Source organism: Cryptomeria japonica, chromosome 7 (genome assembly GCF_030272615.1).
Source record: "Cryptomeria japonica chromosome 7, Sugi_1.0, whole genome shotgun sequence".
Classification (NCBI taxonomy): domain Eukaryota; kingdom Viridiplantae; phylum Streptophyta; class Pinopsida; order Cupressales; family Cupressaceae; genus Cryptomeria; species Cryptomeria japonica.
Window position 1 is genome coordinate 649,016,854 of NC_081411.1, and position 144,179 is coordinate 649,161,032.

The 144,179-nt window shown below is 37.0% G+C and overlaps 1 protein-coding gene across 3 annotated transcripts; it reads right to left on the bottom strand.

Annotated features, from left to right (window-relative positions):
- Nucleotides 1–4,373: 4,373 nt before the first annotated feature.
- LOC131856210 (protein DJ-1 homolog C-like) lies at nucleotides 4,374–63,843 on the bottom strand. Of its 3 annotated transcripts, none has more exons than XM_059207647.1 (3): nucleotides 63,530–63,839; nucleotides 61,987–62,187; nucleotides 4,374–4,433 (listed from the first exon to the last, which is right to left on the bottom strand). In XM_059207647.1, exons 1-3 carry the CDS (start codon nucleotides 63,548–63,550, stop codon nucleotides 4,389–4,391), a joined length of 267 nt encoding a protein of 88 aa, XP_059063630.1. In that variant the 5' UTR covers nucleotides 63,551–63,839; the 3' UTR covers nucleotides 4,374–4,388. The 3 variants fall into 3 exon arrangements, with proteins under 3 accessions (XP_059063630.1, XP_059063631.1, XP_059063629.1); XM_059207648.1 differs by lacking the exon at nucleotides 4,374–4,433 and adding an exon at nucleotides 43,586–43,621 and having other exon boundaries at nucleotides 63,530–63,836; XM_059207646.1 differs by lacking the exon at nucleotides 4,374–4,433 and adding an exon at nucleotides 57,405–57,515 and having other exon boundaries at nucleotides 63,530–63,843.
- Nucleotides 63,844–144,179: the final 80,336 nt, after the last annotated feature.

Here is a 144,179-nt window from a genome sequence, read left to right on the forward strand (position 1 = left end):
TGATGAGGAGGGAGAGTTAGTTTTGATTTCTGAAGCTATCCTTGATTTCAAGGAGCGTTCTTTGAGAAGGGTGATCAAGGAATACTTGATCAAGTGGAAAATTTGCCAGCAAGGATGCTACATGGGAAAATGAGGATATTTTACTACATACAGCCTTACAATTGCTTGAGGACAAGCGATTTTGGGAAGGGCGGACTGCAATGTCCCCTTCTTAGTGATGTTCATTCAGTGACCCAGTGGCCTATTCCGGAGACCCGTAGGCTATGTGGAAAGGAGAATTAGGGTTTCCAACTTTTGTGGAGTTCTGCATGAGCTTTCTAGGGTTTGTCCAGAGAGAATTCTTCAATTTTGTTTATGGTTTCCTCCTAGGTTTTCATGAGCTTTGGGGTGGCATAACATGTGTTTGATTCTACGGTGAAGTGTGAACTTACTATTTTTAGTAAGTTAGGGTTTGGCTGATTGGATGGTACAATTTCACTGAGCTTTCCAAGCTCTTTCTTTGGGTGCGAAGATCATGTTTTTCGGAGCAGTATTTCATGACTTACTATTTTTAGTATCAGTTCAAGTACTATTTTTAGCAGAGCAGTTCAGAGCTTCAGTTCAGTCCAGCCGATGGTTCAATACTTCAGCCCTCAATTCATTTGGTATTGAGCAGTATTTGGCTTGCAAAATGATTTATTAAATATTAACACTGCATTCTAAGGTTAATATTTAATTATTATTATTTGAATTTTGGACAACTTTGGGAAATAGAAGCTTGTTTTATTTAAATGATTTTTATTAATTTTCCCTAAGTCAGTGGCATAAGAGAAATAAAGCTTATTTCATGAGCTTATTATATTTATATTTGCAAGTTATCTCCAAGGCAAAGTTCAAACTTGCCTAGATGGAAGGGGACGCCATTTTGAGGGGACAAATGAAATGAAATTCAAATGAGTTTGGGCGCCTTTGGGGTGAAATGAAATGACATGTGATTTAGGTGTATTTGGTGTGCATTTGCATTTGAATTTGGTTGGACAAAAGTTATAAATAAGAGCCTTGTGATCTCATTTTGGTATCTTGGAAAACTTATACTGTTATGCTATCGGAATGACTCCAGACTTCTTCAAGGGTAAAAACCTCCTAGAGTATCTTTTGCAGTTTTGAGTGTGAGACATCACTCCTAGTTGTGGTTCGATTTTGTTGGATTGCTTGGTTGTTTCCTATGGATTGCGTTTTGGGTGGATTTCAGCATTGCTGGTTTTTGGTGTGGCTGAAGCAAAGATTCAATCCTATCTTCTTGCCTATGCGACCTATCATTCTGGGTATTGGCTCGAATTATTTTTGTGCTTTGGGCGATATGATCTGTAAGGTTTTAGCCCCTAGTTTGGGGTCTTTAATTTTATAATACAAATCGTACTTTTTCCATCTTAGGCATGGTTTTTGTGGGTGTATTGGGATGCATGCTATGCATTTGGGGCATATAGAAGCTCTTTTCCGGTTTGTTCTTAGTCTCTTATGCCTAATGTCAGTTTGGGTGTATTGTGGGGTGTTTTGAGTGAGTTTGGAGCGAGTTGGGAGCATTTTGGTGCGGTTTGATGCTGTTGGTTATACATTTCCAGCCTGGTATTATCTATATCAGATTTTAGAAAGTTGGTGTTTGAGTTGGTTTGGTGGTAGTTATCTTCTGTGATCAGCATTGTTCTTCTCTTCTATCTTTCCTCTCTTTTTGTAAGGTTGAATAGTAGTACTATCAACCACTTCTGGATTGTAAAGCATACCTCGTTGAAAAGTGGAAGAGGCTGGCTTGCCGCCTACATTCGATATTTGTAATTCAGTCCTCCCGCTGCATAAGCGATCGAGTGATATCTGTTTGTAATGGTCCTCCCGCTAGATAAGTAGCTGAGTGATATTTGTTTGAAATGATCCTCCCGCTGCACAAGCAGTTGAGTTGAGCTTTCTTATGTGTGTTCAGTCCTCCCGCTGAAATATTGCGGTAGAGTGATTCGTGCTTTGGAGTGCTTGTTCTCTTCGCTGGTTTACCGCCAAGTTTCTTTGTTTTCCCGTTGGATAAGTGGAAGGAGTTGGCTTGCTGCCCATTATTGTATTCAGTACTTTAGCAGTTTGCAACTAATGATCCCCTACTACCCTATGCTCTCACCCTCCCAATTTGGGCTCTCGGTGATCAAAAGGTGTAGGGTTCCTTCTTGCTGGTTTTGGATTTCTTATTCTAACCTAACGGGTGTGGTTGTGAGTGTTTATCTTGTTAAAAAATCAAAAAATGAATTAAGGGGAATATTACATGCAGCGGGAGGACTAGAAATGGAAATTACTATCAACTCCACCACTTATTCAGCGGGAGGACAACATTACAATCAACTCAACTGCTTATGCAATGGGAGGACAATATTACAAATTGCAGATATAGGCGACAAGTCAGCATCTTCCACTTATGTAGTGGAAACAATGAGAAATCTAAGAGGATAGTTGTTAGTACTACTAACCAGCTTTACAATTCATTACAAAGATTTCAAAATTTATGAAATATTGCTAATCTAAGATAGGCGGCCAAGCCAGCCTCTTCAACTCAGATAGTGGGACAGCAGAAAGCCAAAATGTTGTTGTTAGTACTACTAACCAGCATTACAATGAATATAGAATTGGACAACCATGTGTTGATTAAGAACTAACAACTACAACAAGAACTCCAAACATCCTCTAACAACCCAAACAATTCAAACTCTCAAGAACTCACTCAAGATCCAACTTTCGAAAAATCTGATATAACGACAGCAAGCTGGAAATGCATAACCAACAACACCAATCCACACCAAAATGCTTCTAACTCACTCAAAACTCACTCAAATCTCCCCTCAACACACCCAAATTGACAATATGCATTAAGCGACCAAGTACAAACTGGAATACAGCAGCAACATGACCTCAGGCAAATAGCACGCATCCCAATGCACCCCCTAAAAAGTACGGCTAGGTTGAAAAGGTACGATTTGCATTTTAAAATTGAAGACTCAAAACTAAGGGCTAAAAACTTACAAATTCCATTGCCCAATACATAAAAATAATCAGAGCCAATACCCAAAATCAAGAGGAGCCCGCACGGAAACTTAGGAGTGAAAATATGCTTCAGCCATGATGCCATCCAACAACCAGAAAACACACAAACTCACACAGAAATCAGAAAACTAACTGATGCAATCCATTCTCAATATGATCTATCTATTCCTCTGAATGAGAAATAGTCTCTCCACAACTAGGTGCTATATCTCAAACATGAAACTGACACAGGCTAGGAAGCTCACAACTTCGAAGCACAAGCCTAGCACAATTCCGGCAACACTTCGTTATACAAATTTCATGGATCCCCAAAATGAGAGCCCAAGGCTCCAATTTATAACTTTTGCCAAGCCAAATTCAAATTCAAATCCCTTAGCATGACGCCCAAATACAATTCATTTCATTTCACCTCCTAGGCCAAGTTTGCCCAATGCAAATTTCACCACAAAATCGCCACTTTGGATAAATAATAGGTTATAACATAAAGTGTAAAGTGGACGCTCAAAAATGAATTTAGAGGAATAATATAACTTAGGCACAAAATCGCCCCATTCACTTTAAGTTATGTTTTTTTATTAAAATACCATGTCGAACCCCTTAAGTCGAAACACCAATTACACCTAGGCCAAAGATAATTAAAGTATTTTATTTAAAAAAATACTTTTTCCCTTCCGAATACTGATTACTCCCAAAAAAGTGCTGAGACTAAGTCAATTGACTTGAACAACTAAACCTACCAAAAATAGAACTGTCAGATGTAGTACTTACTAAAAATAGTATGTCCAAGAAACTTCACTAAAAGGACTATTCTTTGAACCCTGTGGCTTAGCTCGAGAAACCCAGAAAAACCAATAATCATGACAACTGACATCAACTTACTAAAAATAGTAAGTTTTGCAAACTCCCCTAAACTGATTGCATGTCATACCTCTACAAAGCTTACAAAAAGCCCAGGAGGAAATCTCGATTCATTCTGCCAAACTCCAGCTTGAACATCCTAAAAACTTTGAGTCCTCCTCCTAGAAAATAGGAAACCTTTTCCAATTCCAGTTAGCCTACAGGTCTTCGAGATAGGCTAATGGCCACTAAATTTCTTACTGCTGAGAAGGGGACATTACAATTAGCCTATTATCAATAGTCTTCATAGGCTAATGTGGTGATCAGGGCTTTTCAGTTGACCCTTGGGTTGTTTATTCCAGTACTCTTCATCTCCAAGATTCATTTTTTTGGTGGTTCGCCTTCTAGAGGTCATTCAAGCTCCATTTGAACATACTATTTTAGTAAGTCTCGTGAACATTTGGTCCCATACTTACTATTTATAGTCTCCGGCATCTTCAATAGTTCTTTCCTTTCCTTATATCCAGACTTCGACATCGCACCTGTACGAAGCTTGAAGTTAGACTTAGGAAAATAAATAATGCTCTTAATAAAATTCCTGACTTTCTAAAGATTTTAGCTAATTAGAGCATAAAGTTAGGAGAATAATCCATACACTTGGTAAATTTTAACAATTAGATTCAAAGTGTGACAACGCTAGGGTATGGAAACCCTCTATAAAATTCACTAATACCTCCTTATGCTTAGAAAATATGCAAGCTAAAATGCAAAGGAGTATACCGGATCAACGATGACTAAGGAAAGGTGTGAAAGGTTGTGTTTTCATACAAAGGTATGTCTGAAGACACCTTCCGTAGTCAACAATGTAGGTCAACAAATTTGAAGACAACCTGAAAATCAGACTTTTAAAACATTTTATAATCCTTTCAAAAATGTGCATAAACTCAATAAAAATCAGTTTTGATGATGAAAACAATCATATCCAGGAATGTAAGTGTGGCTGGTAAAAAATAATTTTCTGAAGACAAGTCTGAAAATTAATTACTTCAGACCAAAGTTCCCAGACTCGGACTCGGCTCGGACTCGGCAAGGCCGACTCGACTCGTGACTCGGCTATGACTCGGCAACGACTCGGCAATGACTCGGCAAAATTAAAAAAACCTTGAAATTAAGAGATTTTTAACAATTTAAAACTTGTTTCATGCACCCATTATTGAATAAAGCCCAATTATAATGTGTGCTAGCTTGTTATGCCATGAAAGGCATGCTGGTAGAGTATCTACTTGTTTGGGGCTTCTGTTTAGTATTTTCTTTGGCCAAATTGAAATTTTGGGAGCACCAACATGAGACATCATGAACATCTTCACTTGGAAACTGTAAGGAATGCTTGTGTATGGTAGCATTAAATAGTGTGCTTTTTGAACTTAGGTTTTACCTTGGGACTATAGTTGACCTTGGTCTTTCTTGGACCTCTTAGTTTTTAGGCTATATATATGTTGGATGGAAGGGGGAATTGTGAGGCCAGAAGGGTTTGAAATATGCTCCTCAGAGATATGTCCCTTGCCAAAAATAACCTTGTGCCCCATGGGGGGATTTTTTGGTATGTGGGGATAGGTAGGAAATATCCCCAACTCACCCCCTTTTTTCAAAATTTTAAGAAACATCCCTGTTGTGAGGTACTCACACATCGCCCCATTGCAAATGAAGACCCCCACTTTTTGCTTTCTAGGGTTAGCTCTTTTAGTTTTGTTGTTGGTCGTTTTAGTGTCTTAGCCTTTGCATTGAAGGGATTGAGTTTCTCAAAGGTCATCCAATCAGGTGGATCTCCTCAAGGTGGAGTGAAGGAGGTTAGGTCAGTTGAGTGATTAGGGGTTATTTAGATCATTCCTAGGGTTTTTGTGTACTATCTGGTCACGCTTCAAGTTGCTAAATCAAACCTTGGTTGAATGCATAGTGTCCTCCTAGGTCCCATCCCTTACATCATGGTCAGAGTGAACTCGCCTTAAAAGTCTGGAATGTCATCCTGATCCTGAAATGGCCTGAAATTTGACTAAGTCTGGAAATTTGAAGGATCCTCCAAAAACTAGATTTTGCATTATAACTCATGGAGGTCCGAAACCACTCTCAAACATCCTGACAATATATATGGAATATAACTTAAAGTATAAGAAAGAGAAAAGACATAAGGAAATGTCACTTATACTTAAATGTTATATTCCATATATGAATCCTGACGAAGATACTAACTTGTCAAACAAGTCAAAACATTGACCTGTGGTGGCCGAGTTTTGGAGCTTGGACTCGGCGAGTTTTGCCATAACTTGCCTAACTCGCGAGTTAGGCGAGTTATGGTCAAAACTCGCCGAGTCCGAGTCCCGAGTCAGCAAAACTCGCCGAGCTTGGCTCGACTCGCCAACTCGGCGAACTCGCCTGACTCGCGGCGAGTTTGGGAACTATGCTTCAGACTTACCAACACCTTGCAAAGTAGTTAAAAATCCCTGGAAATGGTGGAAAAATAGCTAAGGAATCAGCTCCAAGCAAAATTGCCAAAGTGATTAGGTGGCTGGAAATGAAAATTTCTGAGAACAAATGCCTATAATGGAGTTTTCAGACCTGCAACAGCGATAAAATGGTCTGAAAATGCACTAAAAACTCCACAAAACACCTTCAAATGCAAATCGCCTAAGGTGGAATTGGTTGGGCAATGAAAATTGAAGTCCAAAAATTAATGTGCAGCCAACAATGGAGGTCAAATCAGTAGCAAGCCTCAGATCAGAAACAAATCGGCGAGCTAGGAATGATGGCAGCCACCAAGCATGAAGAAAATAACCCCAAACAATGGCACAAAGCACTCCCAAATAAAAATCAAAATTTTCCCAGCTATAGCGCCATTCCAAAATTCTGAAAATGTCTTCAATGGTAGCTCGGATCTACAACAATGGAGGTTGGAACAGCAAGCAACAATGAAGGAAAATATCGCCAAACTTTCCAAACACAAAAATCGCCACCTTCACCAAAAATCACCAAGTTTGGAAAAAATGCCGAACTTGGAAAAATCGCTAAAATCTGAAAATGGTCTTCAATGGCAGCAAGGGAATGAATCATAGAAACGGGACTTGCCCAAACTTGCCCGGACTTGGCAAGTCCGAGTACGAGTCATGCTCGACGAGTCCTAGGGGCTCGGACTCGGACTCGTCCGAGTCTGGAGAGTAAAATCGCCAGACTCGCCGAGTTGGCGAGTTTGGCTCAAACTCGCTAAACTCGGCGAGTCTTGAGCCCCAAACTCGGCTACTGCCTAGCTTAAGTAAAATGACAAAAAAAAAACATTTTAAAAAGTTTTTTTAAAATGAATGGTCTCGTCTTTGTTCACTACAACCTCCGCCTGAGAATGAGAAAAATTAGGGTTACAACATGTCAACCAATAGAAAAATAACACCCGACGCCTTTATTAAATAATTTTTTTTTTTTTGGCCTCGGGGGGGCGCTGCCCCTTGACCCCACCCTGTATCACGACAAGGAGCGTGCAAGGGGCGCTGCCCCCAAACCCTCGTCGAAAATTATGGGGGGAAACTGCGTCGATAGAAGTAGGGAAAATTTAACCTCCGAGTCTGACACTGATTGGATCGACTAGGTAGATATAGAGGCTGAGACTGTAGCCATTGCAGAGGAGGAGTGGAGAGCACGAGCACAAACTGGAGATTCAGAGGCAGATAGTGACACGGATGTTCCTGATGTTGGTGAGCATGGCATGGTGTCATAGGGAGCAACCATGGCTGTCCAATCATCCAGGACCTACCTTAGATGCCTTCGCAAGGGGTCGGGGCCGGAGGGTGCTGCCATGCAGGCTCCTTTGAGCCATAGGCTTGTATTTGTATTTACCTTTGGTATTTTGTATGAAACATTTGATGATGATCATATAATGACATGTATTTTTTATTCCATGAGTTTTGTAATATTGTATACATTTGACAATATTTATATATCTATGTTTGTTATTTTCTTCAGCTACAATTTGCGTTTATGCTTATGTGATTGATGTATACTTGTGTATGTAATCAAATGAGCCAATTTTGATGATGTTATTGTGTCTTTAAGGTGTATTCAATAAAGGGTGTCTGAAACAAGTTTTAAATCTTTAAAAATCTCTAAATTTCTTGAGTTTTTCACTTTCCGGAGTCTAGCCGAGTTGGAGCCGAGTCTGACGCCGAATCCCGAGGCCGAGTTCGAGTCGGCCTCTCGTTTCTTTGGAATGAATAGCCAAGCTGGAAAAAATGGAGGAGGAAAGAATCCTCAACCCAACACTTCACTTTAGCACTTTGCCAAAATTCGCCAATGAGGGAGAAAAATCGCCTTTCATGGAGACACCTGGAAAAGTTAATAATAAAATATTGCTAGAAAACTCGTCTCTTATACTTTCTTTTACCTCTCACTTTCACCACACAAGCAATGTGGGATAAAACACTTGCTTATATACTTGTTTGGTAAAAAACTAACTTGCTTCTAGAAGGTTAAAATATTAAATGTTTATTGCAAGTTATTTAATTTTGCTTTTAAAATTTTAAATAATCATTAATCATCATTTAAAAACAATTAAAAATGGGGCTCACTTATTAAATATTTCGATTTAAGTCCAAATTGAGCCTCCATGGGAAAATCGACCTTAGTTGGGATTAAAAAATCCCTTTAAAAATCATTAAAAATGTCAAAAATTTCCCCATAAGGGAAAATCGATCCTAGCTTGGACAAAAATCCATACAAAACTTCATCAAAATGCACATAAAACACTCCAGGGGAAAATTGATGGCAGTCTGGACACAAAATCCACACTCCAAATTCACTTTTCTTGCAAAAAATACTCCCTGGTGGAAAATCGACCTCAGTCTGGATGAAAATCTGGACTTAAAACTCATCAAAATGCTCTCATTGGAAAATCGACTTGGGTATGGATTGAGAGTCTGCACAAAAATCCGCACTAACTTGCCATAAAACATCCTGGTGGAAAATCGACCTAGGCATGGAATCATCCTTAACGTTGTCCACACTATAGTCTGCACTCCAGTCCGCACTCCTGGTGGAAAATCGATGGCAGTCTGGAAAAATCCTGACACTTAGCGACATTTTAGCACTTCCAGGGGAAAATCAATCTAGACATGGATAAACAGTGGTGGAAAATCATAGCCAGTATGGATTTCAGGGGAAACCCATGTGTAGTGTGGATTTTGAGTGCGGGAAAAGGGTGGGTAGCCTGGAATGAGGGGAAAAGCACCTTGTTGTGACCATTTCACACATCGCCCCATTAGAATGGGGACCCCCTCTTTTTGCTTTGGGTTTTGCTTTCTCTTTGCTTGTTTTTCTCTCTGCTTTTAGGGTTTTGAGTGAGTGAGTGGTTTGCCTGGGTTGGCTAGATTGGGGCTAATCTTGGAAGCTCATTTTAGGGTTTCTTTCAAGCTGAGTCTAGCCTAATTTTGGGGAGTTGTTAGTCGTCTGCCTGAAACCTCAAGTTTTCCATAATGAAGCATGCCTTTCAGAAGAGTCAAGTGGGTTAGATCAAGGAACAAGGAGAATAGGTCTCAGGTCAGGTCTAAATTGAAAGAGGGTTTTCTTGTCAGGGTCCTGTTTGTTTCTTTGTCTAAGTTAGTTGAGCACAGCCAGTGAAGAAAAGGAGTTGGTTTGATCAAGTTTGATGGAGGATGAAGTGAATTAAGGTAACATCTAGTTTGAAAGGAAATTTTCGCTCCTGACCCTTCCAGAGGGTCCAGGGCGAAAATCATTGTAAACCTCTTTTTCTCCTCATTTTTGACTAAGTGATACTTTCTAGGGCACGTTTGGAGGTGAATTGATATGTTCTTGCCTGGAGAGGGATTTGATTGATTTTTGAAGAGCAAGATGATGCCTGAAAGAGGATTTTCGCTCCTAACCCTTCCAAAGGGTCCAGAGCGAATTTCATCCTAAACCCTATTTCTTGCCTTGGACAGACTTGCAAGCTTGTTCTTAGCTTGGAAAAGGACCTAACTTTGCCTTGTGAGGTGGTTTGAGACTTGAAAACTGAGCAATTTGGCCTGGGATGGAGATATCGCTCCTGACCCTTCCAGAGGGTCCAGAGCGAAAATCTTATTAGAGCTTATTTTTCACTAACTTTGGCTAAGTTTTGATGTGCAGGGTATCTTGGAGGGAGGATTGAACGTTCCTGTCACATTTGAAGATTTGGAAAGCATGAGTAAATGAAGAATTTTGGACAGAAAGGAGAATTTCGCTCCTAACCCTTCCAAAGGGTCCAGAGCGAAATTCCCAAATGCTCTTATTTTGCAATGACAAAGGTCAAGATTTTGGCATGAATGAAACGAGAATAACTTTCTTTTACCTATTGAGGTTGTTTTGACTTGGAAAGATGAAGGATTTTGCCTAAAAACTAATTTTCGCTCCTGACCCTTCCAAAGGGTCCAGGGCGAAAATTTCTCTAACCACCTATTTGTCTTGCAAAATCAAGTCAAGTTTTGGTTTTTATGGCTTGGATGAGAGAAGAGTAGTGTCTTTTTCCTTGAGAGGTGAAATCAACTTGAAATGATGATGAATTGAGCCTGAATTAAGAAATTCGCTCCTGACCCTTCCAAAGGGCCCAGAACGAAAATTTCTATAGGAGGCATTTCTTGTCTTGTTTGGTCTAATTGAAGTGTTAAAGGCATGATGAAAAGAAGAATGAGCATGTTGAAACCTTTGGGCATGTTTAGAAGTGATCAAAATGAAGGATTCTGGCCAGGAAAGGCAATTTCGCTCCTGACCCTTCCAAAGGGTCTAGAGCGAAATTCCTTATAAACCTATTGTTTTAGCCTTTCTTGGACATGAAACCCTATTCCTAGCATGATGAAACATGAAATCCTACTTGGAAAAGAAGTTTCAAGGTAAAAAAATGAAGATTTTTGGTCAAGATTGTAATTTTTGCTCCTAACCCTTCCAAAGGGTCTAGAGCGAATTTTCTCAAAATCACCTTTTGCTATCAAATTTTGCTAAGTCAAGTATGGGATAAGGTGAAACATAGAAGGAATTGCCCCTGGGAGTGACTTGAGGTTGCAAGAAATCATCAAAAAGTGAAGGAATTGAGCCAAATGGTGAATTTCGCTCCTAACCCTTCCAAAGGGTCCAGAGCGAAATTCCTTAAAACACCTATTTTCTTTGCAAGGTCAAGACAACTTTTTGGTTTTTATGGCTTGAATGGGTGTGAGGAAGTGTGTTTTTGCCTTTTGAGGATGATTGAGGTTGAAAAGATGAAGGAATTGACCCTAGAACATGATTTTCGCTCCTAACCCTTCCAAAGGGTCTAGAGCGAAAATCCTCGAAAGTCATCTTTTTTTCAAAATTTGGGCAAAGCTAAACTTAGACAAGGGTGTGAGAGGACTTTTGAAATGCCTTAGAGTTGAATTGGATTGCCAAGAAATGCAAGTTTTGATGCCAAGAGAGAAATTCGCTCCTGACCCTTCCAAAGGGTCCAGGGCGAAATTTCCAAATCCTCCTATTTTCCTTGCAGTTCAAGATAAGATTTTGGTTTTCAAGACTCAAAGAGGAGTAAGGCATGATGTTCTATGCCTTGGAAATAATTTGAAGTTGAAAGGATGAAGGAATTGCCCTAAAACCTAAAAATCGCTCTTGACCCTTCCAAAGGGTCTAGAGCGAAAATTCTAGAACAATGAGTTCCTTTCAAGTTTGTGCTAAGGCAAGACTAGACCAAGCTGAAAATTGCCCTTGAGATCACCTTTGAGTGGATGTTTATTCCAAAAAATGATGATTCTAGGTCAGAAGAAGATTTTTGCTCTTAACCCTTCCAAAGGGTCCATGGCGAAAATCTCAAAATTCCCTATTTTGCCTTGCAAGAACAAACCAAGCTTGGGTGGAGTGAATGAAGAAGACCATTTCCTAAGCTTGAGTGGAGGATTCAAGACAAAATGATGAAGGAGTAAGCCTAAGCAAGGAAAATCGCTCTTGACCCTTCCAAAGGGTCTAGGGCGAAAAACACTGAAGTCACCTTTTCCTCCAAAATTCAAGTAAAACTAAGCCTGGACTTCAGTGAAAGAACCCATTTGGAATGCCTTGGAGAGGTTTTGGACCTTCAAAAATAAGAATTTTGAGCTCAGGAGAGAATTTCACTCCTGACCCTTCCAAAGGGTCCATAGTGAAATTCCAAAAAATGCAATATTTCCTTCAAAGTTTTGATGAGCTAACCCAGTGATGGAGATAAAAGAAGCCTGGAGATTGCCTTGGAGGAGTTTAATGATCAAACTCAGGTGAATTTTGGCCTAAAATGTAAAAATCGCTCCTGACCCTTCCAGAGGGTCCAGGGCGAAATTCACATTTTCACCTAATTTCCTCATGTGAAAGACTAAAAATTGAAATGCAAAACTTTGATTAGGTCAAAACAAACATGAACTCGCCTTCCGGGAGATTTTGGAGTGAAGGGAATGAGGTATTCAAGACCTAATTGGAAAAATCGCTCCTGACCCTTCAAAGGGTCCAGGGCGAAATCATCCAAAAACCTATCATTCAACCTCGTTTGATTAAGTCTAAGGCAAATGGCAAGATTGTGAAGATAGAGTCATGGAAAGTTGCAAAAATAAGTTGTGAAGTTTTTAACTCATGAAGTGAGTAAGTCTAGATAAGGGGTTCAAACAAGTCTTGAAGTGAATCTAGACCTTCATCACTTTGAATATTTCAAAGCCTAAGGAGAAAGGAAGCTTCATTAAGCCTCAATCAAACCTCAATATTCCTCAATTTTCACTAAATTTGCCAAAATTAAGACATTTGGGGAGGTTAAATTAAGTTTGCATAATTTGAGGCCTTTATAATTGAATTAATTAATTTTTAAAGCCTTAAAGCAAATATAAAATCCACCTTGGAGGCCTTGAAGTTCATTTTAATTTAAAAAAAAATTAAGGAGAGCGCTTAAAATACATTTATTTGCTTTTACAAGCAAGTCAGCCTCCTTTTAAGTGGGATTTTATCTTATTTTATTGCTAAATACCTAAGTCGGCCTCATGAGGATTAGGGTAAGCGCCCTATTTAAGGGAGATGCTTTGTGGTGAATTCAAATCATTCATTCATTCCTTCTTATGTGAATTTGAGGAGCAGATTAGAGGAGCAAATTCTAGCAGATTGGAGGCGAATTTCTTGCTAAGTGTTGAAGGCTAATTGAGGTGTAGTTCATCCAAAGGAAGACCACAATTCAATCTTTATCTAGCGAAATCTGATCTTCTTTCTTCCATTTTCCAAGGTTCATAGTTAAGCTTTCAAAGGAGTAGGCATGAAGAATCAACTTGTTTGAAGTTCTTATTCAAGACTTATTTTGATTTCATAGCAATCTTTTAAAGTCTAAGTCTTGAAAAATCTAATTTTCATTCATAATTAATTTGAAAAGTTTATAATTCTTGGATTTATCATGTCATTTTCAAATTAATGTCCAAATTATCCCCTTGAAAGGTCTTAAATCCTATGCTTTAAGATATTATGCTCAAGGACTAATTTTAAGTTTTTGTGTAGGCATCAAATGACGACCCCCAAAGCGAGAGGATCAACTACTCAGCAAGTCCTCATCAAAGAAGATCAAGCCAGGACAAGGACGACCTCCTCCAGTCCAGCATCATCAAGGACGACCTCCTCCAGTCCAACAGCATTAAGGACGACCTTCTCCATCTATCTTCCAATCCAGCATTTGAAGGAAAGCATCACCAAATTAAACATCAACCAAGTGTTAGACAAGGTGGCATCCTAGTCATCACTCTTCCAATCGGGTTGGTCCACCTCAGCATGTCCAGATTCAATGTACCAGACTCATTAAAAGCTGGCACAAACTTCGATGTACCTACCTCAGCTATCCATTGGTCAAAAATTCCAGAGAAGACACGTGTCCAAATGATGCAATTATCTCATTCGTCAGAATTAAGTTTGTTATAACAAACCCTAATTAGGGTTTCATTGTAAAATCTTGGCCATTGATCTCGAATTGATCCAAGCCGTTCATTGTATTTGAGGATGCTATATAAGCCCTCACTCATTTCATTTTAAGGAGTTAGAGAAGGTTAGAGAGAGTTTAGAGAAAAGAAAGTTAGAAAGTTGGAGAGAAATTAGTCATTGTTTGTAGCAAGATTGAGTAGTGAAGAAAGAATTTTGAGCAATTGTTGTCTATTTGGCTATGAGATCACTAAAATATCGAAGTTATGGTGTTTTATTGCAATACTTGTGGCTATCTTCATGATTGTTTATCTTCTTGAATCACTCTCAGTTGAAATAGCATTTAAATTTTAAGTTTGAAGAACGAAGTGTTGTGCCTGATCTTTGATAAGATTCACATTCCAAACCACTAGCTTCTTACTGATTGTGAGGACGCCTTGTGTGGTCAACTGGAAACATTAAGATTGATTAAGAATTCAATCATTATTGGAAGTATTGATATGTATCTCTATGATAGTATCTATATCCTTGATGATTTGAAAACTATTGAATCCCCTTAGAAGATAGCATCAATTCCAGTAGAGTTGTAATTTCTTGGCGATACTGAAATTGGTAGAATCTTATCAAGTCTAGCCTTCATTGAGTCATTCTTAGAAATAGTTTAAGTATCTCTTCCTTGAAACCCTTACCTTTTGACATTTTTTGAAAATCTGTTAGTGTTAGGAAAATCCTGTTCCTTCATTTGGAAAGAAAGTAATACGGACAAGCTTTCTCTGAAAGTGCATAAGGCCCCTTGAAGAAACAACAAACACAACGACCACTGATGCTTATCCATACGTAGAGATCCTACAAAAAAGAACCTTGAAGTCATCCAGATTGATCCTTTTCGCGACATCTTTAGCATTCGGAGACTTTAATCAAGAGAGGATAAGATACCTCTGGGTATTTCATTCTGTGTTTGGTCGTGTACAAAATACACATCAACACACCTCTAGCATGGAATTTGACCTCCTAACCCTTGGAATATTTCCTCCAAATCCCCAAATCCCCAAATTCATATTTCTTCTAATTTCATTAATTCTCCAAATTCTTCAAGTTCATAATTCTTCTAAATTCTTCTAATTTCAAATACATGTGCATGATTTCAAAAATCAAATTGAAAATCAAAGTCAAGTTCTAAATATATTCAAATATCAAATTGAATTTAAAATAAATTCAATATTTGAATTAAATCTCATGCAAAGATTAAATTGAAAATCCAAGTTAAAGTTCAAGCACATGCTAAATTAATTAATTCAATCAATTAATCAATTAATTCAATTATCTCTTCAATTCCTATTTCTATCTTTTAGTTAGCTTTTTCTAAATAAAGCTCTCAATCAACTTTCAATCAGTTAACTATTTCATCCTCTTTATTTCCTCCAATCATTCTTTTTCATCTTCCTTAGTCAGCGTTTTCTCAATCAATTGACTCATTTAATCTATTCAATCTATTCTATTTCACCTCCAAATCAGCAATTCAACTATCAATTAGCATGTGAGTTCCACCTCTTGATCAATCAGTTCCACCTTTCAATCAATTCTCTCCAATTATCTATAAATTGAGCATTCAATCCTCACAATTTCTCTGAATCACGATCACAATAAATCATGAACTTTGAATCTTTGTATCATTTGTAGGTTGCCAGCACAATATCTGAGAGCCACCATATCACAAAGAGAAGAAGAGCAATGGAAGTTATACACAATCATGGAATAGGGAGTTTGAATTGATTTATTTTACATTCATGTTTCTTGCTTCTGTGTTATTTCATTGTTTGTTTGTTTGAATTCTAATTAGGATAGGGATTTGTGATTTCCCTTTCATTCCTAGTCTGCTTTACATTAGATGAATTTTAGCATACAACACCCATGATGAAGTCCATAGAGACACTCTCCCACTTTTACTCTGAACTAGCAAGGTTGTAATAAACCTATTAGAAATGACTACTCTATTTTGTTTTGCTAGGAAATGACACACTTGGTAAAGTGTCAAAGGACATCAACTTCGATTCTTTTCCAAGTAAATCTCTCTCTAACTTGCTTGTAGGGTTTGAAGTATACCCAATGGACTAACAAAGGCCAATCAGGAGCAGCCCTCAAAAAGTGTTCTTTTATCTTGGATCCTAGTACTAAATTAATCATATCATTTTAAAGAATGAGTTCATCAAATACAAAGTACTTGTCATCCAGCAAATTTCCTTCCAAAACATCAGCAACAAAGGTATTATTAGCATATTTCTATTATTATATTAGCCCTCCAATCCACAAAGATGTCAGACATTGAACTCAAAGTTGACGTCTTAGATAAAGCATCGGCAACAATAATCCTTTATCCCTTAATGTACTCAATATCAAAACCAGATGCTTGAAGTTTACACACCCATTATGGCTGCCACTCATTCAAATTATTTCAGCTAAGGATATATTTCAAGCTATTGTGATCCATTTTGACCACAAATTAGCCACCAAGTGTTGCCTAAATTTTATCAACACTTGCATGATATCCAACATCTCTTTATCATAAATTATAGAACTCCTTTCCACCTCCCTAAGTTTCCAACTCTCAAAGGCAATGGGCGTGCTTGTTTTGCATGAACATAGCTCCAATTTTCTCTTCAAAAGCATCGCAGTCCACAGCAAAGGGAAGAGAAAAATCAGAGATAACTAACATTGGACATAAACTCATTACGTCTTTTAACTTGTCAAAAGTTTGTTGTGCTACTTCTGCCCACACAAAGGCTCCTACTTTTGTTAGACCTACTAAGGGGGCAGCATGTTGGCAGAGCCATTTGACAAACCTTCTATAGTAACTATAAAAGCTAAGGAATCCTCGCAATTGAGTAAGAAACTTGAGGGAAGGCCAAACCACAACCTCTTTGATCTTTTCTAGGTCTACTTGCACTTCCTTTGTGCTCATGACATGCATTAGATATAAAAAACAAACTATCATAACAACTTCACATTTAGACTCTAGCAAAAAGAGTCTAGGTCTCCAAAATCCCCCACACCTCATCTATGTGACTTAAGTGCTCTCTGTATCCTCTCTTGATCTCAAAATCTTCCTGGATGCTAAATTGAATTATCAACCAAGATGACTCCAAGGTTTCTATAGTCAAGTCTTGACGTGTAGATAGCTCAATTGGTTGATGTGATTGTTAGTAATCCAAGGGGACTTACGTTGAATACTTGAATGCTAAACGTTTGGATATTGCTGGAACTTAAATTCTAACTATTTGCTTGGACAATAAAATGGCAAAAGACATAGGGTTCGAGGAGTCTATTTTAATCCTAAGAATATAGGAATGACGGACAATCTTTGGTGAAACTCGACTAAGTCTTGCTTTGACATGCAAAGCAACAACTCCACAAAGCTTAGTGCCATCTTCTAAGGTACGTACACGATGTTCAAATCACTATCAACAACAAGGATACCATCAAGGGAATGCATATCAAATTATGAATAGCAATCGAAGTTAAGCTCATTTAAGGATTCCAGTTGACCACACAAGGCAAACTTACAATCAGCAAGTTGCTAGTGGTATGGATATATGACTTTCACCATTGATCATGCACAAGGTTCTTTTGTTCTCTCCTAGTGCTATCTATGAACTATTGTCTATTACTCTACCCTTTTTGTCTTCTATTATTAACTTGCTATTGACTACTAACCATTAAGAATGAGGAGAGTGAGCCTTACATAATGCTCTCTTTACATTGAGTGGCCAGGATTCTGGTGCTTCTGATAACGTCATGCCCGCAAAAGTTGCTCAAGCTTTGGCGCTGACCTTAACCAAAACTTTTGGTCATTGTTATTCCATGGAGAGCAAACAAGTGTCTTTTATTGGTCAAATCGAAGATGCTCAATTTGCATTTGCAGCTTTTCTAGATAATAAAATAAAGATGAGAGTCTTGGTAGCTGACGTTCCTGCATCATATGGAATGTTACTTGGCCGTAATTTTGGCAAGGATGTTGGGAGCGAACTCAACATGGATATGACGGAAGCAAGAATACCTGTCAGAGGTGTTGTGCAGAAGTTAATTCCTGAAAGAGAAACCAAGTACACGGTTGTCAAGTCTAATGATCCCCATGCTCAGATTCTTTTTGAATCTTCAAGTTTCGGGAATTATTATCTCCATATAGATGAAATTTCAGAATTTGCTGAAGATTATCCTTCTAGCAGCTCCGACATTTCACTACTTTCAGCAAATGAAAAATTTGTTGATACTGATCAGGATCAAGCATAAGAAGATGGGTCTTCCAATTCATATGTTATGGTAGAAGAAGTTTCATCTCCTGTTGCTGATAAAAATATTCCATAACCTTCTCAACAACAAGAGTTTCAATCTTCACCTACACAAGAGGAGAGTTCATCTTCTCCTATGGAAGAAGATAACTTTTCTTTTCATAATGCATCCGCTTCGGATGAAGGCAGCTCTAATCATTCCAATGAAAATAGCAGTTCAAATGATGTGTGGACTCTTGAATTTGATGGCAGTTGCGCTACAAATGGATCCGAAGCTGGTGTAGTTCTTATATCTCCTAAGGGAGAGATCTTCCCTTACTCTTTCAAGTTGCAATTTGCTAATACTAACAATACGGCTGAATATGAGTCGCTTTTGTTAGGGATGAGCGTTGCATTGAAAAGAGGAATCAGAAACCTTCATGCCCAGGGTGATGCAGAATTAATTGTTTGTCAAGTGAGAAACATATATCAAACTAAGAATGATAGACTCAACCATTACCGCAATTTGGTATGGGAAAATATTGAAGATTTTGATTCTTTTAATATCTCAGTTGTTCCTCGTGAATACAATGATAGCGCTGATTCTCTTGCTATTTCAGCTAATTCGTTAATTCCCCATCTTGACTTTGGTCAAGATAAATATATTATTGAGATAATCTGCAAACCTAGTGTACCTGACAATTGGGATTATTGGCAGATTTTTAATGATGACAAGCAGAAGATGGTTTTAACAACCTATATTTTGAAGGAAGTAATTCTCCTACTTCTTTGTCATCAGATTCAATGTCTAAAACATCATCCGAATCGGATGAAAATATTCTTCAGCTGAAAGGAAATAAGATTCCCAAGGGGTTGGTTTCTCTTGAAAAACTTTTCGATCAACATGATCGTTATATCAAGAGACGACAACAAGAAAGTGTTGATTCTCTTATGGGATATGAGAAATATAATATTGGTTCAGATGAAGATCCAAAGCTTGTCAATATTGGCAATAACTGCACTTTAGATGAAAGAGATCAGTTTATTCAGCTTTTGCACCAATACCGTGATGTCTTGGCATATTCATACGATGATCTAAAATCCTTTCAACCCAAGGAAATGCAACATGACATTCCTCTTAAGCTTGGTGCAGAACCTTTCAGACAGAAGCAATGCCAGTATAATCCGAAGATTTCAGGTACCATTCTTTTTGAAGTTCAAAAGATGCTTGATGCTCGGATTATCTTTCCCATCCATTATTCAACATGGTTGGCAAATATAGTGCCGGTGCATAAGAAGAATGGAGAAATACGTATCTGTGTTGATTTCAGAAATCTTAATCAGCTGTCACTCAAGGATAATTATCCATTGCCAATCATGGATCAAGTTTTACAAACGGTGACAGGTTCCGAAATGCTATCTATGCTAGATGGATTTTTGGGATACAATCGGACTGAGGTTAGTGAACCTGATCAACATAAGACTGCATTTACTACTCCATGGGGTACATTTGCCTACCGCAGAATGCCTTTCGGGTTGATCAATGCAGGGGCTACTTTCCAACGAGCTATGGACTTGGCTTTCCGTGGTACTGTGGGAAGGTATATTGTAGTGTATCTTGATGATCTTACTGTTTTTTCTAAAGATCATGAGAATCATCTTTTTCATGTACAAGATGTTCTTGAAAGATGTTGCAAGCACAGCATCTCCCTTAATCCCAAGAAGTCAGTTTTTGGGGTGACTGAGGGAAAACTTCTTGGTCATATTGTTTCCAAGGAGGGGATAAAAGTTGATCCTAAGAGGGTTAAATCTATTCAGAATCTTGCTTTGCCATCCAACAAGACCGCAGTTCATTCCTTCTTTGGTAAGGTAAATTTTCTGCGAGGATTCATTCCTGACTTTGCAGAAAAGACTCGTCATATTGTGGATATGATGAAAGGAAAGTCTGCTTTCCATTGGAATTCTGAAGGAAAAGCTGCATTCAATGAAATCAAAGATGGAATTGCTCATGCACCAGTGTTGGTTTGTCCCAACTACACCAAGGAGTTCATCATGTATAGCTATGCTTCCGAGCATACTCTGTCGGCTATTCTGATGCAGAAAAATTTAGAAGGGATTGAATCTCCTATTGCTTTCATGAGTTGTCCTTTAAAATCTCATGAACTCAAGTATTCCTCTATTGAGAAGAATGCCTATGCAGTTGTTAAAGCAGTCAAGAACTTCCGTTTTTACATCTTGAATTCTCATACCGTTGTGTTAGTTCCTAATACATCAGTCAAATCTTAACACAACAGGAGTTTGGCACAAAAAGAGGGAATTGGATTGCTAAAATCCAAGAGTATGACTTGGAGATTAAGCCTACAAAGCTTGTTTGAGGAAGAGGACTCTGTTAGCTGATGGCGGAAGGTATTCCAGAGGAGCAAGAATTGGATGATTCAGAAGATCTTCCCAAGGTATTGTTTGTAAGCACTACTGATGAGTGGTACTCTAATATAGCATTTTTCTTGACTTATGGTGAATGTCCACAACATTTGTCATTCAAGGAAAAAAGAAGTATCAAGTTGAAAGCTGCGAACTTTGTATTATGGGATACTGGTTTGTACAAAAGAGCAATCGATGGTACTTTCCTTCGTTGCATTGACAAAGCACAACAAACTAAATTGCTGGAATCTTTCCATGACAAGGCTTGTGGAAGACATTTTTCTGCACCAGTGACTGCTCACAAAATTTTGAGAGCTAAACATTATTGGCCTACGCACTTTCAAGATGCTTTCCGGTGGGTGCGTAAATGTGTACATTGCCAGCAGTTTGTAGGTAAACCAAAGCTTGCAACATTACCATTGAAGCCGGTTATTGTTGAAGAGCCTTTCCGGCAATGGGGCATTGATTTCATTGGTGTGATCAATCCTTCTTCAAGTGCAGGTCATTCGTATGTCCTTACAGCTACTGATTATTTCACCAAGTGGGTGGAAGCAATGCCGGTAAAGAACGCTACTTCTGAGATAGTGTGCAGATTCCTCAAGGAGAATATTATTTCTAGGTTTGGTGTTCCATTCAAAATAGTGACTGACAATGAAGCCACCTTTTCTTCCTCTGAAATTTCACAATTTTGCTTTGAATATAGTATCTTGTTAACTCATTCATCCGATTATTACCCCCAAGGTAATGGTCAGGCGGAATCAAGTAACAAAAATTTGATTACTATTATTCGCAAGCTTGTGGAGGAAAATCAAAGGTCCTGGCATAAGGCTCTTTTTGATGCTTTATGGGTGGACAGAATTACACCCAAAAGGGCTATTGGTATGTCACCATTTCAGCTTCTTTATGGGAATAATGAAGAAATACCCATCACTTTGGAACTTCCTGCTCTCAAATTGGCTAAAGCAATTGAAGATCAAACTTATGAGAATGCTTTAGACAAAAGGGTCATGTATCTTTCTCAGCTGGAAGAACAAAGAACACAAGTGGTAGACTGAATTGCTCAGCATCAGCAACAAGTCAAAGTTCTTTTTGATAAGAAAGCAAAGCAAAGAGGATTCCAAGTTGGTGATCGTGTTTTGCTTTGGGATAAGCGAAGGGAACCGAAAGGTTTACATAGCAAATTTGATTCTCTTTGGTGAGGACCCTTCACTATTCACCGTGTTGCTGGAGAAGATAGTTTTATCTTAGCCTATCATGATGGTACACCATTTGCGCTGCCTTATAATGGTCATCATTTGAAGCATTACTTTGAATGAAAATTTGAGGTAACTTCTTGTACATAATGTCTTTTTCTTGTTTGTTTTTCGTCTTTTGTTTGTTTGTTTTTGCTTTGTTTGACTCTGTGACCCAATGGATAAGAGGAAGGCACTTAGAGTTCTGGATTCTTTTCTTTCACAATCTTGAATGATAAATAAAAGAATTCCCTAGTTAGAGCCAGTTGTCGTCCTCATTTTTGTTTCCAAAAATGAAGGACCACTACATAAAATTTTGATGAAAAAATGAAAAATTTTACTCTATGGCACGCTTCTCGAGGCAAAATTTTGACTAATTCTTGGATTGGCTTAATCCTCAGTCCATCCTCGAACTACGTTTCGAATTTCGTCAAAATCTGGGTTCGTTTGCTATGTCTTTCCTTCAATTTTGGGTTTTAAAATCCCGACTGCAGGTGGAGAATTTTCTTCAAACTACAAGTTTTAATGATATTCATTGTTTTGGTCTTTGTTGGGGAATTTTCAACTTATTAGATGTGCACTTTTATTAAAAAATGTTACTTGTAATTTGTTTTAAATTTCCCTTTTATTGTTTTTATCTTTTTTTTTTTTTTTTGGTCTTGTTTAGTTAAAATAGGGATTCTTTGGCTAAGTTACAAGTAAACTTGTAGTTCTCTCCAAAAACCCCTACTTTAATGGTTTTTACATGTAATAGGGATTTTAAATCCCCATTACATATGTGCAAGCAATTATAACTTGTTGTAGGGATTTTATAGCCCTTTTACAAGTAAGTAAAACTTGCATTTCTCTCCAAAAAACCCGATTTTACACAAAGTGTACTTTTGACAATTTTAAACTTGCAATTTGTTCCAAAAAACCCGAATTTGATTTGTAAGTGAAAAAGTCAAAAATAAAACTTGCTATTTGGCTCAAAAAACCCGAATTTGGCTTTGTAAGTGAAAAAGTGAAAATTAGAACTTGTCATATGTTCTAAAAAAGCCGACTTTCACATACTTATGCAAATTCGAACTTGTTCTTCTCTCCCAAAAACCCGAATTGCAAGGAAAAACAGTTTTTGAAGATTTCAAAGCAGATTTTTGTGGAGATCTTCTAGGAAGGAGAGGCGTTTTGGTTTCTATCCTATTCTTATGCATTTAAACCACTTGTCACGCCATTTTGGGTTTGCATTTACTGGTTTTTTGCCCCAAATCAGCAGCCACGTGATTCCAAAATGCCACATTTTGGTGGACCAAATCTCAACGAAATTGCAGTCTCCTAGTTCGTTTTTTCCTTTCATGCTAAGGTGTTGAGGGTTAAGGAAATTCCAAGCATTTTCCAAGCCTTTCTATTCTCATTTGCTGCCACGTTTTTTTTCATATAAAACATTTTTTCCAAAACGTGGCAAGCGTTTGGCATCTCAGTTTGTCTCTATTTATTAGATATTCTTCTCCATTCCAAGTTTGTTGCATTTTTGGAGAAGCATTTTCAGTTTGAAGAAAGGTATGTTCTCTTTCCTTTCTTTCCTTCAGTCTATTATTTTCTTGTTTTCTTAGTTTTCTTTCTTAGTTGCATTTTTGTAAATGTGTTGTTCTTCCCCCAAAAATCGGTTTTTGTGAGAGAGATCTTCCCCTTGGTATGCAATTTTTGAATTGCATTGTTCTTCCCAAAATTCCCCCTTTACTTGTATTCCGGATTTTTAATCCCGATTACAAGTTCACTGGAAATTCTTGTTCTTCCCATACAGTTAAGGAATTTAACCATTTTTTGTTAAAATTCCAAGTTGAAAAGTGTGAACTACCCCTCCCTTTCAAATTTGGGTTTTAAAAACTGGATTACATGTTGAAGAGTTCTTCCCATTTTCATGAAAATGACATTCCCGGATTTTCCCATTTCTATCCATTCATGTTTCCCATATCCGTACTTTTCATTTCCGTCATTTTCCGCAAGTCAAATTCTCATTTTCCATCCATTTCTCCATTTGCAAATTTACAAGTGTACTTGCATTCGAGTTTTAAAACTCCGATTGCATGTATGTTCTTTCCAACTTGTATACTTGCAAAAATTTCCCCAAGATCCGAAATTGGTCAAAGTCAAGATTTTCCCATTTCCATATATTTCCTCTCTTCCTCTCACAAAATCGTGAAGTTCAAGAATCGAAGTTTTTCCCATTTGGAGAAGGAAGAATGATATTTGCAGCTGACTATGATGTTGCCTTAACTCTTTTAAGTCTTCATCACAGTATTCCAGGTTCACAATCAATGTCAAATTTGCCGGCATCTCCAGCGCCAAAGAAGATGAAATACAAATATGACAAATATCAAAACGAGGTTGCACCTTTCCAGGTTTCTTCTCCTTTGGATCACATCAGAGACACGGAAATATGGCACATGGATATGTCAGAATTCGTCAAGAGGGTAGAAGATCCACAGGATAATAACTTGCAAAGGTTGTTGGACAGCCATATCCACCATGCATCTTCTTTCCCGGTGGCTGCCCTAGAACCTGAGTTTGTTCTCGCTTGCGCCTATTATTTTGACAAAGAGACGAGAGTCATCAAAAATGATGATGGTGAAGCTATAATTCGTCTTGATGTAGATAAAATCGAAAAGCTCTTCAGAATACCTCATGCACCTATTTATATGGAAATCTCCAAAGAAAGTGTAGCGGAGTATTACGTGAAGAGAGAAAAAAATTGCAAGCGACACATCAATAGGTGGATCCAAGAGCCACGAGCCTCCTTCTCAAGGTGGGCGAAGTTGTACCGCTGCGATTTCAAATGGGAGATTGGAGACACCATAACCCTTCTCAGCAGGATGATGGGCCTTGAGCATTCCAATGTCTTTGAGCCATGGATGTACCAGTTCATCATGTTCATAAGGCAGTCTCATCACATTTCATGGGGAGAAGTCATCAGTGATGCATTGTGTGAACAACTTGCAGCGGTTCCTACCACCATGACCTTCTTCATGAATTCATATTTGGTATATTTGCAGCATCACTTAGACACTTTCCAGGTCTTTCTACCAAGGGTGATCGTTCACTTATACCAATTTGGGAGTATTATGACCAGTTGCCATTGAGACCCAGCAGACTGCATTTCAAAAGAGTCCAAGATGCATTTTTCGGATATTTCATGTGTCAGTTTGACAGAAATCTCAGGAACAAGAGAGTTTCAGATGAGGCATGGGCAAGGGTGTGCGAGTATGGATGTTTGTTTCTACAGTTTCCCACCTTCACCTATATGAGGATCAAATGCTATGGTGGTCAGCCATATATGCTCCCCAGATACCCAACTGATAAGATCATTCTTATGGAGTTGAGAAGACAGATCATGAGTGTCCACACTTTTCAGTCTGCTAGGCACAAGGTTGGAATGGAGATCTTTACCACAAACCCATTGAAAATTGGCTGGTATTCCCTTGTCACATCTGTGAAAGCTAAGGCCATGGAGACTGAACTACAGGAAATCAAGCTCAAAACGTTTAAACCTAGAGCTGATTTTGATTATAGGGGTATGAAGGAGAAGATCAAGAAATCCTTTGTGCATGTGCATTGCATTGAGGATGTCTGGGTAGATCTCCGCACAGAAGCCAAAGTTCTGGAGATGGATTACTACAGGCTCACTGTTGAGCAGATTGTTGATTTGAACTTGGTGGATATCCCACAAGCGATGATTGATGATGGGCACATACTTGATCCTGAATACATTTCTCGGAGGGTTGAAGAAGCTTCACTTCCTTTGATCCAATGGTCGCACAAGGAGTGCATATCCATCCTTGAGAGATTTCAGCCTATCTTGGCTAACACTAACGCATGGTTGAAAAATAATGTTGTTAGACTTATAAAAATCAAGGTTGGAAAAGAAGATGATTCTACAGGGCCTCTTGGACGTAAGTCTGAGATTCAAGTTGACAACAAGGAGGGTGCATCATCTTTGGACACAAGAATCAAGTTGCGAGTTAGTCGTGCAGTAGTGCTTCCTCCTGAGGAGACTACAATTTGTGAGAAGGAAAACTCACGATTCCATGTTCAGTTGATCGATCTGGATAATCCAGAAGAGAGGCAGCAATCTGATGATGCTCCCAAGTCTCCAGTTTCAGACTTGGCTCATGAGATCATTCCTCCAGTTTCCATTGAGACACCTCTTTCTCCTCCTGATTTGCTTGTGGATGAGTCTCCTCAAAATGTTATTCCCATTTCAGCATGCGAACTATCTCCTGATCATCAACAAGAGACTGTGTTGGAAATTCCTGAGGATATTCCTACTTGCATCCAACTGTCAGAAATTGATACTTCCACTTCTGGTTTTCAAGAATTCATGAGGCAATCTTCATGCCCATTGGTAACTAAGCAAACCGTGGTTGCTGTCCAAACAGATATTCCTCCTAGGATGACCATGATGATTCAAACAGAAACTGCTTCTCCTTTGCCTACGGCTGCTACTGGAGGGGAGTTGATGACTTTGCCTCCATGGCTCAGTTCTTTTACTCCGAAAAGGAAGAAGCAAGAAATCTCACCTGATGCCTTCGACTATCAACAACTGAAACAGTCCAGATCCAAAGTTGCTAAGAAGGCCAAGACTATCTCCAGAGTAACTGTTGACAGCAACAAGATGAAGGTAGCTGAAATTGTGGAACCTATTACAGATAAGCCACTTGAAGAAATGTTAGCTGCTGATTATAAAGTTACAAGGATAGAGTTGAGCAAACAAACGCATGAGGTCATTAAACATGATGCTCAGTTTTCTGTTACTTTGTTGGTGCAAAGGTGTGATGAGCTTCTAGCAAAAAAAGACAAGCTAGAAGAGGAAATGGTAGTCGTTCATAAAATTACAAAACCTGCTGTTGAAGGGAGTAACTCCATAGGTTCTTTTGGTTCCCAAGAATCAATTCGTGGAGTGGAAAGGGCTGCTCAGAAGGTGCAAGCACTGGATTCCTGGGTTGATTAGCTTCACGATCTATGTGCACAGGTAATGAAAGACATTTTTCAAATAATGTCTAAGCTAGAGGCCATTGAGGAGAAACTGGATCAAACTTCTAATACTTTCAAAAAGAATTTGGAAAGTGTTGAAGAAAGTTTGATAATCTGGCGTACCATGTCCCAACAACAGCTGAGTGTTTTGCAAGAGCATGCCATCATCTCTTCCAAGGTCATGTACTTGGAATTTGAAGAGCTCTTGGAAAACAAGGCCCTTGTTCTTAAATCCCTCATTGAGGAGATCAGTGATGCAAAGAGATTCTGGGGTGAAGTTTTTCGAGATATTGTCTCACATTGTGAAAGGGCCTCTTGTAACATAGTGTTGTGACCATTTCACACATCGCCCCATTTAAATGGGGACCCCCTTCTTTTTGCTCGTTTTTCGCTCGCCTTTCGCTTTGCTTTTTAGGGTTTTGGTAGTTTGTCACTTGTCTGGATTAGGGTCAAGCCTTAGGGTTTTTGTTACTGTCTTTTCAGGCCAGAGTCCAGTTAGTCTTGAGAGTTTTTTTTTAGCTTCCTTTCGTAGGATGTAATTTTGAATAAAGTGAATTCGCCAGAGGCTAAGTGAGTTGGTCTATTTTCAATTGGAATTTTGAATGCAGAGTCTAAATTTGTCTAAGTGTTGATGATGAAATTGTGAATTTTGTCCAAATCAGTAATTTTGACCAAATTTTGAGTTTTTTGATATTTGATCCCAGGCATTGGAAATGATTTGTTTTTGCCTTGTGAAGTGATTAAACTTGTGAAATCATGATATTTTGGCCTGTAGGAGCAAAATCGCTCCTGTCCCTCAGTGAAGGACTGGAGCTTGTTTTCAAAAATCTTACTGTCTCTGCAGGATCAAGATGATTTTTCGGTTGGAAATGGTAAAGGAAGGCATGATCTTTCCGTTGAATATAATTTGAAGAATTTCATGAACACGGAAATGCTCCAGGAGTAAAAATCGCTCCTATCCCTCAGTGAAGGACCGGAGCTTAAAATCAAACATCACCTTGTCCTTGCAGGATTTCAACGATTTGACAACTTGAGGAGAACCAAGGAAGTGCATTTTACCAGTTGAATATAATTTGAAGGCACAAACATGAGGAAAACATGACCAAAAATGCAAGTTCGCTCCTGTCCCTCAGTTAGGGACTAGGGCGAAATTCAGTGTAGCTCCCGTCCCTCAATCAAGGAGCAGAGCGAAATTCCTCATGAGGCATGTTTTGGGCAAAAAGCAAACAAGTTTTAAGTTTGAGGCAAGAAAAGAGGGTGAAACGAATCCGTTGAAGATAAATTTTGAAGTTAACAAAGTGTGATGGAGCCTACAAGTCCAAATTCGCTCCTGTCCCTCAGCCAGGGACCAAGGCGATATGTTAGTTATGTTGCCTTTCCTCCAATTTCAAACCACTCCAAGTCAAGGTGAAAGGTGGCAAGGACGTTTTGAAGCGTCTCAATGAAGAACGAAGTATCAAAGGTCGCCAATATTGAAAGAATTACACCAAATGTCCCAGTTCGCTCCTGTCCCTCAGGCAGGGACCAGAGCGAAAGTGTTCAAATGAGGCCAAATTTGGATTGCTATCCACATTTTGAATATTCGAAGGGGAGTGAGGAACATCGTTTTGCACTTTGAAGACAATTACAAGTTAAGATGATGGAAAATTTTCATTATATACCCAAATTCGCTCCTGTCCCTCAGTTAGGGACCAGAGCGAAATTTTCATGAAGGCCTAAATTTTGAAGGTTTATCAAGTATCAACTGTCCAAGAGGGATCAAAGGGCCTCATTCTTCATGGTGAAAGCGATTGCAAGTTGATACAAACAAGGATGAGCCCAGGACATCAAAGTTCGCTCCTGTCCCTCAGTCAGGGACCAGGGCGATATTTACCATATCACTCAAATCCTTCAAAATTCATGCCAAGTCAAGGTTTTGCGAGGTTGCAAAGTATCTAAGGTGTCTTAAGGAGATGATATGCAAAGAAATCAAACGTCAAAAAGGTGATCAATTGAGCCAAGGAGACAACATCGCTCCTGTCCCTCATCAAGGGACCAGGGCGATAATCTATTTAAGCATCAAAGTGCCTTGTAAAAGCCAAGTGAAGTAAAGGTGGAATGAAGAAACAACGTTCTTGTTTGCTTTATGATAAAGATTGGTGATCGAACAAGCAAGATCAAGGAGAAAACACCTAGATCGCTCCTGTCCCTCTCCAAGGGTCCAGGGCGATATCACCTCAGGAGGCATTCATTTACAAAGTCAAGTCACTCAAGTTCGAAATCCCTTGCAAATACACCAGTTTCAACGTGGAGATGGAGGTTTTAACGTAAAAGGCACAAGAATCAAGATCAAAATGGTAATTCGCTCCTGTCCCTCAGTCAGGGACTAGGGCGATAATGGTTTGTGTCCTTACCTTTTCTAAATTTGGCGCTAACAAACATTTTTTGAATTTATTTTAAATGCTAAAAATCGACAAATTTAAAAAATTCAATTAAAAAAGCATTTAAAAAATTGCGCTTGGACATAAATTAATTAATTTTTTTTTGCCATGTTAAAAAAATCGAATTTATTAATTAAAAAACGATGGCATTTAATTAATTAATTATTATTTTAAATAATAAAATGGGGCGCTTGAAATTTAAATTCTTTTATTTACAAAAAGTCGGCCTTGTTTTTTATTTAAAATTGGTTTTTAATTGCTATATTTTGTAAAAGTCGGCCTAGAGGTAAATGAGAGGTGAGCGCTTATAAAGGGAGGGTGAAAACTTTCATTTTCACATTATCATTTTGTCATCTTTCATATGCGATTTGGAGTATACAAAGGAGGTGCGAAATTGTCATTCAAGAAGAGGTGCGAGTTGTGTTCAAGGTGCGAGTTTTATCAAAGGGAAGGCGCAAACATCATCAAAGGAATGCGAATTTAGTTTCAAGTTGGGCGAACTTGCTAAAGACCACGTCAAAGACTCCAAAGGTGGCGAAGTTGCTAGCTAGAGAGAGATCATGTTGAAGCCATCTAACGTTAATTTTGTCTAGGCAAATTCCTTGTTTTGCATTCTAGAGTTAGCTCTCAAGAAAGGTATGGCGATTGGGTTTTATTGTTTTAATTTTGGATTTTTGATCGTCATAGCTTCAAATTTTGAAATTTTGAATTCCACTAGCTCAATCGTTATTTAGGAAATGATAATTCAAGGACTTATCATCAAGTTTCCTAAAATTAGTCTAATCTATGTTATGCATTGCAAAATCTAGTTCTTATTATGAAATGTTGTGTAGGTATGGCAACCCCGAAGGCGGGAGCATCCACCAGCCGTCCAACTCTCATAAAGGAAGATCAAAAGACCGAAGAAGTGGAGACCAAGATCGTGTCTAAATGGAGCAACATTGGAGATACCAACTTGGGCAACTTTAGCACGAAGAAGTTTCGAGAGGTCCCTTACATTGGCAAGCCATCACCTGTCGCCCGGAGAATAATCGAGAGTGGCATCATTAAGGCGGCCGGCTTCCCTCCAGCAGTTCAATGTCATGAGTTGATGATCGAGTGTGCTCGTCATTATGATCCTCAGTCCAGAACGATCGTGTCCAACGAGGGAAACACTTTAGCTTATCTTTCAGAAGAAGCTATAAGTGAGGCTTTTCATCTTCCAGAGCACAGAGACATGATATACAAGAGCATAGAAGGAGCCAGGTCAATGTACGAAGATGATCCAGATGCTTGCCTAAGCATCATTAACAAGAACTGGTTACTCAAGAGTCGTCCTCGCCTGAGCAAGATCCCGAACACACCGCATAGGATTGATTTCCAGGAGGAGTACAGAGATTTGATCACAATGCTCAACCGAGTCACAGGAGCCCCTCAGGCCTTCTACTTTGAGAAGTGGATGTTCTACTTCATCCAGGTGATCGTTCAAGAAAAAGGAACAATTCATTGGGCTAGGATGATTAGCCATTGCTTGGACGTACAGTTGAGGAGACTCAAGGCTACCAAATCCTTCTACATGAGTTCATACGTCATATATGCCTTGATCAGGAGCTTTGAGTACGCAGGACTACCTCATAGAGGAGTGATTGGAAGAGGACCCGGCGAGGTCAGAGTTTGTGATTCCTATGTCCACTTGCATCATCCGCCAGGAAGCAATTACAAGCTAGTTAATGATACCTTCACGATGAACATCACAAGGACGTTGCAAGGTGGGATTCACAACAGATTATCTCAGGATGCACAGGAACTAGTGAAGAGGTACGGTGCTTGGTTTATCCAGTTTCCGAAATTTACTTATATTAGAGTGCATGGATGTCCTTCACCTCCCTACATGTTGCCGAGATATCCGACAGACAGAATTGTGTTACTTGAAGTAACAAGACAGTTGGCAGCATATGCGAAGGCATTCAGACACAGACATGGGAATGGAGTTCCGGTACCTATCATTTTAGGCAATTCAGTTGAGGTATGTCCTAATGCTTTAGCTATGGATGACGCAGAGAAGGAGTTAGCTTTGTATTCTTTTTCATCCTTTGCCTTGAGAGAAAGCTTTGATCCACATGGATATTTAGAGGAGACAGTCGGTAGGAAGTTTAAGCATGAGTATCAAATAGAAGATTCTATGATGAATCTCTTAGATGATCTTGAAGTGAAAAGAAAAATGCATTCTAGATTGCCTTTGGATTTCATCAGGAAATGCAGAATTTACAGAGTGGCCGACCAAGCACAGGACAGTGGCAGACATCTCCAGTCATCCTATGATCAAGAGAGCAAATCGATAAGGTTAGATTGGAATGAGCCCGAGGTTGTGGATCTAGATGCTTTGATGGCTCCAGTTTTACCTTGTACTCGCAGATGGGTTGATGTGCAGCATCAGAAGTTGAGAGAGCAAGGCATAGCTATGACTTTCACTTTGGAAGAGAAACCAGCCGAAGGTGGAGCTAGTGTGAGCGAAGGCAATCCTAATCCTAGAAATATAAGTGAAGGTAACCTTCGATGTGCAAGTGAAGGCAATCTCCATCCAAGGGGTTCTAAGAGGAAAGAAAGACCTGAAAAGAGGGAATCTTCCAAGAAGAAGCAAGGGGCCAATCGAGATCATTCATCCGGTACATCTTCTAGACCAGAGAAGAGGACACTTGAAGTGGAAGAATCTATGGAGTCTATGGTACAGAATGATAGGTAGGAAGAAGGACAAGCACCGCAAGGGTCACCAGATGGATCTCTCCAAGATTATGAGCTAAATGAAGATAGAGAAGATAACAAAATAACATCTCCTCCCAAAGAAGAAGAAGTATTGCATAAGGAAATTCAGGTTAAAGAGACAAGATCGGCCATCCTAGATTGGTTGAAGGAAAGATTAACTAAGGTGATCGTAATAGAGGACGAGGACAATGTAATTGATTTAGAGAGCCTTGTTGGACATTCTCAGGAAGTAACAGAGAAGAGGAAGGCTACCAAGATGTCCAAGATGATTAGAGATGAGACTGGATCCAGAAAACTACAGATAGCTACACCGGCAGTGGACAAATATGAAGGTGAGATCCTAGCAGAGGAATATGATATAGAGACATTTGAGCTAGGTCCATCCACAGCCGAGCAGACACTAGATGATGCCACCAATTCATTTGAGGCATTGAAAGACAAGCTTAGGAAAGAAATGGAGAAGAATAGAAAGCTTGAGAGAGAGGTCGGTGCATGGAGAACATATTTCAATCACCTCAATGAGCCTTTGGGACGTCAGGATCCAGCAAGATCACCAGTGTAGGCACTTCCCCTTCAATCAATTAATGAGGCAGAGAGATTCAGGAGTATGGTCCAGCGTATGAGTACTTGGATGGACAAATCTCATACAGTTGCCGTAGAATTTGTAGCAAGGATGATGAAGATTATTCATAGGGCTATCCAGGTTCTTGAGATAATCCACAACTTGATGATAACAGTAGCTGCTTTTGCTCATACTAGAGATGTTATCATTCCTGTCTTGAAAGTAATCAGACAAACATCGAGGAAGGTCTTAGCACAGGAAAAGATCATGGATGGAGGACCTCACAGTTTACTTCAATGGTCAACCTTACTCCAGATGAAGAGTGTTCTCTTTGAGGACATCAGTACTAGATGTAGCCATGTTGAGGAGGTGATCAATCCGATCCAGGACAGAGTATTTGAGGTACTACGTACCATTCTTGGCCGGAGGATCGAGGTCGAGACAGATGTGGATTTGCAGGAATTGGAGGATAGAATTAAGGTCATCTTTTGCAAGGATGCTAATATCACAGACGAGCAACATGATCAGATGTTTGCTACCATGCTCCTGATTGAAAGGACTAAGGAACTTGAGTTTACATGGGACGCAGCTCTTCTAGATGCATTTGATCAGGTCATCCACTTGGAAGAAAGAATGAAGAATCTTCCCGAGATTCCAATTGCTGAGATCGAAGGAATCGTATCAAGATTCATTGCATATGCTAAAAAGGAACATTGGAAAGGGAATAAGATTCTAGATGAAAGGTTGTTATAGATGATATGGCACCTTAATTGTCATTGGTTTATGTCTCCTAGGTTTTTGTGCCAAATTTAATATTTGGCTATGCATTTAATATTGTTCAGTAAAAAGGAGGCCATTTGTAACAAACCCTAATTAGGGTTTAGGTGTCATGATCTTGACCGTTGATCTGCTTTTTGATCTGGACCATTCATTGTAATTGAGGATGCTATTTATACCCTCATTTCATTTCATTTTCATAGATAGATATCAGAGAGTTTGATGTATTAGAGAGATTAGAGTTTAGAAGCAATTTACTTTTGTAGCAAGATTGAGTTTTGAGGAAAGGAATTCAAACAATTGTTGTACATGATGACTTTGAAATCAATGAAATATTGAAGTTATGGTGTTTTGTTGCAACTTTCTTGGTTATCTTCATGGTTGTTCAATTTACTTGAATCATTCTCAATCAAAGTAGTGTGTTAATTTGAAGGACAAAGTGTGAGACTTGATCTTTGGTAGAATTCGCTTTCCAAACCACTAGCTTCTTGCTGATTGTAGGAACGCCTTGCGTGGTCAACTGGAGATACTTGAATCACTTAACCTTCAGTCATTATTGTATCTTGGATATGTACCTTCGTGGTAGTGTCTTTGATCTTTGATGCATTGAAAATCATTTGTTACCTTAGAAGATCGCATCAATTTCAATTGAGTTGTTATTTTATGGCAAAATTGAAGTTGGTAGAATCTTGCCAAGTCTTGTCCACATGAAGTCATTCTTAGGGTTAGACTAGATTAGACCTCTTGCAAACCCTACTCTTTTGTCATTTTTCTTTAAAAAGTTTGTTTAAGTTCATCAAAATCTTCGGTAACGTAAGGCCCCTTGAGGACACAGCAAATCACAACGACCACTGGTGCTTATCCACACGTAGAGACCCTACTAACCAGAACATTGGAGTCATCCTAACTGATCCTTCTTGCGAATCTTCAGCAGTTAGCGACTTTATTCAAGAGAGGATAAGATGCCTTTGGGTATTTTATTCTGTATATGATTGTGTACAAAATACACGTCAACACATAGTAAGTCAGGATGGAGAGTTGATTCCAGAAGAAGAAGTTCTTGATGATTTACAAATGAGGATTCATAATGAATGGAGGAGCGAACAATTCTTGGTCGTTTCAATTCAGACATTGATGAAACACCAAGCCTTTTTGCATGAAATCTAGTCTATCTTGGATAAAAACAATTATGCGCTCCTCCGGTGTCATGACACTATTGTGAAGACCATGGTTATCGCCAAGAACACCCATGAACCGAATCTCGAAGAACTACAAACGAGCATCTGGAAATTTCAAGGATTTGTGTCTTCACAAAATGCAACTTAAGTGTTTTTCAACACTTAGTTGTATTTTTCCACTTTTGTAATCTTTAGTTGTAATTTTGTTTTGACAAGTTACATGTAAAAGTATTTTTTTGTAAAAAGCAAGTTACACATTACTTGCACTTTTTTAATTACATGTAAGGCAACTACAAGTTGTGTCCAATTAGGACTGTAGTTGGAATAAGTCTTAGTTAGTTATTGAATAAGTCTTGGTGGTTGAGAGAATCTCTCAAGTTAGTTAGGATCCTCCCACCTTTTTCTCAAAGCTTCTCTTCTATAAATGCTTGAGGGGTCTATTGTAATTTTTATCTTTTGGAAAGCAAGCAAAAACTCTGCCAAATTTACAGCAAGAAGTCTTTGAGCTTATGTATGTGAATTGAAAGTTTTGAAAAATAATAAAGAAGGATTACTCAAGTTTTGAGTCTTTGAGCTACATGTTTGAGTTTGAATCTTTTTATTTCTTTTATGCAAAGTGTTTCTAAAGGAGCTTAGTCTAATCTGATTTGAAGTCTTTGAGTTGCAAGTAGAGAAAATTAATTAAAATAGGAAAATCTCTAGAAAGAGCAGCAAGTCTTTGAGCTTGCGTCTATTCTTGAGGAAAAACTATTGTTTGATAAGAAATAGCAGCAAGTCTTTGAGCTTGCATGAGTTCTTGTCTTTGTGTTGAAAGAATAGATTATTCCAGTCTTTGAGTTGTTGTCTTTTATTCGTCGTAAAATTTAGTATAGTAAAGGGTAGATAGGACTTCACATAATCAAGTCTTTGAGCTTGATATTGCTGTCCCATCCCGAAGGAAGTGACGGAAGTCTTTGCGCTTTCCGGAAACTTCATTTCCTTTCTCTCATTTCACTTGAAAGTGGTTACTATTGTTCATATTCAATCGCTATCATTTTTTGTGAAGAGAAAAGGATATTGTCTTTCTTGGAAAAAGAAGAAATATTGTTGTCTCATTCTATTTTATTTTCAAAGTTGTAGTTAGATAGGGGGAGCCTTCCCTTAATTAGGAGAGTTTTTACTCATGTGCTGTGGTTGAAACCACAATTTTGTATATTTCTCCAAGTGTACAAAATTTTCAACCAACACACATCAATGGCCAGGATCACAAAATGAAAACCCTAATTAAGGCTTGTTACAACAACTCTCTTTTTGGCCAATGAGAAAATCACATTTAATTTGACACGTGTTACACTTTGAATGTGAACCAATAGAAAATGAGGTTAGGCATTTCAATGCCTCCATGGGTAAGTAAGGTGCATTGCATCCGGACACATTGATGTGGAGCCTCTTGATTGGTGGAATGATGAATAGGATGCCACCTCAACTTGCTTGATCTTGTAATTCATCACAAGGAGAGTTTGTGATGGAGGCATGTACTCAACATTATCCAAGTTTGATCAAATTGCATTGATGATGACTTTGCTTAAGTTGATCCTTCAACTTTAATTAGCTCTTTTGGCTATACTAGCAATGGCTCTTGGATTGCCTTGCTCTTGTGAATCTTGTGAAATCTTCCCTGTAGTTATGATGTCTTTCTCTTGCATTGTCCAATCTTCCTTGTCTTTGGTTTGATCATACTGTGTAAGAACCCTTACTAACTTTGCCCTTAAATCATTGATTTCTACCCTTGGGAATTTTGTCAAACACTTGTCTTGCAAAGTCTGTACTTGCTGTTATGAGTTTTCTGTTTGTATTGTTTGGGTCTTGTACACTGCAATTAATGTTTTGAATGCCTCTAACCATGAAAGATTGACTAACAAAGTCATAGAAATGATATGCCAATTGATTTTGATTTTTAACATGCATATAAGTAACTAAAAATAACAACTACAACTACTTGACAAATCATCAAACACTTGGCATGCAAACTAGAAATTATGTTGCAGCAGCATAATGAAGTTTTTATTAGTTATTCTCACACCAAATAGTTACAAAGGTATAACATGTAATTTCCAAAATTTATGACAGCAAAATTAGAGAACCTGATATGTAAAATGCTTGCTGCAAATGATGGTCTCCCCTCTTCAATGGACTGCCAATTAAACGCGTTCCTGTTGTAGCTACGAATAATTTGCCAATTAAATACCTGATTTCTTAGTACTGTAGCACGTCACTATTCATGCCACTGTAGCGTTTCACTATTCACGGATTACTGTAGCGCGAGTACTGTAGCATCTACTGTAGCGTAGTTACTGTAGTGTCTACTGTAGCGCGGGTACTGTAGCAGCAATTGTATCTTGAAATGATTGCTTCAATTCTAATTTTTAATGGCTGCCAAATGAAACTGTAGGTCTGCAATTGATATATATTTGAAAATCTGCATACCCTAGATGTCTTCCCTTCTTTTTAAAGCCCAAATAGAACTCCAGAATGAAGCTCTCCTGAAATGCCAAATTCAGGGGATATTTCACCACCTCAAATGGTTGCAACACTGAAGAATTGTCGCTCTCCAATGGCTGACTGAATCAGAAACCCTTGGCTGCTTCTCCCAAGTTCATAACAAACAAATATCAATTCTCTGGATGGATAATATTAAATGAGCTCTTAAGTCCCTTTTTATTCTTTCTTATGAGAGCTCGAACACTTTCTTGGCCAATGTGGGATTAAAGACATATTCACACATTATAATATTAAAGTGACTTTATTATTATAAAGTTACTTTATAACTTTATAATAACATTAAAATATTTAAATAAATCACTTAAGTCACTTTTAATTAAATTAATTAAATATAAAATCACCTTTTTTTATTTTATTTTATTTAATGACTTAATAAGAAATTAATTTAATCAATTTCTCCTTATTTCTCCACTTAGCCTTCGAAGAATGTAAAGGCTAAGAACTCCACTGAGATGCTAAAAAGGTGGGGACATTACAGTCTGCCCTTCCTGAAATTGCTTGTCCTCAAGCAACTTCAACTCCGGATGCTGCAAAATCTCCTCATTCTCCCATGTCGCATCCTCTACTGGCAAGTCCTTCCATTTCACCAAGTACTCTCTGATGGTACGTCTCCTCAAGTTCCTTTCTCTGAAATCAATGATAGCCTCCGGTATCAAAACAAGTTTTCCCTCATCATCCAGGGGTGGTAGTACTGTAGAAGGCACAATATGATGTCCTAGTGCCTTCTTGAGGCGTGACACATGAAAAACGTTGTGTACCTTGCTCTCTGCCGATAAATCTAACTCATAAGCCACCTCTCCCACTTTCCTGATAATCCTAAATGGACCATAGTATCGTGGCTTAAGTTTCTCGGCACCACTCTTCTTGAGAGTGGATTGACGGTAAGGCTGCAACATAAGATACACCATATCTCCAACCTCAAAAGTCCGCTCAATCCTCTTCTGATCTGCATACTGCTTCTGCTGATTCTGTGCCTTAGTTATATTATCCTTGAGAGTCTTAACAATGTCTTGACTCTCCTGTAACAAATTACCTGCACTGGGCACTCTACTGTCACTCAAAAGCAGATCCATAAAATTGGGTGCCTCATACCCATACAGGGCCATAAAGGGTGACATCTGAATAGACATGTGATAAGTGGTATTGTAGCAATACTCACAGAGATAAATCCACTTTACCCATGCCTTTTGTTGCCCTGCTATATAATTTATGAGATATCCCTCCACCCATTTGTTCACTATCTCTGTCTGACCATCTGTCTGAGGGTGGTAGCTAGTACTCGGAGTGAGCTCTGTCGCACACAACCTGAATAGCTCCTGCCAAAAGTGACTCATAACCTGCTGTCCCTGTCACTCACAATGCTCCGAGGTAAGCCATGTAATCTGAATATCTCCTTGAAGAACAACTCTGCCACCTGTGTAGCAGTGTATGTAGCAGTGATTGGAAAAAAGTGTGCAAACTTCGTAAGGCGATCCACAACCACATATATGCAGTTCCTGCCTTGGGCTCTAGGCAGTCCTGTGATGAAGTCCATAGACAAACACTCCCACTTCCTATCAGGAATCGGAAGTGGCTGAAGTAAACCGGCTGGATAGGAGTGTTCTTGCTTATTCTGTTGGCAGGTGGGACACTCCCTAACATACTGAAGTACCTCTGCTTTGAGCCCTTTCCATGTGAAGCGCTCTCTAATCTGCCGGTATGTCTTGTAGAAACCAGGATGTCCTGTCATAGGTGAATCATGAAAAGATTTCAGAACCATCCTCCTCATTGCTGATCCTAGAACCAAAAATATTCGCCCTTTGTAAATGATGAGCTCATTCACAAGGGTGTATCTGCTGTCCTGAATAGTCCCATCTATGAATCCAACTGCCCAAGTATCCTTTGCATACTCTGCAAGGATCAAGTGTCTCCAATCCTCCGATATGTCTGTCAATAAGCTCAAATGGGGCCGACGTGATAAGGCATTAGCAACTACATTTTGTGTCCCCTTAAAATATGTAATGTCAAAGTCATAGGAATGTAACTTGCTCACCCACTTCTGCTGCCTATCATTGAGATCTCGCTGCCCCAAAAAGTATTTTAGGCTATTATGGTCGGTTTTGATACAAAATTTGCTACCTACCAAATATTGCCTGAATTTAGCCAAAGCATGCATAATAGCTAACATCTCCTTATCATATATGCTGAAGCTCCGCTCTGGCCCTCTCAATTTCCTGCTCTCATAAGCAATAGGGTGCTTCTCCTGCATAAGCACCGCTCCAATGCCCTCCCCGGAAGCATCACAGTGTAGCTCAAAAGGTTTGCTGAAATCTGGTAATGCTAACACTGGACAAGAAGTCATCAACTCCTTAAATTTCTCAAAACACTCCTATGCCTCAGGAGTCCACAAGAAAGCTCCCTTTCTCATCAAATCTATCAAGGGTGCTGCATGCCTAGAATATCCATCCACAAACCTCCTGTAGAAACCACATAATCCCAAAAAGCCCCTCAACTATGTAAGGTTCATCGGTGAAGGCCACTCCACAATGGCACGAATCTTTTCAGGATCCATGCATACGCCCTCTGCACTGATGATGTGACCCAAGTACAACAACTCTGTCATGCCCAAATCACACTTTGACTCCTTTGCATACAAGGACTCTTTGCCCAATATATCCAACACCATGTCAAGGTGAACCAAGTGCTCCTCCCAAGATCTACTGTACACCAAAATATCATCGAAGAAGACAAGTACAAATTTTCTCAACTGAGGATGGAAAACCCGATTCATTGTTGCCTGAAAAGTAGCAGGCGCGTTAGTTAGCCCAAATGGCATAACTACAAACTCAAAATGGCCACAATGACATCTAAAGGCTGTCTTCTCAATGTCCTGCTCTCTAACTCTGATCTGGTGATAACCTGATCTCAAATCTATCTTTGAGAAGAAGCAAGCTCCATGACGCTCATCTATCAACTCATCGATCCTAGGAATGGGGTACCTGTTTTTAATTGTCTTCCTATTAAGCACCCTGTAATCAATGCACATCCTCAATGTCCCATCCTTCTTCTTCACTAAGACCACTGAAGAAGCGAAAGGAGACTTACTTGGTCTAATGTGGCCCATAGCAAGTAACTCCTTTACGGTTCTCTCAATTTCATCCTTCAACCTCTTCGGATGCCTGTAAGGTGTAATCATGATGGGTTTAGCCCCCTCCTCTAACTCAATGATGTGCTCAATACCCCTATCTGGTGGTCTACCTGGTGGAATGTCACTGAACACCTTAGAGTGTTTAACTCTAAGCTCCTGAATATCAGGAGGATATTCAATATTTTGTTTTCCCTCCTGTGATGGCATCAACATGCACTCTGCTGCCCACTCTACCTGATCATGTCAAATCAATCTAGCCATCCTCCGGAAAGAAACCATCCTGAGATCACTATCCCTGATTGCCTTAAGAATATGTGTCTTCCCATTCACTTTAAACCTCATCTCCATCTCCTTGAGGTTAAGAGTGAACTCCCCAATATCATGCAACCAACTCATCCCAAGGACTATATCTGTATCTCCCATAGGCACAACATAGAAATCTGCCTTAAAGTCATAGTTATTAACTTTCAATGGGAGTCCAGTGATCTTACGATCACATTTGAGGACATAGCCATCAGCTACCCTCACTCTAATTCCCCCAAACTCCTCTGTTTGTATGCCACGCTTCTCCACCATCCTAGCATCAATGAAATTATGAGTGGCACCTGTATCAACCAAAGTTATAACTCGCTGTCCAGCAAGCACTCCTCTCATCCGGAATGACCCTTCCTGCCTAATACTTGTGAGACGAGCTTCCCTAAGTTGCCCATCTCCTTCCCCATCTTTGGACTCCATTTTAGACAAGTTTTCAGCCTTGTCTTCCTCTTTTTCACCATCTATTTCCTCTATATCAGACTGCTGGTCTGAATTATCTGATTCTGATTCCTCATAGTATGCCCACATAACTCTGTTAGCTTTGCCCTTTGGTCTAAGAGGACAATCATGGTTTGCATCATAGGGTCCTTTACAGTAGAAACATAATTTTTTCTTCCTCAAATCATTTAATGTTTCCCTGTCAAAAGGCGCTGGAGTTTTATCTTTAGAATCATTTTTAAAATCAGTCCTCTCTGGTTTTTTATAAAATGGTTTGTTATCCTTACTAGAAGATGCTCCTTTGGACTGAAATTTGTTTGTTGGGACTACATGTTCCATACTTCTTGCCTTTTTCATAGCTTCCTGTAAAAAAATAGGATCAAATGCCTTTATCCAACCTCTCAGTGGTTCGGATAGGCCCTCAATGAAAAGAACTATCAATCTACGCTCTGAAATGTTTGGCACCATGACTGCCAACCGTTGAAATTCACCAATGAAATACTCCAAGTTGCCTGTTTGTTTTAGTTGTGCTAAGTCCCGGAAGTAAACCTCTGGATCTTTCTTGTCAAATCTTTCAACCAACCTATCCACGAAGTCCTGGTACTCTGTCCCCTGATTATGCTGAAGTGTTACCATACCATGGTACCACCAATCATGTGCTACTCCCTCCAAATGCAAAGTGGCGTATTTGATAGCTTCAATCTCTGTCATTGGCCTCAATGCCAAAAATGTGTCAAGCTTATGAATCCAAGCTTGAGCTGTCATCTTACCACTCCCATCAAATGTAGGCATAGTAAGCTTGCCTGTAACCCTATTTAGCTCACTATTTTGACCTCTAGGCCTCCTATCCTGTCTGAGTGACTTGTAATACTCTCTCCTCTGATTAACAAACCTCTCGAATGTCATCCTCTCTCGCACCTGTGGAGTTAATAAATCCCATTTGTCATTCGCAGCCATGAGGATATCTGCGAACATCTCCTCTCCTGGTTCTCCTATAGGTGCTACCTCTGGCTCATCTCTAATGAAGGTAGGACGTGTAGGCCTGTCTGTTGTCCTGGAATGAGTCCTATGAGCTCTAGGTGACCCCACTACACTCCTGTTATCCCCTTGCTCCTGATTCTGTCTGTCTTGTGGGTTCATGCGCTCAATCATGGTGGTGAGTGCCTGCAAGGCCTGAGCCATCTACTACTGTCCTGTAGCCATTACTCTGAAAAATTCCCTTGTTTCTTGCTCCTCATTCCTATCGCCTCTGGGTGGGCTACCCCCTTGCCTGTCACCCATGGTGCCCGGCTGCCTGTCAAATTCTTGTTCCCTGTCAAAGCAAGCTCGCCTGCGAGTGTAATATCTGTGAGAGCCAACCTCAAGCGGCTGCATGTGATTGCTAAACCCTCAGGATGGCAGGATTTAGCTCTGATACCAATGTAAGAACCCTTACTAACTTTGCCCTTAAATCATTGATTTCTACCCTTGGGAATTTTGTCAAACACTTGTCTTGCAAAGTCTGTACTTGCTGTTATGAGTTTTCTGTTTGTATTGTTTGGGTCTTGTACACTGCAATTAATGTTTTGAATGCCTCTAACCATGAAAGATTGACTAACAAAGTCATAGAAATGATATGCCAATTGATTTTGATTTTTAACATGCATATAAGTAACTAAAAATAACAACTACAGTTGCTTGACAAATCATCATACACTTGGCATGCAAACTAGAAATTATGTGGCAGCAGCATAATGAAGTTTTTATTAGTTATTCTCACACCAAATAGTTACAAAGGTATAACATGTAATTTCCAAAACTTATGACAGCAAAATTAGAGAACCTGATATGTAAAATGCTTGCTGCAAATGATGGTCTCCCCTCTTCAATGGACTGCCAATTAAACGCGTTCCTGCTGTAGCTACGAATAATTTGCCAATTAAATGCCTGATTTCTTAGTACTGTAGCACGTCACTATTCATGCCACTGTAGCGTTTCACTATTCACGGATTACTGTAGCGCGAGTACTGTAGCGTCTACTGTAGCAGCAATTGTATCTTGAAATGATTGCTTCAATTCTGATTTTTAATGGCTGCCAAATGAAACTGTAGGTCTACAATTGATATATATTCGAAAATCTGCATACCCTAGATGTCTTCCCTTCTTTTTAAAGCCCAAATAGAACTCCAGAATGAAGCTCTCCTGAAATGCCAAATTCAGTGGATATTTCACCACCTCAAATGGTTGCAACACTGAAGAATTGTCGCTCTCCAATGGCTGACTGAATCAGAAACCCTTGGCTTCTTCTCCCAAGTTCATAACAAACAAATATCAATTCTCTGGATGGATAATATAAAATGAGCTCTTAAGTCCCTTTTTATTCTTTCTTATGAGAGCTTGAACACTTTCTTGGCCAATGTGGGATTAAAGACATATTCACACATTATAATATTAAAGTGACACTATTATTATAAAGTTACTTTATAACTTTATAATAACATTAAAATATTTAAATAAATCACTTAAGTCACTTTTAATTAAATTAATTAAATATAAAGTCACCTTTTTTTATTTTATTTTATTTAATGACTTAATAAGAAATTAATTTAATCAATTTCTCCTTATTTCTCCACTTAGCCTTCGGAGAATGTAAAGGCTAAGAACTCCACTGAGATGCTAAAAAGGTGGGGACATTACATACTGATGTTGATGTCTAACTTCTCATCTCCTTCAAGTAATGGGGGTCCTTCTTCTTTGCCTCGAACTTTACTTTGGGTCTTCTCTCATCTACAAAACGAACAAAACAATGTCAAACATACATGAAAATGAACAAAAACCCATCAATCCACTTTCATAACTCTCACAATTCAAACCCTTGCTACCCTAGAAATGAAAGTTCAGGCGTGGAAACATGATGTGAAAGAGGCCTTTATTACTGAATATCCTCTGAAACCTTAACCTTTAGCTGTATCAAGACAAAATTCAGGTCTGATTCCTAACAAAAATGATCACAGAACAATCATTTCAAACCTGTAAGTGAATATTTATCTCACTGGTAGTCTAAGATCTGCCATTAATTTGGCAGAATTATCCTTATTTTCCTTGAATTAAAAATGGTCTACTGTTCTGATGTGTGAATTCGCTGAATCTTTGTTTGTCTTGTTTGATCAAATCGTTGTGTTTTATTAGTCCAAATTGCTGCCTCTGCTGATGGAAATCGCTGTATGCAAAGGATGAAATCACTTTTGTGTTTTGATCAAATGAAATGATCAAAACGATCTCTATATAAGCACTCAAAGGGAAGGTGTGTCCTTTCATCTTCTCAGGCCGACTTGGTTAAATTTATTAAATGGTTTGCAATTATTCTTTTTACTTTCCTTGAAAGAAGGCCGATTTGATTGCCTTGAAAATTCAAACTTAAATGCCACCTTCATCTTAAGTCGGCCTCTTCCTTGAGGTTTACGTCAAAACTTCCCCTATCCTTATCGTGGATTTGCATGGTCAAAGGAAATCGCTTCTAGGGACAGATCGGGCTTTTTAGAAGGCAAAGGAAGTGAGGCAAAGGCAGGCCGGAGATTAGGGAGGGAAAAGGAAATAGGTCCTAGGCTAGGCGGGGGATTAGGTAGGGCAAAGGAAATAGCTCAAGGACTGGCCAGGCTTTCAAGACCCCAAAGGAAATCGAATACTAACTGGCTGGGGTTGGAGATGACAAAGGAAATGAGTCCCGGCCAGTTCGTGGTTCAAATGAATCAAAGGAAATGTTGATTTGGCTTCCACCGTGGAATTGCTAATGCCATTTAAAAAATAAAAATAAAACTTTTGATCTCCATCCTTAAGTTCGGGGGGCTCAAAGATATGGTGATAGTAGAAGAGAGTTATGAATAATGAGCTGGAAGGAATGTGAGGTATCGTGGGTTGGAAGTGAAGAAAGATGAGGTGTGAGGGAGGTGGTAAGGAAAGGTGCCACGTGAGGAAAGGGGAGTAAAGGATAGGGAGTTGTGAGGGATACGGTGGGGAGTCATAAGGGATAAAGGATGTGGGAGGTATAAGGGGGTAGTGAAATGAGTTGGGATACATTGGGGAGTACAGTGGAGCGGGAGGTATAAGGGGATAGTGAAAGGCAGGAAGGGAAGGGGATGGAAATGGAAGGGGTAAGGTAGGGAAAGGGAAAGGGTAGGCTAAGGGGAGTAAGGGTAGGAAGATAGAAAGGTAGAGGGTGGAAGGGTATGTTGAGGGAAGTAAAGGGGTAAGGGGCGTGAGATGTGGGTTAGAGGATGTAGGTGTAGGTAATGGTAGGTGAAGGTAGAGGTGTAGTTGGAGGTGAAGAAATGGAAGGGGTAAGGTAGGGAAAGGGAAAGGGAAAGGGTAGGCTAAGGGGAGTAAGGGTAGTGTTGTGACCACTTCACACATCACCCCATTAGAATGAGGACCCCCTCTTTTTTGCTCGGTTTTGCCTGTTCTTCTCTCTGCTTTTAGAGTTTTTGGGTAAGTGAGTGAGTCGTCTGGACTAGGGTTAAGCCTTAGGGCTTCTTTTTTGATGTTTTCAAGCCGAAGTCCAGTCAAATTTTTTAGGGATTATTTAGCTTCCTCCCGAAGGTTGCAGTTTTGAAATAGAATGAGTTTGTCAAGATGTCAGGTATGTCTGTCTAGGTCCAGTCGGAATTTTGAAAGCAAGTCCAAATTTTACCTAAGTGTTAATGATGGAATTATGAAGTTTTGTCCGATTTTTTGACCAAATTTTGGAAGTTTTGAAAATTGACCCCTGGCCTTGGAGATGACCTAATTATGCCTTGTGAAGTGACTGAAAACCTAAATTCTTGATATTTTGGCCTATAGGAGCAAAATCGCTCCTGTCCCTCACTCAGGGACCAGGGCGAAATTGGTATTTTATGCATCTTGGTTATTGATTTGTTTCATTTGTCTTGTGCAGGGTCGCCAGGAGATACAATCGAACATGAATTGAAGGTTTTGAAGATTTTGAGACTCAGAAATGGCAAGTTTTTTAAGATTTAAGGTCAAATCGCTCCTGTCCCTCACTAAGGGACCAGGGCGAAATGGCTTACTTAGGGCATTTTTGGCCTTAGTTGATCAAATTAAAGCATCAAGGACACAATGAAAGGTGAAATCAACACAATGGAGTACCAAGACTTAGTCATTTGCAATGAAAAGTTGAACTTTTGACCTTAAGGACAAAAATCGCTCCTGTCCCTCACTAAAGGACCGGAGGTTGTTTCTCAAAGTTGCACTGTCCTTGCAGGACCAAGACAATTTTTGGATTGGAAGAGATCAAGGAGGGCATGTTTTGTCCATTGAATATAATTTGAAGTAATTTGCAAACAAGGAAATATGCTAAGATGACAAAATCGCTCCTGTCCATCACTGAAGGACCAGAGCTTGAACTCCAAGTTTGCCTCATTCTTGCAAGATTTTAAATGATTTCTCGATTTGAGGAGATCGAGGAAGGTATGTTTTACTCGTTGAATATAATTTGAATGGACCACGAAGGAGAAAATCTACCCAAGAAGTCAAGTTCGCTCCTGTCCCTCTGTCAGGGACTAAGGCGAAGTTCAAAGATAGCTTCTGTCCCTCTCCCAGGGACTAGAGCGATTTTCTCAAAGGACAAGATTTGGACCAAGGAAAAGCGAATTTCAAGCTTGAGATGAAGGAAAGACAACCCAACCAATCCATCAAAGTTGATTTTGAAAGTTGGGGAAACACAAGTGAGCTTATAAATGCAAAATCGCTCTTGTCCTTCAGTCAAGGACCAGGGCGAAATTTAGGTTATCCAGCCTCTCTCTCCGAATTTGAATGGGTCCAAGTCAAGACACGAAGTCAAAATGATGTTTGGAATGCTTTAAGGGAGAACAAAGTTGCAAAGACCCCGAGAACTTGATGGAATTGCCCGGTTCACTCCTGTCCCTCTCCCAGGGACCAGAGCGAAATCTTCAAGTGTGCTTAATTTTAGAGTGCCAATTTCGTTTGCAAGACTCAAGAAGGAATAAGGAGCAATGTTTTACGCCTTGAAGACAATTTGATGTTGATATGATTAAGGGTTTGTGCCATAAGTGCAAAATCGCTCCTGTCCTTCAGTCAAGGACAAGGGCGATTTCTATAAAATCAAACATCTCCCTCCAGAATCACACCAAGGCAAGAATTGTGCAAAGTGAGGAATGCCTTTCGATGATGATAAACAAGGAATTGACCCCAAGGCTTGACAAATTTTGGCTAAAATGCAAAAATCGCTCCTGTCCTTCAGTCAAGGACCAGGGCGAATATCCTTAGAAGAACTCATTTGGTCTTGGGGAGACAAGTTTGGCATGCGTAGAGCAAATAAGGGTCATCAATTGCCCTCACAACTCGATTTGGCAATTTGGAAAGTGAAGACCAAAGGCAAGAAGTAAAGTTCGCTCCTGTCCCTCACCAAGGGACCAGGGCGAAAATCTCCAGAATATCAAGTTTGCTTTACAAAGGACAAGTTAAACATGTGCAGAACAAACAAGGATGATCATTCCTTACCTCGCAAGTTGAATTGGCGATTGAAAGGGCAAGGATCAAAGATAAATGACAAGTTTGCTCTTGTCCCTCTCCCAGGGACCAGGGCGAAAATGGTTCTGAGAGACATTCATTCAAAAAATTGAATAGATCAAACTCCAAGTTACGAATGAAGATCCCAGTTTGGACGTAAAGAAGTGACTTTGAACGTGAAAATCAATCCAAAATGCTAAGGCGCTCCTATCCCTCTCCCAGGGACCAGAGCGATATTGGTTAATGTCCCAAATTCCTCCCACGCTTAAGCGCCAACATTTTTTGAATTACATTAAGTGCTAATTTCGATAAACTTTGAAATATTTAATTAAATTGGTATTTAAAAATAGCGCATAAGGCATTTAATAATTAATTTAGCCTTTTAAAAAATCGAAATTATTAATTATAAAGGCGTTTAAATTAATTAATTATTAAAATTAAATAAAAAGAAGTGCGCTTGGGGTTTTATTTTCATACTTTTACAAAGTCGGCCTCCTTTTTATTTAAAATTTTGTTTATTATTGGCCTTATTTCCAAAAGTCGGCCTATAGGGATTCCAATGCATGAGCGCCTATGTAAGAAGAGTATTTTGAAGCATTTTAAATCATCATTCAATCATTGTTACATGCGATTTTGGAGAAGCAATAGAGGGAGCGAATTTTGATCCAAGGAGAGGAGCGAAATTTCCATCCAAGGAAGAGTGCGAATTTCGTTAGAGTTGAAGCGAATTTTTCCTCAAGGCGTTGAAGACCCCAAAGGTGGTGAAGTTAATAAAGAAGGCGCAATTTTAAGAGGACTTCGATCCACATTTTGGCATAGCGAACTTTGCTTAATTTTGCATCTTTTCTTAGAGTTAGCTCTCAAAGTGAGGTATGGCAAAGATCTCCCTTGTCCAAATTTTGAATCGTCCTAGCCTCAATTTTGAATTTTGAAATTTTGAATTTCCAGTAGCTCAATCGTATTTAGGAAATGATAACTCAAAGACTTATCACGAGGTTTCCTAAATTTAAACTTTAATCTAATCTATGCAAAATCTATTACTCATTATGAAATGTTGTGTAGGTGTTACGATGGCGACTCCGAAGGCAGGAGCATCCACCAGTCGTCCAACCCTCATGAAGGAAGATCAAAAGAATGAAGAATTGGAGACCAAGATTGTGTCGAAATGGAGTAACATTGGAGATACCAACTTGGGAAACTTCAGTGTGAAGAAGTTTCGAGAGGCCCCTTACATTGGCAAGCCATCACCTGTCGCAAGGAGAATAATTGAAAGTGGCATCATTAAGGCAGCCAGCTTCCCTCCAGCAATCCAGTGCCATGAGTTGATGATCGAGTGTGCCCGCCATTACGACCCACAGTCAAGATCAATCGTGTCCATGGAAGGAAACACTTTGGCTTACCTTTCAGAGGAGGCTATAAGTGAGGCTTTCCATCTGCCGGAGCACAGAGATATGATCCATAAAAGCTTGGAAGGAGCTAGATCCATGTACGAAGATGATCCAGACACTTGCCTAAGCATTATCAATAAGAACTGGTTACTCAAGAGTCGTCCTCGCCTGAGCAAGATTCCAAACACACCACATAGGATCGACTTCCAAGAGGAGTACAGAGATTTGATAACACTACTCAACCGAGTCACAGGGGCTCCTCAAGCCTTCTATTTTGAGAAGTGGATGTTCTACTCCATCCAAGTGATGATTCAGGGAAAAGGAACAATTCATTGGGCTAGAATGATTAGCCATTGCTTGGATGTACAGTTAAGGAAACTGAAGGCTACCAAGTCTTTCCACATGAGTTCATACATCATATATGCCTTGATCAGGAGCTTTGAATATGTAGGATTACCTCATAGAGGAGTGATTGGAAGAGGACCCGAGGAAGTCAGAGTTTGTGATTCCTATGTTCACTTACATCATCCGCCAGGAAGTGACTACAAGTTAGTCAATGATACCTTCACGATGAACATCACCAGGACATTGCAAGGTGGGATTCACAATCGATTATCTCAGGATGCACAAGAGCTTGTAAAGAGGTATGGTGCTTGGTTCATCCAATTTCAGAAATTTACATATATTAGAGTTCATGGTTGTCCTTCACCTCCATACATGTTGCCAAGATATCCAACAGACAGAATAGTGTTACTTGAAGTAACTAGACAGTTGGCAGCTTATGCGAAGGCATTCAGACACAGGCATGGAAATGGAGTTCCTGTACCTATCATACTAGGAAATTCAGTTGAAGTATGTCCTAATGTTCCAGCCATGGATGATGCAGAGAAGGAGTTAGCTTTATATTCATTTTCGTTCTTTGCCTTGAGAGAGAGTTTTGATCCTTATGGATATATAGAGGAGACAGTCGGAAGAAAATACAAGCATGAGTTTCAGATAGAGGACTTTGTGATGAATCTCTCAGATGATCTTGAAGTAAAAAGAAAGATGCATTCCAGATTGCCTTTAGACTTCATCAGGAAATGCAAAATTTACAGAGTGGCCGACCAAGCTCAGGACAGTGGCAGACATCTCCAATCATCTTATGACCGAGAAAGCAAAGCAGTGAGGCTAGATTGGAACGAACCCGAGATTTTGGATCTAGATGCTTTGATGGCTCCAGTTTTGTCTTGTACTCGCAGATGGGTTGATGTGCAACATCAAAAGTTGAGAGAGCAAGGCATATCTATGACTTTTACTTTGGAGGAAAGACCAGCAGAAGGAGGAGCAAGTGTAAGTGAAGGTAATCCTAATCCCAAAAGAACAAGCGAAGGCAACCTTCGAAGCATAAGTGAGGGCAATCCTCATCCTAGAGGCTCGAAGAGGAAAGAGAGACCTGAAAAAAGAGAATCCTCCAAGAAGAAGCAAGAGGCCAACCGAGATCATTCATCCGGCACATCTTCCCGACAAGAGAAAAGGACACTTGAAATGGAAGAGTCTATGGAATCAATGGTACAGAACGATAAGCATGAAGAAGGACAGGCACCTCAGCGTTCATCAAGTCGATCTCTCCAAGTCAATGAGCTACATGAAGACAAGAACAATGACGAAGTGACATCTCCTCTCAGAGAAGAAGAAACATTTCCTAAGGAGATACAGGTTAGAGAAACAAGATCTGCCATTCCAGATTGGTTGAAGGAGAGACTAACAAGGGTGATTGTGATCGAGGACGAAGATAATGTAATTGATTTAGAAAGCCTTGTTGGAAATTCTCAGGAAGTGACAGAAAAGAGGAAGGCTACTAAGATGTCCAAAATGATCAGAGATGAGACAGGATCTAGGAAATTGCAGATAGCTACACCGACAGTGGACAAGTATGAAGGTGAGATCCTTGCAGAAGAATATGATGTAGAGACATTTGAGCTTGGTCCACTCACAGTCGAACAAACACTGGATGAGGCAACCGATTCATTTGAAGCGCTGAAAGACAAGCTTAGGGAAGAAATGGAGAAAAATAGAAAGCTTGAGAGAGAGAGAGGTGCATGGAGAGGCTACTTTAGCCATCTCAATCAGCCTTTGGGACGTCAGGATCCAGCAGTATCTCCTATGCAGGCACTTCCCCTTGAATCAGTTGGTGAGGCAGAGAGAGTCAGGAGTTTGGTCCAGCTTATGAGCTCTTGGATTGACAAATCCCATACAGTTGCTATTGAATTTGCAACAAAAATGATGCAAACCATTCACAGAGCTATCCAGGTTCTTGAGATCATCCACAACCTAATGATAACGGTAACCGCCTTTGCTCATACTAAAGAAGTTATCATTCCTGTCCTGCAAGTAATCAGACAAACTTCAAGGAAGGTCCTAGCACAAGAAAAGATAATGGATGGAGGACCTCATAGTTTACTTCAGTGGTCAACCTTGCTCCAAATGAAAGAAGTTCTCTTCGAGGACATCAGTACCAAATGCAATCATGTTGAGGAGGTCATCCACCCAATCCAGGACAGAGTGTTTGAGGTATTATGTACTATTCTTGGCAGGAGGATCGCAGTTGAGACAGATGTGGATTTACAAGAATTGGAAGAACGAGTCAAGGTCATCTTTTGCAAAGATGCGAATATTATCACAGATGAGCAACGGGACCAAATGTTTGCTACCATGCTCCTGATTGAGAAGATCAAAGAACTTGAACCTGAATGGGACACTGCTCTTCTCAAGGCTTTCGATCAGGTCATCCACTTGGAGGAACGAATGAGGAATCTTCCCGAGATTCCAATTGCTGAGATCGAAGGAATCGTGTCCAGATTCATTGCATATGCTAAAAAGGAGCATTGGAAAGGGAATAAGATTCTAGAAGAAAGGTTGTTATAGATGACATGGCACCTTAATTGTCATTGGTCTATGTCTCCTAGATTTTTGCGCCAAATTTAATATTTGGCTATGCATTTAATATTGTTCAATAAAAAGGGGAATATTTGTAATAAACCCTAATTAGGGTTTAGGTGTCATAATCTTGGCCATTGATCTTCTTTTGATCTGGACCATTCATTGTAATTGAGGATGCTATATATACCCTCACTCTTTTTCATTTTGATAATTAGTCATTAGCGATTAGCAATTAGATATTAGAAATTAAAAAAAAAAGAGCAAGTTACTTTGTAGCAAGATTGAGCTTTGAAGAAGGAATTTCAAACAATTGTTGTTTATGATGGCTTTGAGATCAATAAAATATTGAAGTTATGGTGTTTTATTGCAATTCTTGTGGTTATCTTCATGGTTGTTTGCTTTCTTGAATCATTCTCAGTCAAAGTAGTATATAAGTTTGAAGGACTAAGTGTTGGGCTTGATCTTTGGTGATATTCACTTTCCAAACCACTAGCTTCTTGTTGATTGTAGGAACGCCTTGCGTGGTCAACTGGAGAAACTTGAATCACCTACACCTTCAATCGTCATTGAACTTTGGATATGTGCCTTTGTGGTAGTGTCTATAATCCTTGATGAATTGAAAGATCATTTGTTACCTTAGAAGATCGCATCAATTTCAGTTGAGTTGTTATTTTATGGCAATATTGAAGTTGGTAGAATCTTACCAAGTCCCGTCCACATTGAGTCATTCTTAGGATTAGATTAGAATTTATCTCTTGCAAACCTTTCCCCTTTTGATTTTTTTTAGAAGTTCATTGGTATTTAGGAAATCTTGTTCCTGCAATTCAGATACGTAAGGCCCCCTTGATGAAACAGCAATCACAACGACCACTGGTGCTTATCCACACGTAGAGACCTTACATAAAAGAACATTGGAGTCACCCTGATTGATCCTTTTTTTGCGACATCTTCAGCAATCAGAGACTTTATTCAAGAGAGGAAAAGGTACCCTTGGGTATTTTATTCTGTGTATGATTGTGTACAAAATACATGTCAACAGGTAGGAAGATAGAAAGGTAGAGAGTGGAAGGGTATGTTGAGGGAAGTAAAGGGGTAAGGGGTGTGAGATGTGGGTTAGAGGATGTAGGTGTAGGTAAAGGTAGGTGAAGGTAGAGGTAGGTATAAATATAGGTGGAGGTGGAGGTGAAGGTGGAGGTGGAGGTGGAGGTGAAGTAGATGGGTAGAAGGGTAGTGTTGATGTGTTTTTTTATGAAAGCATCGAACACAGATTAAAGTTGCCTAACGGTCACTTCACTTTCTCTTGATAAAAGTATGATTGTGTGCTAAGATTGCAATAAGTTCAAACAATCGACTCCAAGGTTCCTATATGCAACGGACGTGACTCAGTTGACCTAATGTGATATGCTAGTAATCCAAGGGGCCTTTTATTTGGATTGTTCTTTCACTTCTTTGATGTGGCATGGAACTTCATCATTGGATATGGCAATTCTGTGATGCTTCTGCTTTATCATCAAAATGAGGTTCGTTGTGAATCCTACACCACCAAAGTAGCAATATCCTTTCCAAGCACAATTCTTTGTCGAGATGTAATGTCCCCACTTCCTGAGTGATCTACCCGGATGGAGATTCACCTATCATTCATCTCCACAGGTGAATTTAGTGGTTGGAGATGAGTTGCTTACCAAAGGATGTTCTATACTTATGTCATTTTTATGACTTTGGTAAGTTAATAAAATAACTTTATAATTTAAAGTTATAAGAGTTACTTTTTCTAAAATTAGAAAAAGTAAATAAGATATAAGAAGTTATTAAACAACTTTATGTTTTCACCAAGGCACATTTTCCAAAGTTGTTTATCAACCAAAAGTGGCCCCACTTTAATGACTTAACAACCCTCATGGCTGATCGAACTTATTAGAGGAATGGAGATTCTAAAGGAATCTTTGAAAGATGCCAAAGAGGTCGAATCAGGGTTGAGGATGAATAAGGTTGTTGGGAGATGTTTGGAGGCTCATTATGTTTTTATTAATTTGTGAATTTATCCATCTTTCAGCAAGTCTAGCTGGGCGGCAATCTCCAATTTGCAAGTGTTTAGACAGAAACCCATACACCTCTAGCTAGGAGGCATCAATTGGAGCTTATTAATTGGCCATTCGGGGACTTAATTCAAGGGTTCATGCTTGTGATAGGGGTATATTGGCAATTATCACAGATCTGATCCACTTCAAGGATTATTACAGCAGAATAATGGCATTTATGGTAGCCGTACCTCTCCAGGTAGCTGGACGTACCACCTAAAGGAGCCTCTAGCTTCCATTAAATAAACTGAGGGGTTTTGACTCCTCCATTTGTGTGTGAATTCATTGTTGGGGAATAAATAAGTGATCATAGTTGGTTTGGTGTGAAGAAAATATCAAATTTGGGCAGCAGCAGCAATTCATTGAGGAAAAGAGACATAATTTGGGGATCTTGCCCGGCAAGAATTTGGAATTCCAACTGGGTCCAAATAATTCTTCAATATTAGTTTTTGATAATTATCCTAGAGTTGAATAAAGTCATTTGCAACCATTAGTAGCAGATGGAGGTGCTTCGATCAGCCATTGCTTCATTCCAGGCTCAAATTCCACCCTCAAACCCCAGTGTTGGACTCTTGGTAGACATTGAACGGCTTATTTCTATCAAGAATCCTCTTTATTATTTATTTGTACTTGCTGCAATTAATAGTCAGAAGTCTAGAAACTATTAACAGTTCTATATTTATTGTATTCCATTTATTATTTTCCATGTATTGTCAAAACTCAAAAAAACAACAAAATAATTGAAAATACAATAAACTTCCAAAAAAACTTATCACTGGTCAAAGAATGTCAATTTGAAAACAATCAGCAATTGGATCAGATTTATTACCCCGGGGATCTTTCAGACAACTGATTTTCAATCATCCCCTTAAATCTTGTGAAGTTGTGATGCACTGAAATTGCTAAACTCTATGAACTCTTTCGGCTTAGCTATGTCCCAAAAGAAAAATTTCCCTTGTAATGCTAGCTCGATTCTTGACAAGAATGTCAAGCAATACAACTCATCATGCTCATTTGTCTCATGGATTCTACATTGTTTGGGTGCTACAAATTCGGACAAGTCGCGTGGATAAAGTTGTGTGTTTAGTCTTCTCCAAAGTTGGGAAATATCAACATGTTGATCATCTGGCCATGTTGCTGCCCTTCCATTCAAAAATCCCTTTTTTTTTTTTAATTTTTAGATTTTCAAATTTTTGTACTTTTTTAGATTTTTCAACTTTTTCACTTTTTTGGATTTTTTGAAATAAGAGAGATCTATCAAATCTCAAATCTGACTTGAAATCTCAATTAGTTCCAGCTACGTAAATTGCTTCCTTTCTTTGCAATTCCAATTGACGACCCATCATTATTTTGTGATATCTCTGTTGAGCGTTGAGGATGACTCTCCACTAAATTCACCTATTCAAGAGTTCACATTTATGCCCTTCTTCTAGTGCCAATTCTGTTGATGTGTTAGTTATGCACTATGCAACACAAAATAAAATACTAAGTATTCTATCCTCTCTTGAACAAAATCCTCCCAAGTGCTAAACTGTGTGACCAAGTGGGTTGACTCCAAGGCTCTAAATGTCAGGTCTTGACGTGCTCTTGGATAGACTTAGTGTTTATGATGTCATATTGTTGAAATCACAAGGGGACTTATGTTGATACTTGAATGCTCAAATACTATTGGAATGTCGAAACTAACTTGACTTGAAAAAAAAGCAAAAAGATAAAGGGTTGAGAAAGTTAATTTAAGCCTAGGAATGTAAGAGACTATGAATGACTTAGTGAAATTCAACTAGAATTTGCTTTGCCATGCAAAGCAGCAACTCCACAAAGTTTAGTGCAATCTCCTAAGGTAAGCATAAGATGTTCAAATCACTACCAAGGACATAGACACCATCAAGACGATGCATATCAATGAGCAAGCAGCAATTGAAGCTAAGCTTATAAAGGGTTCAACCCACTATGCAAGATATTTCACAATCAATGAAATACTAGTAGTATGAACATAAGAATTCCACCATTAACCATTTACAATAGCTTCCATCCATCTAACCAACATGAAAATAAATGAAAAGTAGAGACCATGCAAAATGTTGAATCAACACATGAAGTTCACCATATTTTCAATGAAATTAGCATGCTTCTTGCAACAATGTCTTGACAACAATCTCCCTTTTCTTCTACTCTACCTGCTACTTTCTACTAACTATCAACTATTAACCTTTACAAATGAAGAAGTGGAGCCTTTTATAGTTGCTCTCAATACAATTGAATGGCCAGGATCAAATCCACATCAATGGCCAAGATTACAAGATAGAAACCCCTAATAGGATTTGTGTTAAAGTAAATTAAATTTATTTCAGACTGATGCAATTCTTACAATATGCAGATTATAATGTACTGATTTCTTCTTTTGATTTCACAGTATGTATTTAGAATTTAATCCTTAACAAATATGAATGTTAATAATGATAATGTATTGATGAGACGCTGATGTACTTCTTTTCTTCAAGTCTGAGATTGCCAATCAAAGGGAGAGAGAGCATTTTTTATATATATGTCTTCTCTTAATGATATCGGCATGTATAAATATATATGTGGAGAGACATGTCTCCACAATGTGGAGTCATGTCTGCTCATGACATGGCCCTCTCTCAAACAATACAACACTTGCCAAAGGGTGGTTTCAAGAGGCCCGATCCTCAATCGGTTTAGTTAACACAAAAACCAAAAACAATATTATGAAAGCCGCCGATCTGTTGTGCATTACATTTGATCATTACTCGATCCAGGTATGTTTGATATAATAAATACGATCATTTCTTGATCTGTTATATATAAAACAATGTTGCCGTCAATGATCATTGCTCAAAACATGGCAAGAGAAGATGAAATAGAATCTGATTACACAGATTAATATACTTGTACCTGTATAGTATTTCGATCAAATACAAGGATGATGGTTTTACAAAGCATTTGAAATAATTATTCTTATAGGCACAAGAATGTGTATGTGTGTATGTATGTCAGTTCACATAGTGAACTGACATACATACATACATACTTATATATATATAATCAATATAAATGAGACATACATACATACTTATATATATATAATCAATATAAACGATCATCCTTATATCTGACAGAAGCTACTATGCATCAACAGTTTGTTACACCAATTACATAGGATTTAAAGATTGACCAATGATAAAATTACATTTAATATGACAAATGTCCTTCCTTGAATATTTGACCAATAGATGATGAGGGTAGGTGCAACGAACTTTGTGTCCACATGTGGCATTTATCTATCTCGTTGGATGAGTCAGGTGTGTTGAACCCGGATGCCTTTACTTGGAATGATGTGTGAAGGTGAGTTGGCGATCACTGGGCGCCACCTCAGCCACTTGCTTGCGTAACTCATCACAAGAGTTTGATTAAGGTGTATCTCTTCTTGATACTCAACATTTCCAAATGCTTGCATTTGATATAGACCTCGTGATGTTTATGCTTGTTCTTTCCTTCTTTGTGGTATGTTCCTTTGATGCTTCCATGTGCTTGTTTCTTGCATCAGACCTTGGTGTGCTTGAGCAGTCCTTCATGATATTAATATAATGATGAAGTGAATCTGACCTCCTCCAATGGTTTCCTGATAGAGCCTTATGTTGAAATCTTTCCTTAATTTGAAGTTGCTTTCCTTGCTGATTTGTAGACTTTGTCCTTCCTATTGGTGAGTCCTTCTCCATCTTCACACATCTTCTTACTGATCCTAACCTGAGAAACAAAGGAATCCCTGAATCAAACATAAGAAATGAACGATGGAAACACCAATGCCTAACACTTCACTTCTCACTAACTAATCCCAATCTGAAATTTGCATTCTCAATTCTGGAAATGGCAATTCACTGGCATAGAACTTGTTTGTAATCAGTTCTAAGGTCTACAAATGGAGTTTTGTAATCCTGATTCCACCCTTTCTGTGTCTGTTTTGTTATGTTTCAGGTCTGAGACACTTCAAGTCTGATTACTGTCACTCAGATTAGGTCTGATCCTCATTTTGCAAATCTGATTTTTCATTGTTCTGCTCTTAGACGTGGATTTAAGGGGTCATCGGAAATGATCGGACTTTTCATGTGCTACTGACACAAGCTAAGGGGAGGTCAGAGATTGGAGATTGAACTGGAAGTCAGAAAGGACTTCGTGGATTAGATGTTGGACTGGAAGTCAACAAGGACTTTTCTTCTTATTCACCTCCATCTTCATTTGTCCTTTGGCCTTAGTTCTTTGTTTGATCAGATATTCGAATCACGTTATCTATCTTCATGAAAGCAACCCATCTTTATTGGCATTGTCACAGCAGAAATAATCATCATTGTTTCCTTAGGCCGGGCTTTTCATGGCCAAGTGGAAGTAGTCTAAGGCAGGTCGGATTTTTTACCATACACTGGCAGTGATCAGGGTTTTGAGGGCTGATTGGAAGTCACTAAGGTAGTTTGTAGATTTCAAGCTCAACTAGCAGTGGTAGGTCAGAGATTTCAAGCTCAACTGGCAGTGGTCAAAAGCAGTTTGGACTTTTAAGGTGGCAGTGACAGTGACCACAAATTGGTCGGGGTTTTCACCCCTCACTGGAAGTGGATGTGAAAGCAGGTTGGGGTTTTGAGGGGGCACTGGAAGTAAGCTTCCAGCAGGTCAGACTCTTCACTAGCAACTAGTAATGCCATCAAGTACGTCAGAGATTTAGGTGCTAAGTGGAAGTGCTGATCCGTAATGATCTTAATCACTTTTTGATCTCTTCATCACATCAGTCCTTTGCTTGATCAGACTTTCGAATCATCCATACCATTTTCATCAAGGCAATCTTATCTCCTTTGAGGCATTGAGAGAACAGCACCTTCGCCCATCATTGATCTTCACTCCTTAGGCTGTACTTTTGCACACCAATTGGAAGTGACCTAGAGCTGGTCGAGCTTTTTGAGGTCCACTGACTGTGGTCGTGGATTTTGCCTCCAAGTGGAAATCCTTCAATGCAGTCGTGATTTTAACCTTCAAGTGGAAGTGGACATGGATTTGACCTTGAACTGAAAGTGGGAGCAACAAGATCGTGGTTTTGGCATTGAGCTAGAAGTGGGAGCAAGAAGGTCGTGCTTTTGAAGTCCATTGGAAGTTCATTCCAAAGCATCAATGTTACTTGCTCAATAAGCATTTCAAGGCATTTCCACTCGCTCTTAGCTGATTTTACCAATCTCAAACACCATTATCACTCACAACCTTAAGGTATTCACCTCAACCATTATTGATTTCATCAAGAATAAGACATGTTCACCATGGATGGGCTTTTGATGGGTCACTAACATAGTGATGAGGCAAGGCGGGGATCTAAGGGTCACTAATAGTGACCTCACTTGTTCAATTTTATTGAGTGGCACTTCATCAATTCTAAGGGTCCTTCATCATCAACAAAACCTCATCATGGTTGCCTATGCCCTCATCTTGATTGGTATTCATAAAATATCTCACTTCTTATGACTGACTCCCACACTTACCCCTATCATTTCTATCTCTAATGATGATGATCAAATGAAATGATCATCATATATCGTCTATTACTAAGACATTGAAAAGCTACACATCTTAATTCCACTTAAGAGAGAGAGATGTGACTTGATCACTACCTAACAACCTAAGGCACTACACTTCCTTAAGTAAAAGGTTAATAGCTAAAGACTACTAGACGACTAAACTAAGACAACTAACCTAGAAAACGAAAAAAAATGGGGGTCCCCATCTGCAATGGGGTGATGTGTGAAAATGTCACAACAATGTGCTCACTCCCAAGAAACAGTGTTTCTTTGTGATTTCCACAAAAAGGGAATTAAAGTGTTGTAAAAGCTCTACTTCCGACGTATCGCCTTAGTTTAGCTTTTCCTTTCTTTTCCTTCTTCCCTTTTCCATTCCCTCTCAAAATGAAGAGTCAGCTGCTAAAACCCCAGAGGTTGTTTCATAGACCACAAAATTAAATCAAAGGTCCCAAGTCTATGAAACTTCCGGACTGCCCTTCAAAGGTGCGAAACTTTTGGGGATCAACAATGGAAAAAGGAAACTCTAAGCTAGAACATTGTCATAATTCATCACGAAGAAGTTCCCTTGAAGATCAACAAATGGATATGGAGACATTCAATGACATATGTCATTTACAATACAAAAACCTCCTTGTGATTTGCAAAATATGCTACCCTATAGGTGATTAGACTTGTAGGAATTGAAACCATAGATAATCCTTAGCACTTGTTGTCATATGGAAAGAAGTAACAACAATCCTTTGTTCTAAAAAAATCTCATATATAGACTTTTGCTTTGTCACCTAATCGCTTGAAAAAATTCGATGGAGAACTAGAAGTCATAGATGTGGCATGAAAAGGACTGAAAATTTCATGACATCTAAGGGTAGACGGTTTTGATCATGTACACAGGTTATCAGCATCTACATCTCAAACAACACATCATGGCAAACTACAGTTCTTCATCATCAACCATTAAACTTGAAATTGAATTTGTGGCCTTGGGATAAATGATAGTTCTTCCTCAACAAAGGCAAATTTAGCAGTCTAATCAAGAATTAGTGTCACTTCTAGGAGGATCTGAAGATTGGTAAAGGCAAACAAGAAGAAATGTGAGGATCTGATGCAAGACAAGAGGTCAAAATGGGAGATATGGGGTCTTATGTCTGAAGTGGACACTAGAACTAGGCAATGGAATGAAAGTTTAGAAGTCCATGAAAACTCTACAAAATGGGTTAAGGAATGAATGATATGATAGAAAGAAACTTAGGGAAAGATGTGAAATTGGAGATCAAGATGGGACATTATAAAGGAAGTTTGAAACTACGCGTAATAGATGACGTGCATGAGTTGAGGATGGGGGAAAATCTTATAGGGAAAGGATGTAGAGCTGGAGATAGGAACATCCCAAAGTCCTTAGTGACTCCACAAGATAAGAGGACATAAGTGGCAAAAGCATTGAGAAACTTTGTGAAAGTGGAACCAACAAATGGAAATGGAGGAAATTGGATGTCCAATAGTGCGAAGGAAGTCCACAAAGAGGAACCGGAAGAAAGGTGGGAAATAATAAGGAACTAGAAGTATGGATCTCTAGAGGTGGAAGAGAAATGGAAGAAGTCCATTAGAACTCCACAAGTTTGCAAAGTAGAAGTTATTGAAGATTGTGGGGCTGCAGAGAAGGATGGGAGGTCACAAGATAGACAAGGATGGGAAGAAGTTTGGATGACCTCCGAAAGTCCGCAAAAGTGAAAATGGAAGAGGAGCAAAGGCTTGTGAAAATTGGGAGCAAAGAAAGACCAAAGGTTGGGATGAGGAAGAAAAGGATGAACCCCTGAAGTCTGGAACTATGTAAAATGGATGAAACAGTAACAGAAGCAAGGAAAGTTAAAGAATGCAAGAAAAGTTCGGGGTACAAGATAATGCAGGGATGCAGAAGAGAATGGAATATTGGGACAAAGATACAAAAGTCCAGCTATTCATTGAAAACCCACAAAAGGGGGAAATAAAAGCAAATGAATAGAAGAAAGACCCGATAGACTTAGCAGAGCTTCCTTGTGGGACTGACAGTTGGAACTGGATATTAGACACCTAGAATAAGTCCAGTAGTTCACAAAAACTCTGCAACTCCACAAAAAGTGATAAAAATGACCAAAACCTTCCTAGACATAGAAATTTTTTGGGCTTTTGCAACTTTCAACATATGATAATAGCAGGTGGAATGAAGAGGAACGACACTTAGACAAATTTGGCCAAGGGAGATCCATTTAAAGATTTCAAAAATCTGTTATATATGATGGGCAAAATAAGGCTATATGCACAAGGGGGCTAGGATTCAACCAAAATTTTCAGCTGTTAGATTGAATCCCAACACACTCTACAACTAGTGCCAAATTGAACTATGGAAGATTCAAATGCTTAGCACCTTATTTGATTTCAAAAGATTTTTCTGTGGATTTGACAAAACTTGGAAGTTGAAATCTATTTTGTAACACCACTCAGATAAATATGTGGACACAACTGTTGTTTATGTCCCGATTCTGGTATGGTAAATAGTATTTACTTATTTTTTTAATTTTTATACAATACTTTTAACCTTTATCTAATACAATCAATAATTGGAAGACTTTTCAATAACTAGGAACTGCAGCATTAGGAAAGTAAAGAAAAATAGATAAATGAGAACATACCGGTAGGATAACAAGGTCAAATTTATGGGACACACACTCTGAAATGAACTTGTCTGCAACCAACTTTACATGATTCAAACACACAACCTGCAAGTCCCCTTCAACTGAGGCCACCGTAACATGGGCACCAGCATAGCTGAAAACATCGATCAGAGTTACAATCTCAGATCCTTCACTGCCGTATGCAATCGGTACAAGCACCTATAGTGTCATTATCATTATAGAATTTATTAGAATTTTTCAAGCTTCCTCTATTCAGCATAATTTTATGCTATTCACCTGGAAACTCTTGTAGCTATTGGAACTTCTTCTAGACTATAATAAGGAAAATCGTGCAGAAGACTGAGAATATCATAAAAACAAGATGTCATAAACAGCTTTGAGACGATTGCCAGATGGAAAATAAAAATCAGCTATGTACAAAATTTCATTGTAGTAGTTAATGGCTAGTAGAGCAGTTCATAGAAGTTCTCAAGACTTGGGTCCAAAGCCTATTACTAAAATTGGGGTTACAACCCAATCGTCTACAAATTTGGGTTCCGATCCAGGACAACTTAAAAGAATTAGCTAATAACTTCCTACTGACATTCTTGCTAAAGTCCAGCCTAATGTATCCGCGTTCCAGCTACAAGCAAATAAAAGATATAATTAGCAACCTGCTACTGAAATTCTGGCTATGGCCCAGCCTACTAGGCATTTGGGTTCCAGATCTAATTAAATAACTAAATTAATTAGCAACTTGCTACGGAAATTCCAGCATGATCCGCCCTACTAGGTGTTTGGGTTCCAACCCCTAGTAAATAAAATGAAACTAATTAGCAACTTGCTTCTGAAATTCTGGCTACAGCCCAACCCACTAGGTATTTGGGTTCCAGCTCCAAGTAAATAAAATGAAACTAAGGCTGAGGTCTTATGGGAGAATTAGGTTTAATTTTTCAGAGGCAGGAGGTATTATGAAGAAAAAAAAAAATGTTAAAAATTATCTATATAATTAATTGAAATCTTTTCTATAAATTAACAGTTCTTATTTTTTAGGACTAAGTGGGTGGAAAAAGTGAAAATTAAAAATTGCCACCCAGCTTAAGCTTTTTTCTTCTACTTGTCTATCATCTCAAGTTTTTTAATTTTGAACTAAAAAACCTCCTCCATAGAACCCAGCCTAATTGGCAACCTGAAATGCTGGCTACAGCCCAGCCTACGAGGCAGCCCAAGTAAATAGAAGGAAACTAATTGGCAACTAGCTGCTTTCATTCTGATTACAGCCCAGCCTACTAAGTATTCGAATTCCAGCCCTAAGTAAATATAAAGGAAGTAGTTAGCGACTAGTTACATACATTCTGGCTGCAGCCTAGCTTTCTATATATTTGGATTCTTACTTACAATGGAGCTACAGCCTAACCTGCTATGTACTTGGGTTCCAACCACAGGGAAAAACAGAAAACTGATCGCTAATTTTTTTTTTATTATTTCAAAAACATTTCATGTAGTAACAATGCTAACTTATCAAGATTTCACAGTACCATGAAATTGAATATTCACTTACATTTTTCTGAGATGGCTCCATTCTTAGGAAGTAATGAATTCACACCACTGATAAATTGTGTTTGATTACAGGATAAATAATTGCCTGAATATTTTCTGCTCTCGGTATACTATACTTGGATAGAGTTTCTTCCTCTAAATTTTTTTTGTTTGCACTATTTGATTGAGCTACTTGCTTATCTGGATTTTGTTTTTATTATTTTGACCAAGCATAATTGCATGAAAGCTTTCGGACTAGACGCCATGTCACATCATTAGAATCCACGTCAATCATGACCAAAGGATGGTCCTAAAACTTGCATGCTTGCATACCAAGTTTTCCGACTACCATATAGTAGGTAGCCACCTCGCTTTTCTTGTTTAGATATGAGTTGCGTTGTATCTTTGCAGTCAATCGTATTGACCAAGGAAGGTCGGTTTTTTTTTGGGTACAAAAGATAAAATAAAAAATCTATTAAGACATCAAAATATAATCTAGAGAAGCAATTATGACACTACAAAATACAAGTTATATACAAGTTATAGAAAACTTTACTAAAAATCAATTTAAAGTCATAATGATTTAAAAGAAAATTCCAAAGATTTTTGCTTAACTACAATACAAGGTTACTTCTTTCCTAATTTTTTTTAGAAACAAGGAAAATTCATTAGACCATGTCAAACCCTTCATCCAACCTCAAAATTTTAAAAGAGATATTCGTCAATGTACAATGTACAATGTAAGAGGATTTCTTAAGGGGTTTTCCCTTTATTTTCTTCTTTTTACACCTTCTTGAAGGTAGTCTTCTCAATAGTAGTAGGCATTTGTTTCTTTTTTCTTTTTTCTACAAAGGAAATGGTATTTTTTTTGTTGCCCATACAAGTAGTGTTAGCATGACCTACTTTACCACATGAATGACAAATAATAGGAGGACCTTCAAATTCAATATGTTGCCACATATTGCCACATTTTGAAGATAAGGTAATCCAAGTAGTGAGCACCTTGTTCTTCTCCACAAACAAACAAAATCTAGCCAACATCAAACACTTCTTGAATTTTGCAATCAAATCAATAGCACAATATTACCCAAAAGAATTGATAGTATTCATCAAAATCTTTTCATTCCAATACTCTAATGATAGTTGTGGCAATCAAACCCAAACAAGAAGCTTGAAGGTGGCATCATTCATTAAACCCAAAGACTAAATAAATTGGTATTCTTGTGTTTATAGTAAAAGAAAAAAATAATTAATTAATTTTTAATATTTCTAAAAGGAAGATGGGTAAAAAAAGTGGCAGCTCTATTCAACACTTTAGAATTTGGCATTCACCTATACTTGGCATATGAAAAATTTATGATGGTTTGGTCATTTCAATGCCTTTCATTTGATGTCTTAAGAAAAATATTAATTGCCAAAAAAATATTATATTCATGAATAATTTTATATGAAATCTTCTTTATTTAAATATTTTTTATCAATTTTATCAATCATACAAATTAAATTTGAGAAAAAAAAAATTCTAATAAAGAAATGCAAATAATCTTTGTAGTCACATAAATCTGTCCACTTAATTAAGTAAATATTTACTATTTATTTGATTATTTAACCATCAATAATCAGTTAATTAAATTAATATTTAATTAATTTAATCCTTAACCTCTTCTCCTATTAATTAAATAAATTATTCAATTTATTTAAATTAATTCATTAAGCCACACTCTAAATAAATTAAATGAACCACTTGCATTTTCCTACAAATGCAAGTTGCACCTATTTAGTTGAAATAAATGAATTTTATTTTAATTAAAATCCTATTTTCTCTCACCCACCAAACCCACTAGTCTCTTCTAACCCATTCAAGACTCTTCTAACCCATTCTAGATTCTTCTAAACCATTCTTAATTAGCCTAAACCCGTCCCCTAATTATTGTCACATTCCTAAGCAACTTGAAGTCACTTCTCGAAACCTCCAAAGTCTTTGAAAAGCATTAAATGTTTTATGTCTTCAACAAGTTAACCCCTAAAGTCTTCCAAACCATTAATAGTACTTACGTGACCATTTATGGCTCTTACATAACCATTAATGGTTAATTCCACTTTCCCACATGGTTAGAGACTTTCCCTCTAACTCAACCTCCATTTAACTTATGGGTCTCTTCAAGCATTCATTGCTTTGACCATGGTTATCCCCACTAACTCTTGCACAAGAGTTTGTCCATTGGATAAAAGCATTATGCATTGGATAAAGGCTTTATTCATTCAATTCAAACCTAACCTTACCTCCCAATCTAATCTTCATGTCATCTCAAGCATTTAATGTTTATTCCCTCTCCTCTCAAGCCATCTCATGTTGACATTTGTCATCCTGGGATTGGATTGAAAGCCCTCACATGGATCACAAACCTTTCAATCCTAACCCTTGTTGAGATTACTCAATCTCAACCATCCATTGCCTTGTTTTTCCTATAAATAGAGCCCATTCCTTCTTCAAAAGGAGCTTGAAATCCAGAAATCTTGTATGCATCAAACTTATACCAAATTTGAGAGAGTATCTAGGAGCACTTTTCTTTGTTATTTTGGATAAAATTAACATAGATTTAATTAGGATTTCTCATATTTAACTTGCATTTGCATAATTAATCATTTTCATAATCTTGAATCTCCATAAGACATCCATAGTAGTGCAAAAAATTGAGGGTTCCACTCATGTGGAACTTGGAAAGGAGGGGAACAAGGGAGGAGCAACTATGAGCATGTTGGGGAGCATTTGGGAGGGTTTAGTGTTTTTCCTTCATTTTTGTATGCTTTTTATAAAATTTTTAATGTCTCTCTTGATATTCATGCTTAGGATTGCAGTTTCTTTCATCTTTCGTTTCTGATTGATACTAACAACATTAATGTTTGACTTGAATCTTATGTGTTCCTAACATCCTTTTTGCAATGCATCAATCTTGTTATTATTTTAAAATATGTTATTATGCATAATTTAAATTAACTAATTATTTTTTATAATTTTTATTTAAAAAGTTATTATATTATTATATTTCTATTAACCTATTGACCAAAACAAAAAAAATCATTAAGACTACACTATTATTATCATCATCATTATTATATTTGTTTATGCTAGATTTGGAAGCTAAAATTATTGTAAAACCTAAGAGAGTCAACAACTAGAGACCTTAGTCCTACGATAGAAACCTTAGTCCTACTATACCATTCACTTGCTCGAAGGGCTTGTCTTCATTGTCCTCCTATCTCCATTGATCTTGCTTGATGTTGTTGCTCTCAAGTTTTATGTGTGCACAAGAGCTCAATGGTGAATGGATGGTGGCTGAGTATACAATTTGATAGAATTGGGGTAATTCATCACTTTCTTCATATGGAAAGAGAGAGAGAGAGAGTAAGAGGTCTCTTTTATAGAGAGCACCCTAAAAATGGAGGGTTAGGATTAAGAGGTGGAAGGATAAATGGTCAGCTCATATTAGAGGGTAGGTATAGGAAATGGTAAAATATTGGGAAGGTGGTTAGAGGAGGATTAATAGATGAATGGCACTTGTCATGGGAGGAAAAATCTAATGAACTAATTAAATAAATAAATATTTATTTAATTGATAGAAGAGGTGGGATCAATTAAATAAATAAATAAATTATTTAATTTAGGGTAATGATAATTTAGATAAATAAAAATATTTCTTAAATAGGGAAATACTAGAAGACGATTGTGAATTTATTAAATAGATTATGAATTAATTAAATAAATAAATAATCTATTAATTAATAGAAGGTTTAGGATAAAATAGACAAATCAATAAAATATTTATTTAATTAGGCTAGGATAATTTTAGGTGTCTACATTTTTCTCATCTTTGAGACAATACAACTTGTCACATTATTTCAAAAGAAAAAAATTAATTCACTAGTACGGAAGGTTACCCTTGCTAAGGATGATGGCATGCCCCCTAAAGAGGTTGTGTGTAAAATTTACAAAAAATTAGACAATCTCTCAACAAAAGGAGAGAAAACATGAGTGTAATGTTTAAAACTGCATGTGTGGTAGCACTGCTAGATTTTTAGAGCTAAAGTTACAAATGTGATAGGCAAATGTTGCTGATAAGATTGAAGTAACAAATGTGATACAAAAATGTTGTTGATGAAACTAACTATTAGGTTGATAAAATCGAGCAATCTCCCCAATAGGATAAGTTGAGTGTCAACTAATGAAGCTAGAGTGGCAAATGTGGTAGAAAAATGTTGTTGATGAAGCTGACAAATCTAATAAAGTTGATAGAGTAAAATGTTGATAAAGATTGATGTGAGTTGATAAAGCTAATATATTTGATGTTGATGCAATTGTTTTTTTCTTGTAGGTTGATCACCATGAGGGTTCCACCATCTGACACTAGGTAGGTTGGATCTTCATTAGGAGCTCAGAGGCCTTTGAGACCAACTAGTTTCGAGGGTGAGAGCTCATCATAGCTCCAATCCATTTTGTATCAGTATATTTTGTATGGTGATGTAGATACCCAAGGTTGGTTTTGTAGTGTTTATGATATATTGGCATCATTGAATTATGACACATTATTATTTTGATATATATAAGATGAGACCTATTCCTTGTAGTGGTTATATGCATGATTCTATATAATTTTATATGATGGTTATATGTGATGATTTTATGCATGTGATGTGATGTTTTTATTATGTTTATGATGATATGATGATATGTGATGATGGTACAGTTATTTTATGATGTTTATGCATAGTATTCCTATTTGCCTTATGATGAGATACACTTCTATTGTCAATGTAATGTAAGTCTGTTATATGACTTTATATGATGTCTTATGCATGGTGGATTATGATTTATTTGATGTGGTGATGTATGTCCTATTTTGTGTTTATGATACATATCATATGTTATGATGCAATTATCATGGTATGTTATGGATGGATGCACCTATTATGGCTATAGGTATGTAGTAACTATTGGAATCAATGAACATTGAGAGGGGGGTGACTTAGTGTTTTGTAATTTAAAACTTTCTTGAACTGATTATTAAACCACTTGATGCAAATGAATAAAAGTAAAGTGCAGAAACTCAATACACACAAGCACAAAACCACAACACTGGAATTTTTATGTGGAAACCCGAAAAGGGAAAAAAACATGGTGGGATTGAGACCCACAATATTAAAATACTATGTTCGGGCGTATAATAATATTACAAGGGGAATGCACATGCATTCAGACACGCTGCCTAGAGCTCATTGCTCAATTACAAGAGAGGGCTACAACCCCCGAAGGACTCATTGTCCTAAAAATGATTACAAGTAACAACTTGGATGTCTAAAATAATGAATAGCATCTACAAATGCCAAAATGCAGTTTCGGTTAAGCACAAAGTGTCTCACTTCCACTATTCTGGCACATTAATCTATTTTGTTGTTTTGTCATACACCAGAGCATAAATCCAAAGATAGCACATGTAAAATTGCGCACATAAGCTCATACAATCTTTGCACACCAACATCGATCACCAAAATGATCAAATAGATTGATCTTATATATCCACATCACTTGATTTAGGTCACCAACATGTTGGATCCAAAAACATTTACAAAACATGAAACATGTAACAAGAAGTCATCTTGATCTAATTACTAATACACATGTGGACCAAAACAAATTGATTGTATGCTTCACATAAGTTGGCTTCACAACGTCAAACTCAAAACTAGTCAACAAAATCATACTAAAGATTCTGCATAACACACTACACCACTAATTGCCCAAATAACCTTGTTCTTCTTGAAATGTTGGATGCCAGATCTCCAATCTTGCATGAGAATCAACATTGAAGGATACAATTGCAGACTAATCTATTCCAGTCATCCAATCGACTATCTCTTCCACCACAAATAAAAATGTGCACCCAAAAATGAGTTCTACTCAATGAACTTGAACATTGAGTTTCACCTTCTAGACTTAAGCAAAATAGACTTTGAACTTCCAATATAATGATTTTGCGCACTCTGAATGATGCTTTTGATTTGAGTTGCCATCAATGACAACCCCTTAATAATACTCAAGTACTTATCTCTTCCAGTACACTGTCTCTTGCCATCAATCTCCCCCTTTGGCATTGATGACAACATTGGGTGAAAAATGACACTGCAAAATTTCAAAACTTTGAAGATGCAAAATTCCAATAGGCTCCCCCTGAGAATATACAACATTTTTCACTCCTCTCTCCCCCTTTAACATCAATGGAAAAGGTAGGTATCTACTCAAAATTGTATGTACAAGGGTATACACAACAACTTACAAATTTTTTGAAGATGTCTGCAAAAATAGTCTTCAAGGATTGCAAGTGATCATCCCAATCTTTCTTTAGGTTCTCCAAAATATTGATAAGAGCACTAAAAAGATATGCATGCATTTCTGCTCCTCTAAGATCTAAAGGTACACTCTTATTCAATACATTCATGGCATCCTACTAACTGCTAAGTAGAGTATCCAACTGGGGAGTGATTAGGTTCCTCAACTCTCCCACTCTACCAACTATTCTATCATTCTCTTGATTTGGGCTCTTGATTTTATGTAGCAGAGACATCACCCAAGCTTCATAATGAATAGAAAAGATGGGTTGGGGGGCATAGACTAGTTGTCCTTCACACTCTTTGATCCTTATCAAGCTCTATAGTGAACTGTGGCAATACAAGACACGATTTGTAGATATTTACTCCTTTGTTCAATGCCTCCTAAATGACTTGAACACACCAGTAATCAGACTGATCCTATCACCTTCAACCATCCTCAAAACTATCCTTAACCTCATAGCATTGAAATGGTTCAGTACATCAACAACTTTCTTTAAGGATTCAAAATGGGAGTCCACTGACTTATGCATACTTCTCAGCTTACTAGAGGGTGAGTCAAGAGTGTCTTTCTTGAAAGAAGGAATTTTTTTCTCAAGAACACTTGTAGCTAAGGATATAAGCTCTTTGTCCTCAATGTAGGACTTCAATAAGTCTTCACTAGCTTTCGCTTGGGCTATTGCCCCAAATTTGAGTTCTTGGACAGGAGATAAGGAATTAAGATTAATAGGTCCTTGGATGAGATCTATGTCATTTATGATTTGCTTGCCCTTTTTCAAATTCCACAGTGTCTCTTGTCATTGGAACCTATTCAACCTTTCCTTCATCCTTCTTCTCTTCCTTCTCTATGTCCTCTTCCTTCTCATTACCAACCTCCTCAGCTTTCTTCTCTGAATCAACAGTTATCACCGAAGGATTCTGAGTTGCTTCACCAAAGTCAACAATATTCTAACTATCATCAATATCATCTGAAGCAACAACATGTTCAGTTGTCTTTTCATCCGGTTTTACAATTTTTGGCTCATCTCCTATGGATGGCATCCCAAGAACTTCTGAAACAAACTTTTGAATACTTTCTTGAGATTTCTCAGGAACTACATCATACCCATACTTTTTAAGTATTTATCTCAAAATTTCCAATGTCCCCTTGTGTACATCCTCATTCCTTCCAATCATTATTTTATTTACCTTGGTTTTGTTTCTAAATATTTCTCTATTTTCTCTAAGAATTCTGTCAACTTCAGTCTTGGCAATTACCAGATAGAGTTGTACTAGCACATAATCCCTTATTCTCTCTTCTTCTATCCTAGCAGTTTATTTTCTCAAATCCAAAATATCATACTAGCTTTTAGGAACTTCAAATGCAATTTCTATAAGTGCCCTCCTATACTTATTCAAATATACAATAGTAGCCTCTTCTAAAGATATCTTTCCTTTCTCATCTAGTCTATCATAACATTAAAAAAGTAATTTGAGATCACCTTGTTCTGTTATTGCCTCCTTCACTTGCTTAAGAGTTATGTCGGATTGTTCAGCTTCAACTCTTGTCTTCTTGCTAGGCTAACTTTCTTTGGAAGGTTTCATCTTGACAACACTAGCAACAGTAGCACTCTTCTTGACCTCTCCCATTGCTTCATCTGATTCAGTCTCCTCTTTTGTAGTGGCTACCACATAAACTCTTCCTGGTTTCCCTTTCTTCCTCTTCTTAGCTCCATTGAATGGTTTGGATTGAGGCTTTGGTGGAGAGACAATCTTTTGAGCACCAAAAGAAGGTGCTTATTTCCTTGTTTTCCTTAGCTTTAATGAAGGAGTTTCCACTTTGGTCTTCTTTGGCTTGACCATATCTTCATCTTTCTGGATGTTCCTTGTAGGACTCTTTGAACCACCTCCTTTGTAATTCCCATATCCTTTTCTAGTTTCTCCACTTCCTTCCTCACTCTTCTCTACATTCCAGGTTTGGTGAATTGAGAGTGCAGGCTCAAGATTTTTTTCTTATATGTCCCAAATATTTCCTTTGATGTGTCTATCAATTTGATGAAGAGGTTTTGAGCATATACATTAAGAGTATCACCATCAACCTCATACCCTGTGGGAATGATCCATGTTGTCCTGGGTTCAAAAGCCTCCATTAAGAATTGATTAGTGTCTACCATGAAGCATATGGAGTCTTCATACTTTTCCCTGATTTCCTTAGGGATTCTTTCTCTGTGTTGCATCATGCTTTGGAATGTTTTGAAGTATCCCCATAGAATATCTTTCTGAGTTTGTGCATCTCCTAAACCTTCTAGAGTTTCCTTTATTTGCACCACCACCACCCTGTCATAGGCCCATTGAACTTTTCCTACACCAGGGACCTCATTCATTAAATAGAAGTATAAGTAGATAATCAGAGTACTAAATTTAAATAAATGTTTTTTGTCCTATTTTATCTTCTTCAAATTGTTCAAGAATTCACTCTGGAGCACCCCACATATATCATATAGCTTATCTTCTTTGAGAATATGATACGCAACACAAATGGTTGTACCGGATACTGAGTTATCTCTACTAGATTGATAGACCTTGTAGCCCATCACCATGGATGAAAACCTGACATCATATTCAATAATGTCATTGATCGTCAATGATCTCCCATCATGTTTGGAACAAGTTGGCTTCATCACAGTCTGGCTCTTTACATTCCTTAGGCCAAGAAGTTCACTGGTTGCATTCAAGCATGTTACGAATTTGATTGATAGCTTTTTGATCTTGTGTGGCTTGTCAAGCCATATGAATTCATCATAAACTCGCTCAGAATGTATCTAGACCATTCAGGTTTGTCAAAAACTAGAAAATTTATGAATTGAATAAAACCCTTGTCCTAGAGAGATATCAATTTGGGTTTTAGGTTTTCCATGCCATCTATCATGTGCTTTGAATAAAGTTTCATTATTTCAACATTCTTGAGCTCTTCAAATTTGCAATGGATGTAAGCCCTAACATCTTCAACATGCAAAACACCATACGAAATAGATGAAAATGCTCCTTTCAGATCATCTTCCATCAATTTATATGGGTGTTTTTTTAACTTCGATCTTTCCCTATCAGTTATGTCAATAACCAATGGAGTCATCACACCACAGGATGCCATTTTTGAATTTTAGGCTATAAATGGGGAAAGTTATTGAATTCTAAAAATACCTTTTAGTCTCCAACTAGATGCAAGAAATCTCTGTCGAATCTCTTCAAATCTCTAGGTCCATGACACAGTCTTCTTCGCCAAGCTCTCTCACTCTTTTGCTTTGAACGCAATATGAGAAATAAGTGTTAAATCTCTCTTTTATCCACCGCATACCTAACTTTTAGGTATAATAAATTCTTAACCCTAACTCTTTTGGATTCTATGTATCTCATGAATATTATGTTGGAGTCTTAGATTGGCATGAAGTCTTATGGAGATCCTTCATAATTGACTGTACAATCATTCACAATCATTTGCAACCTTCTATAGCCAGTTACAAATCTTAGATAGGGGGTTCTTAGGATCTGCATGAAAATCTTCCCCCTAAGGCCAAGTGCCTTAGTTACTAGATGAGGTCCCAACACCGGAATTAGGTACAAACTCATTCACTGCATCTGAATCACCCTTTTTGACCCATTTCTTCTTGTACTACTCTCTTGTCTCTTCAACCTTCACTTTTCCCTTATCATCTTATTTGTTCTTGTCTGCCAGCGCATTCTTGTTCATAAACTTGTTTTTGCAGAATGTTTCAATGTGACCAGATTTGTTGCAAGCATAGCAAACAATGTTGTTTCTTTGATTAGGCCTAGAATTACCTTGATTTCATTTTGACCTGCATTAATTAGCAATATATCCAAATATTCCACAAGCATAGCATCTCATATTTCTCCTATTTACCATACTTCTACATTTATTTGACTTATGACCTTATCTATTGCAATTGAAACATTATTCGGAGAATGATGAACAATTCTGATTTGCTCTATTTCTGCATTGACTTGCCATATGACCAAATTTATTGCAAACAAAGAATTTACCATTGAATTTATAAGCATTAGGTTGTCTTACCAGAGATCTCTTATTCTTTTGATGATGAGGTTTAGCATTGCTTTGACCAGATAAAAAGCTTTCTCCTTTCTCATATCCAAGTCCTCCCATATCACCTTTACTCTTCTGACTTTGTAGCATCTCATATAGCTTAGATGAGATAACATTGAATTTTAGTTTGTACTCATTAGCAATGGTAAGTTCATCACTCAGAATTATGATCTACCTTTCAAACTCTTGCTCGTTATTCTTAGAGTGCATCAATTCAAGCTTTAGTTGGTCATTTTCATAATTTAGCCTATAACATTCATCAAATCTATCCTTTAGTGACCAAGTCAAACTTTCCTCATTCTTCTTCATGTCTTCAATCTCCTTGGTCAAGTTCATCACAATGGATTGCATTTCATTCTTCAAGACTACATTATCTCTAGCAAGTTTTTCACATTCATTTGTCTTGTCTTTTAAGGATTGGTCATCAATGCTTTGGTCTTTTTTCTCCTTGAGTTTTTCCATGAGCTCCTTTCTATTTTCTTTGGATGTGTTCACTTTTTCCTTCAATGACTCAATGAAGTCCCCAACATCACTTAGATTTCTTCTCAGGCTATTTGCTTCTTTTCTTGTTGTATCTAGATCTTCAAGTTCCATAGTGAGTTTATTTTGTAAACCATAGTCCATTGATTCACTATCCTAGATCTTCCTCAACGAGTTGGGCTTCCTTGGAGGAACTAGGCTTTGATACCAATTGTTAGAATCAATGAACACTGATAGGGGTGGATGAATCAGTGTTCTACAATTTAAAAAATTATTGAACTGATTCTTAAACCACTTGATGTAAATGAATAAAAGTAAAGTGCAGAAACTCAATACACACAAGCACAAAACCATAACACTGATATTTTTAGGTGGAAACTAGGAAAGGGAATACACATTGTGGGATTGAGACTCATAATATTAAAATATTATATTACAAGAGGAATAAAAATGCATATTTCAAGCACACTGCCTAGAGTTCACTGCTTAATTACAAGAGAGGGCTACAACCCTTGGAGGACTCACTATCCTACAAATGATTGAAAGTATCAACTTGAATGTATGAACTAATGAATAGAATCTACAAATGCCAAAATGCAATTTTGGTTAAGCACAAAGTGTCTCACTTCCATTGTTCTGGCACACTAATCTATTCTTCTATTTTGTCATACACTGGAGCATAAATCCAAAGATAGCATATGTGAAACAATGCATAGACACTCATACAATCTTTGCACACCAACATCAATCACCAAAATGATAAAATAGATCAGTATTATATATCTGCATCAATTGACTTAGGTCACCAACATGTAAGCTCCAAAAATATTTACAAAACATGAAACATGTAACAAGAAGTTGTCTCGATCTAATTACTAATGCACATGTGGACCAAAATAAATTGATTATATGCTTCACATAAGTCGACTCCACAACCTCGAACTCAGAACAAAACAACAAAATCATCTTGAAGATTTTGCATAACACGCTACACCACTAATCACCCAAATAACCTTGTTCTTCCTGAAATGCTAGATACTGGATCTCCAATCTTACATGAGAATCAACATTGAAGGCTAGGATTTTAGACTAAGATATTCCATTCATCCAATCGACTACCTCTTCCACCACAAAGAGTAATGTGCACCCAAAATTGAGTTCTACTCAAGGAAATCGAACACTGAGTTCCACCTTCCAGACTTAAGAAAAATAGACTTCAAACTCTAGGTAAAATGATTCTGCACATTCCAGATGATGCTTCTAATCTGAGTTGCCATCAATGACAACACCTTAACAATCCTCAAGAACTTATCTCTTCTGGTATAGTGTCTCTTGCCAACACTAACCTATGTGGATTTAGGATGTGTGCCTATGTTATATGTGTATGAGATGATTTATGACATGCATGACTAACCATGTGATGATGTAGGATGAACATTAAATGCAATGCACAACTCTATTGTTTTTCATGTATCATTATACTCAGTTAGATGATGTGTGACTATATGGGATTGAGGATATGAAAGGATCGAGGGGCATAAGGTATAAGATATGAGATGCTTGTGCATTCTCATTATTGAGCATATTATAGAAAATATTTGCAACCATATAGATATAGGTTAGAACCAGATAGTCAGTGTATCATTTGCATGGATTCAACCAATCGTAAACAAGGAATCCCCTATTCACACTAGACCTGTAATATCCTCATATCCTCGGACAAGCCATATTGTTACTAAGAAATAATCCACAAACAACAATCAAGTGACCAAGCCCCATGTCGGTCACTCTAGTCCATAGACATCCTTGAGAAGCATAGGAAACATGACATCACAAAAAATTAAATAAAATTAAATTAAATACTTGTCGCTAAAAAATACTGAAATCCTCATATTATAGTTGTTTCTTGTCACAAATATTAATGTGTTTGATCTAGTCACAATGTTGTATCCTGATAAAGGACATATAGCTAAAGATCTCACAATCTTATTAGAGCCATATTCTATCCAAAGAATGATTTTTTGAAAGCCTAGTATTGCTTGTGTCTCATCTGAAACTAACTTACTCCATGAAACCAATACTTTATTGCAAAGAAGAACCAAAAATTTTTATTGTGGATTGGCCATACAAATGATGTTTTTATTATAGGTTGTGCATGAAAAGAGGGAAGGTATGAAAAAGAGATACTCCTCACAACATGCAATGCCAAGGATCCACTTCCATCACTAGGTCAAGGACACCCCAGTTACAAATAACACCAAATTATTATGGGTGAAGAAAAGGCAAAAATTTAATTTTATTATCTATAGGGAATGACTCTAGGTAGATCAATGACAAGCCATGATGGGGATGGACAAATTTATTATGAGGTGATGGGATGTGAGTGTGTGCAAAGTGAAACAATGATGTAGAATCCTAAAGGAGGAAGGAGCAAAAGTCCCTACATATGGCGTTGATAACCCAATTTTCACCATGGTACTTGCCTAGGGAACCATTGATGTGGTTTTCTCTATTGGAAAAATTCATTTCTTTCATTTTATTATTTATTATTTTTTAATTATTATTATTATTTATTTATTATTTTTAATATTTTTCATTTTTTTTATAGTTTTAAGGGATTCACTGAAAAGTTATATATAGAACTTGCAAAGATGTGTGATATTAATATGATCATTAAGTGGTTCTCCTTAAAGTGTCAATAACTGGTATGCACCCAAGCCATAAACTGTTGTAACAATGTAGGGGCCAAGCCAATTTAGTTCAAACTTACCCCGTTTCTCATGTTCCTACTAATTTTTAGGGTTTTCTCTAAGGACCAAGTCACCTACCTCAAATTTATAAGGTTTCACCTTATGATTGTAACTATAACTTATATGTTGTTGATATGCCTTGAGGTGATTTAATGCATTCTATATGCACTCATTTAGCAATTCCAAGTCTTGTAAGTGGGAGACTTTGTAGTTTTCATCACTGACAAGGTCACACAGGGAGACCCATAAAGATGGTAACTCGACCTCAATGGGAAAGATGAATTCAACATCATAAATAAGTGAGTAGGGTGTAGCTTTAGTAGGGACGTAGATACTTGTGTAATAGGCCCACAAGGTTGGTTTGAGTTGTATATGCCAATTACGACAAGCATCACTAATTATCTTTTAAAGGATTTAAGAATAGTTTTATTAGATGCCTCAACTTGACCATTACCTCGAGGATAATATGGAGTAGAAAAGAAATATTGGATATGGAATTTATCACAAAGTTCATGAACATCCTAATTCTTGAAAGGATTCCCATTATCTATGATGATGGAAAGGGGAACATTGTATCAGCACATAATGTAATTGAGGATAAATGTCACAATCTTCTTACTAGTGATTTCATGAGGGATGACTTCAATCTATTTTGTGAAATACTTAGTGGTTGTGATGATGAACTTTTAGACGTTCAATGATGGGGATTAATCTTTCCCACAAGATTGAGTCCCCACTGACAAAAGGGTCATGGTGTGGCGATCAGTTAAATTTCTTGTGTTGGCGCATGTATCAAGTCTCCATGAATATGTCATTGCTTGCATTTCCTAACAAACTGATAAGTATCTTTTTTCATTGTAGGCCAGTAGGAACTAGTCATCATAAGTTTCTTGGCTACGGTTGGACCACTAGAGAACCCCACATATACCTTTGTGAGCCTCTCATAGCGTGATCTCAACTTCCTCACTTTTTAGATATCTAAAGAGAGTATCATTGAGACCCTGACAATAAAGTATGTCAATAATAATGACATAGCGAGAGGTTTGTCAAATAAAGTTACAATGTTGGTTGTTGGTTAGGTGGAAAGGTGTTGTCACAAAGGTAGGAGAATATGTCACTGTACCAAGGAGAATTGGGACCAATAGTGCATATAAGTTCAAATGGAGGGATCTCATATGTGGGGACCAAAATATTATCCACCAAGAACTCACAGTGGGTCATATTTTGTGGCATGCCAATCAAGGAGGCTATTGCAGCCATGTCATCTGAAGCTTGATTATTCTCTCTAGGTGCATGCGGCAAAAAATGATGATGATAAACTATTGAAAAAACACAAAGATCCAACCATAACAAACCCTAGTTCTACAATAAAGAATTCACTATACACCAATGAACAAACCTAAGAACATGCAAATTAATAAATAAAACAATAATACCATTCAGATGTCAAGTAGGGTTTGATCTCCATTGTCTCCTATCTCCATTGAGCTTGCTCAATATATTTACTCTCAAATTTTGTATGTGCACAAGATGTCAACGAACGGATTGTGGTTGTGAAGTCACTTGATTGCTTAAAGGCTTGATACACACATTAGTTAGGGTTGTGAAAGGATGAGAGTATCTTCTTATATAGAAGACACCTTATAAAATGGAGGGATAAGATTAAGAGGTGAAAGGATAAATGGTCGGCTAGGATTACAGGGTAGGTAGAAAAAATAATAAAATGTGAAGAGTGTAGGTAAGATAAATTAAAAGATAAAGGACAAGTGTAATGGAGGGAAAAAGATAATGAATTAATTCAATAAATAAAGATTTAGTTAATTAATAGAGTAAGTGGGACCAATTAAATATATAAAATATTTATTTAATTTGGAGAAAAGATAATTTAAATAAATAAATAATTTATTAAAATAAGGAATGGCTAGAAGAGGATAAATGAATTAATTAAATGAATAAAGATCTATTTAATTAATAGAAGACTTAGGATAAACATAATTAAATAAATAAACATATTTATTTAATTAGGATAGGAGAATTTTAAGTGTCTACACTAGGTATTTTCTCAAAGACTATCTCTGTAATGTACTTCTTAAAGTCGTCCACCATTTTTTTGTAAGGCATTAATTAATGCTAGTAGATTTCCACAATCCATTTGATAGTCTGATAGTCATAAGGCATTAATTTCTCATATTTAGTCTAACAATCATAATTTGTTTGAATTACCAATTGGGAGTTACAAAAGACATGGAGTTCTTAGATCTTACATTGTATTGCAACCTGTAGACTTGTAGTTAGTGCCTCATATTCTGCAATATTGTTGCTACAATGAAAAGACAACCGATATGACTAGGATACAATATCCTTGATGGGTGATGAAAAGTATGCCCACACCTGCTCTATGCTATGTGAAGGATCCATAAAAATATAGTTTCCATAACTTGGATTGTGTCATTGTTGGGATGGATTCATTTGAAAACTTTGAAAGGAGAGGATAATCATCAATCATTGGTGCATCTACGAGCTGATCTGCAATGACTTGTCCCTTTATGATTTTTATGTCGACATACTTAATGTCAAACTCACTTAAGATCATCACCCACTTAACTAATCTTCTTGTAAGAGTTGCTTTGTTGAGTAGGTACTTGAGTGGGTCAATTATTGCTACAAGCTTGGTCTTATGAGATAACATATAATGTTGAAGTTTCTACAAAGAAAAAACCAAGACAATGCATGCATGCTCAATACAAGTATAGTTAAGCTCATAACCCACTAAGGTTTGACTGATGTAGTAGATACCTCGTTCCTTCTCATCATAATCTTGTTGTGCCAAAAGTGCCCCTAGTGTCATTATTGTTTCTAATGTGTAAAGAAATAAGGGCTTTCCTTGCATTAGTGGCATAAGCACTGGTGGATTCATGATATAGTCTTTGATTAGTTGAAATGCTTGCTGACAATTGTCATCCCATTTATACTTGATATTCTTTTGAAGCAAATGTGTGAATGAATGACATTTAAATCTTTAAGTTCAACAATGAATCTACAAATTGATTGAAGTTTTCCTTGCAATGACCTTAGCCAACTCATGTTCTTTAGAGGAGGAATTTCTTAAATTGATTTTACTTTAGATGGATCCACTTTGATACCTCATTGTGACACTATGTATCCTATGAGGTTCTCAAAGGTTGCTCCGAAGACACATTTCTTGGGATTCCATCCGACTTTGTATTTTCCTAATTGATTGAATATTTTAGCTAGGATATTCAAATGCTCTTCTTTAGTGATTAATTATCTCAAGAGATCATCCATGTAGTCTTCCATCAAAACATGCAAGATATCATGAAAAATTATTGTCATAACTCTTTGATATGTAGCACTTGCATTCTTCAATCCAAAGGGCATGACATTATAGCAAAAGGTTCCCCATAGACATTTGAAAGAATTCATGTGTTGATCTTCAGGTGTGATTTTAATCTTGTTATATCCAAAAGATCCATCCATTAGTGATAGCATTGCATGTCTAGCTATGAGATCGATAATCAAATCAATGTTAGGCAATGGAAATTCATCTTTGGGACAAGCATTGTTTATGTCTCTAAAATCTATGCATTTTGATGTTGCCATCTACTTTTATAACAAGTACAATAATGGATATACATTTAGGATAGTTAATAGGTCTTATGGAACTGACATCAAATAACTTCTCAAGTTCATCTTTGACCAACAATGACACTTGCGAATGCGCCTTTCTAAACTTTTGTTTAACTATTTTTGTACCTGGTGTTATTGTTAAATGATACATGAAAAGGTCAGGATTTAATCCAGGCATATCTACACAAGACCATACAAAATTAATTTGGTGTTCCTTGAAGAATTTCATAAACTTTGGCCGCTCTTTTTTTGTCAATGATTTGTCAAGGAAGATATATGTTGTTCTTTTTCTATCCCAATATTTGTCATGATAGTCTCTTCAATCAACATGGATGGTTTCTCCTGATGCAATGTTGAGGGGAGAGTGTCAAACATTCTATCCTCCAGTGCTTCATGGAGGATTTCACCATTAGATGTGTCCTTTCTTTTTATTTTTCATGGTCGAAAAGTGTCACAAAGCGATTTTCAATAGAAGACCCTTCATTTGTTTTTATTTATTTTTATCTTTTTGTGACTAGAAGGTTTGGCACCCTCTCCAAAGTATGCCATGTTGTTGAATTAAATGGTGAAACTTTTTTTATTGTTCCCAAGAAGAAGATCATCTCTTATCCCAAGATAGTCTATGAAGGTGTAGCATCCTAAAATTTCACCCTTGTATAATTTTGACTGCATTTGGGTCCCTACCTTAGCGTTTTCACCCCTAGGCCTAACTGGGACCTAATTCTTCTCACCCCATGCAAAAATGACTTCATTTTTACCTTACACATCAACTAGGCACCTTGTCCTATCCCTAAAACAGGGTAGGACTAGGGTGCCATACTGTGGTCCTCCCTGTAGACACCTAAAAAATGTCTCATTGATCATGTACTAAATATTCGTCTAAATTAGTTAAATAATTTAATTATTTTATTAAGTTAATTAATCTTATTCTTCTAATTTCATATTTCCTCATCATCTTACTAATTATTCTATTTTTAATTCTATCATCATTTAATCATTTAAACCCTTTTCTAAATATTAATTAAATATTAATTGTTTAATTAATTGTGATTATTAATCCTTAAATTTAAATAATCTTTATTATTTAAATAAATTAATTCTCAATTTCTATCTCTAATCATCTAATCATTAACACTTTTCTAAATATTAATTAAATATTTATTATTTAATTGATTGCGATTTAATTCTTGTAATTAAATAAAGCTTTCTTTGTCATCAATAATTATCCTCCAATCATTCTATTTCTATCTTTCAATCAACTTTTTTCTCAATCAATTAACTCATTTATCTATTCAATCAATTGAGTTCCACCTCCAAATCAACAGTTCAACTATCAATCAACACGTGAGCTCACTTGAGTTCCACCTCTTTATCAATTTGTTCCACCTGTCAATCAATCAAGGCCCTATTGGCTGTAATCTATGGCAAATGTAAAACATGATATAATCCCAGATATCGGATATGTGCAACCTCCTCATCAAGTAACTTGGATTGAAGATCAAGACCACTGGGTCTACTCTATCAGCAGTATAACACTCCAATATTCTCCTGCACAGAAAAAACATTGAAAATGTCAGATATCGGATGACACTATAAAATTTTGATTAAACGCATGACAAAAAACTTCAATTTACAATGAATGTGTAATGTTTAACTTATGCATAGCATTAAACACTTTTGTGGTACACTTAAAGCTTTTGCATAACAATTCAAGTTGATGTGTAACAATTAGAGCTTATGCGTAAAAGTTACCACTAATGTGTAAACAAACAAAGGAATGTGTAACACTAAGCACCTATCCGTGACACTTACACTCTTGTGGTACACTTAAGGCTAATGTGTGATGACTAAAACCTAGACCTTTGGAAAAAATGACAAAAATAGACAAAAAATTAAGCAAAAATTTGGAAACATACCATGTCGCTAGTCCTCGAAGGTCTCTAATAAGAACGTACTTGCTTGGACAAGTGCACTCATGTCCTATAGCTAGCCATGCTGATCAAATACTTGAAAGGAAGCAAACAACTCTTAATGCTCTCCAATAACTCAACACAATGCAAATGAGCAAATGAAAGGCCAAAATCACTATTTAAAGCTCAAAATTAGGGTTTTTTCCACTCTGATGCTCGTGGTCCCCCTGAACTTCAACAAACTTGCAGCCTACTAAAATGATTTTGAAAATGCACAAAACTTCACACGATTGCTCGCTATAATGATATCAAAAATATGGTCTCAATTTCTGAATTTTTTGACCGCTTTTTCCAAGGGGGCATTTTTACACTATACAGTGTCATTGGGGCATAATGGGACAAGAAATTTTTTTGTTTTCTTTGAAACAACATCGATTCTACATTGTATCAAAGAGGGGCAAATGTAGACACCTAAAAATGTCACATTGATCATGTACTAATTATTCGTCTAAATATCTAAATTAGTTAAATATTTTTTTAATTATTTAATTAAGTTAATTACTCTTATTCTTCTAATTTCATATTTCCTCATCATCATACTAATTATTCTATTTTTAATTCTATCATCATTTAATCATTTAAACCTTTTTCTAAATATTAATTAAATATTTATTATTTAATTAATTGTGATTATTAATCCTTAAGTTTAAATAATCTTTATTATTAATTCTCAATTTTTATCTCTAATCATCTAATCATTAACCCTTTTCTAAATATTAATTTTAATATTTATTATTTAATTGATTGTGACTTAATTCTTTTAATTAAATAATATTTATTATTTAATTATATTCAATTTCTATATAATTAAATAGTTTCTTTAAATTAGTTTTCTTCTAATTTCATTTAATTCCAATTCTCCAAATTCAAATTCAAATTCATATCCTTCCAATATCTTCTAATTTCAAATACATATGCATGATTTCAAAAATCAAATTGAATTCCAAAGTCAAGTTCTAAATATATTTAGATAATAAATTGAATTTAAAATAAATTCAATATTTGAATTAAATCTCATGCAAAGATTAAATTAAAAATCAAAGTCAAAGTGTAGGCACATGCTAAATTAATTATCTTTTCAATCTCTATTTCTATCTTCCACTTTTCTTTTTTTCCAAAAAGCATTCAATCAGTCATCTTAGCTAGCTATTCCATCTATTTTAATTGATCATTTCAATTAATTGATTAAATGCATCAGTTTCTTTAATTCTCTCCAATCATTCTTTTTCTATCTTCTAGTTAGCCTTTTCTAAATAAAGCTTTCTTTCTCATCAATTAATTATCCTCCAATCATTCTTTTTCTATCTTTCAATCAAGTTTTTTCTCAATTAGTTAACTCATTTATCTATTCAATCAATTGAGTTCCACCTTCAAATCAGCAGTTCAACTATCAATCAGCATGTGAGCTCACCTGAGCTCCACCTTTCAATCAACCCTCTCCAATAATCTATAAATTGAGTATTCAATCTCCATTTTCAATAATCACGAACTTCGAATCTTTGAGTCAATTGTAGGTTGCCAATGTAATATTTGAGAGCCACCATACCACAAAGAGAAGAAGAGCAATGGAAGCCATGATGCACAATAGGGACTTTTACATTGTTTAGATTTATTCTATTATGCATCTATTTTCATTGATGTTTGTTTTAAATTCTTCAATTGAATAGGGATTCATGATTTTCCTTTTGTTTTTTATTGAAGGGACATGCATGTTATCACACTTCAATTTGGGGCTTAAAATAAACCTGGTTAAAATTGACATGCATGCTTTCACACTTCAATTTGTGTTTTAAAATTGACATGCACATGCGTATCTCACACCTAATTTTGGGTTTAAAAATGAACGTGAATCACGCTTCTTAATAGAATAACTCACACTTCATTTTTTTAAAGGAAAATAAATTTTTGTTGTGTTTGGGGTGGACCTACTATTGCATCAACTACCTTTCCACCTGCCTTTGGGGTCTTGGGAGAAAGGGAGAAGGTGGTAACAACACCCACTTTTTCATTTTAGTAGTGAGGGGTATCTTTGACTGGGGATTTCATCACCCCACATAGGTACTTTGAATTGGGATGCATTGGGGATATCATCTCTCCCAACGTACTCTCAAGCAAGATTTTTGATCCGCTATATAAATATATTGGTTAGGCAACTAGAGTGTTGAGTGAATTTGATGTATGTGGGGGCCTTCCCTGCATTGATAAGTTCAACTAAAGTCTTAAGTGGCTTGCTCTGAGAATCTGTCGTTGGATCGAGACTCCTCAAAACTTACAATAAGAACCAACTTAGTAGCTCCCAAATCCCACATTTAGTGGCTCTATGAGTGTGGATCATACCCCATAGATACCCTTCATGTACCTTGCATTATGATACAGAAATCCCTTGGTGATAAGATCTTCGGATCTTCGGGGTAAGAGAGACTGGCATGCTTGAGAAGTGTGTGTCGTGGAGTGGAGCCCATGCTATTAGACTCTCTATCTGTTCATTTTGTTTCGGTATTTTATTGTAAGGGCCTCATTTCAATGGTTTCTAATATCCAACCTAAAATTGTCTTTTGTGCTTTTATGTGTATCATTGTTCCAAACCAGTATTGAGTCAATATTTGGGTTATTTCTGGCCCTACCTTGTGTATCTCTGAATTCTCAGTGTTGGTCGGAACACAATTCAGTCACCTATACCTATCTTCAAACAATTGTTCTCAAATTTGGAAAACAACAAACTTGTCCTACAAATAGAATTACTAGAAACAAAATTTATCTTGAAACATCAAACGATCCTACAAACTCAAAATTTCACATACTTGTGACCATAGGAAATCCTTGTATAGTCCTCATTTATGTCCTTATTATCATCCTCATTTACATCCTTAGAATTTGCAAAATTCCTTATTATGATGCAGAGTCAGCAACAAGAAGGTAAGAAGACCCAGTTCACCCTTCTATGCCTTTTCAAGGGCTTATTACAACCCCACAAATAGGGTTCTACACACACACCAATGCAACCAGTCAACCACAACACTTCCTAAGGAGGGTTTGGACTGTTTGACAACCAAGATCACTCATGCTAGCCTTCCAACCTAGTTTGGGAGACTTCTGCTGCACCTGGGTCAAGAAAACCCTATTTAGGCATATTTCTTGTAGCCCTACCGGACCGATATTTCCCAAATAATTCAAAATTACCTCAAAACACCCTAGGAATAAATTACACATCAGAGTACCCTTTTTGGGCTTACATCCAATTCCAAGAGATAGAGTCTTGACCCTGCTCTAGCACCCCTAAGCACCTACTGGGTTCGCAGACCTAATATGCCTAATTAGGCCTATTTTCCAAAGCAACTACTTAAAGAGGGGGTTGTAGAACCAAAATAACCACTTGGGTATGTTCCTTAGGCTTCTAATAGACCAAATCCACCATTAGACCGGTTTCCAACCCTCCCTAGGTGATTGTTTTCTCATTCCTCCTTAAGGGCTAGGCTAAACACATGGTTTTGTTTAACCTAGGTTTTGGTGGAAACCACACCAATTCTCACTCCCAGATTCCACCCTTTTGAAATATCAATTTACACACCATCAACCTTCATTTCCCAAAGGGTTGTTGAATTCCTCAATAGGATTTTTAAGTTAGGGCCATGTCTTTGATGAAACCCTATGAACCAGGTCTTTGAGTGACAGTTTTTGGTAAATTGCCCACAACTTGCTCCAAAATCTATCAATTATAATAAAACTACTTGCATTATAACCTTCACTCACACCACAATCCAACCAATTCAAAATTTCATTCCAACAAATCCTCTATCAGATCGTATAGTATGCAAAACAATGAAAATGGGGCAAAATCTATTTTTTCTTGTTATTCAAACCACCAAATTTTACATGCTTCATCCAACCAAACACATGGATGATCTCAAAGGAAAAAATAGGCCTCCCCCAAACTTCTACAACTTTTTTCCAACTAGTTAGGATTGTTGGAACTTCTTTTCCAATCGGTGGGAAAATGTTGCTTAGCAACTTTTACAACTTTTGATAATTTTGCACTTTGACATTCCAAAGTCCCTAATGGACTTTGTAGACCTACCCTAGGCCTAAAACAACTTAAGAAAACCTAAAAAAATACCTCCTACCCTACATGAACCCCATGGCCAAACTGGGTGTCTAGGTTTATAAATGACCTTAGAGCCAATTGGCATTACAATAGGTTCTTTATTACATTCATAGGACCCAAATTGATCCAAAACACCATCCTAGGGTCTAAGACCACCTACCAACACACAAAAAACAAATAAAATCCAAGACCAAGAGGTTCTCTGCACCATACTCCTGGGGTTAGAAAAAAATCAAGTCTCTTGAGTTGGCAAATCTGGAACCTTGCATCCAATCTTCTCCAAAGCCCGCTCTATCATCCAGGTTGCATCTTCTAAGGGTTTGTCCCTCCATTGGACCAAGTACTCATAGTAAGTATGCCTCCTTGTTTTCTTACTCACGCTCTTGTCAAGTACATGCTCAATTGCAAGCTTAGGCTACTTAGGCAGGGCTTGGAATATCTCTTCCCTGCTGAAATCATCTAGACCTGCATCACACACATCAGTAACAGGACCTTTATATGCATAGATATCTGAAATATTGAAAGTGTTAGAGAGACCAATATTTGGTTGGAGATCAATCTTGTAGGCATTGTTGCCACACTTTTGGATGATTTTGAAAGGACATATCTTCTTCATCATCAACTTGGTGTATTTCTCCTTAGGGAGTCTCTCCTTCTTGAGATGAATCATCACCATATCTCCAACCTTAAACTGCAAATCTCTCCTTTTCCTATCTGTTGCATGCTTGTACTTGTTTGAGTTTTTTTATAACCTATCCTTTACTTGTTGATAGATATCCCTCATCACTTCTGCGAAGTCCTCTGCTTGTGCACTTCTTTTGTCCAAATCCTTCACATCTCTCAACTCCAATACACCTCTAGGATGTGACCCATATACTATTTCAAAGGGACTGTGACCAATTCTCCTATTCACTAAGTCATTATAAACAAATTCTTCTTGAGAAAGTATTGAATCCCATGTAGCTCCTTGATCCTTAGTTAGACACCTTAATAGGTTTCCAAGTGACCTATTGATGACCTCAATTCATCCATCAGATTGGGGATGATAAGCTGATGTGAATGACAAATTGGTACCCAACCTTCTCTGCCAAAAATGCCCAATAAACTTATAATCCCCATTTGAGATGATTGACAGTGGTAAACCATGTAATCATACAACCTCCTTGTAGAATATACCTGCTATATGAGATGCATCATGTGTGGTTTTACAAGGTAGAAAGTGAGCCATTTTTTAAAACCCGTCAATAACTACATAGATGCTATCATGACCCTATTTGGTCTTTGGGAGTCCTAATACAAAGTCCATGCTGACTGAATCCCATGGCTTGTTTGGTATGGGAAAAGGAGTATACAAACTTGCATTTGAACTGCTACCCTTGGCCTTTTGAAAAATCATACAACCTTCCACATACTTTTTGATCTCAATCTGCATCTTAGGCCAAAAATATAATCTTCTAACCAACTCAAGGGTCTTGTCAATCCTAAAATGACCTACCAATCCCCCACAATGCTTCTCTTTCACAATGATTTCCCTCATGGAGCCTTTAGGGATGCAAAGTTAACTTTCCTTTAAAAGTAGACCTTCTTGCAGAATAAAATCAGAGAACTCCTTGTGGTACTTTTTACCCATTTCCTTGCACACTTGGTATGCTTCTTTGAAATCCTCACCTCCTTGGTACATATCCTTGATGGAATTGATGCCTATGCTCTCCAATTGAATCTCCTTCACTATCAATTTCCTCATGTTAAGTGCATCACTCCTTTCTTGTGTTTGATGGTGAAAGTGAATGCTTGAAGGTATTTCATCCACTTCATATGCCAATGATTCAACTTGTCTTGCCTATTCAAGAAAACCAGAGCATGGTTATCGGTATAGACTACAAATTCCTTTGACAACAAATAATGCCTCCATTTCCTCAATGATTGGACCATTGCATACATCTCTAAGTCATTAGTTGAGTACTTTTGTTTGGCTTCATTCAATTTTTCACTAAAGAAGGCTACTAGTCTACCTTCTTGACTCAAGACTCCTCCTATTGACTTGTTACTTGCATCACATTCTATGCTGAAAACCTTATGGAAATCAGGTAGAACCAATATAGGTTGCTCTGCTACCCTTCTTTTCAAATACTCAAAGGACTTATCTCCTTGACTAGTCCATACAAACTGACATTTTCTACCCCCCTTGATAGTATCAATCATAGGTGCACATACACCACTAAAATTCTTAATAAACTTCCTATAGACGCTTGCAAGACCATGAAAACTCTTTACCTCACTTGCATTTCTAGGTGTAGGCCAATTGAGGATTGCTTCCACCTTGGATGGATCTATCTTGAGGCTTCTCTTGGAGATTACAAAACAAAGAAATACTAACTCCTCCTGCAAGAAGACACATTTTTCCAAATTCATCTTCAACTACTCTTCATTCAACCTTTTCAATACCAAATCCAAATGTATTAAATTCTCATCCCTATTCTTGCTAAAAATTAGAATATCATCTAACTACACAACAACAAAATGATTGATAAAAGGTTTCAAGACTTCATTCATGAGTCTCATGAATGTTCTAGGAGCATTTGAGAGGCCAAATGGAATAACCAACCCTTCATAAAGTCCTTCATTTGTTTTGAAGTCTTTCTTCCACTCATCTCCCTCTCTTATCCTGATTTGATGGTAACCTCTCTTCAAATCCACCTTAGAGTAGTACTTGGCTCCTGCTGGATAGTCCATCAAGTCCTCTATCCACAACATAGGGAACCTATACCTGATGGTGATCTTGTTTATGGCTATTGAGTCTGTACATAGTCTCCATGTACCTTCTTTCTTAGGAGCCAATATTGCATGCCCTTCCTTATGAACCCTTTCTCTCGCAACTCATGTAATTGCCTTGCAAGTTCTTCATTTTGATCAGGGGTCAATTTATATGTTGCTTTGTTGGGCAATGTTGAGCCTAGTATGAGGTCAACACAGTGAATTACATCTCTGAAAGGTGGTAGGCTCTCTGGTTTTCTTCCTACAACTATACCCTTGTATCTTTCCAACAACTCTTTCACTTCTCTAGGACCTGCAATCCTTTCTTGCACCTTGTCTTCTTATTTCTTCCTTACTTCTTCTCTTGGCTTCACCACTATGGCAAAGCATGGGGTATCCTTCTCTTTGATTATCTGCATAAACTCCTCTTTACCCACTAACATGACACTAGTCACAACATGACTATCCTTACCATCATCCAGTAGTGGGGTCATAGTGTACTACACACCATCTTTGGTCAACTTGTAGACATTTTCCCTCCCATCATGCCTTGATTTTACATCATATTGCCATGGTCTTTCAAGGAGTAAATGACAAGCATCCATCTCTACAACATCACACAAAATCTTGTCTCTATATTCACCTATTTGAAAATGAACCCGCCATGGTCTTTCAAGGAGTAAATGGCAAGCATCCATCTTTGCAACATCACACAAAATCTTGTCTCTATATTCACCTATTTGAAAATGAACCCAAACTTGTTCACTTACCAAGGCTTGTTGCTCTTTACTCAACCAGGAGACCTTATAGGGGCAAGGGTGGGGAAGTTTCTTCAATCCAAGCTTGTTGAACATCTCAGTTGAAGAAAGATTATCAGTTGACCTTGAGTCCACAATGACTCTACATATGTTTCCACTTACCCTACAGGTAGTTCTAAACAATGCCTTCCTCTATGGTGGCTCCTTGACGGTTGGTGCCTTCAAGAGGGTCCTTTTGAACATAAAACACTCCCCTTGCTCTGGATCTGCATGTCTTGAAGGTGAGTTCACACTTTGGGTATCCTCCTCATGTGCCAAAAGGACTCTTCTTTCTCCACCTTGACTGTTAGAGCCTTGCTTTTTCGGGCATCTAAATGACTAATGGCCAACTTTATTACATGTGAAATACCTTCCAGTGAACACATTGGCTCCTCTACCCCCAAATATACCTCGACCATTTGGTCTCCTTCTTCTGAAACTACCCCTATGACTTGGTTCTCCTTCTGATTCCTGATTACTTGACTCTCCTTATGGTTTAGGAGATGTTCCTCTTCTACCAAATCTTCCTCTTCCCCTAAAGTTTCATCCTCTTCCTCTACCTTTCTGGTCACCCTTTCTTCTGAACTTTTCTTCAATTCTTAGTGCCATCTAATAGCATTTATGAACTATCTCAGTATTGAAGAGACTTAATTCATCTTGAATGACATACTTGAGGCCATTCATGTATCTTTCCAACTTTTGCTTCTCATTCTCTAGCACCTTTTCTCTTAAGGATAGTTTGTGAAACTCCTCTATGTATCCACTCACATCCAAATAATTTTGTCCTTAGGCTATGCAACTTCTTGTGCATTGTCACTTCATAATCCTTAGGTATAAATTGCCTTTTCACTTCTGCAACCATCCTCTTCCATGATGAGATAGGGTTCTTTTCCTCTTCTACTCTCTCATTTTGCAAGAAGTTCCACCAACTAAGGGCATATCCTTTCATCTTAGACTTAGCAGTCTTCATCTTTTGGTTATCAGGAACATCTTCACACTCAAAGTGGTTCCCTAAGGCATCCAACCAATCCATGACCTCCTCTGGGTTCATCTTCCCAGTGAACATAGTGGTGTAGGAGCACCCTTCCAAACTCTTTCTCTTTCTTTTTTTTGTTGGTATTATGCTTCTTTAGAAGCCATTGTACATGAATAAGAGCCATGAGCTCATGTGTGTTAGAGTAGGTCCTAGTTTAGGGTCCTTGGTGTTTTTGTTGTAATTTCTTGAGTAGGAAAGGTTGAGTGTGTCTGGAATGTGTGTTAGGCCTTATTGGCATGTTGATGTCCTTAGTATAGCCCAAAATAGGCTTAGGAGTCATGAAAAGCAACAATGGCAAAGTTGCTCAAAAGATGCAAAAGTTGCATGACAACTTTTAAAAGTTGTCAAGCAACTTTTCCACCCAAAATGGTCATAGACCCTTGTTGTGTGTGGAGAGCCCTAATTTTGGCACACCGACAGAGTTATGGGTGGTATAAGATGTTGCAAACCCTAATTGGATGGGTTGGATGTTAGACATTGTACGACCCAAGGAAGAAAAGCTTGACTGTGACTATTTTTGAGTTACCAGTCAGTTTGAATGAAGCTACCGAGCAAACTAATGGATTGATTTGCAAGAAAACCTATGTGGAATATCTTCTTTGGTGTATATATCTTCATTGTGAGTGATTATATTATCTTTTTTTTAACCAGTTGAGTGTGTTTGTAAATAATTTGCAAGTTGCGGTCTTATTGTCTAGTTTTGGACCGGTTTAAATAAATGAAGTCTTAACTCCATTCCCCATTGTGGAACCACCATGAAACCATGGGGAATGGATGTGAAGACCCTGTACTATAGTCCCACGCAAGAAGGGCCCTTGGAAATGCAAGGAGGCCAAGAAAAGACCCATTCCTAGGCGAGACTGGACAGTGCCTTGTTAGGAATGGTTGTTGGTGCAAAGGTCTTGGAGAGCAAGGTTGATTAGTAGAGAGTACATCCTTTAGAGGAAGTGCAGAGGAGTGAGTGAAGCATCATTGGTGTGAAGGAGGAGCCTCCACCAATTCAAAAAAGGTGGCTAAAACCCAAAACACTCACTGTGACCCAGGCAAACCCTAAAAACCCTCACAAAAACCCTTGAAAACCTTAAAATCCACCTAGGACAGTGTATGGACACTTGGAGGCCTAAAACCTAGAAAATCCTTTAGTCCCTGCCAAATGAATGATAGTCCTTTTTGGGAGTTTGGGTTGTTTGTGCATCGCTTGTGAGAGGGATCCCTAGAAGACTGGTTAGGAGGCCTAATTGGTCCTAATCCTTGTACCCCTTTTTGAAGGCAAAAACCCAAATTTGTGAAATTGGTAAGGGGTTAGAATCTTGAAACCTCTTGGGGGCTCATGAATGGGTGGATAGACCATGAAATAGACCTGAAACAACCTTGCTAAGACCTTGGAAGGTGTGGAACAAGATTAGCCCTTATTTAGCCATAGTAAGGGGTTTTGAGTCTCATGAGTAGGTGAGACCTTAGGAGTAGTATTGTAACTCATTGGTGGGTGGATTGGGCATGGTCAGGGGACTCCTCAAGTAAAGGGAAGTCCTAAAGACCCTAGGGTGTGTAGAGAACACTAGGTGATCCAAGGAAAGGATCTAGGAGCATAGACTAGGCTAGTCTATCCCAAACCCCATCCCATCATATAGGTAGGCTTGCTTTATCATCTCTACTACTTACTCTCCCAAGGGCTTCAAGGAAACTTCTTTAGTCTACAAGTATCCTTTCTCTTTCCTACAAAAGGGAATCATACTCATTCCCTTCTTCTTCTTCTTTAGAGTCTCCTTACTTCTTGTCCATCTTACCCTTCAACCTATCCAATTCTTTTCTTATCTCTTTGTTGGTTGTTGCTTGCTCCCTTACCAACTTGGCCAATTCAACATTGGTCATCCTTCTTCCATCACTAGTGTCTTCTCCTTCTGTCATCTTGTCAATATTGTTCTTCCACCCTTGAGAACCTTTAAGGATATGATACCACCCAATGCAAAGTGGGCAACAAGAAGGTAAGAAGACCCAATTCACCCTTCTATGCCTTTTCAAGGGCTTATTACAACCCCACAAATAGGGTTTGACACACACACTAATGCAACCAGTCACCCACAACACTTACTAAGGAGGGTTTGGACTATTTCAAAACCAAGATCACTCACCCTAGCCTTCCAACCTAGTTTGGGAGACTTCCTACTGCACTTGGGTTAAGAAACCCCTACTTAGGCCTATTTCTTGTAGCCCTACTAGACCGGTATTTGCCCAATAATTCAAAATTACCTCAAAACATCCTAGGAACAAATTACATATTAGAGTGTCCTTTTGAGGCTTACATCCAATTCCAAGAGATAGAGACTTGACCCTGCTCCAGCACCCCTAAGAACCTACTAGGTTTGCAAACCTAATAGGCCTATTTTCCCAAGCAACTACTTAAATATGGGGTTGTAGAACCAAAATCACCACTTGGACATGTTCCCTAGGATTATAATAGACCAAATCCACCATTAGACTTGTTTCCAAACACTCCCTAGGTGACTATTTTCTCATTCCTCCTTAAGGGCTAGGCTGAACACATGGTTTTGTTTAACCTAGGTTTTGGTGGAAACCACACCAATTCTCACTCCCAAATTCTACCCTTTTTAAATATTAATTTTAACACCCTCAACTTTCATTTACCAAAGGGCCATTGAATTCCTCAATAGGATTTGCAAGTTAGGGCCATGTCTTTGGTGAAACCTTATGAATCGAGTCTTTGAGTGACAGTTTTTGGTAAACTCCCCACAACTCGATCCAAAATCTATCAATTAGAGTCAAATGACTTGCTTTAGAACCTTCACTCACACCAAAATCCAACCAATTCAAAATTTCATGCCAACAAATCCTCTGTCAGATCGTACAGTACATAAAACAATGAAAATGGGGCAAAATCTGAGTTTTCTTCTTATTCAAACCACCAAATTTTACATGCTTCATCGAACCAACCACATGGATGATCTGAAAGGCACAAATATGCCTTCCCCCCAATGGGTACAACTATTTTCCAACTAGTTATGATCGCTGGAACTTCTTTTCCAATTGGTGGGAAAATGTTGCTTAGCAACTTTTGCAACTTTTGACAATTTTGCATTTTGACATTCCAAAGTACCTAATGGACTTTTTAGACCTACCCTAGGCCTAAAACAACTTAATACAACATATCTCATAACCTACATGAACCCCATGGCCAAATTGGGTGTCTAGGTTTATAAATGACCTTAGAGCCAATTGACCTTACAATAGGTTATTTGTTACATTCACAGGATCCAAACTGATCCAAAACACCATCCTAGGGTCTAAGACCACCTACCAACACATAAACAACAAATAAAATCCAAAACCACAAGGTTCCCTACACCATATTATCATCCTCATATGCATCCTTAGAAGTTGCATAAGTCTTGACATAGTCCTCATTTATGTCCTTATTATCATCCTCATATACATCATTAGAATTTGTATAAGTCCTTATTCGTCCTCATTTACGTCCTTGAGTAGTCCTCATTTACATCATTTATCCTTGCATAATCTTCATAATTAGTCCCTATTAGACGTCATATACATCTATCTTATTCTATCATCATTTGCATAATCATCCTAGAAAGTCATAGCATGTGTCTTAATGGGTCTCCCAGATGATAGTTTGCTCCCCTTTGGGAAACCTAAGCTAGTGCCAAATGGTGGTCAATGAGAAATTATTGATGGTTTAGGTAAATTGGCTTGGAAATTACAGATAAGCACACCTCAATACATAGGATTTGGGTATGAGCTAGATAGAGAGTACAAAATTGCCTGTAGGATTGTTAGATAAATTGTTGCAGAACTTGAAAAACTTGCGTTGCAAAAATCTTGAAATACTCAACAAGTCTCATGTCCAAATCCCTAATAGAGAGTTTGGTCTAGTGTTGCATATTCCGTATTTAGGTCTAGAGTCTTGCATTAGGTTTTAAAACATCCTCATATAGAAGTCTTAAATGCTCGTCACAAGGTCACAAAAAGCAAAAAGTAAAATAGACCCAAACAACGCCCCATTAGTTAATCCAACTTGGAACATGAACATATCAAGTAGTCAATGGTCAAATCCTCAAACAATGCCCATAATACATAAGCTACAACAAAATTTAACACATGAAGAGATTGAGTTAGCTCAACAAGACCCACATGTCCTTATGATTCTAGACGCTCTTATACATAATGATAGAGACAAATATCTCTCATTATTACAAAATGGTGCCAAGTTACCTATAGATTTTGATGTCACAATAATCTTACCACTAGGAACTACTTTAGGTCCAAATAGAAGTCAAATACCATATGTGACACAAACACAAGCGATGACCTCAATTTTCTCTCAGAATTTACCAACATCATCTATACAAACAAATGTTGTGTCAAACGTAAGTTCTCAATCAAGTGCATCATCCTCAACAATAAATGTTAACACACTAACACAGGCTATCATAGCTTCTCACACCACACTAGTAACGTCAAGTGTCTCAACACCTATTCAAACACAAGTTTCTCATACAAGAAGTGCGACTCGACCTCCAGTTGCCTATCCCATAGGATCCATATACAGTCATCAGAATACAAAGCTAGGTTCTGCTAATACAATGAGTACAACCCAATCAAACATGGGCTCACATTTCACTTATTTAACAGTGCCTAGTGGAACCCATAACACGAAGAATTATAATTATGGTACCTTTCAACAACCCCCTCATTATACTACCACAAATCATTTTGTGGGAAATATACATGTGCAAATTGTACCATTGACTCAAACAAATATTTTGACCCAATAGGTACAAAATTTGCAACAACAAATGACAACTATACAAACTGGTAATGATAAAAAGAGCTATACAATGCAGGACTTACATCCTTATCCTTTTGATCACACATTATACATGCCACCTTTCCCACCACATTTTGAAACACCAAAATTTGATAGATACCGAGGGAAATGTGATCCTAGAGATCACATCAGAGAGTTTTTCACGACATGTATAGAAGTTGCAACTGAAGACACTTATCTAATGAGATAGTCCCCAAAAAGTCTGGGAGGCTCAACCTTGGAGTGGTTTTCACATCTACCACTAACTATCACATCATGGGGTGAATTAGCTGAACATTTCATTGCTAACTTCTCGCATAACATTGAAACCCAAGTTACTTTGATGGACTTATGTGCCATAAAACAATATAAGAATGAAACATTCTCATCCTTCATACAAAGATGGAGAGTTTTCTATAGAAGGTGCAAGACTATTATTCCCGAAACTAAGCAAGTTGACATATTTACAAAAAATGTAATCCCTAAAATTAAGTACCGATACAAAAGCAATGTTTGACCATATTTAAACAAATCACTGGAAAGGCCTTAAAGAGAGAGAAAGGACTAGTAGAACAAGGTCTCATAAAATATGGCAACAACAATAACAATGATAAATCCAAGTTTTTGTCAATAAACAAAAAATTGACCAATGATGGTGTTGTAGACACCCGTACAGTGAACAGAGCTCAATCGATTTTGTCTTTACAAGGCCCAAGTCAATCATTTAGTCCACATATAGAGAATAACACTGTATTGACCAACACAAATGTTGTGCAAAATACAAACACAAAATTCCCAAGGGTAAATGCTCCAAAAAGGAATTACACATCTCTAGGGAAGCCTATTAAATCATTGTTAAAAAAGTTAATACAAACAAATATGATCACTTTGCCAGAAGTTAGAGTATATGAACCCGGTCCTTTCAAACCTACATGGTGGAATGATAACAATTTCTGTGAATATCATCATACAAAAGGTCACAAAACTACAAGTTGCTATAAATTGAAAAACTTAATCTAGGACATTATCGATCAAGGTGAAATCACAATTGATACCAACAAAACTTCAACAAACATGAATCACACCATCTTTAAGGATCCATTTATCAAACATGATAAAGGGAAGGCATCTACATCAGGAACACAAGACAACAAAACTAACTACACAAAAGTCTCATATGACTATACTATTCATGCAATTAGCTTAGGAGATGTAGTAAATGATGATTCACAAGAAGCACTTGATAATGATGAGAAATACCAAAAGACTTACGACTATGATAACCAGATTTTCATGATGTCAGAAGCACCAAAATATGATGAAGACAAGAATATCTATCTTATGGACTGGGAGCATGAAGAACTGTTTTATTCAAGATGGTTTGAAGATGAACTTATAGAACATATCATGGATATCAGACTTGCACATAATGAACTTAGGATGGGATATGAAATGAACCTTGATAACACAACATATGTTACAGACAGGTCCCTCACAAGAGATAATACAATGGCTACAATCACAATAAATCCTAGAGATAGAGACTGTGTAGTAGTTACTCGCAGATCAAAAACAACTTTACAATGAGTACCATCCAACCCACCACTAGTAGTAGGGACCTATAATGTTGCTGAGAAACTCAAGAAAACCTCGACCTAGATATCACTCTTTGAGCTATTGCCTATGTCAGCAAATCATAAAGCTATCCTGGACAAAGTACTTCAAGATTCAGTAGTTGACAAATATATAGATGAAAATGCTTTCCAATCAATGGTGGGGAATTTGGCTAATGGTACCCATATTGCGTTCATAGAACAAGATGTTCCTAGTGATAGAATTCTCCATAATGACCCACTACATCTAGAAGCTTACATACATAAGAGAAGAATCATAAGAGTAATTATTGATGGAGGAGCTGGTCTTAACATTTGTACATTGAAGCTGGTTAAGGCATTGGGATACTGTGAGCTTCATATTGATCTTTCAAAAAGAATAAACTTCAAAGCATATGATGATGAAGAGTGTCCTTCAAAAGGTGTAGTTATGCTACCAGTGCAAATAGGACCTATAACAATAGAGGTTACTTTCCAAGTGTTGGACAGAGAACTAGGGTACATGTTATTGGGCCGCCCATGAATTCATGCCATGCAGGTTGTACCATCAACATTTCACCAATGTGTTAAATTCCCATGCAATGACATTGAAATCACCATAAAGGGTTATCCAAATCAATTCCAACACTGTAATCACTTAAGGGAAAGTGTAGATAACCAGGTACCTATTAATCAAGCAACACCCCTCACTACACAAATGGAGTCATTAACAATCACAAAAATATAGAAGAATTTGCCTATAACATCTTCTTTGTAGATTAAGGATGTTTGGTTGTGGGGAATACTCTATTTCAAGTACCTCGAATGGAAAACAATTATCTCTTTCTCCTAGGTATTTTGGGAAGCCTCAAAACATAGTAATGAAACAAGATAAAGGAAAATAAATTGTAAGATACTCATGCTCTTTCATTAGGTAGGGAGACTTACAAGAAGAATCTATGAATGAAGATGTGAATCACTAGATATACAGAGAAGAAGATGACATGACAATACCCAGGTTACCTTTAGATCAGTATGACACTAGATTCAAGATGCTACAAAAACATGGGTATGATGGTACCACATGGTTGGGATTACAAAATCAAGGAAGATTAGAACCTATTTTAAAGAATTAAAACCCAAAGAATCAAGGGTTAGGATATAAACATGTACCAAATATAACATAAGCAAGACAACGTACACTAGATATAATAAACAAACCAAGGCTATCGTCAGAGTACATACCTCAAAGTCAATTATCAACATGAGTATTTCCCTCTTCATCTCAAAGAAGCAAGAAAACACCAACATCTCCTAGTATGGTATCAAATGGTGAAGATATGAGACAACTTCTACATGAACCTAGCACAGAGTCACCCAATGATACAGTATCTAAAACATCCACACAAGCAAATATGGTAACAGACACAAGCTTAGTACTAATAAATGAGCCTAACCCTTGGTTGTTGCCAATACTTTTGCCAAGGGAAATAAATCAAGCTCCACCCAGTGAGTTAGATGAGGAAAGACTACAATGACTTATACCAAGTTTAAGAAGGGTATCCACCATACAAAGGAGGTCCACAAATATACAACAAACTTAGTTACAAGAATAAGAAGAGATACATGATACATCCTCAGAAAGTGAAACGTACATAGAAAGTGTGATAGATTTTCACGACTATGAATTCCTATCTGATCATGATGTCAACCCATAAGCAATAGACACGACAGAGGACCACAAATCACATATCAATGATGAAAATATATCAGGTCACCCAAATAACCAGGTATGCATGTTATCAAAATCTTTTACAATAGAAGGAAGCAATGAGTTACCCCTTATACACTTACATTTGATTGATTGGGGATGAGAAGGAAAACCAACTCTAGATTGGTTTGAGAATGATGAAGCTATTGTAGAATTCCTTGGCAAAGAAGGGTTTCCACAAGGTGATCAGAAGGAAGGATTTATTGTAGACTTGGATTGAACAACATACTTTTGAGAGGCAAGTGCCTTTGTGACAGAAGATATTGATCAAAGTGATCATAATGGCAAGAGTGAGTTAGACAACCTCCCTATTGAAAAAGAGAATTCAACATTACTCATGGAAGAAACTGAAGAAGTCAATATAGAACAAGGAGAAGTTGTACATAATATCCACTTAGCAAAATTGTTAAACTAGGAAGAATGGGACAAATTCATATAGTTTTTCAAACAACATCCGATCAATCTTGCTTGGTCCTATTCGGATATGCCAGTCCTAGATCTAGAATTGGTGTTACATCATTTACCATTTCTACCAGGAATTAAACCATACAAACAAAAGCTAAGAAATATGCATCAACAAATTGCATTACTGGTCAAAATAGAACTCCAAAAGCTTTTGGATGTGGGCTTAATTAGATCTATTGACTATGCAGAGTGGATATCCAGTCTAGTACCTGTGGCTAAGCCCATTGGGGGCATAATAATTTGTACCGACTTTTAAGATCTAAACAAAGCATGTCCTAAGGATGATTTCCCATTACCTAAGATAGACATGATAGTTGACTTAACTATTGGGAATGAAATGCTTTCATTAATGGATGGTTTCTCAAGATATAACCAAATTAGGATTGCACCAGAAGATCAACACAAGATGACATTTACCTATCCATGGGGAACATACTACTGGAACGTCATGCCACTTGGTCTTAAGAATGCATGAGTAACATATCAAAGGGCTATGACAATACTATTTCATGACATGATCCACAATGTCATGGAAGACTATGTGGATGATCTACTGGCTAAATCACAAACAAGAGAAGGTCACCTTGAAGTCCTTGCAAAGATATTTGATCAATTAGAGAAACACAATATCAGGTTAAACCCCAAAAAGTGTGTTTGGTGTAACAACGAGCAAACTTTTAGGCTTTATTGTGTCTAATAGAGGAATTGAGGTAGATCCAGCAAAGGTAAAATCAATCATAGATATGCAACCTCCATCAACACTCAAGAAGTTAACAAGGTTACAAGGAAGACTATAGTCTATAAGAAGGTTCGTAGCACAACTAGTAGATAAATGTCATCCATTTCAGTATTTACTTAGAAAAGGAGTCACCTTCAAATGGAAAGAACAATGCCAAGAATATTTTCAAGCTTTAAAGGATTATCTTCTGAATACTCCGGTATTAGTTCCACCTACTCAAGGAAAGCCCCTATTACTATATATATCAACAACAAACTCATCTTTAGGAGCCCTGTTGGCATAGCATGATGATCAAGGAAAGGAAAGATAAATCTACTATATAAGTAGAACCCTAATTGGATATGAGCTTAATTACACTCCTATAGAACCAACATGTCTAGTAGTAATCTTCACATCTCAGAAACTTAGACATTATATGCTAAGTCACAAAGTCCAACTCATCGTATGTTTCAATCCACTCAAATATTTGTTAAGTAGAGAAACATTGACTAGAAGATTGGCTAAGTGGGTCATGATTTTAAGTGAGTTTGATATAGAGTATGTGGATAGAAAGGAAATAAAAGGGAATATTATATCAGATCAGTTAGAAGAGGCTCCCTTGCAAGACAATCACTCGCTACTAATAGACTTTCCTGATGAATCTATGTTTACATTGACAACATCCACCATGTGGAAATTATACTTTGATGGACCCTATACAAATCATGGACCTAGAGTTGGGATTATTTTCATCACCCCTCAAGGTGATTCTATCCCCCAGTCATTCAGAATCAATTTTCCCTGTACGAACAATATTGATGAATATGTAGCTCTCATCATAGGACCTCATATAGTTGTACAGTGGAGGATTAAAGAATTACAAGTCTATGGTGACTCACAACTGATTGAAAATCAAGTCAATGATGACTATAACACAAAAGATGATAAACTGATGCCTTATAAACAAATGGTAGAAGATTATAAAGAAAATTTTAGTAACATTACTTTTGAACAGATTCCAAGGATACAAAACAAGGCAGTCGATGCCTTGGCTACAATAGGGCCTCTACTAAATATGCCTAATAATGAAACTCAGTTCAAGTTTATTTTAGAACAATTGATGGTACCGGCATATGAGATTCCCTCATCAAAATATATTTGTGTAATTGTGGCTCTTGAATCCCCATGGTATAACGAGATATACACATACTTACATACTTAGTATATGTCTCCTGATTTGTCTAGAAATCAAAAGAAAACTCTTATTCATCAGGCATCCAGACACACTATTATTGCTGACACATTGTATAAAAAGGGATTTGATGGAACCCTTCTTTGATGTCTTGATGAAAAATAAGTACAACTTGCCCTAAAAGAGGTACATGACGGAATTCGTGGGGTGCATCAAAGTGGCTCACCACTATCAAAGAAATTGTTAAGAACTGGATACTATTGGCCAACTATGGAAAATGATGCCAATAAATATGTGCAAATATTTAGACAATTTGAAATGCATGGAGACCTAATTCATGCACTGGCATAGGGTCTTTAACCTATTACATCACCTTGGCCATTTTGAGAATAGGGGTTGGATCTAGTTGGTAAAGTTAATCCTACTTCTTCCAATGGGCACAAATAAATCTTAACGACTACTGAGTATTTTACTAAATGGGTAGAGACATTCCCTCTTACATATACCACTGGTAAGAAAATAGTGAAATTCATGCTTAATTACATTATTTGTTGGTATGGGATTTCAATGTGCATAGTGACTGATAATGGACGTCCATTCAAGAATAAAGAAATGAGAGAATTGTGTGAACAATTTCAAATACAAAAGAGATTTGCAACACCATATTATCCGCAAAGCAATGGACAAGTAGAGGCAACAAACAAGACAATATTAAAGATCCTAAAGAAAGTTGTCACTGACACAGTATGGGACTGGCGTCTCCAATTAAATCCTACTCTTTGGGCTTATAGAACAGGGGTATGCACACCTACATGAGCAACATTGTATTTAATGGTCTATGGTACAGAAGAAATACTACATATTGAAATAGAAAAACCATCTATAAGAGTCTCCTTAAAACACATCATATCAGAGGAAGACTATCCGGTTGCAAGATTACAAGAGCTTAAAATGCATGATGAAAAGAAACTACTTTAAATCATTTGCAAGGTTACCAGAACAGACTGAGAAGGAGTTACAATAAATGAGTATGCCCAAGGAATTTTGAAGTCGGATATCTAGTTCTCAAGGAGAACCAAAGGAACCTAGCAGAACGTGAAAAGCCAGGGAAGTTTGAACCTTAATGGCTAGGTCATTTTATCGAAACAAGGGTTATAGGAAATGGAGCATACAATTTGGCTACTATGGAGGGAGATCCAATCCCTGACCCTATGAACAACATGCACCTTAAATGATACTATATCTAAGATCTAGGTTAGTTTAGGTTTTTCTTTTTCCATTGCATCTCATTTTATTCAAAGCACTGCATCACATTCACAAAATTTCTGCATTGGCATATAGCAACATCAATAAAACAAGACAATTGTCCAAGTTTATCATTTGTTTGCATTCAAGAGAAATAAGGGCCATCTCCTTTCTTAGGTATTCAGACATGAAGTGTTTGAGGTCCTAAGATCATACATTTTCAACATTACCCTGTGACAACACTTTACTTATGGTTGGGTAGTGATTTCACTATTTGAGACTTGTTAACCCAAAATCTATCAATTGCTTTATCTCAAACACATTAACAAAATCTATAATTCATTTTGGACATCTAGTTGATAATATGACTAGTGAAAAATCCAAAATTCTACTTCAACGCCATTGTAATTGTAACACCCAACTAGGTTTCATTACCTACAAGTCAAGGCAAGAAAATATAAAAGAAAAAGTGCTATGCCAAATATTCATCTCAAGGCAAAAGATCAATGATATATAATTGAAATATCATGCATACAAGTGTGACAAAAAACTTGACTAGGGGAACATGCGAGTAACTCCATAAGGGCTATGAACGGCTACTGGCAATGGAGCAATATTTGAGAAATTACAGTCTATAACCTCATCGGCGCTCTAAAAGCTTGCCGGCAGTGAGGCTCTATTCAAGATGCTTTTGAAGTTAGAATACTCCATGTAGCTAGTCATGTAGGATGTTAAGGATCTTTAGTGAATACAAGAGTAGGAATTAACTCATTTGCACACACATGGGCAAAATAAGATCAAAATTTCAAGAACCAATGGGAAGTTTTCCGCGTCTCCATTTGTAAATCCTAGTCACTAAGAGTGTTAATTTGGATGTTCTAAGGGACTTTAAGAATCTATTGACCACTTATCTATTAAATGTTTTGTACCTCCAATTTAATTGGTGTATTTCAAAATTCTAAACAAACATAGTCATCCTTGTTCGAATAGGAAATGCATATTCATCATGCATATAGCATTAACATAGGTCATGCCAAATATTCATTGTCTCCACATGTATTTTGTAGATCATCATGTCATATAGGTTTGCATACTAGGGGCATAGCTGAAAAAATCCTAAAAATCCTAAAAAGTCCCAAAAAAATCCAAAAACAGTGAAAAACAAAAAAATCCAAAAACAGTGAAAAACATAAAATCCAAAAACAATGAGAAAACATAAAATCCAAAAAACATTGAGAAAAAAAAAATCATAAAAATCAAATATGATCCTGAAAAAATCAACCAAAAACATCCATATAATGTCTTGAAAAATCAATTAAAAACATTAAAAAATCGATCCACAAAATCCAAAAACAATCAAAATCAATCAAAAACTTGCAATAAAATGTCTTGCAAGAGTCAAACACCCTAGCAGATATCCATCAAACACTTCAAATGGAGTTATCAAAGGATACAACTATCTAGTCAAACATCTGCAATCAACTGATCAAGTTGTCTTATCAATCATATCATATCCATATCAAGTGATCATTATCTTATCTTAAATAGAGATGGATACACTCGAAATCAGACAAGTTAGTCTTAAACGGGGTCCACAACTTTCCAAGATTAGACATTATCAACTATCACATCAAGCAAGTGAGAATGAAGGTACAAGGTCAGTATAGCTACTGAATTTTGTTTGGGTCAGTCTTTATCTTTTATCATTTGGCAACAGATTGTGTTCCTATGCTACTCAAGGATGTCCACAAGTGACTAGAGGAGCCATGATGGGCATTATCTTTTTCTTTGTTTGTTTTTTGTGGTGTGAACCAATGAAGTTCTAGGGAAATTGATCTAGTGGTGTTTGTGATAGGAGCATTCAGCTTGTGAATTCCACACATATCTTGAGCCCTACTGTATTTCTCAAAATGAAGGGTTTCGCTCCTTATCTTCCACATGTTTGTTTCTTCAATGAGATATCTTTGCATCTTGGTTCCTTATAAACTGATGTGGTAAACTCCATGGTTCCATAATAAGGCTCAGTGATGAATATATATTGCGCAATAAATAATAACATAAGTTTGTGAATCAATCATTCTCATTTTCATCTCACTTGCTTATTGATAGTTTGCTGGTTTCTCATCTCTTTTTCTATCATTTAACATTATTATTTTCTCAATCTCTTCTTTCTTTCATCTTACTAACATTTCTTCAAGGTACATCTGAGTTAAAAGAATATTTTGATATTATCATACAAAAACAAAGTTGCATCCATATAGTGTAAATTGCATCCATATAGTGTAAGTTGCATCCATATAGTTTTAAATTGCATTCATATAGTGTTAATTGCATTCATTTGAGTATCATATAAGATTGCAGTAAAATAATCATCACATCACAAATCATGTAGGATTCATTGCATTCATAAAAATTCATTTATAAATCATATAGACATGCATCGCATAACACATAACATCATACAACATACATGGAAAACAAAGAATAATAGATCGCCACCAAAAAATTGCATATCATATATATAACTCAAAAATGGTAATGTGTCAGAATACAATAATCATAAAATAGGCCCAAAGGCTCAGATAAAATGATCTCAATGTCTCAACCCACACTGCCTCTATCTCTATGTGGATCCTGCCTGCTAGATCCTGCCCTAGGATATCGAGGTGGACCCATAAAACCACAACTATTGGTCCTTTATGTAGAAGTCCTAGAACCAGAATGACCTCTAACCTCATTGAAGCTCAGAGATATCTATCCCTCAGGTACAACATCATGGTAGAGTTGTTGGTAATAAAAGGCCTCTTGTGCAGCATAGTAGAGTCTATCAGACTGTCTGCGTGCATGGGTACCTGGAGTGAAATGCTGATCATAAGAAGCTCGAACCATTTGCATCTATCTAACAACATCATCTCTCTCCCTCTAGAGATGATCCCTCTTGGTCTCTAATGTACCATAGTCTTTGCAAAATACTTCCCGCTCAGTTTCTCATCATTGCCTAAGTCTGGCAACCTCATCCTCTAGACTTTGAATCTGCACTTTGAGAATCTGTGGATCATCACCATCTCCATCACCACTTTGTCCTCCATCTCCTCCCCCCTTTGCAATAGGAACATCCTCTAACTCTAGCATATCATCATCATCCCCATCCTCATTGCTCAATGACTATGAGGAATCATTGTCATCACCGCTACTCATAGACTCGGTGTCTCCACCAATGTCTACATCCTCCTCCTCTTCCCCCTCATCTCCTCCTCCACCCTCATCTCCTCCTCCACCCTCCTCTCCCCCTCTCCCCTCCTCTCTTCTATCATCTCCCCTCCTCTCCCCCATGTCAATCCTCAGCCGCTATCTAGGATGTCATATCTTCTAAGCTATGATCAGAACAGTTAGATCAGTTAGTGGAATAGGCCTATATTTGGCCCACCATGCATTATACTCAAGAGTAGTCCCTGGATCTACCATACCTACACTCCAACCCCACTATAATGCCTAAAGAGCATCAAACTCGGCAGCAACCACATGTGGTTGTATGCACACACCCCAATCAGAAACCTCATGAGAAACACAAGCAAAGTATGCTGTAACAACATGTGTCACCTATACCTCTCCAAACTATCTGAGTACCTGTCCTGGAAGGTACATCTAAATGATCCTCAGTGTCTCAATAGTCCTCCGAATAAGATATCTTTGTTGTCTACATAAAGGCAAGTGTTGCACGTCATCTTCCCAACCAGGGAAATCTAAATAAGATCTCCAAATGAAATGTTGCAAGATATCAAGCTGATGTCTCCAATACAAGGTGTTACCCGAACCCCTGTGTCTAATCCCAGGTGTATATCTATATGCATATGGCTCCTCAAGTTGCAAGTTAACATGAATAAACAGCCTCGAGATAGAAATGTGCTCCCAAGCCCAAGTCTAGGGCAATGTCACACCACAACTGATCGGTCAATATCCCAAGTAAACAATGTTGTGCATTTGATAATAAATCATGGCTAATAGACAAGGACTCCAAGCATATACTCGATGATGAACAATCATATCATGGAGCACTTTGTCCCATCCAACTAGAAACACATGCCCTCGTCTATCAGGAATCAACAAACCACCTATGATATTGCACAATACTATAGTAAGATCATCATAGTCCATGCGATCCCAAGGGATATCATAATGACCACTGATCTATAAATTCTGCTCCTCACACTCAAAAAGGGCACACAGTCTAGCAATGCCATCGTCGTGATCATAAACAACTCTTGCACTATGAATGGGAATATGCAGTATATGCCAAACATCCTCTAAGGTAACAAACGCCTCACCAATAAGAAGATGGAAGGTCCTAATTCGAAATGCCACTGCTCCACTAACGTATTAATCAAGGCCTTGTTGGCCATAATCTCTAGCAAATGTAAAACATGATATAATCCCAGATATCGGATATGCGCAACCTCCTCATCAAGTAACTTGAATTGAAGATCAAGACCATTGGGTCTACTCTGTCGGCAGTATAACACTCCAATATTCTCTTGCACAGAGAAAACATTGAAAATGTCAGATTTCAAATAACACAATAAAAATTTGATCAAATGCATGATAAAAAACTTCAATTTACAACAAATGCGTAATGTTTAACACTTATGTGTAGCATTAAACACTTTTGCGGTACACTTAAAGCTTTTGTGTAACAATTCAAGCTGATACGTAACAATTAGAGCTTATGCATGAAAGTTACCACTAATGTGTAAACAAACAAAGGAATGCGTAACACTAAGTACCTATCCGTGGCACTTACACTCTTGCGGTACACTTAAGGCTAATGCATGAAAATTGAAAGGCATATGCGTGATGACTAAAACCTAGACCTTTGGAAAAAATGACAAAAACAAACAAAAAATAAAGCAAAAATTAGGAAACATACCATGTCGCCAGTCCCCGAAGGTCTCTGATAAGAACGTACTTGCTCAGAGAAGTGCACTCGTGCCCTATAGCTAGCCACGATGATCAAATACTCACAAAGAAGCAAACGACTCGCAATGCTCTCCAAGAACTCAACATAATGCAAATGAGCAAATGAAAGGCCAAAATCACTATTTAAAGCTCAAAATTAGGATTATTTCCACTTCGACACTTGTGGTCCCCCTGAATTTCAACGAACTTGTAGCCTACTCAAATGATCTCGAAAACACACAAAACTTCACACAATTGCTCACTATAATGATATCGAAAATATGGTCTCAATTTTTGAATTTTTTGACTTCTTTTTCTAAGGGGGCATATTTACACTATACAATGTCATCGGGGCATATTGGGACAAAAAAAAATTCATTTTCTTTGAAACAACATCATTTCAACATTGTATCAAAGAGGGGCAAATGCAGACACCTAAAAATATCTCATTGATCATGTACTAATTATTCGTCTTAATTAGTTAAATAATTTTTTAATTATTTAATTAAGTTAATTAATCTTATTCTTCTAATTTCATATTTCCTAATCATCTTACTAATTATTCTATTTTTAATTCTATCATCATTTAATCATTTAAACCCTTTTCTAAATATTAATTAAATATTTATTATTTAATTAATTATGATTATTAATCCTTAAATAATCTTTATTATTTAAATAAACTAATTCTCAATTTCTATCTCTAATCATTAACTCTTTTCTAAATATTAGTTAAATATTTTTATTTAATTGATTGTGATTTAATTCTTTTAATTAAATAATCTTTATTATTTAAAATTCAATTTCTATATAATTAAATAGTTTCTTTAAATTATTTAATTAACTAATTTATTCTTCTAATTTCATTTATTTCCAATTCCCCAAATTTATTAATTCTCCAAATTCAAATTCAAATTCATATTCTTTCAATTTCTTCTAATTTCAAATACATGTGCATGATTTCGAAAATCAAATTGAATTCCAAAGTCAAGTTCTAATATATTTAGATAACAAATTGAGTTTAAAATAAATTCAATATTTGAATTAAATCTCATGTAAAGATTAAATTAAAAATCAAAGTCAAAGCGCAGGAACATGCTAAATTAATTATCTTTTCAATCTCTATTTCTATCTTCCACTTTTCTTTTTTCCAAAAAGCATTTAATCAGTCATCTCAGCTAACTATTCCATCTATTTTAATTGATCATTTCAATTAATTGATTAAATGCATCAGTTTCTTTAATTCTCTCCAATCATTCTTTTTCTATCTTCTAGTTAGCTTTTTCTAAATAAATCTTTCTTTGTCATCAATTAATTATCATCCAATCATTCTTTTTCTATCTTTCAATCAACGTTTTTCTCAATCAGTTAACTCATTTATCTATTCAATCAATTGAGTTCCACCTCCAAATCAATAGTTCAACTATCAATCAACATGTGAGCTCACCCGAGCTCCACCTTTCAATCATACCTCTCCAATAATCTATAAATTGAGCATTCAATCTCCATTTTCAACAATCACAAACTTCAAATCTTTGAGTCAATTGTAGGTTGCCAGCGCGATATCTGAGAGCCACCATACCACAAAGAGAAGAAGAGCAATGGAAGCCATGATGCACAATAGGGAGTTTTACATTGTTTAGGTTATTCTATTATGCATTTATTTTCATTGATGTTTGTTTTAAATTCTTTAATTGAATAGGGATTCTTTATTTCCTTTTTGTTTTTTATTGAACTGATGATGAATTTTAGCATACACGCTCCCTATTTGGGTCCCTCTTAAAACCCTTTCCACCTTTTCAAATTTGAGCAGGAAATCCAGGCCCATGTCAAATTATGTCAAAAAATTAGTAAGTTTTTCAACAAGGAAGTATAAAAGAAGGTTTTCACCTCTCATTTTGAGATATAGGTATACTATACGCACACGGGAGATTCAATTCGACATCAAGAAATCAAGCATTCAATCAATTGAGGAAGAAATCCGTCTTCCTTCAAGCATTGGAGCAGCAACAATTTCAAGATTCAAGGTTTGAAGTGGAGATTCACATCTTATTTTGTCAAAGACTTAATGAAACCCTAATTTTGTGTGGAGACAAATAAAACCTCACAAGGAGGTATATACTTTGGTTTTCAGTCATTATTCAACATCTCCCTCAAAAGGAGAATCTTCATTTACAATAATTCAATTATCTTCTATCTCTATTTCATGGTTAATTTCAAAACCAGTGTTTGACTTAGGCAAGCACCTATTCCCAACCTATTTCCCTTTCTTTATGTGAGCAAGAAACAAGTACAAAGCTACGATCTTCAAAATCGACATTATTTGCAGAGATGAATCAATCCCTTTTGGTGTACGAAAAGTTGGAAGGACCAAGATGAATTTCGCTCCGGTCCTATCATTTTTGGAGCTTTTTAGAGAATCAGGTCCGAATTTGCATACATTTCTTAGATCTAGGTGCATGCCTCAATTTGATGATTGTAACTTGCTATTTCTATGTTTTTACCTTCATTTTCAACACTTGAATTTCAACAATTCAACTCACAAAAGAGGGTAAACAAATCCACCCCTTGAACCCAATCAGTATTTTCAATCCTTACCTTTGTTGGTTTGTGATTGAATCTAATGGACTCAACCCTCTTTTGAATGTAATGGTCCCTAAGTCACAAAATAATAGTTTTCATCCTTCTTGGAGGTGGAAATGTAATTTTTTCACCATTATAGAAGGTCTCATCATTTTGGAAGGTATCAAATTTTGGAGGTCCTTGTTGGTCCCAATCTATAAGTTGAGGGTGGATGAGGGAAAGGCCATCGAAATGATCAAACAAAAGGTGTAAGGGTAAAGATGCAAGAGCCTTCACATATGTCAATGAAGTCATCATGATCATTGTTGGTACTCACCTCATCAGTTTTGATTATAAGGTTATCTAAATTAATGTCACTAGAAGGATACTCAGCAATGAGATTTCTCAATTTTTTGTAGTTTTCACCTAGAGCCTTGAGACGTAAAGGGTTTGAGATCCTAATTTTTTTTAGCCATGATTCACCACTATCTTTCTTACCTTGGGGTGTTTGGTTTGATGATGTCTGACTAAGTTTGAATATCTCTCTTAACTTTTCCTCTATTGTAGGTTCACCTGGTTCTTTGAAAGTCTCTTCAAGATCATAACCACTAGATGATTTGTTCAAACCCCTTTCCCATTCATTTAAATCTTGAGAGTAGTGACATTATTTAGGTTTATAATTAGTGGAAGTAGGAGAGCCAATTTGTAGCACTGCTTGAGATCCAAGGCCACATAATTGCAAGGGTACAAAACCAAGTTCTTTTGTTCTTTCCTTCTTTGGTACTAATTCAAGTTGTAATGGCTCCACAATGCCTTGTTTTTGCAATCCAAGGGGACCTTTACCATATTATCATTTCCATAATTCTAAACTGGTGTTTTGATGTGATCTCATTTTGATGGTCCTTTGAGATCTCTGTATAACATTTTGTAAGGATCTTCTTCTTCCAGTTCACCCCATTTTGTAAAAGTAGTAGGATCCCATTGATGGTTACTTTTGATACTTGATGAGAAGGCTATGGTCTACCATAAGATTTAGGAGAATCCATTAGGTGATGAAGATACATTGTTTGATTTAAGCTATACTCGCCCATTCCTTTGTCTTTGAACTTACCCTTGATCAAACTTACTTTGAAAAGGAGGCCTTTATGATTTGGGATCAACATATTATGAAGATGAATTAGCTTTCTGATTAATAGGCATTGTCACTTCAAGTATAGGAAGAATATTATTACAATATAGGTAAGGGTTTGAATCTCCCTAAATTATTACCTTCATTCCATTGTGTGGGAATTTAATGCATTGATGATAAGTTTAAGGAACCTCTCTCCTATCATGTATCCATGGTTGACCTAAAAGTTTGTTATACGTGAGATCAAGGTCTGGAACTTAGGAAACCACATCACTCACCTTTGGCCCCACTCTAAGTGGCAAGGTGGTTGTTCCTTAAGAATAATGCTCTTCATCATAATATGCCTTTATGGTTGTCTTCTTTCTAGAATCCATAGCCTTTTTAGAGAAACCTAATGCCAAGACTACCTTAAAGGTACAAATGTTAAGATCCGCTCCTCTATCTATCTAAAAGACTTATTTTATTCGCTGTTTATGAATAAAAGCCTCAATATGGAGTGGTGCATTGTGTGGTTGTTATGGGGATGAATCAATTACTTTAGTGAATTTAATACTATAAGGGTTAGAAAGGTGGCCCACCATGGCTTGAAACAAGTCCATTTTCACGACAATAGGCACATGATATCTCTTGCAAGGTATTGTCTAGAACTTTTTTATGTGAAGGTGAAATACATAAGAGTTCAATGATGGATATGAGGGTTGGTGTCTTACCCAATTGATCTAGAAGGTCATATTGATTATTTGATGAAGTCATTTTGGATGTAACACCTTGTAGGGTGACTTTACCTCGTCGACTAGTAACATTGCATTCAACTATTTTACCTTTTATGGTTATGGTAGACACATGAGCGTCCACTTCAGTGATGTGATTCATGTTGTATTCATAAGTTGCATTGGTATAATTATTATTATTCTTATCTATTTTAGGGAATTTTCCCTTATCATGTTTTGGAAATGGATCCTTAAACATCACTTCTTCTTCATTGGAAGAGTGACCTTCAACTTCAATTTCTCTATTGTCAATAAGATCTTGAATAAAAAATTTCAATTTATGACAATTACGAGTCTTATGACCCTTGCTCTTATGATATTCATAAAATTCGTTGTCATTCCACCATGAAGATTTTACTATTTGTTGAAATGGTCAAATATCGGGTAATCTAATGAGTTTATTAGCAATGATTTTATTCAATCCAGATTCAATTGGTTCTCCCAAAGCTTTGTACATCCTTGGGGGCCTTGGTTCCCCTTGTGTATTGACTTGATCTTGTTAGATGAGTTGGCCTTTTTAAATTAGAAAAATGGGAGCTTAGCAAATTCACCATGGGGAAAGGAGGATTCACTAAGCTCACTTTTCACTTCGCGGACTTTACATTCAAAAGAGGGGATGAATCCACTATATCCAATCCTAAATGATGCAAAAGACTGAATAATAAGTAGATTGGTTGTGTTTGGAATGTGATTGACCCTATTTTATAAGTTGACTAGTTGAATTAAGAATAAGTGTTGGAAATGAAAACAAAGTATGAGAAAACAATGAACTACAGATTTGGGATTTCCTCGTACACCTGGATCTAAGAAGTTTGAGATGATTCGGAGCTGCTCTACAAAATTTGCCAAAATTTGTATGGACCGTGTGTCTGGACCAGGTCGCCCTCCTATTAGTCCTTCAAATTTTTCATGCATCGAAAAGGGTTTTTTTTGTCTTTGCAAATAAAGCTTAAATCCAGAGGTACAACTGTGTGCCTACTTTCAACACACAAAAGGAAAGGGAAATGTCATTGGGAATAGGGGCTTACCTTTAGGTCAAACCTTGGTTTTGGAATTAATCAAGTGGTTGAAATAATATAATTTAAATGATTGAAAGTAGAAACCCTCCTATTTGAGGGGATGTAGAATTGGCTGAAAATGAAATGCTTATACCTCCTTGTGAATTTTTGCTTCCCTCCACATGGAATTATGATTTTATGGAGTAGAATGATGATCTCCTCTTCAATGCTTGAAATCTTGACTCTATTGTTGCTCCAAATCTTGAAGGAAGACTAAAAATGCTCAATTTCTCTTGAATGCTTGAATGCTTGATCTCTTCAATGCTTGGATGCTTGATTGAATTTCATGAGATGTCAAATGAGAGGGGAAATAGGTCTTATATAGATTCCCATAGGATTAATTCACTGATTTTCTGATTTGAGCCAACATAGAGGGGATTTTCCCACTTCAAATTTGAGGTATGTCAGGGGGAGGGGTCTAGGATAGGTCCCCATTAAGGGGGACCATGGTGTCACACCTTCATCCTACCCTAATTTGGGGTGGGATCAAGGTTCATTTCTGAATTGAATGAATTTTTTGATATGTGTAGGCATAATTAGGTCTCTGATCAGGATGAGGGGTGCAAACACTAACGCGAAGACACACATATAGCCAAAAATTACAAGGGGTGCAATTATACAATGTTTCATTTAGCCCCCACTTTAGCGAGAGTATGAGCTTATGCAAATACTGCTTGTAAAGTACAAGGAATTCAGATTGAAAGACTTTTACCATGTGAAAGAGGAAAGATTTACCAAGCCCCCAGTGGAATTTAGGATCTTACGACTTCATTGATAAGGTAAAAGGAAAGATCATGAGAGAGAAAGAGAGAACCATAACTACAACTAGTAAGTTTCTCTTACTATGAGTCATGAAAAGAAGATACTAAAAAATCACAAAGAAAAGACAAAGTTTGTTAAGTAACTTTAAGTGTCAAGAGAGAGAATCATGAGCAGAGTGTATGCCCCCACATTAAAGAGATTTCACATGCCTTGCTGGGAGAAATTGCTTTAAGGTAGGATACACCCAAGAAAGAAGACAAGCACATTATCACAATAATTTAGTGTTGGCAAGAGACATTGTACCGACAGAGGTTTGTGCTTAAATATTGTTTTTAGGTTTTCATTGATGGAAAATCGGATCAAATATCATATCGAGTATATGTAGAAGTGATCTACCAGAAGTTTGGGAAGTTTGATACTTAAGTTTGGAAGGTGGAATACAGTATCCAACAGAGTATGAGTACATTGTGTAGATCTTCATTTTGGTCGCTTAGTTTTGGTTGTGGTAATAAAATTAGTTGTTTGGATGTTAGAGGAAGGTTATTTCATAATCCTAGTCTCCATTATTGATTCTCGTGCAAGATTGAAGGTTTGATAACTGGTAATTCGGGAAGAAAAAAAGTTATTTTGGTGTAACATGTTATGCAAAATCTTTAGGATGGTTTCAATGATTTGTTTTAAGTTTGAGATGGTCAAGCCAACATGTGGGAAGATTATTATCAATTTGTTGAGGTCTGCATATGGATTGGTAATCAGATTGAGCCGACCTATGGTTACACGTTTCATGTTACGTGTTATGCGATTTTTGGAAGCTGACAGGGAAATTGATTTATTTTTTTGGTGTGGATATATAAGACTGATTAATTTGAGAATTTTGTGATATGGTATGAAGGTGTGAATATTGTATTAGCAATTGTGTAAATTTTTGCGAGTGTGATTGAAGGTTTTAGTGCTTCGGTATATGACAGAGCAACAAAATAGAGTAGAGAAACAAAACAATGGCAGAAGACTAGTTGCGCTTAACCGGAACTGCTTTTTGGCATTAGTGATTCTATTCTTCAGTTTAGTCATTCTAGTAATCATTCATAATATTTGTAAGGTAGTGATCCTTCCTTAGGGTTGTAGTCCTCTTTTGTAATTGAGCAGTGAGCTCTAGGCAGTGTTCCTGAATGCATGTGTATTCCCCTCTTATAATATTATTATAATCCTGATCATAGTATTATAATATTGTGGGTTTCAATCCCGCCGTGATTTTTCCATTTTTGAGTTTCCATGTAAAAATTCCAGTGTTATGGTTTTGTGCTTGCTTTCTTTTAATTTCTGCACTTTGTTTTTATTCATTTGTATCTGGTGGTTTAAGAATCAGGTTAAGAAACTTGTTAATTGTAGAACATTGATTCACCCCCCCTCTTAGTGTTCATTGATTCCAATATTTATCTCCCAAGAGAGGATAAATTAAAGGATACAAAACACGAGGTGATTTCACCCAACTTTGGAGTCAGTATGATTTTTATGGTAACTCATGTATATCATGTATATATATGTGCATAGAATTATCCTCATCACCAAAAGAAAGGAAACTACCATGGAAGAAGGGAACAAATGTGTCTTTCGAGTCAACATGGAAGAGACCAAAAATAGATCTCAATGCTTTGCATCATCCTCAAGTAGACAACACTAGGGACGACAAATAGAAGAACAAGGAAAAAAAAAAGATGAATGTCACAAATAAGAAAGAGAGGAGAGAGAGAACCTATGGTGCTAATGAAGCTAATCTTGTTGATCATTATTTCGAGAAGGTGGACAACATGCAAGAGGAGCTACATTTAGCATAGTAGATGAAGCTATGACAAGTTACAAACAAGGACCATGCTCTAATGATGAGTCACTTTTTCATTACTAGGAGCTAGGATTGATGCTTTTGAAAATTTTGCAGATAAATCATTTTCAACATCAACATATTCATATTCATCATTAGAAATATTATGATCAACATTTTCATCATTAACAACATTCTCACTTATTTCTTCATCAAGATTAATACGAATAGGAGATCTAATAGAAATAGAACTTGAACCATCATTTGTTTTAATCATTTTGCATCTTGGAGAATTAGGTTGAACATCTTGTTTAGGAGAAAATTGAATCATGTCAATAGTTGGTGTTTTAGGAGAAGAAATTGTTTGGGAAACAACTTCATGAGCTCTAGCAGGATGTCTCCATTGTTGTTCTCTTGCAAAATGGTTTTGTCTAGTTTTGGCTAAAAGTTGAGGAGGTTTATGTTCATCAGTTATAGGCTTACGCTCTCCCTTTAGGGAAGGATGAATCAGTTGAGGTCTTTTAGGTTTGACGATAGGAGATATCGATCGCTTCTCTCTATAAGATGAAGGAGGAGGAACCACACCATATAAAGGAGGAATGGAAGGTTTAGGAAGGAGATCAGGTCCATCACGAGGAGGAGGGATATGTCTAACCTTAGGAGGAAAAGATTGATGTTTAGGAGGAATTTTTTCTACCTTTGGGAGGAAGAATGGACTCATCCATAGGAGAAGGAATAGGTGCCTCTTTGGGAAGAAGATTATTTATTTCCTTAGGATGAAGAATAATATTATCGTGAAGAAGGGGTATATGATACTCAAGGGGAATGCTAAGTGTCATATTTCTAGGTTTACTCAAGTATAAAATAATTTTATTTTTCCAATTTTGATATGATCTAAAGAGAGCATCACTTCTAGGTTGAAGAGGCTGGAATTGTTCAGACCAAAAGTAATCAAGAGAAACATCTCCATGCCTCACCATAGGTTGATACATGCTATTATTAATTATGATTTTATTATTATGAGGAAAATTAAAACACTTATGAACAGTAGAAGCAATCTATTTCATGGAAGAGATCCAAGGATTTCCCAACTTCACACAAATTGATCCGATGTAGGAGTGATAGCAAATTGAACATCTAAGAATTTAGTGCCAACATCAATAGGATGTATTATAGAACCAATAGAAGTACAAGAGAAGCCAATAAAAAATTTAACTACCATATCAATATCATCATATATCACTTGATACAATTACAAGGTATAAATAAATTATCCAGTTATCACATTAATCATGCAAGCATGATCAATAGGCACTCCTCTAGAAGGTATACCTTTGATTTTTTCACTTATGTATAATGGGCCATCGGGTGCTTTAATAGTCTCACTAGTATAAAATGTGATGTAGAAGTCCTTGGGAGGTTCTTGTTTGTCTACAAGGTTCACCACATTGTTAGATTCAAGGCCATCATCGGGAGAGAAAGCAAGATGATCAGTCTCAATCACATTAGTGGAATGGGATGGTAAAGGATCAGAGGAAATATGAAGGTTTTGATTAGGAGGAGATACATAATAGTTTCCTTTATCATTCACACTTACCATAGATATGACATTGTTATCAATCAATTCTTGAATCTTACATCTCAATGAAAACCATTTTTCAGTATCATGACCAGGCTGACGATGGTATTAACAAAAATATTTAGCATGAAAAGAAGGTAAATTTGTCTGAGATGGATCAATTGGTTTGATTTGGGGAGGATTTAACACATTCCTTTGTATTAACTGAGACATAATTCTATACAAATATTCATTCTACAAAGTAAATTATTTTTCTTTTTTAAAGTATTTAGACAAAGGAGGCACACCTGTAGCGCCTACTAGTTTATTGTTGTTGTTGTTATCATTGAATTTTATGGATACTTTGTTTGTTTTTAACTTCACAAATGGTTGTTGAGTACTATCACCCTTATCAATTGGAGCCATGGAAGGAGATGATTATTCCAATTGACTCACACTTAGTTGATAATTGTGAATTACTACACACAACTACGGAAAGGAAGTAAAATCAGTTAAGAGAAGTTTATCCCTAATATTTTTTTGTCAATTAGAAATAAAATCTTTTGAATATCTTGATCAGGAAAAGGAAAAGAAATTTGAGAATACAAACTCTTATATCTACCAATAAAATCAGTCACTTTTTCTTTAACATTTTATTTACAATGCATCAAATAAGTCAAAGTAACTGTATGACTAATGTTCTTAGTTTGGGCTCTTAATGACTTCCCTTATGTATCTACTTTGTAAAGGGTTTTGAGGTCCCTTCAAAGCCTAATTTTTTCTCTAATAAAAAACATTAGGACCAAAGTTATTGTCAAATTATTGATTAAAAGCATTAGCCAGTTGTTGAAAAGAAGTAATTAAAGGAGGCAAAGACCAATACCATTACTAAGCTCTATCCCTCAATGTTATAGTAAACAATTTTGATAACAATATTTGATTATGAGAAAAGTCACTACACAAAGTTTGGAATGTTTTAATATGAGTTAAAAGATCACCTTTTCCATTATAAAGTTCCAATTGAGGGACATCTACATGTTTAGGAGGGATGACTCTAACAATGTCATTGGATAATGGGTTCGCTACATCAAATGTGGACACATTATACTTGGATTGATTTATAGAAGCTATTTGTTGTTGTAAAGAAGACAATATCTGGGCTAGACTATTAATTGTAGCTTCAATAGAAGGATTGAAATTAGACATGTTGGATTGAGAGTGAGGATTAATATTGTTGAATGAAGGAAGAGATTAAGAATAAGGAGGTGGGACACCATGATAAGTAGGTAATAGAGAAGGTTATGTAACACATGGAAGACTCATAGGAGGAATGAAGGAATTATGATTGAAGGAGCTGCCCCCTTGACCAACATTTATAGGTGGTGAATGCGATTGGATAACAAGGGGAACACTCATGGTAGGATAAATAAAAGAAGAGGATGCATTTCCCCCATGCCTAACATTTGTAGGCATGACATTTTGTGTAGAGGTAGCCATGATGTTTGATGTGAAGGTAGGCACACTAGCCATAGGAGTTGTTAAAGGAATGGAATGGCTAATTTGTCTAGGAGGTTGTGTATAACCTAGGTTCTCATAACAACTCTTCATAGGCATGATATTAGAATAAAAAATATGAGCAATACCACACAAGATATCAAGACCATGTTTATCACTTTGAATCATTCTTTTTAATCCTTCAATCAATGGGAGAGATTCACTTTTTGGGTATTCTTGACTCATCCATTGTTGAAAATTGTCAAATTGATTGTCCATCTTTGCCAATTGGTCAATGGATACCCTAGTTAGTGACTCCTCATTATGAGAGGATAAACTATTACTACTTACTAAGTTGCCATTAGTTTTATGTCCAAAGTCATTCTATATACTCTAGTCAGTTACTACTATCGAAATATTCAGTCGGTAAGCACAGAGTAGTCGGTTATAGAAGAAAGTAGTCACAGAGCCTAGTATACACTGAGCTATCTACTGAGTAACACTTTGTCTATCGAGAAACAAAAATGATATACCGAGTAAACAGACACCAAGTGAAATGTGTTACTAGATTCATTGAACCTAGACACACATGGGAAATGTGTTACAAGATCGAGGAGCAGGGAATCATTATCATTTAGGAAATTGCACCTTAAAGATTTTGTATGATCTTGAGGTCATCTATCCAATGAAATATTTTGTATGGTTATTCATTTGATAATTCATGTTTGTAAGATCAAAGCAATGAATAGATCACCGACATAAGATATCTATTTATACAACATGAATTAAGGATCAAATAGAGAGATATATGAAGCAAGACATGTGTGATAGATAAGGAAGCACTGAGTATTGTGATTGTCAGAGAAACAAAGGTCACCAAGAAGGATTTTAGAGAACAGTCAAGGAATAGAGTAAACAGAAGGGTTTACCGAGTTACTTTATGGATTACCAAGGTATGCTATAAGCAAGGTAATCTCATTTTGAGCACATAGAATCTGCTATAACATTTCAGATGTGAAGTTGCAGATATTTGTAAAGATTTTATTGTAATATTTTGAGTTATAAGAGAAACCTTTAACAGGGTAAAAGACTCTAACAAAGTCTATAAATTGTAAAGCCTGTAATCAAGTGCAGCATTTAGAATAAGTGTTGTGAAATCCTTTAGCAAGGCAGATCTAACGACCTTGATACTCCTAACAGGGTAAGCTATCAGAAATAGCTAAACATGTAGCTCTAACCGAGCAACCTTTATTATTGTAGTAGTGAAGTTGTGGGTGCCATCCCCACTGCAGTTTTTCTCTCTAACCAAGAGTTTTTGTGTAACCAAAATATATGTGTTATGGAGTGAATCATGTATGATTGTTATTTATTTGTTTTAGCTTTATGTTATGTTACAACAATTTTTAGTTTATGCATAACAGTAAAGTTATTGTTAAAGAAAAGATTTGAAGTACTGATTCATCCCTCCCCTCTCAGTACATTAACTTTCCATATTGGGCCTAACAATTGGTATCAGAGCTTCAATCTTGGAAAAGGGTTTAACAACCTAAAGAGAAAGATCTTATCAATGGAAGGCTATAGACAATCTCAGAGAATTGTGAATCTTCAAAATGAATTGGATCATGCTAATCAAGTGATTGCTAACATGTAGAAACAAATGCAAAAATCTATGAAAGTTAGAAGAAGATTATCTGATGATTTGCAGGACTCTCAAGAGTTAGTGGAACAAATTGAGACATCATCTGAGAACAGTATATCTGAAGAGACTGAAGAGATGATTGAAGAACTGAAAGAAAAGAACAAAGCACTGACTGATTAGCTAAAAGCAATGAAAAGAGGACATGAACATTTCAGCACACAGATGACTAAAAATATTGATGCATTGAGGACAACCGAGGATAAAGTAAGAGATATAGAAAGAGAAAAACAACAACTTGAAGCACTAGTATCTGAAAAGAATGATGAAATCACTAGGATGACTAGAATTCAAAGTAATATGTCAGTTCAATTGGGTTATGCACATCATGAAGCAAATCTGAAAGATGATGAGAATCAAGCATTAAAACTTGAACTATCAAGATTGACCGATGAACTTGAAACAAAGAAGAAATCCAAAGAAACATTGAAGAAGAGTTATGAAGCATCAAAGATGTTGGATGAGCAACTTAATACAAAAAGACCCAACAAAGCTGCAGGACTCAGTTACAAAGGAAAAGACTCTACCAAGAAGGGAATCCACACTACCAAGAGAGGAGAATCATCAAAGCAAGCTGGAAACAAGAACAACATCAAAGGAAAGAAGCCTATTTGCAACTACTATGGAAAACAAGGACATACTGCTAACATGTGCCAAATCATAAAAGGTAAGCAACTAAATGTCACAAGGTCTAATGGTTATTGTTATAATTGTAATAAATATGGTCACACATCTAACCAATGTAGGACAAAGTCTGCTAGCAATTATCATAAGGAAAAACTTAAAGGATTTTGTAAAAACTGCAATAGATATGGACATAGTACCGAGAAGTGTTGGTTTAAGCAAAAGAACTATATGTGGTCTGCACACCGAGCAAATACTAGAGGCTACCGAACTCACACAGATCCTAATTGACAGTATTCTGCAGTACCATAGGATTACAATACAAGGATATGGTGTTAATGTTGTGGAAGATATGGACATATAAGTGCCAATTGCTTTATAATGTTTGGAATGAACAACCGAAGATCATGGAGAAATCCTGGCATGGCATGTTTTCATTGTCACAAAGTTGGACACTTGGCTAGAGATTGCAGAGACCAACCTAGAGGAGACACTAAGGAAATAAAAGGCAAATTATAGATGATTTGGAAAAAGAAAGAAATTGTGTCAAATGAAGAAAGCACCTTATCTACCGAGTTAGGTGCACCTATTCCAAATTAATCGGTGAAGGTATGAAGGGACTACATTCTCTCAAAGGTTAAATCTTAACAGTTCCTATTTTATCATATTTTTTAATTCCAAATCTGCATAACTAAAGATGCATTAGGAAATTTGAAATTTTATCAAGTCTTTTGGAAGCCTGTCTAGTCGGTAAATACAAGAAGTCTGACTACTCGGTAAAAGCACAAAAAGGAAGTGGTACTGAGTGCATTTAATGTTTTTTGACCTAACTGCACAAAGCTCGATAAGGTATATTGTGTACTTAGAGCTTTTGCGTGGTCATTTTACACTTACCAAGTTTTCAAGAAAGCAGAGCAAAGCGATTCAAAGGCGATAAAACCACCTCCGAAGCAAAATTCAAGGTATTTACATCAATCACAATGCATTGTCAAGCTAGTTTACCCATCACATTAGTTGTGAAAATCTGTTTTACATTTGTTAAGTGGAAAGCATCTGCTATTTAAAAGTTTTCAAACCCTAAGGATCATTTGTTAAGTATTTATCTGAAATCTGCAATCACTAGTACATTTGGGCCTAATTTCCGACGGCTAATTGTCGGATTTGCGATGACAAAATGTTGGGCTTCTGACAAACTTTACCATCAAAAACTCATTGTTGGGATTTCCGACGATGCCATTTGTGTCAGTTGTCTGACGTTGTTATGAACTTCCCCAACGACGGCTATATCGGTGGATTTCCGTCGGATTTCCAATGGATGTTATGATTGCTCCTCAATGACTGTCTGACATGGCAGTGATGTCAGATATACAGCATCCTTGTCGGATGTTCCATTAGTTGTCATCAAAATTCTGACAGCGAGAGATGATGTGGGTCAAACGGCTTTGCCGTTGGTGAATGAAAGCATTGAACGAGTTCTATTTTTAAAAATTGCATTAAACATTTTAATTTATTTGATTCAGTATTATTTGCAAAAAATGATTATCAATGATGTTTCCTTTCTCCAAGAATTGTCTAGGATCTTTCTGTCAGATAATATGTAACATCAAATGACTAATTTTTTTCTTTAGAAATGCTTATTTAATTTAATTATTATCTAAGCATGAATTAAAATTTATATCTATATGGAAGTAGAACATACAAGCTTTAGAGTCATGTACAAGAAAATTTCCTAAAAGAAAGCAAGCAGGCATTATCTTGAATGACATAGAAACAAGCTCATCAGCTGCCTAGAAGAGAGCAATTGGAGAAAAGAAGAGGAAAGTGTTAAAGGGTGATAAATAGATAGAGAGTATGCAATACAAACAAACAATGTCTGGAGTGTTTGATGTGACATCTCTAATTTATATCCAGAAGAACTAACTGGTTTTGGAGTTCCTATGAAACATATTGGGGCACACTTTGGAGGAAATCAATGTGTTCATGCAAGGAGCACCTTTTTTCTATTATGAGAATGATGGTTTTGCACCGAAGGATATTTGGAAGTCAATATCCAAAAATTTCTATAGTGTGGAACAAGAGTTGGCGAACTCGAAGTATAATTGTCAGCTTTCAGAAGACCAAGAGGTTATGTACACAATCTCCCAATAGAAGAGTGATTTCAAGAATTACCTCTCCCCCCCATGACTATTCAGGAAGCACTTCCTCAAATAAAGGACTATTGGCCTCCATGGGATCAAAGAAAAAAATTGAAACATAGACTCTAGATGATGTGGTGGTGTCCTTTGTGAAGAACTCTACATTATAATTGAAAATTCACGAGGGAAACTGTAAGATAGTGAAGAGAAATACAATCTTGAAAAGTGGGAAGAATGGATCTTGGTTTGGGTGAGGCCAAGTCAATTGGCTCCTCTAGAGGTTGACAAGATAGAAATCATATTAGGATTTGAAAAAGATCACACTCGTGGAACTTCATGTGCGAGTGATCGATTGCAGTGTTTGGGTAATGCATTCCAAATAGATACAGTTGCATGCCATCAGGATAAAAGTCTTTAATCAAGACATTACTCATTTGGAATGCAACTATATCTATTTGGAATGTATTACCCAAACACCACAATCGATCACTTGCACATGAAGTTCCACGAGTGTGATCTTTTTCAAATCCTAATATGATTTCTATCTCATCAACCTCTAGAGGAGCCACCTAACTTGGCCCCACCCAAACCAAGATCCATTCTTCCCACTTTTCAAGATTGTATTTCTCTTCACTATCTTGCAGTTTCCCTCGTGAATTTTCAATTATAGTGCAGAGTTCTTCACGAAGGACACCACCACATTGTCTAGAGTCTATGCTTCAATTTTTTTCTTTGATCCCATGGAGGCTAATAGTCCTTTGTCTGAAGAAGTGCTTCCTGAATAGTCATGGGGGGGAGAGGTAATGCTTGAAATTGCCCTTCTATTGGGAGATTGTGTACATAACCTCTTGGTCTTCTGAAAGCTGAAAATTACTTCGAGTCTGCCAACTCTAGTTCCACACTATAGAAATTTTTGGATATTAACTTCCAAATATCCCTCGGTGCAAAAGTATCATTCTCATAATAGAAAAAAGGTGCTCCTTGCATGAACACATTGATTTCCTCCAAGCGTGGCCCAATAGGTTTCACAGGAACTCGAAAACTAGTTAGTCCCTCTGGACATAAATTAGAGACGTCACATCAGACACTCCAGACATTGTTTCTTTATATTGCATACTATCTATGTATTTATCACCCTTAAACACTTTCCTCTACCATTCTCCAATTGCTCTCTTCTAGGCAGCTGATGAGCTTGTTTCCATGTCATTCAAGATAATGCCTGCTTGATTTTTTTTAGGAAATTTGCTTTCACATGACTCTTCAACTTGTATGTTCTGCTTCCGTATAGATATAAATTTTAATTCACACTCATATAATAATTAAATAAAATAAGCATTTGTAATGAAAATATTTAGTCATTCGATGTTACATATTATCTAATGGAAAGATCCTAGACAATTCTTGGAGAAAGGAAACATCATTGATAATCATTTTTTGCAAATAACACTGAATCAAATAAATTAAAAATGTTTCATGTAATTTTTAAAAGTAGAACTCGTTCAATTCTTTCATGCACCGATGGCAAAGTCGTCTGACCCACACCATTATGCATAATAGAACAAATCAATATAATAGGCTATTATAAAGAATATATACAAAAATATGAAAGAACATTAAATTACCATTACAAACCCATAAACCATTAAATAGTGAAAATAGATATAAATTTGTAAATGTCTCCCTATAAGCACCACAACCATAACCAAAACAAAAAAAATTCTTACCCGCAAAAACTTAGCTGGTGAGTTGCAAGTCTACAACATCTCTCAGATGATCAAACCGTTTCTTAATTTTGTTCTTCTAGTTAGTCAATGGATTTAGTTGCATGTTCAAGTTTTCTATTTGAAGCCTTCTGTTTCCCTATATTTGAGACATAATAAAATTCTTGTGAGTAGGAAATTGATTCAGGAGTTACGTGTGAAGAATTTGGCAAAGTAAATGATGACAATCAAACTCAAATTTTATCTGTCTTGATTAAAGAATTTTATCCTGATGGCATTAAATTAAAGTTCTTTCTCTATTTTTTGGTGATCTCTGGAGTAGAGGTTGCTTTGCATTGACCTGGGATACATTTAACTTGTGTTGTATCTGCGGAAATATGTATCCTAGGATGATGCAATGCAACCTCTACTCCACCAATACTAGATAGAAGAGAAAGTACTTTAATTTAAAGCCATCATGATAAAATGCTTTCAAGACATATATTAGGTATAAAAGGAAGCCTACCCTGTCATTTGAAGGGGTTTACCTACAATTCAAGTGATCTCTTAATTATAAAATCAATTCAATTCCAAGTGAACATGCAATCAAGCATTCATCAAGAATTGAAGGAGAAATCAAGTTAATAAAGATATTTAATAGAGGAGATATTTAATAAAGATATCATCTTTTAAATTAAGAAATGGGCAGGAGATTAAGAATACAAACCTTCCATATTGCACACTTCAAGGTATATTAAAATCAGTTTAAAGTGTATTCATTTAGGGACCTTTCATAAAATATTCTCAACTTACATATCATAAAAGGATCTTAAAATATTCATTGTTTATAATGATCAGAATTTGGTTGTTCCATACACCTTCCTTTACTATTTTAAAAATATCATTGACCAAAATATTGTGCAGCAATAGTATGGAGTGCATTTCATCTATTTTATGTCTAAATATTTCATCATACCACTTTATTTTCAAAGGTGACTGATTGATTGCGGTGTTTGGGTAATGCATTCCAAATAGATCCAGTTGCATACCATTTATCTATCTTGATTAAAGACTTTTATCCTGATGGCATTAAATTAAAGTTCTTTCTCTATTTTTTGGTGATCTCTGGAGTAGAGGTTGCTTTGCATCGACCTGGGATACATTTAACTTGTGTTGTATCTGTAGAAATATGTATCCTAGGATGATGCAATGCAACCTCTGCTCCACCAATACCAAATAGAAGAGAAAGTACTTTAATTTAAATCCATCAGGATAAAATGCTTTCAAGACATATATAAGGTATAAAAGGAAGCCTACCCTATCATTTGAAGGGGTCTACCTACAATTCAAGTGATCTCTTAGCTATAAAATCAATTCAATTCCAAGTGAACATACAATCAAGCATTGAAGGAGAATTCAAGTTGGTGCAGGTGCATTTGGAAGACAAAAGGACTCAATGAAGCCATTAAAGACTTTTGAAGGTCTTAGGAGTGAAGAGCCAATCAATTATGATGTCTTAAGGGGGCAGCCTTAAACAACACACACTAAGCTTTGATTGCTTCGGTGTGTTGTGGGCCCATTCCTTCCCTTGATGTCCCTTCCCGTCTGTTTCTGTTAAAAAGACAATCACCATTAGCATTTGAATTCAAATAGTGTTCTCACATTTGATTGCATAGAACAAAGCAAATGGCATAAGAAACTCTCATCTACCTCGCAGCTGTCATAGAATACCTCCCTGAGGAGATATTCTCATGTCCTTTCCTGCTTTATGTTGTCGATGAAATACATAAGCGTCCTCACAATGCAGTTAATGCAACAAATAGATTTCCATTTCGATTAGTTTTATTTGCCAACGTACTCTCTACTTGTGCCAAAATGGGAGCTTTGGAACAGAGTATGGGCTTCCATCAAAGCAGAAGGTAAAGGTAATCAATATCAGATGCTTAGGGTTGGAAATGCTTTGTTTGACATGTTTGGAAAATTTGGAAGTATAGACATGAAAGCGCATGAACTGTTTAGTGAGATGCATCAAAGAAACACGATCTAATGGAATGCTATGATTGCAGGATATGCACAAAATGTGTTTGAAATGGATTTAGAAACTTCCAACCAAATGTGATTAGTGAGTATAGATGTTGTAGTGCAACTGCCCAGGTACACATGCATGCAAAATATGTAAGCTTAGATAAGGCACATGAACTATTTGACATAATGCCTCAAAGATCACCCAATATCCAATGACGGTTGGGAGAAAGAAAACATCAATTTTTTGATAATCTTAAATATTTCTTTATTCATCACTATAAATCTATTATGAATTTAGTCTCAATATTGCAGAAATTTATTCTATTATGAATGCAATATTTAGGGATGTAATCTTTATATATATATTTTTAATTAGGAAAAGGTCCTAATAGAATCCCCAACTAATTAATCTAGACAAAGATACCACTAAATAAAGAAATTCAATCCTCACCACTATGGTCTTGAAGGATTTTAAGACACTTGGATTCCTATTTTGGCTTGCTTTTCCTTGACCCTATGTTGAGATAGTAAACTAGTTTGAGAGAATCTATTGGGTGGGAAATTGTGTATGGTTGCAATTATTGTCATGCATGGAAAGTGATTTAAAGTTTGGACCAATAGAGGATAAGTATTTCTTGAACCTTCAAGGACATGTATAGAGCACCGCATGGATGTTTCTCCATTATTGAACTCTTTGAATATGTAAGTAAATTATTTTTGGTTGATGACACAGTAAGTGTGGTATTTGTATTTTTGATATGTTGTGGATAATATTAATCAAATATGGAATTTTTTTGATGCTATATACACTATGTTTTGGATTGAATTTAGGTAAGCAAAGAGGTAATAGAAGAATAAAAGAGGTACACAAAGGAAGAAGAGTGAAATAGGTGGTTTGGGATGGAGGTTACAAGTATATATGATAATTCATATGGATAATTTGTTGTCTATAAAGAGGCAAATAAGCTATCACAACTTCAACATGAATGAATGCCTCATCTACAGAAGCAAAAGGTACCTCTAATGGTTTCAAAATTTGTCAAAATAGTTATGATATACCAAATAATCAAGTGGAATATCCTTTAGGTAACTGATATTATCTTCAAACTATTTATTTTGATTTTCATCATATCCTTTCCATGTGCATTTCCCTTGGTTTTAGTCCCATTTTTTCTTTATTTTATTCAAATTTTTTTTTATAGATGCTTCTACTTGTCTCACCACTCATTAATTGTTTGGGATTTTCATTCCATTCACCAAGATTGGCATCTATTCTAAGACTTTGTGTCATGGCCAAGCTAAATGATTTGCCTCTAGTTTCTCTCCAATCTAGTCACCTAGTAGCATGTGAAATCTATCTCTTCCTAATTATTATTCTCTCCATCTTGTTAATGACCATTTCATTAATGAATCCTTCCTCATAATTTTGGATAAGTGAGACAATGTTAGCTCAAGGAATCTTTTCAATCCTCTTTCAAGATTCTTTCCCAAGTAATAATCTTGCATATTGGAAAATAAATTACGCTTCTATTTTTCCAAGCTACTCTTCCTTATAATGTTTAGATTTATTCTAAAGTGCTCATTGTGACTCATGTTTACTACTCTTCCTATTAGTCTCATTCCAATATCTCCTACAAAAATATGGAATGATTACATTTATATTTTATTTGTGTCTCCTAAATATCCACAAAATTTGGAACAATAATACAATTTTTTAATAATATTTATTTGTAAAAGAAAGGATTAAAATGGAACTAAACACTCTAAATAAATTAATCAGGGTTAAAGGGATAAACTAGGATCAATTCATGAAGGCAAGATCTGTTATCTCAAAATTAATAGATTCATGCAAGAAACGAAATATTAAATCTAGAGATAAAATTCTTGAAAAATTTAGCTAGCTAAAAGCGAAAGAATGCTGTCAAGCTCTCATTTTCACATAGACTGGCAAAGGTTGTAGAGGAGAAATCACTATTGAACTTACCCTTGTCTCATATAACCCTATGTTGGCTAGGCCCCACAATAATCAGAAGATCCTAATTACTACTATCCTAAACCTTGCATTGACCGTCACAATTTCACAGTGAATTGAGTTAATTAGTCCATTAGCGAGATTGGGAAAGAGTTTGGTATTGAGTTAGGTGTTGGTGGAAGGTTTAAGGAGGTACACTATCATCATAATTAATGTTAGAGAGTGTTGTGTGAAGAAGAATGGCCACGAAAGGAGTGACTGTCCTAAGTGCTTGAGACTGTCACAAAAAGTGAGTGTTGCAGCAGTGAATCTTCCTTTGACCTTTGTGTGTTTGGGAGGGTAAAGACCCATGGTGGTATATGTTGAGTGGTTGGGAGGGTAAAGACCCACACATCAACTATCTACTTTGACATCCTAGCATGGTGTCCACCTACTCTTAAACCTTGTGGGCACTCTCTATCTAATACTAACATATACATAACATGTGCCTCTCATATAACCCTATGTTGGCTAGGCCCCACCATAATTAGAAGATCCTAATTACTAAAAACACTAGATTCTCCCCTAAAAGGTTGTTGAGTCATATAAGGCCTAGCTTGATAGCCCTATAGTCTCTCATACCTAAAATATCCTTGTGTCTATGATGGTCAAATGTGACTACCCTATGGCCCCTACTATGCTCTAGTAGACCTTTGTCCCTAATATTGATACTATTGGGTTTTTCTTTGTAAATCATATAGTAAGTCTAAATTATCCTTTGAAGGATGGGGAGGCCTATGGACACTTTAGTCCCTTAATCAAGGTTACAAACTTCTCTCATGCCTCTTGTGTCCTCCCATGTACCTCCGTTTCCATAAGAGACTTTGCCGTAGCAACCCTAAAGTCATTTGGATTGGCCATGTGTAGGAACTAAAATTTTGGGCTTTCCATCCCTAATGAAATAATTGAAAAGTAACTTGTCTTGAATGTAATCTACAAACTACAAGAACTCCAAAAACTAACTCTCATGTTGAGCCACTATGAAACCTTATTATGTAAATTGTGAAACTCATCTATACATCTCTGTCAAAAATATTTTGAAATAGAACACACTTTGAAGCACTCCAAATGGTATCTGGAGAGGGTTTCCAATGTGAGTTGGTGCATTTTATCCTCCCAGTACCACAAAGTGGAAGAAAGTCCTCTCAAAATTTGCATTGAAAATTATGCCTTTAGGTTGCTCACATATAGATGCAACCCAAAGCATAAGTCCAAGCTAATTGGTAAACAAGACTTATCCTCAACCCCATTTGTGGATCTTAAAAATGTAGAGGATTGGAGATGAAGCAACTCTTGAATATGATCCTTTGGCTCATGATATGTGCTTTCTATAGTCTATACCTCTTGTATTTATGCATGATGAGGCTAGGTAATGTGTATTGATCAATATTCTATCTCCTCTATATGTATTTCCCAAATTCAAGGTGAACTCCTAATAAGCTCCCAAGATGCAAGTATATGCTCCTCTACTACAAGTGGATCCTCATGGCTTGTAAGATTTGAGGTCCATACTTAGGCTACTCATCTTGGTGAAAACTCTCAAAGTGATATGACCCTTCCTTCCATTTCCTACACCCTATTTTCTAACCCACACCTCATACCTTTACCTCACTTCCTATCATTATTACCTTCCATCTACCTTTCATATCCCCTATCTTAACCTCCTCCACTTTCCTACATCATATCCTACACCTTAACCTCATACACACTTACTTTTACTTCACCTACCTAACCCCATTCCATCCTTCACATCCTTTTATCTCCCCCCATTCACTTTCCTACCTTCCAAACCCCTAACATATCCTAACTCACTCTTTTATCATTACATCCTTCATCACTTACCTCCCTATATTATCCTAACCCACACCTCATAACCTTATACCTCTTAGCTTCCATTTTATACCACCTTCCTAACGGTACACTTATGCTCCCCTCCAAAACACCAAGAAAAAATAGCACTCGATGACTACACATTGCTCTCATGGTTTTGCAACAAGGATTTTCTATCACTGCCATATATACCAACATCCATAATTAGGATATATTTTACATAATGGCACTCAATCATGCAGATTTAGGTCATCCATCCCCTTAATTAGGATATATTTTAAATATGGAAAGTAGTGTTAATATGTTTCAGGCTAACTATATTGTTCATTATTTAAAATGTAGTGTTTAAATAATACATGATTGTAGGATTGTTCAACAGTTTAGGTCTTGTAAGAAATTCTTCTTTTAAATCGATCATATCATATTACAAAAGCCTCTCACCATCTCTGCTATTGCCAATTAATCTGATAAATATATAATAAAATTTGAATCTAAATATTTGAATATGTATAATAATGAATTTGTTGATTATACCCTACCTTTTTCTTGCAGCGATTAAACCATTCCTACATCCTATGACGATTAAACCCATAGGGAACTATGTCCACCTCCCTCCTTTGTGTTCATCAGGGGATGGCCCCTACCTACCTGTTCCCTATTGTGATCCCCATTGTGATCCCCTAATATGCCCCGAGACAACATGAACTAAGATACCTTGGGAGGGCCTTTAGGTAGGCACTCGTTCACTCGACCGGGAAGGGACGCTTATGTGAATAGTTGTGGTTGAAGCTAGTGAAGATGGATAGAGATTCGATAGTGAGTGTCTGCCTTCACTTCCACCGAATCATACTCCATCACCACTTCCAGCCTGAGTTGTAGAACTGGCTGGTTTCACACCAATGATCTTCCCTGCCATGATTAAACCCACAGGTTCGCTACAGAGGCGGGATGAATGAGAGGTGGGATTTTGTAAAGAGGTAGGATTTATGAAATGACTTGGTCTTTTCTTTTTTTTTTGAGTAATGCACACGGTTGTCAGAATTTTGATGAACGCAGGAAATTTTTCTAAAAAAACACAAATGTCATTGCCAATTCCTTCTCTGTCGAAACCAAATGTTGCATTATCGTCGGAATTCCAATGAAATTGGGCATTTTTTCAAAAAAAAATCAAGTTTGATCACAATATACCTTCTCTGTTGAAAACCTCCATCGGAATTTTAGGCTAAATGTATTAGTGAATGGCACCAAAGATCCAAAAGTCCGTTGTTGTCGAGAACATTGAAAAGCCCTCACTGAAATACTCTATAACTCCCAAAGTAGCATCTAGACCGGATGATAAAACTACATTTTCACTCATTCCAGATAGGGTTTTACTAGTTGAGGATGTCAGATTCTTCACTAAGTGTCGTGTTGAGGAACTAGGTCATGTTGAGATCAAGGACACATATGATGAATTGTGTACCGATGGGAAATTGGATAACAAGTATGAACACATTAAAATCAAGGGATTGACCAAAGCCCTAACCTATCCCCATGTCTTCAAACCCTAATGGGTCAAGTTTGTTCTGAGTAGAGTTCATGATGATTTCATGTGGTTAGAGGAGAAACCATTCAAGATCACCAAGGAAATCATTCACTTGATCACTGATTACCCTATTTTTGATCATGCTCGAGCTTAGAAAATGATATCACAAAAGGAATTGATCACTTTAACTTGAGTTGAATCTAATTGCAGAGGACTAAAACTGAACAATGTCATAGATGCAGAGCTGAAGTTTGCCATTAGAGTCATAGGTTATTGTTTCTTCCAATCGGCAAGGGAAAATAGTGTACCCTGTGCAATAGTCGATTTACCATATAAAATTGTGAAGAAAGGAATGAAAATTGATCTATGCGAAGTATTGTTGAAAAACCTATTTGAGAATCTAAACACCATAAGGAAGCTGAAGAAGAACAACTCGACTAACACACTGAAGTTTGGATCACTTTTGGTATGCATGTTTTTCTATTTTGAGAAATTCTTTCCATCAGTCGGTAATGTAGTTTGGGAGCTACACCGACCAATCACCCATAAAATCAATGACTTCATCAAATGGCTAGGTGATAACTTTAATTATATTATGGATGATTACTTTAGCAAGTTTTAGGAAAAGATGCATAACAGGTATAGAATTCCACCCCAGTTAGTAGAGAAATACAAGGATGACATATGCTTTGAAGTAGACACTGACTACTGCTATGTCAATGATGTGGAACCGATAACTCAATCTTTGCCACGTATGGGTTATGAGATTGATTTTGACATCACACAATAGTAGATAGATGCTTTTCTTACATTACCAAGGCATGCTACCGAGCTGAGATACGAAACATATGAAGAAGTTAAAGAGAAAGTTAAGATGAGCATTGTAGTACCAAAGGCTACAAGGAAAGCAACAAAAATGATCAAGGCATTAATGAAGAAATTTGGAGAAGGTTCTTCCTCCACACTTGTCAAGGGCACTCTAGTCATCACCAAGGAGGAATCTGGAGCCCAAGAGGCAGCTATTACATTGAGCACCGAGCTACCTAAAGGGAAAATTTTGAAAAGGAAGAAACAAGATACATCAAAGGTATCATCGACTCCTTCAGTAAAGCGTCCAAACACAAGATCATCTGTAGCATCACCAAGTAAGAAACCAAAGAATGTTGCCACACCAAAGGTAACAAAAACTTATAAGAAATCTACTCGGAGACTCATTTTGACTAATGAGTCTAGTGACACTGAATCTGAAGACAAAAGTAAATTTCAGATTGTCAAGAGTAAAAAGGAAGATGTACATAGTGTTGATAACTTTTGTGCTAATATAAAGCAATATGGTGGATTTGGATCATTTAGATATGTTAAATATGACTCCAGATCTGATGCAAAAAGAGACAAATTGAAGAAGTCATAATCTGCACTCTTCAGAAATTTTGATTGGTCCCATTGGAAGTATCTAATTCTCTTCCAAAAGAATTGTATTTGCATATTGATAATAGGTGGAAATATGCCATGGACTTAGAAAAGAAGATGAGAGAAAGAAGTCTAGTACATCTCTTTCCAGACATGTCAATAGATGAGATCAATGAACATCTGAAAAACTACCACACAAACTTCCTAGTCAAGCAAAGAGCCTTGAAATTGATGAATGGCCTTTATCTAGATGTAGAGAATGAGACCAAGGAAAAATGGCAGGAAATATTTCGAATCAAGAATGATGGTGAGCAAGTTGAAGTTGAAATAGTTGATGTCACCGAGAAAGATCCTGATATCACCGAGCAAGACCCTACTGATACTATACAAATTGATGAGGATATCATGGACACCGAGGCACAAGAACAAGAAATGATAGAAGGGAATGCATATGCCAAACTGGTATCCAGTGAGTCAGTTTTGGAACAAGTTCAACCCTATCCTCTGGTCACTTAGCCTGTTTCAACTAAGGCCCCTCAGGATACTAAATAAGGAACAAAGGGTCACAAATCTATAGAAGGAGAAGCTACTTCTCAGGCCACCAGGGAATAGACTTCTCAAGCTCCTTCTAGCACTGAAAATGTTACAACTGAGACCCCGAGCAAGGATTCACTGAAGGCTACATCAGAGGTTCAAGAAATTAACAAAAGTGTTGCCTCTACCAAGAAACCTATCGAGGGTCAACAAGCCTCCCAAGCCATTGTATTAGTTCAATCGGTGAAAACTAAAGAAAAGAAAATGAAAAAGCGTAGTTTCAAATTAGATTTATCAAAACCAATAGTGTTGCCAAATGTAGACATATCCAAATTAAAAGGGCAAGCACTCATTGAATTCGGTGAACTATGCAAAGCCAAAGCAGAACAGGAAAAACAAATGTCTATTCAAAAGAAAAACAAAGTACTTCAGAAGGTGAAAGCACTATTAACAGATATGCTACCTGAAGCTACAATGTCAAAAGATGCAGCCATCTAGTTGAAGTTCTCCTTTCTCTGGTCTTAGCATCGGACCATTCTTCCGAGCATCTGAGCTGCATCCATATTTAACTAGATAAAATCCTCAATCAGATCGATACATCTGGAGTAGACGCATTTGAATATTTGAGCAAATTGAAGGACAAAGAGCTCACTGTTAAAATGATTGTAGAGGCATAAAGAGCCATTTCTTTTGGCAAAGTAAAACTTGTCAAATTTATTGCTGAGTTGTCCCCTCAACTCAAGCATATTCTTTATTTATTTTAGAAACTCTATACATTTTCTTTATTCATTAAAGATATCAAAAATAAAATAGAAGTGATTGAGAAAGAAATCACCGATCGCTCAAATAAGTTGACCATTGAGCCAAATTCTATTCAACATTTCTATACAAAGTTACAAAAGCTCATGGCTCAACAATTGGAATTTAGGAATGAAGAGAACAAAATTAGAATGGACATTATGACTCTTAAAACCTTATTCATTCCACACTTGTCCTCCATCCAAGAGCAGATCAACAAGGCTACCTCCCTATCCACTCAACCGGAGGGAGGCACCTTAGATGGACTAATTTCACTGTTAGTTGACATTACAACTCAGAATTCACTCATGGATAGTGTCAAGGATGCCCTCTCTGCCACTCTTACCAATGCAAGGACAAAGTACAAATCCATTTTTGACCAGTTGCCTCCACCGAATGGTAACTAAGTTTTGATGTTTGTCAAAAAGGGGAAGTATAGTATCAAAGTATCAAAGTATCAAAGGAGGAGTGTAGTATACATGGGGAGTATACTGAGTAGAACAAAGTATCCAAATGCACAGTTAATTTTGACAGGGGGAGCAGTGAACCGAGTAGTAAACCGAACAGTGACAACAGAGTAGTTAGTACAGTATATTGATAAGGGGAGTATATTTGAATATACTATTTTATTGACAAATGTATATACTGTTTGATTAGTCAAATTTTGTAAGTATATAGATTTTTGAGTTATGACTTTGAAAGAAGTTTTGTCAAATATCTCAACTAATGTCAAAAGGGGAGATTGTTACTACTTACTAAGTTGCCATTAGTTTTATGTCCAAAGTCATTCTATATACTCTAGTCGGTTACTACTACCGAAATATTCAGTCGGCAAGCACAGAGCAGTCGGTTATAGAAGAAAGTAGTCACAGAGCCCAGTATACATTGAGCTATCTACCGAGCAGCAAAAATGATATACCGAGTGAACACACACTGAGTGAAATGTGTTACCAGATTCATTGAACCTAGACACACATGGGAAACGTGTTACAAGATCGAGGAGAAGGGAATCATTATCACTTAGGAAATTGCACCTTAAAGATTTTGTATGATCTTGAGGTCATCTATCCAATGAAATATTTTGTATGGTTATTCATTCGGTAAATCATGTTTGTAAGATCAAAGCAATGAACAGATCACCAACATAAGATATCTATTTATACAACATGAATTAAGGATCAAATAGAGAGATATATGAAGCAAGACATGTGTGATAGATAAGGAAGCACTGAGTATTGTGACTGTCAGAGACACAAAGGTCACCAAAAAGGATTTCAGAGAACAGTCAGGGAATAGAGTAAACAGAAGGGTTTACCAAGTTACTTTATGGATTACCAAGGTATGCTATAAGCAAGGTAATCTCATTTTGAGCACATAGAATCTGCTATAACATTTTAGATGTGAAGTTGTAGATATTTGTAAAGATTTTATTGTAATATTTTGAGTTATAAGAGAAACCTTTAACAGGGTAAAAGACTCTAACAAAGTCTATAAATTGTAAAGCCTGAACTAGGTGCATCATTTAGAATAAGTGTTGTAAAATCCTTTAGCAAGGTAGATCTTGTTGACATTTTTGATGTCTATGTTGTGATTGTCATTGATGGACACACACTTGCATTGTGATCCTCTTTATATGTATAAGTTAGAGAACAACCAGTATTTGTTCCAACTGGTATGTTGTATTATAGTCTTTAGGCTATTGATGTTTTGTAGAATGTGTTTCTTGATCTGAAGCAGCATGTTGACCCTGAGCGGTTCATGGATCCCAAGCGGTACGAAGGACCAAAGAGACATAACACATTTTTACCAGTCTTCATTTTTGTCAAACTGGCAACTGACATTTTGTATGAACCGATAATACTCTGTGATGAGTTACCATCCACCGATTGTTTGACGGTGCCAACACATTAACAATTCTTTTTGTGTTATGGTACCAAGTATGTCCAGGTTCATTGAACCTAGGAAATTGTAAAGTAATCCTATTGGACCGACATGAAATTAGATTCCTTTATAAGGACATCATGTCTAGGGTTTTAAGTTGTTGATCAGGTCACAACAAAAGTTTATGTTGTTGCTAGGGTTTAAGGTGGTTGAGGAGTTGGAAAGAATATGAATGTGTAGAAGACTGAAGTAATGCAGCAGTGCATTAAGAATGAGCTATCAAGGATCTAACCGAGCAGTCTATGCTATTAGATAGATCAAACACTTGTTGATTACTCACATCTTTGACAAGTCTGTAGCCCTTAACAAGGTAGGCCCAAAATCCTTTTTGTAAATTCTCTAACAAGGTGGTTCACATCTGTGGATCTAAAATCCTCTAGCAAGGTAGTCTTTAATCAGACTTATCTCCTAACAGAGATTGAGATTCTTAATAGGATCTGTTCTAGTAAAGAACATTGTAAGACCTTAATCGGTCTAGTTCCTATTTTGCAGATAGTGACTTGTGAGTTCCATCTCACCATGGTTTTTCCCATTTGGGTTTCCACATCAAGATCTATTATGTTATGGTGTTTGTACTTCTATGGGTGAATGCATTATTAGCTATTTGGTTTGCATGTTTGTTAACCGGTTTGTCTGTTAAACTATTTTACCGGTTTACTATTAGTCTTGCAAAGTGTTTAAGTGCAAAGATTTATAATATGTACCGATTTTGCTCATGACCAAAGGTTGCTTGCAAAACTGTTTACTAGAACATTAAGAGATAAGGCTCTACAATGGTATTGCTCGTTGCCTTCCTATTCTATTACTTCTTTCCAACAACTTGCAAATTCTTTTATTCAACAATTTCAAAATAGTATAAGTCCTAAAGTTACTTTGATTGATTTAATGCATTGTAAACAAAGTGTTAAAGAAAAAGTGACTGATTTCATTGGTAGATATAAGCATTTGTGTGCTCAAATTTCTTTTCCAGTACCTGACAATGATATTCAAAGAATCTTTATTTCTAATTTACAAAAAGATATTAGAGAAAAGCTTCTGTTTTCTAAGTTTACTTCTTTCCAATAGTTGTGTGCAACTCTTCACAATTATCAACTGACTATGAGTCAAATGGAACAAGAAAATCCTATGGCTCCGAGTGCAAAGGGTGATAGTAGTCAACAACCATTTGGGAAGTTTAAACCAAATAGAGGGTTCATTAAGTTCGATGAAAACATCACCAACAACAATGTGAATGCAACATCAGGTGTTCCTCCTATTTCTAAGTTTTTCAAGAAAGAAAGAGAGTTTACTCCTTTGAATGAATCATTGCATAGTATTATGAATAAGTTATTGGAACAAAATGTGCTTACTCTCCCTCCTATAAAGCAAATAGATCTTGCAAAGATTAATTCACCCTATTTTGATAACAAATCTTTTTATCAATTTCATCGTCAACTTGGGCATGATACTGAAAAATGTTTTGCTTTAAAGGGTAAAATTCAAGATTTGATTGATAATAATACTATCTCTGTTTCAGGTGTGAATGATAAAGGAAACACATATGTAGCTCTTCCTAACCAAAATCTTAAGATTTTTACTGATCCATTACCTTCTCATACCTCTAATGTGATTGAGACTAATGATTCCTCTTTCTCACCTGATGGTCTTGTGTCTATGACTCTGAATGTGATTAACTTTGTAGAGCAGAAGAAAATCCCTAAAGAACCTTCCATCACATTTGATTCCAGTGAAACTATCAGGGCACCTGATGGTCCTTTATATATAGTTGCAAAAGTCAAGAATACACCTTGCCGTGGAGTACTTATTGATCCTTCTTGCATGGTTAATGTCATTACTTAAGAATTTCTTTTTACTTTGCAATTGAATCAAGTGATCTATGACAAAACAAATGTGGTTGTGAAATTATTTGATGCATTTTCTTCTCCTGCAATTGGTTCTATTACATTACCTATTGAGGTCCATAACAAATCCCTTGATGTGAGCTTTGCTATTATTCCATCATCCGAACAATTTCGTGTGAAGCTAGGCTATCGTTGGCTATCTTCCATGAAATCTATTGCTTCTCCTATTCACAAGTGTTTGAAATTTCCCCATAATGGTGAAGTTGTTACTATCAATCATAGTCTCTTTAAAGTAGCTGAAAGAACTTCTAGCATTCCTATTGATTATTTTTGGCCTAAACAATTCCAATCTCTTCCACCGCGAAGTGATCATCTTTTCAAATCTTATCAAAAGTGGAAAAAAAATATGATCCTATCTCTAAGTGAAACTCGAACACCCAAACTTGATATTCCTATCGTTCTTGAGAAGGAAGTTCTTCCTTTGAAAGATAAAACTAATGTCTTTCCTCAAGAAGATTTCCAACCCATTCCTATGGATGTGACTATGTCTATGTCTAATAAACTTTCTAAAAGTAGACCTATACCTCCTTGTCATGATGGACATGGTCTCCTTCCTAAACCAAATATTTCTCCTTTATATGGAGCAGTTCCTCCTCCTTCCTCTTATGAAGAGAAGAGACCTTCCTCTTCTCCTATTATCCAACCTAAGAGACCACAACCTAAACACCCAAGTGATAAGGATGAGAACATTCCTCCTCCTCAATCTTCTCAACTTCCTACTAAGACTAGATGAAATCATTCTGCGCATGAACGCCGATGAAAGTGTCATCTTAGAGCTCGTGCAGATGCTTCTCAAACTTTGCAATCCCCAAAAACACCTTCAGCTAGTATTATTCCATTTTCTCCTCAGTCGAAAATTGAGCCAAAATCTCCTAAGCATAAGATGCATGATGGTTTTGATCCTGTGCAAGTTAAAGATCCTATTTTATAAATCTTGATGATGATATAGATGAAAATGTTATTCATGATGAAAATGTTACCTCTCTTGCTTCTGATAGTGAATATGAATATGTTGATATTGATAACCATTTATCTAACGAATTTTCTAAAGCAGTTATCTTAGCTCCTAGACAAGAACAATGTGGCTTGGAACATGAACATAGCCCTTGTTTGGATCTTGTGATAGCTCCATCTACTATGTTGGATGTTCCTCCTCTAGCGTGTTTCCTGCCTTCCCAAAATATTGATCAGCAAGATTGGGGGGTGGATGACGTGCTAGACTAGTTCATTAGCATAGCAGACTGTCTCCTCCTCTCTTGATATCTTTTGTTACTTCTTCCATGTGTTATTCTCATTCTTCTATTTGTTGTCCTTAGTGTTGTCTACTTGAGGACGATGCAAAGCATTGAGATCTCTTTTGGTCTCTCTCATGTTGACTCAAAAGACACATGTGTTCCCTTCTTCTAGGTGACCTTCCTTGATTGGGGAATGAAGAACAATTATGCATACATACATATGATATACATGAATTATCATACAACATACTGACCCCAAGGAAAGCGAAGTCACCTCGTGATTTGTGTTTTGTGTCTATTATCCTTGGGCTTATCTCACACTTGGGGGCTAAATCTTTGTGATAACATGCTCCTTTCCCTTCTCATTTCTTATGTGTATCACTACCTTAAAGCAATCACCCCCGATGAGGCATGTGTGATCGCTTTAACGTAGGGGGCATACACTCCATTCATATCTCTTCAAGATTCTTGAAAATTTCTTGGCGAACTTAGCTTTGCCTTGAAAATTTTTGGTATTTTTCTTGCATGACTCATAGTGAGGGAACCTTACTACTGATAGTCATGGTTCTCCCTCGTGATCTTCCCTTTTACTTTGTCAATCGAAGTCATAAGATCCTTAGTCCACTGGGGGCTTGGTGTATCTTGCCTCCTTGACGTGGTGAAAGTCTTTCAATGTTGCTTCCTTGTACTTTACCGAAAGTATGGGTGTATGCTTATACTCCCGCTAAAGTGGGGGCTAAATGTAGCATCGTAAAATTGTGACACTTGCAATTTCAACTACATTTGGGTCTTCACGATGGCAGTGCAACGTTGAACCTGAATGGAGACCCCGAAACCTGTTTGCAACATCAAAAACTGCATCTTTCTACACCTTGGCCTAGTCCTCCTTGCACCCTGCTGTCCCGGGAGGTGGGACCATGGCGCCCAGTGCCCTAGTCCTTTAGGACCATGGCACCTAGCACCCTGGTCCCTCAGGATCATGGCGCCCAGCGCCCTGGTCCCTGGCCCTATTTTGGGCCCGATCTCTTGTTGGGCATCGGGTCTTCAAGTTTGCAATTTGGAAAATAATGCTCCTAGGTCAGCCTAAGATCAGAAAAATCAGTCTCCTAACCCTAATTGATAGGTATATAAACTACATTTCCCCTCACAGAAAAGGAGGAGGAAAAAAACATATATGTGCAAGAGGCGGAAGCGATAGGAAAACATTAAAACATTAAAACATTCAAACATTCAAGCATTCCTTCAAGCAATTGAGCATTCTAGGTCTCCATTCAAGGCTAGGTGTTGCATTCAATACAAGGATTCAACCATTGAAGAGGAGATCACCTACAACATACAACATCATTACACCTTCGCATGTAAGAATACAAACATTCTTACAACAAGGTATCAGTACTTGATTACATTACAAACATTTACATTTACAACATTCTCATTTCTTGGTTAATTCCAAAACTGGGGTTTGACTTGAAGGCAAACCCCTAATCCCTAACCCCCTAATCATCCTCTCTTTTCTGTGTGTAGGTTGTAGGTACATGGCTGTAATTCAAGATCTGGAATCCTTGTGCAGAGATGAATAGATCCCCTTTCATTTTGTGGATTTTTCGGAGGATCGTGTGCACTCCGGGTGCCATCGTCCCGTCAACTTTCACTCAAACTTGTAGGACAACATCGTCTCAACATTTTACTGCTAATTTCAGGTCTGTAGATTCATCCCGTGTTCCTATCTCCATCTACAAGTGAATCTTTCCTACTTTTACATACACTCCTAGTTCAATCCTTCTATCTACATTCTTTACAAAAGAGGGTATCCTTACTATCTCAACCCTTGAAACTCATTTAGAATTCAATCTTGCATTGTGTGGGATTGGATCTTGTGAGTTTCAACCCCTCTTTTGAATGTAAAGTCTCTCCTAAGTGAAAACCGTCAATCCTAGTGACCTCCTTTTTCTCTCCTTGGAGTGGGGGAACACCTAGGATTTGATTTTCCGCTTTACAGGAAGATTTCACAGAGGATCATATAAGGATCATTCTGAGTAGAGTCCATGGTGATAAGATGTACCTAGAGAGAACACATGACATCATGCCCTAGGCAATTCATGTAGTCACCAGATTCTACAACATAGGGGAAGTGCCAGCCCTAAGGATGGTAAGCAAAACTGAAATGTCCAAGCTCATCAGTTCAGTGAGACACTCTTGAGGCATGATAGTCAACTCTATTAAGGATGATCTGGTGAAGTATGCATGTATGGTGATTGGATACCAGACATTCTTAGCCAACAGAATTAACTTTGTATTTGCTACAGCGATAAATGCTGCTTACCGGATGATAAAGGAGGATGCATCATTTGATCTGTGCACCGGTATGTAGAGACAACTCCTGTTGAATCTAAAGTTGATCAAATAGGATAATGCACTTAGGTTCAAGTTTGGACAACTACTGGTTGGGTTGTTCTTCTATTTCCAAGGCTACTTTCCAGGAGTAGGAGATGTCCAATGGTCTGGTGACCAACCGGTGACCAAGCAAATCAAGGAAAGCATTGAAACAATTGGAACTGGCTACCCTAATGTTCTGAACAAGTATTTCGATGAGTTCAAAAGGAAAATGAGGCAAAGAGTAAGGATATTAGGTGACATCATCAAGAAATATGAAGATGATATCTGCTTCACCATCCAAGTAGATAAATGCATAATGGAGGCTATTGAGCCTAGATAGGAACAAGTAGAGCCAATGGGCTATGAGGTCATGTACGATATGCTGGAAGGGTATGCCTCTACCCTTATTGCCTCACCGCTTGATCCTAAGGCAAAGAGAACTGACACCTACCTAGAGAGGATAACACCGATTGAGGAACCACCAGCAATGAAAGAAAAAGAACTAGCAGTAAAGAAGGCAAAGGTAGTGCCTGCAACATCAGCACCAGTTACTACTGCAACTCCAAAAGTGACCAAGAGGTCACCAGCCAAGAAGAAACTGGAAGCAGCACTGGCTAAAGTGTTTGAGAGAAAGAGGAAAATAAGGAATACCTCTCCAAACTCAGAAGAAACTGTGTCTAAGGAAAAGCCAAAAAAAACACGTCAAGCAAAGAGGAAGACAAAGAATGAACCGACATCTTCTGTATCGGTAAATATAGATATATCTTCCTATAAACCTTTGACACATTGTTAAAGAACAATAAAGAATATTAGGAGAAAAGTGCTAAATGACTTAATTGAGTGTTTTGACAGCTTTAATGATGATGAAAAGGAAGCGGTTGAAAAGGAAATAATTCAGTATTTATGTGTTAATGACCAGTTGCCCTCAAAGATTAAGTCTCAGACACTAGATTCTTTATATATGTCATTAGACAATAGAT

Bases quoted from the DNA above. Each gene is read 5' to 3' on its own strand.
- LOC131856210 (XM_059207646.1), bottom strand. From the start codon at position 63,550: ATGGAGCCATCTCAGAAAAAT. The intron at 62,188-63,529 runs GTAAGTGAATAT...ATGACACTATAG, and splicing joins TGGAGCCATCTCAGAAAAAT to GTGCTTGTACCGATTGCATA. The intron at 57,516-61,986 runs GTATGTTCTCAT...TTTGTTTCTCAG, and splicing joins TTGACCTTGTTATCCTACCG to GTTAGGATCAGTAAGAAGAT.